Below are 144,179 nucleotides of genomic sequence, written 5' to 3' on the forward strand. Positions count from 1 at the left end.
ACGTGAACAAGATGGGTGCAGAATGACTCCCCATCCCAACTCCTGTATAGTGTTTGCCGTTAGTCTACCAGAATACGGAACGGCGTTATCATGCAATAGCAACACCTCATGCAGTCGTCCTGGTTGTTGTTGCTGGACTGAGTCTGCAAGATGTCTCAGCTGTTGACAGTGAATGTCAGGTGTGATGGCAACACGTCGGGAAAGCAATTCGTAGTACGCGACACAGTCATTGCTCCACCAAATGCATTACATGCCATTATTTGGTGCATGCACGCAGGTCTTTCTATGGGGAGTTGCAACTTTGTTTTTATTCGACCATTCCTTTCTTTCCCTTATGTTAGCATAAAGAAACCATTCGTCTTCAGCAATTACTATGCAGAATACGAATGGTCGGTGTCGTTCACGAGCCAATTCATGACGAGCATAAAGAATGCACATATGGCCATCCGTTGATTTTTGTTATTTTGGCGTAGAACGTGCGGTACCCATACACACGATTTCTGAACTTTCGGCATTGCACGCAAACGTCGCACGATGGTGGAATGATCGCAGTTTATCTAATTTGCCAGTTCTCGAGTACACTGACATGAATCATTGTGGATTAATATGTTTGAACAATATTCGTCAAATCCCCGAAGCTCTTCCTGAACGTGGAGAGTAATTAGTATCAGAACAATTCTCTTAAAACGAAGAAACCATTTCCTTGCTGTGCTTTGTCCAATGCATTATCCCCGTACACGGCACAAATTTTTCTGGCTGCCTCCGTTGCTGTCAGCCCTCTATTGAACTCATACGGAAGAATATGCCGGAAACGTTCAAATATTTTATTTGGTACTCCATTTTCTAGCACCGACAGTTTCACGCCACTACCTCCCAATGAAAAACTGAGGTACGTAAACTCAAACAGCAACCGTGAACTACAAATAAAAATGACAAGCGATAAACAAACCCATAGCAACCGGAATAACAACATCCAAAGCGCACTTGCCAGGAAAGATCGCGAGTTCAAGTCTCGGTCCGGCACACAGTTTTAATCTGCCAGGAAGTTTTAATTCCTTTCTATTTCCGAAAATTCATTTCATTAACTGTTTTCAGTATGTTCCAGCGATTATTATCGACAAAATTGTGAACTCATTGATTGTATATTATTTTTCTGTTCTTCTTCGTTTGTGCAGTATTGGCAGGAATGTAATGTGTAATCGACAGTCTTGGCGGGAATTTGATGTGAAGTGAATAGTATTGGTGGAAGCTCTATGTTAGATGGAGCTAATGTGTTTATTGTAACACTGCTGTTGGCAGACGTACATTTTGTTAATAGATCGATGTGTGCAAATGTTAAGGAAAGCAGTTATTTAGGTCAGGAACAGTTTTTTCTTGAATTATCATTTGAAGCCACCTGAGTAACACAATTATGTTTCCAGCTGATATTTCTTCGTATCAGGGACCGTTACCGATCCTAACGAAGGCAACTACGTTATCAGCACAACAAGATAATTAATATTTTACAATTCTAGATCTGTATGAAATATTAGATGCTACCTGCCTAAAATAAATTATCGTTTGTTTCTATGACATAACTTAACATTAAGCGTGGAAGACTCCACAACAATATGCACTGTAGTAAAGACAATCAGTAATTTATATTCATGTGGTGTACTGTCCACTCCAGGCGAGTGTGCCTTCTTGGCGGATACGTTTTAGCTCGTGTACTGTAGCCATTACTACCGTACACATATATATTCACTAATATAAAACTAACGCTGTTTCAAACAACTGAATGTGCTTTGTGTTATCAACAACTCATTAGCAATAAAGTTCCTTTCCGCTCTTATTATCAATTGCAGTCACGTGAAACGTAATCAGATGTAGAGCACGTGTTATGTAAAATCCGTATTGTGAGAGTAAATTAGCATTCATTGTTCATAACTATTTTGCACTTACCTTTTTCCAACAATGACTGACTTCATACGTAAGTAACATAGCTTGTAACTCGGTGCCTCAAAGTAGGGTGGACCTAAATTACAGATCCAGAAAAACGTGTTAAAATAACATTTATTTCCAAAATACATTTATACGTCTCAGACACAGACGTTTCACAATTATTTCAAATCAATAGTTTCTTAAGGTACAATGGAAATCTTAGAACGCTTAAAACAAACAGATAACAGACATCGAGATGTTAACCATTCTGTACGAAAAACGTTGAGTAATACTTTATAACCGTAACACCAACCACATTACACTACAAACACTGTCCAAATCAATTTAAAGCGAATGCAAATCTCATTAAGTTCTTTGTCTGGATAAGAGACTCACACTCTCACGTTGTAAAACATGGAAAGACATCTAGCTGTAGATGTAGTCAGTTACGTCACACGATGAGATATTCTCCGGATATTTCAGACGTTAGTACATCTAAGGCATTCGTAAATGTCTTACTGTCAAACATTATTTTCATGGTAGGGACTGGCTTCATTCACTCTGGTACGTATTCACTGGAATGTAGGCTCAGATGACATGTGAAGAGAATATTTCTCGTGGTAATATATATATATATATATATATATATATATATATATATATATATATATATATATATATATATATATATATAAAGAATACTATTCTGCAAATAGTTCAAGCCTTCATGTAGGTATTTCATGGAGTACGTATCATGCAGATTTTCAACAGAAATACGTCTCAGTGTAAAAAAATCTTTAATAGAATTGTCATATCTGCCTCCTTTGTCTCTCTACATGGGATTCACTGAGTACGTATGACCCACGACAGTATTTTCAACACGTTTTTAGGCTGTATTTCATTTCTGAAATCCTTCTTTTCATTTCTAAAATAAACTGCATTCGTTATATGGCTCAAATGCGCTTATTAAATGAAATCAAGAGTTTCACATCATTTTGTCAGAGGAATTTAAAGTTACACGTTGTTCTGTGTTTCATATAGCGGTATGTATGTGTGTCTACGTTAACTGTATTATTTTGTTTGGATTTGTTGTGAGGAGTTTTACCGAAATAGTGCTCTCATTACTCCGTGAGAGATAGTGATGAACCAATTCTAGTAGATTCTAGTTGCCGAAAGTACTATTTCGCCGTATGTGGTGATTTAACAGTGTGACTCATGGAGTAATCATGACTTTCAGCAAGACGCTGTTTTGATGGATACTGTGTCATACTTCGTAAGTGGAAATGGTTAGTGCACTTTTCATAAAAGAGGTCTGTGGGTATGTGCGTTCCTTACATCCTCCTAATCCACTGCATCGATTTCAACCAGATTGTCAGGAAAGAGGAGATGTAGAGGTGTGGGGGAGCGGGAAGGGGGAATAAAAGTGACCTATCTCCCATAGGGATGGGTATGGGGGTGAGGAGGGTTGGTAATGGTATCTGGGTTGCCCCACAGGACCGGCGTATTGTGTGGATGGTATCGGAATGATTTCCATTTCGTGTACTCTCAAATGGCCACGGCTGAGATAAATGAGGGATGAGGAGGGATGAGGAGATCGACAGTGAGAGGCGAAAGGACAGGTGGACAAAGAGAGGGGAACAGGAAATGGAAAGGGAGAAGGAAGAGGAGGTACATGCAGAAAAGAGCATGAGAAAGAGGGAGGCATCGAGCAGATGGACGATGGACAGAGAGGGATAGGAGCAAGAGATACTATATGTAGTATAAATGTGACATACAATTATGCAGGCGAAGTGTGTGTGTGTGTGTGTGTGTGTGAGTGAGTGTTGTTGATATTGGTAATAAGAAGTGGGCTGTCAGGCTCAAGGTCACAGCAGTAACGTGACCCTGTCACAAATGTTACTGAGTGGGACCCAGTACACAGAAATGAAATTTAAGCTATGGATGCAGCACTGTCTCATAATCAGAAATGGGCACCACCTTCGCTCCTTGGCTGCCTAGTGTTGGTGATGAAAGGTTCTCGCTCCAACTGAAATGAAGCCGTCTATTTCCACATCGAACGCCACTGTCATAGCAGGAGTTGTTACTCTTGACAACCTAATATTTTACGCCGTGAAATACTTGTAACTCGGAGTAATGTGTGAATAAGCATAACCGGAGCACGGGTCTTTATGTGGAAAAATTGGCGGAAGTACACAGTCACATTTGAAGTGATCGGTGGTACACGGCTGATGCTGTGGCTTGGACTCTGAATACACAGTAATACACAAACGGTAAAAGTACTGCGGCGTTCCCGCATTGTCAGAGGCGAGCTGAGGCGTCAGAGAATAGGAGCGCCGTGGTCCCGTGGTTAGCGTGAGCGGATTCAGAACGAAAGGTCCTTGGTTCAAGTCTTCTCTCAAGTGACACGTTTAATTTTTGCCGGCACGGTAGCTCAGCGTGTTCGGTCAGAGAGCCGGTTGGCCTCTGTAATAAAAAAACAAAAAAACTGAGTGGAAGGATCAACCACCGAACTTGAACAGGATGCCTTGCGACGTCAGCAATGACCAAACACAACGATCAAGAACGAACAAAACGCAAAAAAAAGAGAGAATGATAGAAACTTGTTATGTATTTCAATCGGTAGTCTGCCAAATATTTAATAAAATTTTAACAGTCTTTGGAAAGTGGGGACGTACTTTGGGTAATATGCGAAACAAAAACCTGTCATCGATACACAGTCACGTTTCCAAAATCTGAAAAGCATCCCAGTTGCGTGTCAGGAAATACCTACTCTTTCGCTCACAGTGTACGCAGAAACAGCACTTCATAATGCAATGAAATGTGGTACATTTTCTCAGCATCCGCAGAATCTCTTTAGTATTTCGCACGATACAGCCAGCATCAAGAGACGCAGAGGCTTGAGTAACGGTTTATGTTTTTTGCTAATCGATGCACGATTACACAAAGCCATAAGCTCCACAGAAACCATTTAGTTTCTCCAAGGAAGATAATATACGATCCCCGTATAGTCTGATATTATCAACTTGTAACTTACAGACATTTGAGTATTTTGAGAGTGATCTGGGAATCGCAACAAGTTGGTGTGGACGAAAACATGAGTGAGGTAATAATGGAGAGGAGCATCCGTAGGTCGATTACAGTATAAAATACTTAATGAGAAGTTGAGAGAACTGCTTGGACTCTGTTGCGGTAATTTTCTCAAAGTTCATCCTATTAGAATGTTCCTTCTGTAATGTATTATTTTGCTTCCTAGGTAGCAGAGTTCATTTGCTTCGTCTACTTCGTGGTTCCAGATTTTGATGTTCAACTTATCTCTACTCTCATTACTGCTACTCCTCATCATTTTCACCTTTTTTCGATATACTGTTATCCCATACCTTATCACCCAAGAAAGGGAGATTTCGTACTCCCACAGACCGTCAAAGTATAAGCGAAGTACTTATGTTAAACCTACATACCTAGACCGTTTGGTAGAGAATGAGGACTTGCAGATGTATATAGGATGAGGTGCCTAAATTTCTCACTTCAAATAAATTTTAAATCATTGCAGATGTCTGCCATATCCTTTCACCGAAAACAGAGTTTGGTTTTGCCAACTTCATTAAACATTAAGTTACAAGCAATATTGTTCTTTCCTAACACGATTTTGTTGTTTCATTACGTAAGAATGCCGATTTGTGTGAGACAAATTCTGTGCTAAACCTCTTTTTTAGATCTGGAAAGAAATTCTTGACTCAGAATACAATGACTATGTCATTGTGTTGTCGTAGCAGTTTCAATTGCGTGCCGCCAGGAAGTTCGCAACACTCACCACGGAAACTAGAGCTGCCGAGGTAAGCGATACGTTATATTTAGGCCATTAATGACAAAGAAGAGAGTCAGGCTGCAAGCGGACTTTCACACACATTTTCGCAACCAACACCACATAAACCGTATAATTCAATGTAATTTGATTCTTATATTCTTGTTTGATTCATAAAAAAGTTGTCTCACTGACTTCCCTAATATAGATGTGCTGATCTGGTGCAAAAAATTGGCATCTCCAATAAAAAAAGAACTGATGGGATTCCTGCGACAATATGATTAATTGCACTTTGAAAATGCATTTGTCTTGTGCGACCCTTGACACACTTCACCTAGAGGAAAAGAAATCGCAGACATTCTTAACCAATTGAAAGTTATTTTGGTTGAAAAATTTTGGTGTCTGACTTTCTACATTACGACTTACATTCTGATGAGATTTTACGCTCACAGTCTTTCGTTATTCAAGGTCGCAGCATTACATACCGATACCAGATTCTCTGCATACTCTGCTCCAGAACGACAAATATATCAGTGTCTCTAAATTTTCTAAATCTCGCGTGTGCTATGCTCACGATACAAGAATTAGTGAAACACGTCTTCACTCAGAACTGTAATTAAGCATGGTGGTACTCTGTGGTTGCATTCGTCTCACATACAGGTTTATTTCTAAACTTAAAAAGCTAAAATTTCCTTTTACTAACCTCTCAACACCAAGATCGTTACCGAACCAATATTGGAATTTTAAATTTAAATTTCATCCAAAATGTAATCGACTCGATAAAACGATGTCTGTACTTTCATCCAGTGTCGTCGTCCCATACTAAAGATGAATACAGAACAATACATGAATTCAGCCTCCACAGTGCCCTGTCAGCATTAATTCCACACCGTATATCGATGTATTAGTTTTGGCGTGGACACCTATGAAAGATATTTTTTCTAACCCGCAAATAAGTGGAACCTACAATATATCGTGAATCAGGACTCAATTTTTTCGGAAAGGAGAAAATAAAACTTCCGTAAAAACAAAAAAATCGACTAACGATTTTTCTGTTGCCTTTTTTATGCGGAATTCTGGTTCCAAATGTGTATATTGTACAGCCGTTTCGGGACGGATTAAATGAAGCGTGTTTCTCAGTGCAGGTTGTACGAAATAGATTGTATGTAATTTCGAAGTTCATTCCACTATTTGTCATATTTTTCGTATGCTGCGCGTAGTTATTTGTCTTTGATTGCTCTCTAATGCTATTCCACTTGCCAAACGTATTTTCCTATCCGCGAACGCAACGTATTTACGTAGATGATGAACACATTGTTAAATATTACAAACTTAATATTTCATGAACGCAAAAGATTTTGCAAAATATGACAACATTTCTCTTTAGACACGTAAATTTAGTATCTTGTATTAACATATGGCTTATTTTTCTCAGACACATTACTGTGCCAACGTGTGTCCCCTGCCCTAACTAGTACTCATCTGCATTGAATTCGCAAACCTTTAGAAACCACGTTGGCAAAATATGATTTGTGATCAGTTTACCCGTATGTTTTCTGACAACATGTTGACAACGTGAAATATTCCAACTGTTAGTTACCCTTGAGCATTATTAATCACCTTGTTTACTCTTTTCATGTTTGTGAAGCCAAGCAGTCACGTCTTTATCCAGATGCTCCCAGAAGCAACCGGTATAACCTTAATGTCTCTGTGTGACAAGCACACTTATTGTTCTGTAATGTAGTATGCATGAGTTACACACGGTAAATGTGGGAATATTGGAAACGGTGTCAGTCGGTCGCATGAGCCGCTCGCGGCGCCCTCTGTTTGGAGTCTTTATCTGCGGAAGTTCTGGGCCCTAGAGCGCTGCTGGAATCCACAGGGCAACCAAAGCCAGGGCGGCGAGCAGCGGGGACCAGAGGGCGTCGGTGTGGTTCCACAAGGCTCCGTTCTTGTCCCCCTGCATCGCCGCCGGGTGTTCCCCTGCAACAGTGAAGGTCGTAGATTAGTGAGATATGCACATGTAATAAAGGTGTCCAGTGACGCCTAAGGCACCTTATCATCACTGGAGTAAACTATACGTTTTACGTCAGGTATAAAGGAGTATTCAGCTCATAACGAGAATAAACGTTCGTCACTGTAAAACACGATATTTTAAAAATGGCTCTGAGCACTATGGGACTTAACATCTGAGGTCATCAGTCCCCTAGAACTTAGAACTACTTAAACCTAACTAACCTAAGGACATCACACAACACCCAGTCATCACGAGGCAGAGAAAATCCCTGACCCCGCCGGGAATCGAACCCGGAAACCCGGGCGTGGGAAGCGAGAACGCTACCGCACGACCACGAGCTGCGGACCATGATTTTTTAAATAATTAAATACGCACATTTCACCTGGTCACATTATTTCCTTCGGGCTGTCTCCTCGAAACATTTTCTGTGGGCACTGCCCTGTAATTTTCTGATGACATAGTTCCACCATCAGCTCTTATAACAGATTTTTTACTAATTACGTGCTAGTACTACTGTTCAGTTTCTGTCAGTTCCGATTAAACCCTCTAATAGCAGGGGTACTAATGCCTTACCATTATTGAGAAGTTCGGTGTGCTTTATTGATTTTTTTATTGATTTTCTTTCTCCTGCACAAGGTGCAGATTTTATTTATAAAGTTCAGATTGTGCATTTAAAGTGAGGATGAAGAAAATGTGTATATCGAGGAAAAATATTGTGACTTAGAAAGTTGCTGTAAAATCGTTGTTAGACGTTATGACACTGCACATAATTTGTTTTCCCCCGTTTTTTTTTAAATTTCTCTTTGATTTGATGTCCCGAATGACTGATGAGGATTTATGACAACATAACCTGGTAGACCTAATATAACGTCTTTTTAGCTAGCGGAACGATACGAATTATTACCGGTAATATCTCTCTTTCACATATTTTTGCCATTTCTTTGCTGTTAACATTTTACTCGCCATAGATATTGAGTTTCGCATAATACACCCGTGCGCAAAACTTCGACTACGACACTAAAGAGGAGAAAACGTTACATTGTTACCAAAATACTGTAATTTTTAACTACTCCATATTCTATTCAAAGGAAGTCGTAATATATAGTTTATGTATTAGAAAATTAAGTTTATAAGGTCGTCAGTGGTATGTCGTGTATGAAGTAGGCACAAAATGTTATGTTTTACACCCTATACTGACGATATCATATTAACAATAACCGTGAGTTGGTACAAAGTGCAGTCATGAATTTTACGAGGGTTTAGTGATCGAGGGTTAAGGTGAAAGTAACTTCCACATGATGTGTCACTGCTGAGTAACATAGCAGGAAGAAACTTGGACCATACATAGAAACAACTGCTGCATTACAGTACAGATGGTAACTGAAAGAAGAACCCAATGAAAGAAGCGAACTGAAACGTTTATTCAAAGATGACGATTACACAGAAGTCACTACCATTCGTGATGGTCAGCTGGACGTTAAAAAAGACGGGACTTGATTCTTAATAGTGTGTGTGTCAACACGGATGGCATGGCATTACGTGCTCTATAACTTGCTTTCATGTTGTCCATGTTAGTAAGGAGTTCATGCGGTAGAGTGTTCCATCCCACTACGAGAGTGGTTGATGTGTGCTGTATTATCTTTGGTGTATGTGCACGTGTTCCAGTACGTCTCCGTACCATAGCCAATACGGACTCGATGGGAATTAAAAGGGGGGGAGGGGCAGGCCAGTTTTTTCGCTGAATAATCTCCTGTTCCAAGAGTTCATCCACCTGCTTTGTTCCATGCGGTCGCGCATTACATCCGCAAAATTGAGGTCCTGGCCGAAATCACCACTGAAAACACACTCATCAGGAAGGAGTACTGTGTCACAATAGCATCGACTGAAATGCATACCGTGCTCAAATATGTGGAGTCAGTGCACGCGTTCAACTGCGTAACACCCGGACCACCGAAACGATCAGATTCGACAATGCTGGAACACACCCTCATATGGCGAGAGGTGGGAACAAGTAATGCACCAACGGACAAACGAACATGATCGTTTTGATGGAGCAGGTGGTGTGGTGTGGGGAGGCGTAATAGTACATGAATATAATGACTTCCAAATCTTTTATCATGGTACAGTCTCTCGTTGACGTACTTGTGACACTATGCTCCTTCTTCGTGCGCGTGTTTTCAGTGCTCCATTCGGTCACGGCTTCATTTTTGTGGGTAACAATGTGCTACCAGAAACTTCCTCTCAGATTAAAACTGTGTGCCGGACCGAGACTTGGACTCGGGACCTGTGAGGACGGGGCGTGAGTCGTGTTTGGGTAGCTCAGTTGGTAGAGCACTTGCCCGCGAAAGACAAAGGTCCCGACTTGAAGTCTTGGTTCGGCACACAGTTTTAATCTGCCAGGAAGTTTCATATCAGTGGACACTCCGCTGCAGAGTGAAAATATCATTCTGGAATGTGCTACCACATTGGTGGAGCTTTAGGAACGAGAGTACATTCGGCGAATAGACTGGCCTGTCCGTTTCCATGACTTAAGTTCCATTGGTTATGTGTGGAATTCGTCGGGAAGACGTACTGTGGTACGTCCACATGCAGCAACGACCTACCACGAGTTGTTAACCGCGCTGGTGAAGCAATGGAACGCCCTACCACAAGAATGTCTTATCCACCTTGTGGCCAGCATGGGAGCATGTTGCAGAGCGTACATTGCTGTCCATCCCTGATGATCACACAACCTATATGAAACGATGTGGTGCCATTTGCAATGTCCAAGGAACCATAATGAATCACGATGCCTTCTGTGTTATTATTGTCTTTGAATAAAAGTTTCATTTCTCTTCGTGTCACCGCGTATTTCTTGCAGCTACCTTCTGTGCAATTTCTCATATTTTTGGAGCCCTGAAGAAATACTTGGGCGTCAGATTGTTTCGGACGAAGAAGTGAACGCCTGGCTACGATCACGGTTCCGCAGAAAACAGCAAACGTTTTTCTATGGATGCATTTACCATCTTGTCTCACATTGGGATAAATGTATTATCAGTTAGGGCGATTACTTGTGAAATAATAATCAGGCTGCTCATCTTTTGTCCATGTGTCTCGTTTGCATATGACTGCGCCGTATAGAAGGCCTGGACAGAATTCCCACAGCGTCTAACTACACTCATGCTCATAAATTAAGGATAACTGCAGAATATGGTGCCACACAATGTGGCATTACACAATACTGGCACGTAGGGAACACACACGACACAAATCTGTAAGTCCACAGTGTTGGTGATAAGTTGAAAAAACCGTCCCGAAACACATGTGCTACAAAACGACACTGTTTCCTGCGCATGTACCCCGACATCATTATGGGATATGATCACCATGCACATGTACACAGGCCGCACAACGGGTTAGCATACTATGGATCAGGTGATTGAGCAGCTGCTAGGGTATAGCCTCCCATTCTTGCACAAGTGCCTGTCGGAGCTCCTGAAATGTCGTAAGGGGTTTGAACACGTACAGCGTTACGTCGACCGAGAGCATCCCAGACGTGCTTGGGGTTTAGGTCTAAAGAACAGGCAGGCCACCCATTCGCCTGATATCTTCTGTTTCAAGAAACGCCTCCAGCTCCATGGGGCCGTGCGTTATCATCCATCAGGAGGAAGTTGGGAACCACTGCACACCTGAATAGGCGGACATACTGGTGTAAAATGACGTCACGGTACACCTCACCTGTTACAGTTCCTCTGACAAAGACATACAGGTGTGCACGTGCACCAATCGTAATCCCATGAAACCACGACCACCATACAGGTTCCTTTTAATGGCATTAAGGAGTTGGTATCTGGTTCCTGGTTCACGACAGATGAAAACGCGGCGAGAATCACTGTTCAGACTATACCTGGACTCATCCGTGAACATAATCTGGGACCACTGTTCCAATGACCACGTACTATGTTCTTGACACCCGGCTTTACAGGCTCTCCTGTGACCATGGTTCAGTGTAATACACCTTTTAGGTCTTCGGGCGAATAAACCATGGCTGTTCAGTCGTCTGTAGACTGTGTGTCTGGAGACAACTGTTCCTGGGGCTGCGGTAAGGTCCCGAGAAAGGCTACCTCCAGTACTCCGTAGCCGTCTGCGGGCACTGATGGTGAGATATCGGTTTCCTTATGGTGTTGTACATTGTGGACGTCCCGTACTGTAGCGCCTGGACACGTTTCCTGTCTGCTGGAATCGTTGCCATAACCTTGAGATCACACTTTGTGGCACACGGAGGGCCCGTGCTACGACCTGCTGTGTTTGACCAGCCTCCAGTCGCCCTAGTATTCTACCCCTCATAACGTTATCAATGTGTGTTCTTTGAGCCATTTTCAACACACAGTCACCATTAGCACGTCTGAAAACGTATGCACACTTACTCGCTGCACCGTACTCTGACATGCACCAACACACCTCGGCATATGAGGACTGCTGCCAGCGCAAGTCAAATGCACCACATGGTCATACCCCGAGGTGATTTAAACCCGCAAACCGCCCACCAGAGCGTTGTTTCACCATGTATCAGTATTATGGTTAATTTATGAGCATGAGTGTAACTGCAGCTCATTTCAATACTGTCAAATTGAACATAATGAACTTGCTCTGAACAAGTTATCAACATTCAAAACCCATTATGGAGAAAATATTAACTTGCATAGCTGTTATGAACTTCAAATACTATTGTTGAATGTGTTGATCCTTGGAAAGTGATCGATAACTTAGTACATTGAATCAAGTGCTTTGGTCGTATTAGTGACCTTTTTAACAGTGACAATTAATCCCTTTAAAAGTGATAGGCTGGGATCAGGTCCTGTAAGTGATTCAGTTAATGCTTCCAATTAGAGTCTGAGGTCAACTGATCTTATAAGATTACATGTACATTACGTTTGTGACAAATTGTTCAAAAAATGGTTCAAATGGCTCTAAGCACTATGGGACTTAATATCTTAGGTCATCAGTCCCGTAGAACTTAGAACTACTTGAACCTAACTAACCTAAGGACATCAAACACATCCATGCCCGAGGCAGGATTCGAACCTGCGACCGTAGCAGTCCCGCGGTTCCGGACTGAAGCGCCTAGAACCGCACGGCCACCGCGGCCGGCTTGTGACAAATCGTAACATCTTTAGACGGCTACTGATACTTGATTTAATGTTCAAAAATGTTCTGAAGCGTATTAACTAGTGCGAACTGAGAAGAATATCAAATGTTGGATTCTACAGTGAAACTTTGACAATGTTATAGTAGTGAAACTCTCTGACATAACATATGGAAATAATACGAAGTAGGTCAGTTATACAAGATCTGTCCATTATTGATTGCTGATGCGTTGTGTAGTTGTTTTTAAGGGAACGCTCAAAATGTTTCGCTCCGACGGCAGCTTGGCTTAACCTTCTGGTGCAGTCTATTCTCTTATGTGGAGATTAATTGCCCTGTTAAGTGTCTGAAGAAATATTTAACCTATTCGCTAGTCAATACGGGCCAACGAATACATAAGGATATTCATGCCATCCCGTGAACGTACGACTTTCCGCACAGTAAAACTACTCTTCAGCAGTGCCTTGCTACGTGTTACTAGCGAGAAGCTCAAGACAAATAATAGAATATTTCGCACAATAGTACCTATATGGCAGTCATTCTTATCTAGAACCAGCAGTGGAGAGATACAGAGTGAGACTGGGAAGCATTACGGTAGGTGTAAGTCCACGCTTTATTGAAGACTATAGAGAAGATTACCACACGTGACGTGGTCCGTGACATACTAAGCAAAAGAGTACCCGGTCTCTGCCAACCCCTGTACAAGATGTACAGAGTCTTCGAGCCTCTTTCGTGGAAGGATCACAAACAATACACAAGACATCACCGCGTCAGGGATTCAGTGCGACGGCTAGTTGACGCAAGTCTCCTTACTAACGCCGGGCACTTTGAACATTTCATTTATGGAAGTGTTTCAAACGATGCTAATGCGTTCTTTTCTTGTGTGTTTGCCAAGATTAAAACGTTGAAGAGTTGTAGAAGTTGAGTTCTAAGATGTAAACAAAGCGCTTCCGGATCCATGGGCATATAGCATACCATCTTACTCTGCGTGTGAGAAATGTTCACCGATACAGTCTGGAACCGCAAGACCACTACGGTCGCAGGTTCGAATCCTGCCTAGGGCATGGATGTTTGTGATGTCCTTAGGTTAGTTAGGTTTAACTAGTTCTAAGTTCTAGGGGACTAATGACCTCAGCAGTTGAGTCCCATAGTGCTCAGAGCCATTTGAACCAATGTTCACCGAGAGTCTGGCCATACCTTTGCGGTATACCAGTGCAATCCAGGAGAGTGCACTAATTAAATATCAGGCAATATCTTAACAGTGTGAAGCACAGGGCAAGAAAGTCTGCTAGCTTTAATAGCGTGACATACAGCTGTTGTGTCAAATCATGATTTTTGCAATTTTGTTGTAGCACTAATAGTCAATGTGGAACAGAACCAAGATGTATAATCAGTACTTGGAATGACGAACGGAAAACTTCTTCATTTGGTAGTGTTGTGAGAAAGTTCTCCGCATCAGTAAAAAAGAGCACGTACCAGATGCTGGGGCGACAAATTTTAGAATACTGTTCCGCTGGTTGCTACATTCGCCGATCCATAGCGCCAGCGGCCCAACGCGAGAATAGAGGTTGGCCCCATGCAGTGAGCGCCAGAGGCGCCGACACTTGATCCATTCTGCAGCGGCACAGGGAGTAGGCGAGAAGTTTTCCTCGCCTCATTTAAGAATGACATCTTGCGAAGAGCGTGACGAACAATGAGAAGCATGCCGAAAACTGATGGCCCCTCTACAGCTACTGGGACATACCGCCGAGAATGGGCACGTGAAAGTGTGTAAATATTTCTGGCTGAGAGCAGACGTTTTTACTTGCCTTAAAAAGCGAGGATTTGTCGAAAATTCGGGCACGTCAATTGCTCTGAGAGGAAGCCTACAAACAAATGGTTCAAATGTCTCTGATCAATATGGGACTTACCGTCTGAGGTCATCAGTCCCTTAGAACTTAGAACTACTTAAACCACCTAACTAACCTAAGGACATCACACACAGCCATGCCCGAGGCACGATCCGAACCTGCGACCGTAACAGGTGCGCGGTTCCGGACTGAAGCGCCTAGAACCGCTTGGCCACCGCGGCCGGCGGCTGCAAACAAAGCGCCAAAAATTCACACAGTGAGACCTGTGAACCTGAAGAGCTACGTAAGAAGCTAGCCCTCTTAAAAAGATGCTTTCTGGTCAGAAAGGACATTCCTTACATAATTCACAAACACAAGTAGGTTCTTAGACAAAGCACAAACAAGAGACCTCACGCAGAGAGAACCGTTACAAAGAAGTGTTGTGTGGCTGCTTTCACAGCAAATGAGAAGTGCAGAAAAACGTTGGGAACAGTCTTGACAGTAAATTCCTGAGAAATACGCCATTTACAAAGTCACACACTAGCCCATGCAAGATAAAGATTTCCCCCTGCACTGCGAGGCGTTGTCATGAAACAGCTATCAGTCTATGGGCGGAATTGAAATCTTAGTCCGCCAATGACGACGTCAAGAGGAGGAAAATTTTGTGGAGTCGTTGAGCTTCGAGTTGCATGGGGAGTAAAGGAGAGTCGGTGACACAGCGCTGAAGCAAGCGACTTGCACGATAGGGTGGTGGATTGCGGGTTCCGCTGAATAGGTCAGAAATATACTAGACGTAGGAGGTGGCTACACGGGTAGCCGGGGCTGTGTAGCGTGGACTGGCGGTTTCGTAGGCTGGAGGGTATCAGGGAAATACAAGGAGGGTTTCAGTCTTATAGGGTGCAGGTCGAACATAGCAAGAACGTAGATTTATAGGATGAACTTGTCAGGGAGGTCAGAAAACGGAGGTCGTATAATTTTGAAGGTCGATAAAACAATTTGCCGACTTTTTGCACTGCAATATCTGTGCACTGCAGTGCAAAATCCATCCTCTCGAATTCCACTAGTTTGTGCAGCTGTTCTAGTGACAAATGATGGATAATCTGAAGAAGCTTAAATCTAAACCATATTGTACTTGTAACTCTTGAGGCTTTCCCGGCGAGATCTTGACATGTGGAATAATCTGGTCTACTGCCGGATGTTTGAGTCACTCTGGCACAATATTTCGGCCACGTAACTCGTTGCCTCCCTCATGTGCTACCTGCGACACAAACATCCGGCAGTAGACCCGATTATTCCACATATTGTTCTTACTGATTCAGAGCACTTAATGATAGGTAGAGGAATTTTTATTTTATTAGTTTGTCTAGTTCGTACGACGTGTTTGTACATTGAAATAAAGGAACGTGGTGATAGATGAAATTTTCTCTGCCAGTATTTTCCCGGGGAGGGGAAAAGACATGTAGATATAAACTTTCTGGTCACGAGTCTTTCTGCCAATATCCAGCACTAAATGAAGTGAGGGCATGCGACACTGTTGAAGGTGATCTTCCCATGGGACGAGGACGTTAAGCAAAGCGGTCGCTTGGTGCTTCTCGAGGGGAGTAGGCCGTGTGCTGGAAGCGGGTTTCAGCCTCTACTTTCGCTTGACCCATAACACCAAAACGCAGCACTACACTGTGCATGCACTCATCATCCTCACGACACAGGTACACACGTGAAACTTCGTGACAAGTCGGAGACAGCCAACGGCAAACGATCTCCACTAGGTTCTTGCCGTGAGAGCGAAGCATGATTTCTTGCATATGCTCCCCAGTGCTCATTCCCTGAGCATGGGATGATTTATTATTAACATTGGTACTCTCATGACTTACACACCACTCTAGATATTAATGTAAAGAGGATGAGACAGGACTTAATCACTACAGAACACAAACCATGGGATCCGTCACGCACACCACACTAACCGTTTCCATTGTACTTTGATACACTTCGTATCCGTGATAGTCATAATTCAAAGAGTATGCTACACTATCAACACCTGACTTAGATTGAACAAGGTCAGGTAATAAGGTTACGAGAAATGGATGTTCCTCCTGCGATACTGAAGAAAGACTTGGCAGAAATGTAGCTACTGTACATTGCTGGCTGCTTACGAGAACGTAGTGTCGCAAGAAGTCTGGGCTTCGGACGGGGCCAAATGGCATTACTAACAAGGGAACTCCCCATCGCACCCCCTCAGATTTAGTTATAAGTTGGCACAGTGGATAGGCCTTGAAAAACTGAACACAGATCAATCGAGAAAACAAGAAGAAGTTGTGTGGAACTATGAAAAAAATAATCAAAATATACAAACTGAGTAGTCCATGCTCAAGATAGGTAACATTAAGGAGAATACTAGCAAAGTAGCGCCGTGGTACTGTGGTTAGCGTGAGCAGCTGTGACATGAGAGGTGCTTGGTTCAAGTCTTCCCTCTAGTGAAAAATATAATTTTCTTTTTCAGACAATTATCAAAGTTCAGGCACACACACATAGTCAACTTCGCCCTCCAAAATTCCAGGACATGTTCAGATTTGCTTGGACATATGCAGGATTTGACGGTCTACACCCGGAAAAATTTGAAAACATTAAAAATATATGTTTTGACAGAGCGCTGGGAAAACTGTGCGACTGTGAAACTGTTGCATTCATTTGTTGCAGTTTATGTGATAAACTCTTTTGTTTTCATCAGTTTTTTGGGAGTGATTATCACATCCACAAGAAAACCTAAATCGGCAAGGTAGAAGAATCTTTTTACCCATTCGCCAAGTGTACAAGTTAGGTGGGTCAACAGCATAAGCCGGCCGCGGTGGTCTAGCGGTTCAGGCGCTCAGTCTGGAACCGCGGGACTGCTACGGTCGCAGGTTCGAATCCTGCCTCGGGCATGGATGTGTGTGATGTCCTTAGGTTAGTTAGGTTTAAGTAGTTCTAAGTTTTAGGGGACTCATGACCACAGATGTTAAGTCCCATAGTGCTCAGAGCCATTTGAACCATTTTTTTCGACAGCATATTCCTGTCGTGTGACGCACATGCAGTCACCAGTGTCGTATAGAATATATCAGACGTGCTTTCCTGTGGAGGAATCGGTTGACCTATGACCTTGCGATCAAATGTTTTCGGTTCCCATTGGAGAGACACGTCCCTTCGTCTACTAATCGCAAGGTTTTGCGGTGCGGTCGCAAAACACAGACACTAAACTAATTACAGTGAACAGAGACGTCAATGAACGAACAGACAGATCATAACTGCGAAAATAAAGAAATTAAACTTTTCACTCGAGGGAGGACTTGAACCAAGGACCTCTCGTTCCACAGCTGCTTACGCTAACCACGGGACCACGGCGCTGCTGATCTCACACTGCTCTTAAAGTTGCGTATCTTGCACATAGACTACTCAGTTTGTATATTTTGTTTACTTTTTCATAGTTCCACACAACTTCTTCCTGTTTTCTTGATTGATCTGTGTTCAGTTTTTCAAGGCCTATCCACTGTGTCAACTTATAATTAAATCTGAGGGGGATGGGATGGGAAGGTTCCCTTGTAAGAAGAAAAACCATCGTGTTCGACGTATGGCTGTGGCGCATCGTACTGCATCTGCAGCAGCAATTTGGAAAACAGGCAGCACCGGTGTGACAGAACGAACTGTTACAAATCGGTTACTTCAAGGAAAGCTCCAGGCCAGACGCCCTGTATCGTGCATTCCACTGACTCCAGACCACCGCCATTTCCGTCTTCAGTGGTGTCAAGTGAGAGCTCATTGGGGAGTAACGTCTGTTTTCTGATGAAATCTGATCGATTCATCCTCGGTGCCAGTGACGCACGTATGTTGATCGCTTGCAACCGACCCGTCTGCGGCCTAGACAGACTGGATCAACAACTTGAGTTATGGACTGGGTTGCGGTTTGGTATGACATCATCCTGACTGCAAATTTGTATGTCACTCTGATGATTCGCTTTGTTGCGCTGCCATTCATGAATAGCGTTCCAGTGGATGTCTTCCAACAGGATGACGCTCGCTCACATACCACTACTGTAAGCCAGCATGATCTCCAGAGGGTCAAAATACTGCCTTGGCCTACACCATCACCAGATCTGTCTCCAATAGAGTACATACGGGACATCATCGGTTGATCACTCCAGCGTCATTCACCAACAGCGATCAAGTACGACAGGCATGCAAATCCATCCCACAAACTGACATCCGGCACTTGTACAACACGAAGCTTGTACATTTGGATACTTGTATTGAACATTCTGGCTCTTACACCGGTAGTTAATGCACCAGCATTTCACTTTTGCAATGGCTTATCTCGCGCTCACATTAACCTGTGATCGGGCCACGGTAATATGTTAAGTATGTTCCCTAGACAAACGCATTCGCCAAGTTTCATAACTATACATTAATTGTTTTTTGGTGCTGCGTTTTATTTTTAGTCAGTGTATGGTCCCTTGTAGAATAGACGGAAGTACTTTAGGGTACTCAAATAATTCGCTTAACCCAGTATATATTGCTGCTATGTTCGAGGGGAACGTATTAGAACATATACGAATTACTCATCAAATTCTTCAAATACTTCGTAACGATACCAGCGATACTGTCTCTTATTTTCATAACTCCTACACGATTTATACGGTGTTGGGAGCAGGACTCTTGTTATTCTTCAAATACCGATTCCCTAAATTTACTGTACCATAATTATTCTCTCTTTTTCTTCCAAATTTCCCAGTTAAGCTGGACCATACCAGATATACTTTAGTAAAGGCCATAAAACCTTCTTACGATATTAGTAGCTGCCATGTCTACTTCATAAAGTCTTAAAATGCTTTACCAGTGCCGGCCGCTGTGACCGAGCGGTTCTAGGGGCTTCAGTCCAGAACCGCGCTGATGCTACGGTTGCAGGTTCGCATCCTTCCTCGGGCATGGATGTGTGTAATCTCCTTAGGTTAGTTAGGGGACTGATGACGTCAGATGTTAAGTCCGCTAGTGCTTAGAGCCATGTGAACCATTTTTTTGCTTTAGCTGTGCTCTTGTACAGCACGCATTGATGAATTGTATGTAAATTTCTCTTGAGATCAATATTCTCAAAACCGTTCTAAAAATTCAGTTCATCAATTTTCCTTCCCTACTGTTGATTCTATGCCTCCAGCCAGTCCCTTGTATAGCTTCAAAATATATATATGTTGTTAAGCGATAGCGAAAATCATCACTAAACTAGTAATAGGATATTACCCTGTTTCTTTTTGTTATGGTCATTTGTCTACGTTCATTAATTACACCAAGTTGAAATTTTTTCATGTCGTTACACATTTTCTTATGAAAATCCAATGACGATACTTTAAAGCTGCTGACACTACTGCTGCGGCATCTGCCTCAGATAGGTCCTCGCAACCAGTCAACGGTTACGCACGGCAGCCGCCTATGTACTTGTAACTGCGAGCTCGCCACTGAAATAACGCTGGAGCAGTGTTCTGTAACACGGACTAGTTTACTACATGGTGTGGCGCGACACTGCATTTCTGCAGCCCGCTATGTGACGGGAGTGCAGCTCTTGTCATGACACACCCGGCCGAAGCGAGTATATACGCTCCACGCTCAGCCGTTAGCAGCATTCCATCGGCACCGAGCAGTCGACCGATGCAGTCTCTGCGCCAGTCACCAGCCGAACGTGTGCCCAAGCAGCCATAGCGTCGTCGAGCAGCATTATCAACTAGGCAAAGCCGCTGGTCTACTAGCCGTCACATAGTCCCGTGGCGCTCGGCTTTGAAATAGATTTGCTGATTGAAGCCGCCCATTAGGTGCCATTGTCGAGAGTCCTGTGTTCCATTCGGGGCGCCAGCGTGCCCGGGAAGCAGCCTTGTGGTGTATGTAGCCTACACCAGTTCGACCGAAAGGTCAGTGTACTGTGGAGCTGTCACCCGACTTCTGTTAGCTAGGCCACCGACTCTGCCAGCCGCTGTTACGGCGTCACATTGTGCTACCCACCAGCCACAAAGAGCTCCTGGGTCGCATTTAAGGATTTCCTGCGTGGAATTATCGATTAATAAACAAGGTTGTTGTTGAGAAAGCATTCTCGGCTCCGCACTCGCCATAGTAATGGAGGTCCCATCACAAAGTTACCTCCTGCACCGTCTACTGGAAAGCCTGTTGTAGTAAAAGTTACGATAACCACAGGTGAACTTTATCAACAAAGAATACGACTATGCATATTTATGTATATAAACGTTCCATAAATGTTGAAATATTATTTTGGAATGAGAAAAACTCTCCACTTTTACATTTTTTGAACATATCAATATTAATAATCAATATATTTCTGTGTGACCAATAATACCAATAATAACAAAGACAGTAAGTGTATCGTGTCATGGAATTTCTATATAACTGTGTGTTAAAGACTTGGCTGAATAAATTCATCACTCTGATGTCAACTCTCAAACCTCCTAGACGCTTATGTACCAGGCTGCTCCTGAACGTTTTATTTTGTTACTTGTACGAAAGTTTTTCCACAATTTGTGTACAATAAGTATTAATCCTTTTAATCTCATTTCATACCTCTCCATCCATGTGAATAGAATTAAGTGGAAATAATTAACTATCGCTAGAACTCAAGTTTTATTACTGACCATCTGCCATTGTTTTGTCTTAATGGCACAGTGGTAGCCATTACGCGAAATATAATTACTCACACGATCTTCGAGCTTAACCCACAAGATAACATGAAAAAATATTTTTAATATTTTTGCTATCGAGAAGAAAGAGTATTTTTTGCGGAAAACTTTTCATTAAATATACGCGATTAATGCAAAGATAACTAATAATAGTATGAGGCTCAGGCTTGCTTATGAGTAACTTTCTCAGTGGTAAAAATCTTTTTTTCACTCCCATAAATATTATTCACATCATAATTAACAGTATAAAAGGTCAGTGTTTAACAAATAATTTACATGACATTGATGTAATAGTGCAGCTATGTAGGTGATTATATCGTACTTCTATCTGCAAGTATATTTATTTAGTGGAGATTAACTACTACAGTTTTAAACAAACCAAGCGAATTTTTGAGCTAGCCGTGTGTATTGACACTATAAGTAAATTGTTATAACCCAACTTAGTGCCTTTGCTCAGAATTTTTTGTGTACGTAGCAGCGTTGATGACTATAACCGAATGTCTTAGACGCTAATACGAATATGCGAAATATACGCGACGTCACAACTTACAAATATTTTCATCCACCGTTCCATACATAATAAACCGACACTCTCTATCAAAAAAGGAAAATAGGAGAGAGAGAGAGAGAGAGAGAGAGAGAGAGAGAGAGAGAGAGAGAGAGAGACGATATGCAACACATCACACTTTGGAAGCAGTAGTGGCCATCCTGCAACACTGGTATCAGTGGTCTTATTATAAAGCGACCAGTACTCTACATACATCCTGCCGTACCTGCTGGAGAAGATGAAGGAAGAATATGAAAATCTAGAAGTGATAATGAATACTTTATAGACAGAGCACATAGCCAGTGACTGAGGCAGCTGGACGGTTGCTTTTAACACATGTTCCGACGATCATACCACTGTAACTACACATGCAATAAATTCGTGTGTGTGCGTCGTTTGAAATGATGCAACCTACTTCAAGCATTCGTACTAGTTGAATTATGTCATAGAAAAATTAACAGATATACAAATATTGTCACTGACCCATGTCTTTATTCCGGAAACAGATTTGTACATGAAAACGTTCTTAGACAGCATTGCCTGAGCATCGTATGATCTGAAACACTCAGGCATAAAAAAAGGAACATCACTAGTGGACATCACCAGGACGTTTCGTTCCGGTACGTTTTTCCCTTCTGGATCTTACTAACACGTGAAAGAGCAGCAACATACAGCTCTCTTTATTTGAGTCGAGATAAGTGAGAATTCGAACAGTGTGTGGTTAAGCAACTGAGAGACCCTTCCTTGGGTTTTCTATGTAATTATCGCAGGAGCTGGCAGCTTAGAAGTTCTATGCACCACACAAGCGAGACTATCTCGCTGTACGACTGGAAAACTGTCAATGCAAGAATTATCTGGTTCCGTCGCGAAAATGTTAAGACGCAGAAAACCTAATATTTAGCCGGAGCAGAAAACAATGTTGAAGACGTACGCCTTCAGCTGACAAGAATATGTTGCTTATAGAGAGTAGGGAATAACGCTGCCATCCAATAGGTAAAGCACAAGTAATACAAGTAACAGCAGAAATCCAACTCCACTCTGTTTTCAGCAATAGTAATATAAGAAAAGGACGAAGCAGATCTTGGCAAATCACTTGAGAGTCCTGCTACATATTCTGCAAATGTGTTGAAGTTGAATAAAAGACAGAGAGAGAGGATTTTGGGACTGGAAATGGACTATCAGCGAAGATGTGACAAGTCCAATAGCGACCACATGCAAAATAATACAATAAGAAAGATTATAGGAGCCAGAAAAAAGATAAATAGTCGAAGTAATAGAAATAAAGCAGCTATTTTGGCTGGAACACCTAGATATAAAGAATGATCGCAGGCGGCAAAACGAACTTCAACTTGCTCCATAGAGGGGATGCAATAGAGGACGTGGAAGGGATGTATGTACGACGTACTGAAGGCCAGAGTTCTACAGGAGGAAGGATGGCTGAATAAAAAACGTGGTGGACTGTTGGAGACGAGGAGCGACCACAGCCATAAATAGCTCTCGTAATGTTCGTACTTCATATATAGAGAACCTTAATGGTTCTATTGGCCCTCCTTCGGACATGAGGTCACGCTGCTTTTATCAGTGTGGGACATACTGCGTCCAGTATCACAATGCAAGTTCTCTTCTTCTCCATTTATTGAAGCGTTTATGTCGCGTGACCACATTAGGGACTTTGGGCTCTCTTCTACAGTTAATCCAAGATATTAGTGAGTCAAGATCATAGTGCACATGATAAAAATTTAAGTAATTTCTATTTTATTGAGAGCAAATTGAGTAATTTTCTCATAACGTTACTGTCGAATATGAATAAAAACGGAAAAGAAGCTGACTGATCAGAGGAAGATCGAGAAAATTAGAAGGTTAGGAGATAAGGTAGATGGAAGAGAGTAATGTGGAAAGCATTGATAACACTGACAATGTGAAAGATACTGGTTCAGTACTGGACAGGTGGAAAACAGCTGGGAGATGCCGAGAGGGAAGCTAAGTCTATGATAACAGTTACACCTCTAATTTCCTCTTTAATGTTTGTCTGATTGATGATGTCTATAAGAACTGTTGTTTCTTTGTTTCTTCGTATTGACCAACTAGAATCGCGTAGCATCTTCAGTCCCTATTCCTCCTATGATGTTTCCGATTTTTCCAACACCCATGCATCTTCTCGTATGTGTTTTTTTCTTTACTTCTGTCCGTATTGTTCCCAGTTTCCTCTTTTTTCTGCCTTGAAAGCCCTCTAAAGACAATATTTTATCCTTAAAGGTTTCTTTTTGTAAATTCCGTTTCTTTGATGTTTCTTTCTAGTTCATTTCTTATTTCGGAAACCCCTGCTATGGTCAAATTCTTTTTCCAAGAAAAACGGAGATATTAGTTGGTTAGCACTTTCTCATTCATTTCGTAGAAGAATACAAAGAAAATTAATCTCTTCTTTCCCATTACTCCTGAGATTCTCTCTGTATTGCAGTAGATCTCTTCCTTATTTATGGATTTCCAATGTGCTATAGTTTATACTGCACCCACTATTTCTCTGATAACCGCGTTTCAGGTACGTATATTCTGTTGAGCTTATGGTTCATCATTAAACATTCACATACATAGCCAATCACGTCTTACCAATGTGATATGGGGATTCAGTTTCCTTTTTCCAAATAGGCATTTCTTGTTAGATATTTTAATGAAAGAATATGCTCTTTCTGTTTCAGTACTTCTTATATGCATTACCAATTTTTATATTCCTTTCTCTCTGCATTAGTTTCTCCCAGATATTTAAAGTTAATAATCCATTTTACTTTCTGTCAGTTACAGAATTAAACGCCGCAATCTTACGTTTGAGAACACAAATTACCACTGAATTTGCTTGGCTTGGATATTTGGATTCACTGATTTCGCTGTCTGTATTAAAATCTTAACGAAATTGCTTTGCTTTTTTCGATAGGTTTTATTTACATGCAACTTATTGTCCAGTCCGATTATTGAGTTAGTTTTATGGTGTGAGTGTCTCCTTATTAAATTACAACTCAGTTATGATTACGAATAAAAATGCAAAGAAAACAGCTGAGTGTTCCTCAATACACTGAAGTGGCTAAAAGACTGAGGACTATGTGGTCTCAAGAATCGAATTAAGAGCGTGTGGTGATACTCGCTAACGCTCGAGAACATCATCACTCATTGATTTGCTCTTTGGAAGCTCCTAGTTATCAGTCGACAAGTCGACAACAATGTTATTGCATCTGGGAATGTGGGCGCTTCGGTTGGCTTATCGTGAGTTTTGATCATAACATTTCTACATCTACATCTACATATATACTCCGCAAGCCACCAAGCGGTGAGTGGCGGAGGGCACAAATTGCGCCAAAGTCATATTCCCCCGCCCCCTCCGCCCCTATGTTCCACTCGCGGATCGCGCGAGGGAAAAACAACTGTCTGAACGGCTCAGTACGAGCTGTTATTTCCCTTATATTTGAATGATGATCATTACGCGATTTGAAAGTTGGTGGTGATAATATATGCTCTACATCCTCGGTGGAGATTGGATTTCGGAATTTAGTGAGCAGCCCCTTCTGTTTATCACGTCGTCTATCTGCAAGTGTGTCCCACTTCAAACTTTCTATGACATTTGCAAAGGTCTCGCGATGGCTAAAACTATCAGTCACGGATCTTGCCGCTCTTATTTGGACCTTCTCACTTTCTTGAATCTGATCCAACTGGTAAGGGTCCCATACAGACGAACAATACTCTAAGACTGGACGAACTAACGTATTGTAAGCTATTTTCCTTGTTGAAGGACTGCATCGCTTCAGGATTCTACCAATAAACCGCAATCTAGAGTTCGCCTTACCCTTTACTTGTGTAATCTGATCATTCCATTAGAGATCATTTCGAATAGTCACACCCAGATACTTGACTGATGTTACCGGTTCCAGAGACTGATCATTTATTTTGTACACATACGTTAATGGTGATTTTCACCTTGTTCTACACAGTAGGTTAGACCTACTAATATTGGGAGATAACTGCCAGTCTTTACGCCACGCATTTATTTTCTGCAGATCCTCATTGATTTGTTCACAACTTTCGTGTCATACTTCTTTCCTGTAGACTACAGCATCATCGGCAAACAGTCTAAGGCCGCTGTCAATACCATCAACCAGATCATTTATGTAAATGGTAAAAAGCAAAGGACCTAATATGCTGCCCTGGGGCACACCTGAAGTTACTCTTGTTTCTGTTGAAGTTACCCCGTTCAGGAAGACATACTGCCCCCTGTCTGTTAGAAAACTTTCTATCCACCCCCATATGTCATCGGATAGACCGTAAGCGCGCACTTTTTGTAGCAAGCGACAGTGCGGAACTGAGTCGAACGCCTTTCGAAAGTCGAGAAATATGGCATCAACCTGGGAGCCGGTATCTAGAGCCTGTTGTATATCATGCACAAAGAGGGCCAGCTGTGTCTCGCATGACCGCTGTTTCCTAAAACCGTGCTGGTTTCTGCAGATGAGTTTCTCAGAGTGTAGACAGGTCTGAACACAAAACATGTTCCACGATTCTACAACAAATCGATGTCAGTGAAATTGGCCGGTAATTATGTGCATCCGATTTTCTGCCCTTTTCATAGACTGCTATGATCTGGGCCTTCTTCCAGTCCCGAGGAACATTCTGCAGTTCCAATGATCTCTGATGGATAAGAATGGTGCTATATTTGTCCACATAAATATTTCATGAGCACACGCTGAAGCACTTAGTAGCATCTGCACAAATGTGCGGAATCCATTCACAATGCAACGCGTTCTCCTTAACCACCTCTGTATCTTGTAATGGTACTTGAATTACGCAACCATTACGGCACCTCACCTGAACCTCTCGATACCAGCTATATTCTACTGCGTTTCTGCCAAGTAGTTGACATATTTCTGAGACAACATTCAGATTTAATTTCATTTGTGATACATCAATATTTTTATATTGCAATGATATTATTCTTATGTGTATTCTTTCTTTTGTCACTATGATCTTTGACGTACTTGTAACTCTGATTTTTGGGCACGTAAGCAATTGTTAGTTAGTTAGTTAGTTGTTAACTTGTTAGGGTGTCGGACCTTGAGAAAGTCAAGACTTGGATGTCATGTTGGAAAGACGCTTAACGTAGTCAGCTATAAAATGTGAACTTTAACAGTGACTGTGAGGAAGATGTTTTCAAGTATGTTTTGTATTGTGAAGTGATGTTAGTGTGTCACGTGATATTGCAATAAAAGCAATTAAAAGGAAGTGTAACTTAAATTCGGAGTGCTGATTATTTTTTTTTTTACATCACCATTGTCCAGAAAAAGTGTAATCTTCAAGGATGGTTTGTGAAGCGCATCTACATAACTTTTGAATATAGCAGAATAAAACCTAGGCCTCTTTGCATCCGAGCTTGGAATCATAACCACCTAGATTTTCAACGATTGAGCCATGATTTTACGACGAGACCAGCGTGGGAAACACAAAAAGATGAGTGCCTAGTTTTTTCATTATTACATGAAATGACTATTAACTTTACTCTATTGACACCTGCCACATAATATGACTGTTGTTGCCCGAACATGCAGTATTTAGCAGCGTGAGCAACACCACAATCGTTTTTAAATGCTGACCTTTGTTGTAGTAGGGTTGTTAGAATCTCTTTACCGTAATGTCACCGCACACTCCCAACAATGGTCACGGGAGGCCTAGTGCAGTAACGTTGTGGCAATTACTGTTAACCGTGCGTAGCCAGGGCGGATCGCTAGTTAGTGATAAGAATGCTAACGCCATGTTTACCTACTGCCAGAGTAGAGGTCTGATGACTGCATTATGTTACCCAGCATCTCATGGAGGCTATGGGGTACCAGTGAAGACAAACATCTAGAGGCACGAACGACCAGGGTTGGGTTGGAGGAAGCCTTACCGTCGAGCACGTGCAGGAAGACGGTGGCGGGCTGCATGTTGCTGGGCCTGCAGGTGTAGTTGCCGGAGTGGCGCTGGGCGGCGTCGCGCACCGACAGCTGCGCCACGGTGGTGTCCGGGGCGGCGCGCTCCACGCGCATGTCGGCGTAGTCGAGCACGCGCTCGCCGTCGTGGAACCACAGCACGTAGGCGGGCGCGTCGGGCGCCTGCCGCACCTCGCAGCGCAGCGACACCGTGCTGCCCGCGCGCACGTACAGGTCCGGCCCGCCCGCGATCTCCACCTGCGGCACTGCCCGCGGGCAACAACACAGCTCGTCAGCTCCTCAGTCGACAACGACACGGGACAGTCACTGTAAGATATCAAGTCTGGTGTGCAAAACTTACGGACAAAAGTACACTACTGGCCATTAAAATTGCTACACCACGAAGTTGACGTGCTACTGACGCGAAATTTGCCGACAGGAAGAAGATGCTGTGATGTGCAAATATTTAGCTTTTCAGAGCTTTCACACAAGGTTGGCGCCGGTGGCGACGCCTACAACGTCCTGACATGAGGAAAGTTTCCAACCCACTTCTGATACACGAATAGGAGTTGACCGGCGTTGCCTGGTCAAACATTGTTCTGACGCCTCGTTTAAGGAGGAGAAATGCGTACCATCACGTTTCCGACTTTGAGAAAGGTCGGATTGTATCCTATCGAGATTGCGGTTTATCGTATCGCGACATTGCTGCTCGCGTTGGTCGAGATCCAATGATTGTTAGCAGAATATGGAATCGGAAGGTTCAGGAGGGTGATACGGAACGCCGTGCTAGATCCCAAAGGCCTCGTATAACTAGCAGTCGGGATGACAGGCATCTTATCCGCTTGGCTGTAACGGAACGTGCAGCCACGTCTCGATCCCTGAGTCAGCAGGTGGGGACATTTGATAGACAGCAACCATCCGCACGAACAGTTCGACGGTGTTTGCAGCAGCTTGGACTATCAGTTCGGAGACCAAGGCTGCGGTTACCCTTGACGCTGCATCACAGACAGGAGCCCCTGTGATGATGTACTCAACGACGAACCTGGGTGCACGAATGGAAAAACGACATTTTTTTCTGATGACCCAGGTTCTGTTTACAGCATCATCATGGTCGCATCCGTGTTTGGTGACATCGCGGTGAACACACGTTGGAAGCGCGTATTCGTCATCGCCATACTGGCGTATCACCCGGCGTGATGGTGTGGGGTGCCATTGGTTACACGTCTCGGTCACATCTTGTTCACAATGACGGCACTTTGAACAGTGGACGTTACATTTCATACGTGTTACGACCCGTTGCTCTACCTGCATTCGATGCCTGCGAAACCCTACATTTCAGCAGGATTATGCACGACCGCATGTTGCAGGTCCTGTACGGGTCTTTCTGGATACAGAAAATGTTCGACTGCTGCCCTGGCCAGCGTATTCTCCAGGTCTCCCACCAACTGAAAACGTCTGGTCAATGGTGGCCGAGCAACTGGCTCGTCACAGTACGCCAGCCACCGCTCTTGATGAACTGTGGTATCGTGTTGAAGCTGCATGGGCAGCTGTACCTGTACACACCATCCAAGCTCTGTTTGACTCATGTCGAGGCATATCAAGGCCGTTATTACGACCAGAGGCGGTTCTTCTGGGTACTGATTTCTCGCCGGCCTTTGTGACCGAGCGGTTCTAGGCGCTACAGTCTGGAAGCGCGCAACCGCTAGGGTCGCAGGATCGAATCCTGCCTCGGGCATGGATGTGTGTGATCTCCTTAGGTTAGGTAGGTTTCAGTAGTTCTAAGTTCTAGGGGACTTATGACGTTCAATACTTCTGTCAGTTACATTACGCACTGTAGTAGTTTTTTCTTTGTATGGTCCAGGTTTCATCGAGATATGTTTAGTGTCACATGATGTGAAAGATAGTTCCCTCCTTAAGCGCTGTGCACCACTGTATTAAGAAGCAACTGAACATTTCGACCAAAAGACTTATAATAAAACGAACAAACACGATAAGATATTCTGATTCCTTACTGTACGTTAATTAGGTATATTTTTCATAGCTCATACGGTCGACCTTTTTATCGAAATGATGTGGAACGAGTTAGCTTACATGCTGTGTATCCCAAATTATTTTAACATTAACTAACAAAAGATTCCTCTGTGATACTCACGTAACTGCGCTTAAGAGGTAGAATTTTTTTGCAGCTTACCACTTCTTAAATACAAATTTGTCTATGGAACGGAAGAAGTGCTCTAGGAAAAATTATTTTCGTTTAGATTTAAACACTGCTGCTTTTCTACCTGTCACACATTTTGTATCACTGGCAACCTTTTACGCATGGTAAACTACTTTCAAAGCCAGTGATAGCTTATAATTGGTAATATTATTTTCGAATGTTGATGGATTCTTCTTCTACGCCTTTTCCAGTGTGTCTGCCGAGTTGCTATTGTCATACGTATCTTGGCAGTGTTGAGGCCCCTGTACACAGGCCGACCAGTCGGTCGATCCCACCTGCCATCCAGGTTTGCCCCGACACCTTCGCCTGTGTGTGGGCGATTTTACAGCGGTCGGGTCCCTGGTCTGGGCACGTCGGTTTGTTGGCAGACCTCTACCTGCTTGTCCCGATCGCTGCCTGCCATCCTAAACTCCGTCAGTGCACACTGTGAAGGTCCACCAGGCAGTCGCTGTGTGCCCACACACACAGTGAGACAGGGTATTTGACCTTCTCGGGATGGAGCGTGTGGGTGAGGGGGGGGGGGGGGCACAGATTTTTGGCTGACCAAATCGGTTCTGAATGGGTTGTCTTAGTGGCACTTGTAGGTTGAATGCCCTTTTTGACGCAAGCACTGCCCGCCTCGCAACCCGTAAAGGATTTGTCTCCGTCAATAGTAAATTTCATTTTCAAGTCTGAGAACATATCCTAGGTGTTTCCGTAGCGTATACCGCAGGCGGGACTTATACCAGTCCCGTATTTACCTTGGTGGAAGTGGAAAACCGCTTAAAAGCAACCTTCAAACAGCGTAGCTCACCAGCTCTTGTCGTTAATCTGTGAAGCAGATCCGATCCGTGCAGGCTCCCCTCCCTGAATCCCGGAAGCACCACCTTAACGTTTTCGGTTACCTGGTTAGGTCTTAAATTATAATGGATTATTTTCGACGAATATGCATATTATATAATGTGAAGCTGCTTTTAAAATCCTTAAGTGCCTGAAGAGTACAAGTGGGCATCACATCTTATTGTTACTGCTCGTTTTCGTGCAATCAGTTCTTTCTAAGTGATAATATTCGCACAGAAAATTGTTGTATTACTGAGTGGAAGTACGCAAAACTGATTAGAAAAGCAGGTTCGTCTGTGGTTCGTCTGGGATTATATCCGAAGTGCGTAGCAGGGCAGTGCGAGAGACAGCCAGTACACGAGCTCTCAGGGTCCATAGCAACGACAGCCAAAAGAACCCAACTTCCAAATGAGAACAAGCACCATGGGGTGTTGTTGAAGACAACACCGGACGTCACCGCCGCCACTCACGGACTCTTGTCTCGCTGACAGGCAGCAGTCACGTCGCCCCTAGGAGATGCACCTAGCTCCGATCTATCCCCACCTGCCCCATCAGATGGCCGAAATAGGCCCCGACAGCTTCTTCTGTGCACGCTGGACTTAAAGCGCCGCACCGCCAGTGTCCGGCAGACTAAGCCTGCTCACCATCGTGGAGAACGCTGCCAACAGATCCTGCTTCAAGCGGCCACCTGTAAACATCTAGGCCGCGCAGCGACTTGGCCTCACGAAGTTCTGGCACCAGATCTTTGGTATTCAATGGCTTGTTACCGCATTGTGTTCTTGGACAGACGTCTTGAACTGTGGTTCTCCGTGGCATACACCTTAGCCATTTTAGGCCCTAGAATTTGTCTGCTACAGAAAAAGTTGAAATCGATGTGTGCATATTCGTGTTTATTCAGTGCAATGACTGTGAGCCGTAGTAAAGTTAGCTTTGAAAATCGCGCCGCAGCGCGTAGCGTGAAGCAGTCGCCCTCCGTTTTCTGGCGGTGGCGCCTTTGTCGCAATTGCAGGCTTTGGTGTCTCCCTCTAGCGGGAAAGGGGAAAAGTGGGCTGTTCGCGTGGGTTTAAGAAGTGGCTGTGTGGGCTCTCTAGGAGAGTTGGCAGTCGGGGCATCAAGAAGCGACTTCTTTGCCGGTGCTAGAGGAACAGCACGCAGACCGCGCCATCAGCGTAAGTGACGCGAGCAGCGTCTCCGTGGTATGGGGCGTTAACTGCTCGTCGCGAAAGGAATCTTCCTGAGCGTGGGTCCGCAAGGGGCCTAATCTGCAGTTCGGCCGTATGCTGTCGACCAGCGAGGAGGTTCTGAAAATCGGCGCGCCTTTCTGCGTCGGTTGAAACGGCTGGCAGCGGGCGGCTCGGCAGAGCATTTGGAAGTCGCTGCGTTGGTTCAGTCCTAGAAGTCGTAACGCACCAGAAGTTGAGTATTGATTGTTAACAGATTTTATGATGTTTAACTGAATTCAATTTACTTATTCTTGTTAATTATACCAGCCGTATTTTTTGGGGGGTTTCCCGCCATTCATTCTCGTCTGCCCACCCGCGGGATGGCGATAATATTAGAAAGGGTGGAGCGTTTGTCCCCTTTTGAGGATGAAAGGGGCGGGGGGGGGGAGGATCAGAGTAAATCTGTGGTTCGGATTGCTTCCTTCCCCTCCCAGCTTATCTACGGGTTTATTCGACTGTTAGCCTCTGCCATGTCTGTGAAAGTCTAAGGCAACAATGACTGTGCTGTTTCAAATGCAAGGCACTAAGACCTGATCCATTCTCTCGCCCGCCATAACTAGTATTAAAAGATTCACGTGTAAAAGGTACTCTAAGAAAGAAGGAAAATTCCTTTTGCCTCGTGGTAAGAACTAGTCAATTGCGCAACGAATTCCTGTTCATCTGGAAGCTGTAACTAACGTAAATTTGTGTTTATGTATATTTGGCTACAATTATTCAAGATTGTTACCGTACGCCGTAGTGGATTTTTTATATTGTTTCTAGTCAGCAAAACCTGTGGTGTGTTTTTCCAATTCAATACCTTTTAAGGCTTTTAATCAACGTGCTTATGTGTTGTATACAGGTAGTTGGTTATTAGTGTGTTTACTTGCCATGCAATTGTTCGCCATTTCATTACGGGTAGAAACTGTTGCCTTGAAAGGAGAATGTTGTAAAGGTTCGCAAGTCCTATCTGGCGAGCGTGTGTATTTGCCGTAATTTAATTATCAGAAATTTGTAAAATTTGTTTATTTTTATATATATATTTTGGAAATGTTAATGTTATTAACTGTGAGTGTCCCCCCGGTGTGTATGAGTCATGCGTTTTGGTTTTTCTATTTTGATAACTTTTGTTAACAGGATTGTCTTTATATGTTGCAGACAACTTAGATTCTGCGCCATTTAATGAATGGAGTGAAATTCACATGTAATTTAGCTGAGTTTGAAATATTATACAACGTCGCGTTGTGTACGTTAAATTGCTTGCCTGTACTTGCCTCTTACTGGCGTGAAATTTTTTATAACAATTTTTTAATTTAAAAGCCCTTTCCTTTCGTAAATTGTGACTTATTTGTTAAATGATTGTCGGTCTTTTTTAAAAAAAATATCGTAAAGTCTTGCACCAAATTTGAGTGAAATAATGTTACTGAAAATCTTGTGTAATTTCACCAGTTATTCCTTGGCACCTACTTCCACTTTACATTTTGTGTATTGACTGAGATTAATAACCTTTGCTGAAGCAGTAGTAATTTTACCGTTCAGACTGCGTCATTAAATTTCGCGTGTGCAGTCGCATAATATCAGCTTCTTCTTATAATACTCATAAGTTCTGGATTCAGACTGTCTGGGTCGCAGTGGTAAGTCAAACGTCATGCAAGGAATGACACTGGTGATCACATGACGCCTTTCGAAATATATACATCATCAGATATCTAGGAGAGATTGCTTCACGTAGATATGGCGTTTCAATTTGTATGTGAAACAAACGTTTGCATTCGCTAAAGGTAGTCTGCGAATGCGAATGTTTGTTTGACATAAAACTAGACATGTGCAGTAATCGCTCCTGGTTGTTTCATGAAAGATAAATTCCGAAATGCGCCGTATGAGAAATATCCATTATTTGCCGTGCTGTTTCGACCACTGAAACTGCGAGCAAATCAGCCTGAATACAAAACTGCTGAGCATTATAATTATGGGCGCCTGCCTCCTGCGTGACTTTGTGCCACAGTTATATTCATCTTCTGCTATTTCGACTGTATATCGATCAGTCACCTTCAGCGAGAGTCGAAAGACAGGCTTCTGTACTCTCTTCATCCCTTTAAAACCATCGACTGCCTCAAGCCGGCCGCTGTCGCCGAGCGGTTGTACGCGCTTCAGTCTGGAACCACGCGACCGCTACGGTTGCAGGTTCGAATCCTGCCTCTGGCACGGATGTGTGTGACGTCCGTAGGTTAGTTAGTTTTAAGTAATTCTAAGTTCTAGGGGACTGATGACCTCAGATGTTAAGTCCCATAGTGGTTAGAGCCATTTGAACCATTTTCACTTTGCACGCAGCACACCGATATACAGGTGCCAGATACGTTGATCGGCAGTAAATAAGTACAACGTACATGAATTATATCTGTGGCAGCAAACTGAGTCCACGCTGGGATGTCGATGTATCACTGAGGTCTGCGCTGTCGCGACGTCTTTGTAATTTCATTACAGAAAGCGCCGGATTCCATGATTTATCCAAGCTGAAGTAGATATTCTTTTAATTAAATTAGTAGCGACGCGAATTTCAGTTTCTTCATTCACAACCGAGTCCCAGAAAGATGAAGCAGAGGATAAAATTTCGACGTTTTCGTACATCGTAGGCTAGACTGACCTGCATCGGCAGAGCCCCGTGCCACAGCCGATTTATTAGGCTGTAAGAGCCGGATGTAAGCGCGGTGTTGTTTACATCTTTCATGGGTTATACGAATCGTCTGTCAGGTGTCTGAAAGGCCACATTGACAGATGACCTTGTGTACCCCAGCCTTTCGAGCATCAATTCGTGTTTAACGTATATACTGCATATTCCAACGGATACAGATTTATACTTAGGTGCAAATAGCTACCACCATCCTTCGCAGACGATGAGTTTTCTCAAATTTTGGTGCACAGAGCACACATCACTGCTGACGACAGCAGTCTTCATGACGAGCGTCTACGCCTAAAGAGAGTATTCTCCACAGCACGTATGTAAGGCGCTATGAATGAAACGAAAGGTGGACTATAAGCAGTGCAGAAGAAAACACAGGAAGATTCAAATCCATGGCTTTCGTGTCATAAGTGGGATATCTACAGTCAGAAATAAGACGGATCACTCGCAAGCATAAAGTAAGTGACTTCTCGTCCTACACCGAAGACAGCAGCGTTATTGGGTTCCATTAAACTTTATCTTATGCTCAGAAAGGCTGTTTTATGCAAGATCCCCTGTGAATGTGGCCTTCCATACATCAGACAAACGATTCGTATAATCCACCGCACGTACACTGCTGGCCACCGTAAATGCAACACCCTGAAGGAAGCATCCGAATCAAGTGAAATTTACACCATGAGTTTGCAGCGATGATATATGCAACTGATTAGAATTTCAGCGCAGACGCACATCACGCGCGTCTGAGGCGCCACCTCATAGCGCCATTTAAGGCTTGGCGATTTCGACGAGTGTACGTTCGGCACGTGTGTTTACCTTGTGGTTGTTTCACAAGACGATCAGTTATGCCTCGTAGACAACAGCGAACATCTTTTGATCAAGTATCCGAGTTCGACAGAGGAAGGATAGTGGCTTACCGAGATTGTGGATTATCATACAGAGAAATCGCTAGTCGTGTTGGACGAAACCAAACAACTGTAATGCGGATGTGTGACCGTTGGATGCAGGAGGGTACGACGGACCGACGTGGTCGATCACATTCACCTCGGTGCACCACTGCACGTGCTGATAGGCAAATTGTGCGCATGGCAGTGACGAATCGCTCAGTGACATCCCGAACCATAGCACTGCACATTGCGTCTGTAACGCATCATCCAGTGTCTGCGCGTACCATTCGACGCCGTTTACAGCAGAGTGGTCTGTCCGCAAGACGTCCATTGCTTCGTCTACCACTGACGCAGAACCACAGACGTCTCCGTCGCCAATGGTGTGATGACAGACGGATGTGGACGGCAGAATGGAATGACGTTGTCTTTACTGACGAGGCACGCTTCTGTCTGCAGCACCACGATGGTCGGATTCGAGTGTGGAGACACCGTGGAGAGAGGATGCTGGACAGCTGCATTATCCACCGCCACACTGGTCTTGCACCGGGTATTATGGTATGGGGCGGTATTGGATATTACTCTCGCACGCCTCTAGTACGTATTGCCGGTACTTTAAATAGCCGGCACTACATATCCGAGGTGCTGGAGCCAGTTGTCCTTCCTTACCTTCAGGGCTCGGCCACAGCCATATTTCAACAGGATAACGCGCGACCACACGTGGCACGCATTGTCCAAAGGTTCTTCGTCAATAACCAGATGGAATTGTTTCCCTCTCCGGCTCGCTCTCCGGATCTTTCGCCGATAGAAAACATGTGGTCCATGGTTGCTCAACGAGTGACCCAGATTACATCCCCAGCTGCCACACCAGATGATCTTTGGCAACGTGTGGAAGCTGCTTGGGCTGCTGTACCCCAGGAACACATCCAACGTCTCTTTGACTCAATGCCGAGACGTGTGGCAGCGGTGATCTCCAACAATGGCGGCTACTCTGGCTACTGATTCTGGCAGGAACCACATCTCACAGACGTCTGTAAACGTAATCATTTGATACTTGGTCAACATGTTATCTACAAAATAAATTTTGTTGTGCTACCTCTTGTCTTTCTTGGTGTTGCATCTACGGTGGCCAGCAGTGTATATAAGGCTCTTACAGCCTAATAAATCGGCTGTGGCAGAGCGCTATAGTGATGCAGGTCACTCAAGTCTACCCTGTGAGAAAACGTGGAAATTTTAGCGTGCACTGCATCTTTCTGGGACTTGGTTGTGGAAGAGGTAACTGAAATTTGCTTGGCGACTAATTTAATTAAAAGAATGGCTGCTTAAGCTTGGATAAATCATGGAATCAGGCGCTTTCTGTAATGAAATTACAAAGACGTCGCGACAGCGCTGACCTCAGTGATACATCGAGATCCCAGCGTTCATTCACTGCGCAGTCGCAGATGCAATTCACGCACGTTGTACTTCTCTGTCACCGATCGACGTCTCTGGCGCCTGTGTGTCTCTTGTCGCATGCACAGTGACGCGGTCCTCCAGGTTAAAAGAACGGAGCGAGTGTTGGAGCGTCGGTGTTTCACCTCACTGCCAAGGTGGCTGAACGATGTACAGCCGAAATGTTAGAAGAAGAAGCTGACTTAATGCAGCTACACGCCCGAAATCTAAAGCAACAGTTACAGTCCTTGTCGGGGTACTTACAGGGTGACAATTACTGAATTACGTGAAAAAAAAACGTAAATTAGCTACAAGCTACAGCGTGCACACACTTTAAGTTTCGGAACACTGATGCTGTCGATGGCCTCCTGAATGGCTATTTTCAGCTGAGCACTGGTTGAGGTTATTGCTGTACACCTTGCTTTAATATAGCCCCATAAAAAGATGTCGTGTATGTTCAGATCCGGGGAATACGGCGGCCAGTCGAGGCCCATACCAGCGGCCTCTGGATATCCCAGAGCCAGAATGCGGTTTCCCAAAGTGCTCCTCCAGGGCATCAAACACTCTCATGCATCCATAGGGTCGAGCTCCGGCTTGCATGGACCACATATTGTTGACATCAAGGTCACTTTGAATAATAAGGATGAAATCATCTTTCAAAACCTTCACGTATCGTGCCATCAAGGAATATCGCAGCGATTATTCCGTAACTGGACATTGCACACCACACAGACACCCACTTAGGGTGAAGAGACTTCTCGATCTCCAAATGAAGGTTTTCAGTCCCCCAATTGCGCCAATTTTGGTTATTGACGAACCCATCTAAATGAAAGTAGATTTCGTCAAATGTTCAAATGTGTGTGAAATCTTATGGGACTTAACTGGTAAAGTCATCAGTCCCTAAACTTACACACTATAGAACCTAAAATATCCTCTGGACAAACACACACAACCATGCCCGAGGGAGGACTCGAACCTCCGCCGGGACCAGCCGCACGGTCCATGACTGCAGCACCTTTAGACCGCTCGGCTAACCCCGCGCTGCTGAACTTCGTCGCCAAATCAAACCATGCATGGGCGTAATAATCCCTATCATGCCCGGCGGTCAGTCCTGCAGTTTGAACGTCCTAAACACAAACCGTTCAGAAATTATGGCAATTTTATTTCACATAGTTCAATAAACGTCACCATGTATGTGCTCGTGCAGAATCAGTTATACTCACGAACAGAATCTATTATCACTTAGCAGTTAACCACAAAGCTGTAAAGTGCCACTCTATGTTCTTTTTAAAACATGCTTTGTTTCTTGTCTACCTGGGAGTGAGATCCCGCTTACCGAGTCCTCGATGGCCTACTTCAGCGTGTTTGCAAAGTTAGGTGAATTCAATGGTTTCAGCAGCTGAGTAATCAGCTTCTTTCAATTCAAGTTTTCACCAACATGTACACCCAAAAAGGTGGAGCAGTCTACCCACTCTACAGACTCGTCTATCGTCTTTACTGACTCCTTTACGTATGCTAGATTAATTGATGATAAACTATTTGTTCTGCGGAACTGAATATAGCGTGTTTTCTAAAAACTTAACGACACTATTTTCAAAGAATCACTTAATAATTCCTTGGACAACATCAATAACAATTCCTTTTGTCGCTTTCTCTGGTATAAGATTTTATTATAACTATGCTGTTGGCTGTTAAATATAAGAGGCGTCCAAACAGAAACGAGCTGGAGGCATAATTACAACAACCAGTACCTGTATGTTAGAAGTATTGACCCTGGCTTTCGAGACAGTTTTCCCACTGCGGCACAAGGCGATGAATGGCTGTCTCATAAAATTCCCGGGACTAGCTATGTTAACCAGTTCAGCAGGTACGGGAACTGGTTTCTGTAATTATGCGTCCGGGTCGTTTCTTTCTGAGCGTCCCTTATATGGAACATCGGTAGGGACAGAAAATAACGAAGTTTCGCTTATTCTGCGTGTACAGTACAACAGGATAAACATCAGACCAAATTTGTAGATTATTTGAGGATATACAGGGTACGAAATTTACTAAGCAGGGCTGCTCCCCTGGCAGCAACAGCAGCTCTAGGTCGGAAGGCCGTCGAGTCAAACCCGGATGACAGACTCAGATACGTCATTCAAGGTTGCTTCAACTCCGTTATATCAGAATTCTACACCTGCAGTAGTTGCCGTCTGTTTGGCTTGACAGTCAATCGGCAACTTATGATCAGATGTTCTCAATGGGTGAAAGATCTGCAGAACGTGCTGGCTAGGTCAACAGATGAACGCCCTCTGGTGTCATGATAGATCAAGGTATCACCGGCAACATGTGGTCTCGCGTTATCTTGTTGACACTGAAGGAAGGTGAGGTCCTGCACTTTGTACAGAAATTGTTCTGTTGAATTTAGGTTACGGAATATTTCACACTACTATATGACTGACAGTTCAAATAAATATCTTACGGCTACGAACACTTTAATCAGTATCATGACAGAAAAATATGTTGTAAAGAAAGTGAGGCAAACATTGCGTTTTATTTGCTGAATAGATAGAAGATGCAATAAACGCACAGAACAGACTGCCTACTCTACGCTTGTCCGTTCACTTGTATGGTACTGTTGCGCTGTGTGGAATCCTTATCAGATAGATTGCCAGAAAACGTCGAAAATGTTTAAAGATTCTTTTGTGTTACCTCCTATTCCAGGACAGTCCTGCAAGCCCTGAGGTCACAAGACTAACAGAACAGATTACAATTTTTTCAGTGGATTCTAAGATGAGCGCTGAAGTTTACAGTTCACAGCTCTATTTTACTCGCGGATGAGGAGTGATCACCATAATAGTGACGTGTGGGTGCAAATAAAGGGAAGCAAGTAATTTTAGTATCAATGTGCAAGCAGGAATTGTGAGCGACTAAACCATAGGGCGAAGTACTACCGTAAAAACTAACAGATACTAATTGTCACCAATTTCTGTACGAAAAACTGCAAAACCCTACCTTAGCTGGAAGATAACTCTTGTGGTCCACGCACGAGGTAGTTCGACCACATTTTATACGGTGTGTGACAACACTTACGGACAGTTATCTATACAGGTTCTGATTTTCTGCTAGACCGAAATGTGTATAAAGATCAAGCCAGAATTTATAAAATTTAAGTATCGATCTGATGATTAACCTGCCAGTTCTTACAGTTCATGGTAGACTTTTTGGTTAACTGTGTGCAGTGCAGCAGTATATTCCGTTAACTCGGAAATTTACTTGTTCAGAAGAATCACAGTTGTTATAGGAATCAAAAGCTTTGATATTAGGAAAGCACCATACTTATATGATTGTCACAGTGTCGGTACAAACAGAAACCGGCATGTGGTGTAATATGGACCTAGATGAACGCTACAAGTTTGAAACATTTTATTATGGAAATTATCTTACGTCACGCGTTCACGTTATAGGGAGTTACTTTGAGACATTAATAACACAACAATTAAAAAAGAATTTAATTCATATGTTTGCCCAGTTTATAAATGTATTCAGTTTCACTCACAGATAGATCGTGGGAACTCAACATAGAGGCTAAGAACTAAAACAGGAATGTTCTCCTTGACACCTTGTGACAATATACGATTGTTGTAAAGAGAGTGATAAAAAAATTGATCGCCTTCAGATCATGGAAACCCTCCCTACGTTCGTCATTGGTACCTTCGTAACACCTTCACCAGTCGTTGTCCTTCTCAAATCCGCTACCAGACAGTAATGAAGTAGTGCGGTGTGTGTGTGTGTGTGTGTGTGTGTGTGTGTGTGTGTGTGTGTGTGTGTGTGTCTGTTACTGTGCATATGTGTGTGAGGGGGTCGTAGTGAAAGAGAGAGGCAGGTATTCTCACAAGAGTCTCTCAAAATCACGTATCATCATCTCTTTACAACATCTCTGTTACAAGTGATCAAGACTATAACTGTATTATGACTCCCTAAGCAGACGTATAAATCACCGAGCGTTCTAAGGTTTCGAATTCTGAAAGAAATTTTCCATGGCTTATGTAATTATGCCCAATGACACGTGTACGTCGGGTGTAAGCGCCAGCAGACATCTGCTAATCAGCTGATGACAGCGCAATGAGCAGTTAGAATCTATAGGCTAAACGATATGAAAACTGTCAGCCCTTTAGTATAAATACACACCCATTTGTTATTCTTAGTAAGAATTCTTAAATTAGGAAAAATTATGCGTTCCAAAGATATGAAAAGGCGATTCCACAGTGCAGATCTTTTAAAGTATTTACTTTTTTGTTCTACAAATGACTTCGTTCTTATCAGAGGAAGATAGTTTTATTGATTAACTCCTGTTTTCCCATTTGCGTGCCGTCCTCCTGCTTAGCTAAGCCGGCACGGTAGCTCAGCGTGTTCGGTCAGAGAGCCGGTTGGCCTCTGTAATAATAAACTGAGTGGAAGGACCAACCACCGAACTTGAAGAGGATGTCTTGCGACGTCCGCAACGACCAAACACAAAAAAAAGCTGCATGGTAACGTGCTTGTCTCCCATGTAGCGGACCCGGGTTCGATTCCCGGCCGAGTTGGAGATTTTTCTCTGCTCGTGGACTGCGTGTTGTGTTGTCCTCATCATTTCATCCTCATCAAAGACACGCAAGTCAATCATTGTGGCGTCGATTGAAAGAAGACTCTCACTCTGTGGCCGAATGGATATGAGGACTCCCGGCCAACAGTGCCAAGCGCTCATTACATTTCACTTGCGTGCCTTCGGTGGAACCGGCACCAATGTTTTAAATGACTTTTTTTCAGGACCTTACATAACTGCGCTTGGTCGTTGTAGGTCGACTACCTGTCACCTTAGAAGTCCCACTCTGTTTAGTAAATTCTTGAGCTTTTTAAGTGACGGTATTAAATACTGTGTTCATTCTTATTCAGTTCAAGCCGACGTGTCATTTAGTAATCTTCTCGTTTCTTCTGATTTTGGTTTTCTTCTTTCCTCCTCTGTTTGTCTGTAAAAAGTCACGTTCATAAGATACGTATTTATGACGCGCCATTTAGTTCAGCTGCCGGTGTCTTCCTTAATTCTTTCATGAATGGTAGTGGAGGTTTCCTGGGGCCTTTAGAACAAAGTTAATTTAAAATTCCTACACATCTGCATGAACTTGTAGACTGAACTACAACCAACTCCACAATCCGTATATATTTTGTTGCACGAATTGGTTCCGTGTAGTCTTAACGTGGTAGAATCTTTGAGCTTAGTGACTCTTTCTCAGCTGACTTTGTACTGAGGCTGGATATGTCTACACTGAATGTCTCCTTCCTTTTAGTATATTTGAAGAGCGTCCAATACCCATCGTGACGTATAGCGGCCTTAGATGAAATCATTATGTTACAGACTGTCCTTCTGCGTAGTAAAGACAAGGTCACGTGCTCCTAATCGTGGAAAGAATGAACGCAGAAGGTTTGGAATTTTCGTCTCGTCAATTGGGAAGCTAATATGGTGTGACATTACCGTGGAAAACCAGAACCGAAATAACACAACCGGAATTTCAGTTTGATTACCAAAAAATACAAGTCCTTTAACCACATAAATTCTTCCCTCTGCCTTATTGCCATATTCCATCCTGTTTGCATTAAGTGATATCTCAACAGATGAAACAACAACACATCTCTGTCTTCCCTGAAAGTCTTCAAGAAATAATTTAAAAGAACGGAGCAATATCGTTGTTGATTATTTAACGGTTAAAGCTTAACGATATCTTAATGGTTCATGGAGAATGGATTGAAGAAATTACTATAAATCAAGGGGAAAATAATCATGTTCATATTACTCGTGCCTCAGACTTCGAAATTAAAATATTTTAATCACAAAGTAATTTCCTTCTTTACCAAAAGCCTAATATTACCCACAATGGGAATATTCAAATTTGCATGACTTTTCAGTAGGAGAGTGAGATGGTCTATGATAGGAGAAACTGTGGCAGTGTCATGAATGTTCTACGAATGAACGCAGAAGGCGTGAAAAGCTCTCTGTTATCGGCAGTTAACGAGGGCAAAGGTAACAGAATGACAAAGCCAGCTGCTCTCAGATGACACAATCGACATGGTGGCGTTGACAACACTCGATCACCCTTGTAGTGCCACGGCTGACGCAGCTTCTGAAAATATCGCTGGAAACAAACGTATCGGATACGCCATCATATATCGATAAGCGTTAGCGAACAACGATAACATTCATAAACTATAATTAGCTCTGGGACCTCAGGTAGAAGCCGGCCAGTGTGGCCGAGCGGTTCTAGGCGCTTCAGTCTGGAACCGCGCGACATCTACGTCGCAGGTTCGAATCCTGCCTCGGGCATGGATGTGTGTGATGTCCTTAGGTTAGTTAGGTTTAAGTAGTTCTAAGTTCTAGGGGACTGATGACCTCAGATGTTAAGTCCCATAGTGCTCAGAGCCATTTGAACCTCAGGTAGAAACTGGGGATTCATGTAGTGATGTACTGCATTGTAAATAGGGCAAATAAGCAAAAAAATTAACGAAAAGTAAAGGATTATCAGAACAGACGTTTAATTTGAAATATTTAATCCATCACAAATATTGAATTCTAAACAGGTGGTAACAATCGTGGATTTAATTAAGGTATTTGACTCTTTTTACAGGAAAATACGGCATTGTAAATAGGGCAAATAAGCAAAATAATTAAGGAAAAGTAAAGGATTAGCAGAAAAGACGTTTAATTTGAAATATTTAATCCATCACAAATATTGAATTCTAAACAGGTGGTAACAATCGTGGATTTAATTAAGGTATTTGACTCTTTTTACAGGGAAACTCGAGACAAAGTAATCAAGGATTTTTTTGTTAAACCTAAAGTGGTATATGTAATCCTTGAAACGCTTACAAACACAATCTCGAAACCGACGTTAATAGGAGTAATTTTTAAGCTCTTTAAAATAAACGCGTGTGTAAGACAGGTTGTTAGATTGAACATAGTCGTCTTCAATTGTGTATCGGAAAAATACTACGAATTTCAGAAAAATATGGGAAAGTGTATTGAAGTAAACCCCCTGCTATTTGCAGAATATTTTGTTGCACTATCCGAATATACCCTGGATACATATTTTGTACCACCGATTGCACATCTGTCGCGTGAAATCTCTCTTATCGCAGCTTGTGTGCAAAGTGGGTACATACTGAAAATACGAACAATGAATATCAAGTGGACGAGAATTTCTGGATGGATATCAACAAGATGGAGGTAATCTGTTGTCGCAAAACTTTAGGGGGCACGAAAGTGACCATATGAGACCAGTGCAGTAATTATGGGCAAAGGTTTTTGGTTTAAGCCTGGGCCGCCGTTGTCCACCTCGAACATTTCCCAGATGGAGAAACTGTAAGGAGAGGAATCAAAATAGTACATTCAACGTTACCAATAGCGCTCAGAAGTGAACGGTCATTACGTAAAATAGTGCAGTACATTTGTAGGAAACGAAAACAGTCATTAAAAGTGTGTCTGAGGAATACACACTGCCGGAAAAATAGTGCAACTGAAAAGTCGACGTCGATTTTGACTCGATGAAGGCATATGCCACCTGGACGATAGTAGATGAACTGATACTGCTTTCAACGATGTTTGCGAACAGATACTGTAGTGTCATAGTTACCACAGAGCCATTCGTGTATACCTTATAATAGGTAATGCTCACACTCAAAAGGCTCAGTGTGGCGGTGACGTGTGAAACAAGCAGGCAACCATGATACGGAGACGCACTCGTGCTTCCTACAGGTGATAGTGGCGTTCCAGGTAGCGGGATAGCCTTTTCAGGAAACTGCCATACAAGTTGGATGTGCCGCGTCAGTTTTGGAGCAATGCTGGTATCAGTAGTCACGTGAACATTCTCACATCCATAGACGACGTTCTGGACGTCCACACAACATAGAGAGCCCCTATGATCATCGTACTGTAAGGGCAGCAGTGGCAGATGGCACAGCTATGACAGCACAGACAAGAGGCCCTGTGAACTCAGACTTGTCAACACTAACTGTTGCGTACCGGTTATTAGCGGTGAGACTAAGAGTACGCTCCCCTTTAACCCGACTTCCACTCACGCCACAGCATCGACTTGCATGACTCGAATGGTGCCATCAGAGGATCACCTGCAAGACGGAATGGTGCGTCATGGTCTTCAGCGATGAACGCAGATTCCCACCTACTCGGAACTTACGCTTGTTCGCTTCTACGATGTAGACGTGGCGAGCACTGTTTCTTAGGTCATGTCCTACGTGAGCGACAGAAGCGAGCAACAGCGAGCGACTTCTGGATACGCGACACTCGAGCGACAAGCAGCAACATCCGGCGAAAACCTTGTGTGTCCTGCGTGCGAGCGATAATGTCACGCTACAAGATAGCTGCTTAGAGCAAACCAGCTGTTTCTATAGAACGGCGTCCCTAACCTGTAGAATACTGTAGCTGGAGAGTAAGGCTACAGAATTAGGTTTACTTAAGAAAACAAAGCGAAAAGGAATGCTGTGCATGAAATTTACAAAGGGAAGAATCTCCATGGTGAATTTCATAATTATCGTCAACTACGAAGATCACCAGACATGTTCTTCGCCGGCCAAAGTGGCCGTGCGGTTAAAGGCGCTGCAGTCTGGAACCGCAAGACCGCTACGGTCGCAGGTTCGAATCCTGCCTCGGGCATGGATGTTTGTGATGTCCTTAGGTTAGTTAGGTTTAACTAGTTCTAAGTTCTAGGGGACTAATGACCTCAGAAGTTGAGTCCCATAGTGCTCAGAGCTATTTGAACCATTTGAACATGTTCTTCGAATACACGTGAATGAGCAGAGGAGCATTCGAATATCTCATCAATAAATTAAATACGAATTTTTTTTTACATGATCAAGAACTTTTAACAGCTAGTAAATGTGGAGGAGTGACTACTAAATGACTAACTACGCTAAGAAAAAACATAACCACACAGATTTATATCAGTGAACAATAGCTAGCTGTGGTATAGGGATAGCATACAAAGTTCACATTTACATGTGAAAAATAGGTCTTGGGTTCGATTCCCAACCATTGTTATATTTTGACTTACTCAGTTACGATTCTGCACAGTAAGTTTTACGTAGCCTGTGTACATTGCATTGCTAAGTATATTTTTAAGGTCTTGCCAATGAACTTGATCTTCACACGTATCCCAGTATATCACACACATTTAATTACTAACCAATTACAATGAACCATGAAATTTTACAGATATTTGATGTTGCGAACGTAATTCATCACCAGTCAGTGTTAAGGCCAAGTGTTTCAATTACTCTAAATACTCTGTAAAAATAAAGCTTACCATATTTTTGAAAAGACCGTCAAACGTTTTATGTAATGATTTGACTAAAAATATGAAATAAAAAATATTAGGGAAACGTTTGGTGTACCTCATTTTCTGTTCATGATTTCGAGCATAACTCAAAGGCACGTAGAACGTTTCTCTGATCTATTTATTTCTTGTACACAAATCATTTCATAAAATATTTGACTGATTTCTTCAATTTTTGAATTTTAAGTTTTATTCAGAAAGCACGACTTTACTGACTCCTCGTTTGCCTTCCCAACGTACTTGATTCAAAGGACGCCTTCTTGACATTTAAATACCGCACCAATGTATCTTTTTATATGCAAATAGCTAGGTCTTGAAAAGATGACATTTTTGACACTTCATTTACAGCAGCTTTTCATAAAGTATTTCCGTTTTTCCTTAGCTTACTAATTAAGTAATCGTCCATTACCCTGATTATTTTCAAGCAGTTTAATATTTTCATGCCAAATTAGACCTCATGCTGGTTTGGCTATGAACATTTGGACAAAGCCTCATGGTGTAAGTTATAGGGAGTCTTGTTTTCGCACTGCTCACGCGATTACAAAAATGTATCGAGTGTTAATTAAATGATACAATAGTCCTTTCTGCTTGCTGTCATTTCCAGAATTCGTCGTTTCGATATCTTAAACCTTTTATGAGATACGACGAGTTTTACGACCACTTGATTCCCGAAGCGCAGGCGTCCGCGGATATAATAACCAGTATCTCAGGAATGAAAAGAGACATCATTCCGGTCGCAACTTTAAATACAATTTAGATATACTGGTTACATTTCATACGCAATAATGTATGGCCTTAAATGAACTATACAGGCCGGCCAGAATGGCCGTGCGGTTCTGGGCGCTACAGTCTCGAACCGCGCGGCCGCTACGGTCGCAGTTTCGACTCCTGCCTCGGGCATGGATGTGTGTGATGTCCTTAGGTTAGTTAGGTTTAAGTAGTTGTAAGTTTCAAGGGACTGATGACCACAGCAGTTAAGTCCCATAGTGCTCAGAGCCATTTGAACCATTTGAACTATACGAAAAGTCTACACAATGTGATTTAACCTCTGCAAATTCTTAAAAATTTGGTCCATCCATGTACTCAGTTTCGTACAGAACAGTAACTATGACGAATAACGAAAATAAATTCTGACCTGTATCATTTAAGGATATCAAGCTATAGGTTGCGGAATAATCAAATTTTTTCTCCGAATAGTCTTCTTAAAATCGGGTGTTAAGTAATTTATAGCTGCCGTCGCGTCCACTCCTCTGCTTTGCCAAGAAGACACATGGCTGTCGCTCAGTGTCGCGTGCTGCACCGATAACGTTCTAACATGTTTGAATTCAAACGTCGCCAGTTGCAGCGGGAGACGGGCAGCGACACAGATGTCGCTCACGTAGGACACTTCTGTAACTACACCTGCGATTGTGTTTTGTCGCCTGAAGCTGTCGCTCGCTTCTGTCGCTCATGTAGGACACGGCCTTAGAGTGAACTCGTCCCAGACACATTGGCCCCACCCGAGGTTTCATGGTGCGGGTTGTGATAAGCTACAGCTCTGGTGCATCTTTTTTGTTTCAGGGGTGGACCGAGCGAGGTGGCACAGTGGTCAGCACACTGGACTCGCATTCGGAAGGACGGCGCTTCAAACCCGCGTCCGGCCGTCCTGATTTGGGTGTACCATGATTTCAGTAAATCGCTCAACGCTAATGCTGCGATGGTTCCATTCTTGTAACAATTAGAGCTTGTGCCCGATGTCCTCATGACGTTAAATCCTAATCTTCGTACCTTCCTTTTTCCAGGAGGGATACTAACGAGCACACTGTACGTGCAGAACGTTTTTAGACTCGTTCTTTTGCAGTTCTTGCAACAGGAAGCTGATGCTTACACATTTCCCGTGAAACTCAACGTCCTCTGCAGGATGTGCTGCCGGCCTGGGTGGCCGAGCGGTTCTAGGCACTACAGTCTGGAACCGCGCGACCGCTATGGTCGCAGGTTCGAATCCTGCCACAGCCATGGATGTGTGTGATGTCCTTAGGTTAGTTAGGTGTAAGTAGTTCTAAGTTCTAGGGGACTGATGACCTAAGAAGTTAAGTCCCATAGTGCTCAGAGCCATTTGAACCAGGATGTGCTGCAATTTCCCTCGCCAGCACGATCTCCAGAGTTGTCTGGAAATGAGCGCGTGTGGAATATGGTGGGACAGGAAGCGACTCGTGGGACTCGTCAAGCATCAACTCTTACAGAGCTACGTGAAAAAGTAGACCAGGTGTTGAATGATGTATCCCAGGACCGTATTCACCATCAGTGCGATCGACTGGATGCCAGAGACTGTGCTTGCATTGGCGTCCTTGGAGGCTATACCACGTACTAATATGGGTGTTTCAAATGGCTCTGAGCACTATGGGACTTAAGCTCTGAGGTCTACAGTACCTAGAACTCAGAACTACTTAAACCTAACTAACATAAGGACACCACACACACACACGCCCGAGGAAGGATTCGAACCTGCGACCGTAGCGGCCGCGCGGTTCTAGACTATAGCGCCTAGAACAGCTCGGCCACTCTGGCCGGCATGGGTGTTTCAGCATGCGTCGATACTTGCCACCTCAGAACCGCTTGTGCTACTGATCTGTAAATCTAATCATTTCATGTACATGTACATCTACACCTACATCCATACTCCGCAAGCCACCTGACGGTGTGTGGCGGAGGGTACCCTGAGTACCTCTATCGGTTCTCCCTTCTATTCCAGTCTTGTATCGTTCGTGGAAAGAAGGATTGTCGGTATGCTTCTGTGTGGGTTCTAATCTCTCTGATTTTATCCTCATGGTCTCTTCGCGAGATATACGTAGGAGGGAGCAATATACTGCTTGACTCTTCGGTGAAGGTATGTTCTCGAAACTTTAACAAAAGCCCGTACCGAGCTCTTGAGCGTCTCTCCTGCAGAGTCTTCAGCTGGAGATTATCTATCATCTCCGTAACACTTTCGCTATTACTAAATGATCCTGTAACGAAGCGCGCTGCTCTCCGTTGGATCCTCTCTATCTCTTCTATCAACCCTATCTGGTACGGATCCCACACTGCTGAGCAGTATTCAAGCAGTGGACGAACAAGCGTACTGTAACCTTCTTCCTTTGTTTTCGGATTGCATTTTCTTAGGATTCTTCCAATGAATCTCAGTCTGGCATCTGCTTTACCGACGATCAACTTTATATGATCATTCCATTTTAAATCACTCCTAATGCATACTCCCAGATAATTTATGGAATTAACTGCTTCCAGTTGCCGACCTGCTATTTTGTAGCTATTTGATAAGGGATCTATCTTTCTATGTATTCGCAGCACATTACACTTTTCTACATTGAGATTGAATTGCCATTCCCTGCACCATGCGTCAATTCGCTGCAGATCCTCCTGCATTTCAGTACAACTTTCCATTGTTACAACCTTTCGATACACCACAGCATCATCTGCAAAAAGCCTCAGTGAACTTCCGATGTCATCCACAAGGTCATTTATGTATATTGTGAATAGCAACGATCCTATGACACTCCCCTGCGGCACACCTGAAATCCCTCTTACTTCGGACGACTTCTCTCCATTGAGAATGACATGCTGCGTTCTGTTATCTAGGAACTCTTCAATCCAATCACACAATTGGTCTGATAGTCCACATGCTCTTACTTTGTTCATTAAACGGCTGTGGGGAACTGTATCGAACGCCTTGCGGAAGTCAAGAAACACGGCATCTACCTGGGAACCCGTGTCTATGGCCCTCTGAGTCTCGTGGACCAATAGCGCGAGCTCGGTTCCACACGACCGTCTTTTTCGAAACCCATGCTGATTCCTACAGAGTAGATTTCTAGTCTCCAGAAAAGTCATTATACTCGAACATAATACGTGTTCCAAAATTCTACAACTGATCGACGTTAGAGATATAGGTCTATAGTTCTGCACATCTCTTCGACGTCCCTTCTTGAAAACGGGGATAAGCTGTGCCCTTTTTCCAATCCTTTGGAACGCTATGCTGTTCTAGAGACCTACGGTACACCGCTGCAAGAAGGGGGGCAAGTTCCTTCGCGTACTCTGTGTAAAATCGAACTGGTATCCCATCAGGTCCAGAGGCCTTTCCTCTTTTGAGCGATTTTAATTGTTTCTCTATCCCTCTGTCGTCTATTTCGATATCTACCATTTTGTCATTTGTGCGACAATCTAGAGAAGGAACTACAGTGCAGTCTTCCTCTATGAAACAGCTTTGGAAAAAGACGTTTAGTATTTCGGCCTTTAGGCTGTCATCCTCTGTTTCAGTATCATTTTGGCCACAGAGTGTCTGGACATTTTGTTTTGATCCACCTACCGCTTTGACATAAGACCAAAATTTCTTAGGATTTTCTGCCAAGTCAGTACATAGAACTTTACTTTCGAATTCAATGAACGCCTCTCGCATAGCCCTCCTCACATTACAATTCGCTTCGCGGAATTTTTGTTTGTCTGCACTATCTGTACTTGAGACAAAACTTTTATGTTGAGCCGTCAGGTACTCTGTAATCTGCTTTTGTCACTTTTGCTAAACAGAAAAATCTTCCTACCTTTTTTAATATTTCTATTTATGGCTGAAATCATCGATGCAGTAACCGCTTTATGATCGCTGATTCCCTGTTCTGCGTTAACTGTTTCAAATAGTTCGGGGCTGTTTGTCACCAGAAGGTCTAATATGTTATCACCACGAGTCGGTTCTCTGTTTAACTGCTCAAGGTAATTTTCAGATAAAGCACTTAAAAAATTTTCACTGGATTCTTTGTCCCTGCCACCCGTTATGAACGTTTGAGTCTCCGAGTCTATATCCGGCAAATTAAAATCTCCACCCACAACTATAACATGGTGGGGAAATCTACTCGAAATATTTTCCAAGTTATCCTTCAGGTGTTCAGCCACAACAGCTGCTGAGCCAGGGGGCCTATAGAGGCATCCAATTACCATGTCTGAGCCTGCTTTAACAGTGACCTTCACCCAAATTATTTCACATTTCGGATCTCCGTCAATTTCCTTCGATACTATTGCACTTCTTATCGCTATAAACACGCTTCCCCCTTCACTGTGCAGCCTGTCTCTGCGGTATACATTCCAATCTGAGTTTAGGATTTCATTACTGTTTATGTCTGGTTTCAGCCAACTTTCTGTCCCTAGTACTATATGGGCGTTGTGATAGTTCATTAATGAGAGCAGTTCTGGGACCTTTCTATAGACGCTCATACAGTTTACTATTAGCACATTAATATTGTTATTCCCTGTTGCATATATGCTCTGTTGCAATAATAAATCTTGAGTGAACTCTAAACCGCTAAAAGGGTGTATGGCTTTTCTCCGGCATTGTATTTTTTTAATGACACGAAGACTAGATCTTGAATATGCTTCACACATCTATTAGTGCTAACAGTTCTATTACAAAACATTTTCATAATTAATGTTATTAGAAACTGGATGAATTTGTTTGTTGTGCAGTAATAACAACTGTTGTAACTTTTAGAAATTAACCAGAAAAATGGGACAAGGAGTGTGCCAGCGGGCAATGGCCGCCATTCGTCGCTAAGCATTTACGAATAGATGACGCATGCGACCATCCGCTATAAACGGAACGCAGCGGGTGAAACACAGCAGCTGCCCTACTTGGCCATGAGTTGTTTGAAAACTCGCGAACTGGCTGGCTCCGTGCATGTGGTGGCTGGCGTGCGGTGCGGCAGTGGCGACTATATGTCGGGCTCGCACGCGATTTCCTCGCCAGCGCGGCTGCGGCGCCGCGGGAACATCGCGAAGCTTCGTTTCCCGCCGCCCTTACGAGGCGCCTGCATGACGTGCCCGAAGAGAGCGAACCACCGGATCAATGGGGAGTGGTTCCGTGCAGGAATGCACGAAATTCTTTCTCGCATCCTTCCCACATGCTGCTCGGGGTAGGGCACTTCCAGCGTTTCTACCATTAGTCAAACCGTTACGAATTTCTGCCCTTAAGTCGCTTGTCGTACAACCTACCGTAAGCAAATATTAATTGCCTCTTTGGGTGAAATTACTTGGAAGTAACCTTTCAATAGTGGTCAAAATAGTACACCGTATGGGGTGAACCAGAATTCTACCGAGATGTATATAAATTATTTGACGGACGGGGTGGGCAGTAATCTACGGTTGTTTGCTGAAGATGCCGTGGTGTGCGGTAAGGTGTCGAAGTTGATTGACTGTAGGAAGATACAAGACGACTTAGATAAAATTTGCAGTTGTTTCGATGAATGGGAGATAGCTCTAAATGTTGAACAATGAAAGTTAATGAGAATGAGTAGGAAGAACAAGCCTGTAATGTTTGGATACATTACTAGTGTCCTGTTTGATACAGTCAAGTCGTTGAAATATCTGGGCGTAACGCTGCGAAGCAATATCAGATGGAATGAGCAAGTGAGAACTGTGGTGGGAAAGGCGAGTGGATGACTTCGATTTATTGGGAGAATTTTAGTAAAGTGTGGTTCACCTGTGAAGGAGACCGTATATAGCACGCTGGTGCGATTCATTCTCAGTGCTGCCCCAGTGTTTGGTATCCGTACTAGGTCGGATTGAAGGAAGACATCGAAGCAATTCAAAGGCGGGTTGCTAGATATTTGACTGGTAAGTTCGAACAACACGTAAGTGTTACGAACATGCTACGAAAACTCAAATTGGAATCCCTGGGGGGATTTTTCGGGAAATGCTACTGAGATTTTAAGCTGACTGCCGTACGATTCTACTGCCGCCAGTTTACAATGCGCGTGAGGACCACAAATACAAGGTGCTAAAAATTAGGGCTCATACGGAGTCATATAGATAGTCTTTTATCCTTCGCTCTATTTGCAAGTGGAACAGGAAGGGAAATGATTAGTAGTAGTACAGGGTACCCTCTGCCGAACACAGTACGATGACTTGGAGAGTATTTACGTAGATGTAGATAAAATTTTGAATAATGTTCAGTGATGTGTTCCGAGTATTTTGGTTTAAGGGCCCGTGGTCTCTGGTGGTCCCCGTATATCTTTGTATTGCACCGTTATGCTCTATGTGCCTCGTTTCGAAGCACTTGTTCCGTTCACTAACGGTATTTGTTGCTGGCAACAGTAAAGCCCACATTACTCTTGCACGTCAAGATTGCATTCAGTACAGCTTGATTACATTTCTTTTTTTTCGGCTAAGGTTAGTTGTTCGTTAAGACTGATACAGAGCAGTACGGATCGCTTTACTGGCGCAGATTTTCCCGAAATGCGCCTCGTGTATGGGTCCACTGAATACCGTCGAGCCGGCCGGTGTGACCGAGCGGTTCCAGGCGTCTCAGTCTGGTACCGCGCGGCCGCTATGGTCACAGGTTCGAATCCTGCCTCGGGCATGGATGTGTGTGATGTCCTTAGGTTAGTTAGGTTTTAGTAGTTCTAAGTTCTAGGGGACTGATGACCTCATATATAAGTCCCATAGTGTTCAGAGCCAATAGCATAGAAGAGCGACACAACGACGCTTTGTTTTCTGTTCTTATATTGCTGATGTCTCTACTCTAGTGCGAGTATTTTCCTATAAATAAAGATAACTGGCGTGGCAAACTAATAAATTATATCTACGCTATTACTCCACCAGGGACCACGGCTACCTTCTGCGACAACCAGTAAACCCCAGTCTCTTTAATAAATACAATTCCCATGTATAAAATAGCTTCAAACCACTTATTAATTTACAAGTGAGTTAATGTATTAAATATTTGTCGTTAAACATGTAAGCGAGAAAATGTTCTGGACGAATACAGTGTGGGTAATTGGAGCCTCATTTTAAGCAAAAACTCGTTTTTCACGCACGTCAGTGTTTATGGCGTCATATCCCCTGAACTACGTGTAGTTTAAGGACATAACTTTGCACCTACAGTAGGTGATGTGTGTAGATACTATGTGAAAAGCAGTTTTCGAATAATGTTAGTAGTAAAGAACTTAAAAACAAAAACGGCATTCCTGATGTTCAAATTTTACTGCTCGCAACCAGAAGCTGGTTTTTTCAAGCATCTAAATGTCTATGACCTGTTGTCTCCTGAACTGTGTGCCCTACAATGATATAATTTTACAGATAGTTCAGTGGTATATGAGGTACAGTCTACAAACTGTGTTGAGTCGGTACTAAGCAAGTAATAAGTTAAAACGTCGTGACTGGTACATGAACAGAGAAAATATAGTAACAGATAAACTTTATTCATTCTATATATTCCCGTGGATGTCAGCGAGGAGATACTTATTATACAGTTAAAATTATGTGCAAAGTTTGTCGGAAGTCGCTAAGTGCAGTCATCTTAAAATACTGGATGAATGAAGTCCGGGTATTTGTGCACTATCAGGTACGCTGCCTGAAGACAAACACACAGGTTCTGACTGTAGCACTACTTATACATGTCTTGCTGTGATAAATTTTAAATGTAGGAGTATATCTGTTAACGAGTACAATATGATAGCCTTTTAAATTTTTAAATTCTATTAAAAATCACGCAAAGTATTGGAAATGAGACTTTTCTTGCCTCTGGAATCACCGTGTTCCACGTTCCGAGTTCTGGGTTCAGGATTCCGGATTGTGACATAGAAGCCTGATAATAGAGACACTCAGAAAATATCCCTGAACGACCTCCGAAATTTTGTCGGTGGAGATTTGTTTCGCATCGTGTAAGACAGAGAGAAAATTTAGTTACCACCTTGAAAAGAAAAACTTACGTAATTAACTTTTTGTTTGTATGTAAGGACGTGTCTGCAGTAATCTAGTACACATCGAAATCTTCGCACCCAGAGTCGTAGCACTGAGTTAGAGGAGCCGCAAATAAAATGGCACAGTCCACTGTTGACGTGTATCGTGTGATACTTCCTATTCTGCACGAGAAAGGCAACCACGCTGCAGCATTCTATGCTGAGTTGGTGAAAGTGAACTCCAACAACGCATCGTGAAATGACACTGATTAGGAGACGAAGACACTACCGCAAGTCTGTACGACAGAAGCCAAAGTGGCAGACCACATTTCTCATAGGTAATTGCCAGAGGAAGGGAGACCGTTGAAGTAGAAAACTGGGGAGCTGTAATCAAGGCACCTGTGGAAAAAGGGAGAATTAGTCATGGATCAGTTTTTAATGCCTTACGCGACGTTTTGAACATGATAAATATTGCTGCCAACAGTGTTCCGCGATTCCTCACACCCATTCGAAAAGCCACCACAGCGAAGCAACAGCGGAAATGTTGGAGCTGTGACAATGCAATCTAGACGACTTCTTAAGCCACCTAAACGCAGAAGACGAGCACCGGGTGTATCACTTTGACCCGAAGACGAAAGAACAAAGCAAGCACACGAAACGCGTGTGAGACCTGACAAACCGACGGATCGATCAGTCTCATCCGCCAGAGTGCGCTATGAAGGCGCTGTCTATGGTCTTCGTCTCCGCCTACAGCTGAACCGTTGCCGAATATCAAAACAAAGTGAACATGAGTGTGCGGTGAGCCGGCCGCCTTGGCCGAGCCTTTCGAAAGGCAATGGTCCCGAGTTCGAGTCTCGGTCGGGCACACAGTTTTAATCTGCCAGGAAGTTTCATATCAGCGCACACTCCGCTGCAGAGTGAAAATCTCATTCTGGAAACATCCCCCAGGCTGTGGCTAAGCCATGTCTCCGCAATATCCTTTCTTTCAGGAGTGCTAGTTCTGCAAGGTTCGCAGGAGAGCTTCTCTAAAGTTTGGAAGGTAGGAGACGAGGTACTGGCAGAAGTAAAGCTGTGAGTCCCGGCCGTGAGTCGTGCTTCGGTAGTTCAGTTGGTAGAGCACTTGCCCGCGAATGGCAAAGGTCCCGAGTTCGAGTCTCGGTCGGGCACACAGTTTTAATCTGCCAGGAAGTTTCATATCAGCGCACACTCCACTGCAGAGTGAAAATCTCATTCTCAGTACGTTTAGTTTTGCTCTTTGAAAATCAAATAACGTAAGAGTTTTTCCAGCACTGTCATTCTTAATTTTCAAAGGGGAAGTTTCAACTGCTATAGCCAGTTCTCAGTTAGGCAACTCATTAAGTACCAGTACTTCGTAAGAGTTCAGTTCGAGTTTGTGCATGCTCTATAAGCAGATAATACCGACACGCATGCATTTTCTGGTAAAAAGTATACACACATCAACTGGCGTACATTAATGTGAGGTGTGTCCACCTCTCCCCCTTGTGACAGCTTGGTCTCTGCTAGCGACACTTTTAGTGAGGTATCAGAATTTCTGTAGAGGAATAGTAGCACTTCCTTACTCATGAGCATAAAGCAGAGCAGCAGGGATGAGGAGAAGTGATTTTCGAAGCATGGATCTGGACGTAAGTCGACGTTCTGACTCGTCCAAAAAGGTGTTCCATTGAGTTCACGTTGGGACTCCGGGCAGCCTAGTCTATTGCAACAATGTTTATTATCCACAATCGGTTACCTGACGGATGCTACTTCATGACAGGGGGAATTATCACGCTCATACAGTCAGCGCCTTCGTACTGTTCCTCTACTGTGCGCAATACACAGTGTTGTAAAATGCGTGCGTATCCATTCACATTCACACTTTTCTTAAGCGCAATATGAGGAACACACTCGAACCACGACGAAGAACACCATACCATAACACCAACTCCTCCACACTTGGCTGTTGGCACTATGCTTGATGGCAGATAACGTTTTCCAGGCATACGCCACACTCAAAACTTTCCATCCACTGTCCACTGGCGCCACTCTTTACGTCACACCAACTGCCGGCCGGCCGGCCGGATTGGCCGAGCGGTTCTAGGCGCTTCAGCCTGGAATCGCACGACCGCTACGGTCGCAGGTTCGAATCCTGCCTCGGGCATGGATGTGTGTGATGTCCTTAGGTTCGTTAGTTTTAAGTAGTTCTAAGTTCTAGGGGACTGATGACCTCAGATGTTAAGTCCCATAGTGCCCAGAGCCATTTTTGAACACCAACTGCCACTAAGCAATAACTAAAAAATGTGTAGCTTAGGAGCGGCTCGACGATAGTAACCAATCACGTTAACTCCATACGCGCAGTCATTGTGCTAGCTGAAATGCTGGTAGTCCTTTCGCTGATTTCATGCGATTATTTCATCCACCCTCCACAATGACCGACACACCCTCTTCGTCAGCGCACGAATTGGTTTAGCTGTAGTTGTTTGCCCCCTATTCCGCTTCGCAATCACATCAATAACAGTCGATTTGTCCTACTTTAGAAGGAGTGAAATGTTGCTGATGGATCTATTACTCAGGAGAAATCCAACGATTGGTCCACGCTGGAAGTCGCTGACCTCTCCGGACCGATCGATTCCGCTGTTAGTGATCCTCTACTGACGGCAAAATACTCTCCGCCTTCCTTTATACTGGCGAATTTTCCTCTTTGACATGACTTATTCAATTCGGTATTACATAGATGTATCCAGATACTTTTGAATATTATATAAGAATTAGTAAACAGCATAATGATTTTCTCGGACTTATTTAACAGGCCGCTCCAGGTTCGTCCAGTTTATTCTCGTAGAATACTGATTTTTCCGCCTGCGTCAAATAGTCCGAGCAACTGGTCAGAGTACCATGGAGTGACCAGGGTCTCTGAATGGGGTTGCTGCTGCCAAGCGTCTCCAGACACGAGTACACCGCTTTTATCGCAGGTCTAACGCACTGCGGGCATCTTTGTTTTGACAGATAAATAGGTAAATAACTGTAATGTATGTAAAATAAGACCGAAGGTGACTTTTGAGCTGTCAAATTCAAATATAAGCGCTGACTTTTTTGAGTGTATTATTCATCGAAAAAATTGGTGATCACCAACGACAGGCAATGAAAATTAAGAAACAGCTTAATGTTCACGAAAGGTGTTACCACAAAACACGATATTTTGGAGACTACACACTCCCACACCATAAACAGAAATTAACACCGTGAAACTGTTAGATCTTTGAAAACGCTGAACTTGAAAGGTTAGTCGTTTACATCACGTGCACTGAAATCCCGGTTTTTCTTTGTTTCTTTTGGTTTGCTGTCACGTCAAGTGACATTGAGGTATGCCGCCCATTAGCATGGTCATAATCATTTACATAACTGACGGAGATTCACTAGGTGTGTAATGGAGTTGGGGAAACGAGAAACTGACAGCTATACATCTCATGTATTGTAAAGTAATGTGGAATACATCATCTGCACGTCATTGATTGATTGGTCGCACCTTCAGCACTTGTCGTTACCATGCAAGCTTCTATTCGACGTAAAGTAAACGATTTGATGATACTGGAAACACTACATCCCTGTCTTACACCCTTTTTAACCCGAGAACTTCGTTCTTGGTCTTCCAGTCTTAGTGTACCTCTTGGTTCTGGCACATATTGTATACTACTCGTCCTTCCCTACAGCTCACTCCAGCTTTTTTTCAGGACTTCCAAACCCTTTCACCGGTTTACGTAGTCTAACTCTTCTTCTTGTTCTACAGATCCTAAGAATGAGTCTTCAACCGCAACGTCAGAACTGCCTCTCTGGTGCCTTGCTTTACCTTCCCTAAGGCCAAAATGATAGTTATCTTACAGATCATTAATTTCTTCCGTTTCACTGTATATTATCCTCGTCAGCAATTCGAATGTATGATCTGTTAAACTGACTCTGCCATTATAATCGCGCTTGTCAAATTGTGTGGATGACGTTTTTCCCACAGCCTGATGGCATGTCACCAGTCTCATACATTCTATACATCAACGTGAATAATTGTTTTGTTGTCACTTCCTCTAAAGATACCAGAAACTCCGATGAAATGTTATCTATCTCTTCTGCCTTATTCGATTTTAAGTCTTCCAAAGCTATTCTAAATTCTGATGCTGATGCTGGATGCCCAATCTCCTCCCTATCGACTCCTGTTTCATAATCTATCACGTCATCATGTAAGTCCTCCTCCCCCACCCCCCTTAGCTCCCCACCCGCCCCCCTCCCGCCCCGCATCCCGCCCGTGAGGCCACCAGTGTATTATTTGCATCTACACGCTTTCTCCCATGTAATTAACAGTGTAACCCTATTGCATTCTTAACAATTTTATTTCACCGAAGGTTGTTTTGACTTTCCTATACACTGAGTCACTCCTTCAGACAATCATTTATTTTTCAATTTCTTCACATTGCTGTTGCAGTCATTTTGACTTAGCTTCCCCGCACTTCCTATTTATTTCATTCCTCAGCGGCCTGTATTTCTGAATTCCTGAATTCTCTTGAATCTTTTTGTCTTTCTTCCCTTCGTCGATCAACTGAACTATTTCTTCTGTTATCCATGGTTTCTTCGCAGTTGCCTTTTTATACCTATGTTTATCTTTTCAACTTATGTGAATGCCCTTTTTGGAGATGTCCATTCATCTTCAACTCAACTGCCTCAGTAGCTGTACTCTCAGAGAACTTCAACTGTATCTCTTCATTCCCTAGTACTTCTGCATTCCTCGTCTTTTCTCATTAATTCTTCCTGACTAGAGTCATCCTACACCTCATCATTAACAAATTGTGATCTGAGTCTACGTCTGCCCCTGTGTACGCCTTACAATACAATATCTGATTTTGGAATTTTTGCTTGACCATGATGTAATCTAACTGAAATCTTCCTGTAGCTCAAGGCCTTTTCCGAGTGTACCTTCTCTTCTGGTGATTCTCGAACCAAGTCTTCGGTATTACCAACTGAAATTTATTGCAGAATTCAAATGGTTCAAATGGCTCTAAGCACTATAGGACTTAACATCTCAAGTCATTAGTCCCCTAGACTTAAACCTCACTAACCTAAGGACATCACAAACATCTATGCCCGAGGAAGAATTCGAACCTGCGACCGCAGCAGCAGCGCGGTTCCGGACTGAAGCGCCTAGAACCGCTCGGCCACAGCGGCCGCTATGGCAGAATTCAATTAGTCTTTCTCCTCTCTCATTCGTAGTACCAATCCCACATTCCCCTGCAACACTTTCTTTCACTCTTTTCCTTACAAACGAGTTACAGTCCCCCATCTCCTTTTACGTATGTGTTACTCGTTCAGTATTCTCGTATGGTTTCTCTATCTCTTTATCTTCCGCTTGCGACATCGGCATGTATGTCTGAGCTATTGTTGTTGGCGTTGGTTTGTTGTCGAGTCTGATGAGGACAACCCAATCACTGAGCTGTTCACAACACCTCAGTCTCTGCTCTGCACACTGGACTCGCATTCGGGAGGACGACGGTTCAATCCCGTCTCCAGCCATCCTGATTTAGGTTTTCCGTGATTTCCCTAAATCGTTTCAGGCAAATGCCGGGATGGTTCCTTTGAAAGGGCACGGCCGATTTCCTTCCCAATCCTTCCCTAACCCGAGCTTGCGCTCCGTCTCTAATGACCTCGTTGTCGACGGGACGTTAAACACTAACCACCACCACCACCTCTCTGCTCTGCTATGCACAGTAAACTACTCTGGGTCCTACCTTCGTTACTGTAACGAGTCCTACTCCCATCACACCAATTTCTGCTGACGTTAATGTTACCCTGTAATCGTATGACCAGAAACCCTTGTCTCCTTTCCATTTCGTTGCTCAATATATGCCCAATATATGTAGATTGAACATTAGCGTTTTATTTTCAAATTTTCTAGCTTCCCAACGATCTTCAAATTGCAGAAATTCCACGCCGAGACTAGTAGAACGTTATCCTTTCGTTAGTTATAGTCTTTATCTTGTGGTCGCCTCCCCCTTTGTTTTCTCTTCACGGAGATGCGGGTGGGTGCTTAGTCCGGAGTCTTTTGCCAAGGGAAAGATAAACACGATACTTTTCAATTACATTCCATGTCATGTTGTGTGTCTTTAATTCAGTGGTTACCAATGCTTTAACCATCATCATTCCGTTAATCATTCTTCCGCATTTTAGAGACAGTTTCCCATCATAAGGGCAAGAGAGTGTGCTGAACGTCTGCTCTTCCACAAGACCGGCAGAATTAGGGTGACTTCCTATGACGGAAGTCTTCGGCAGCCATTGTTGGTGACTTTCATTCTAAATTTAAGCTGTAGTGGGATTCTAACGCGGGACCGAGAACGTTTTCATTACTAATGAAACACGCTACTCCTATCCAATGGGTGTAAATCCTGTTTAACACAAGAAGTGTGTAGTGTTTGGATCTTTTTGTTCCATGGTAACCTGTCTAGTGCATTATTATCTGTTTTACAATGTTCTTTTTATCATCACAAACAGTTTTCAATATGTTATTGGATTACGCAACGCAGATGATATCTTTTCGGGGGCGCTTAGCTCCACCAGGAATCGTTTTGATACTACACTGAGTATTTTTTTCCATTTAATTGTCTCAGGTTAGTACCCAATGAGTATTCATTTAATCAACATTTGTACCTTCAGGACTGTCTCGCAACTCACTTGTCGAAAACATTAATATTTTATTAATGAACTAACGGCCTATATAAATGCTATATATTGTACTTTTTTTCCTACAGTGCATTTAGTTGTTTGATGTGTGTACAAGACCTGTGGCACTGTCAGTGACTGAATACGATATTTTAGCGATCTTAGCATATCGACAATTATATCTGTCGGAATGACAAGACAAAGTTGTCCTACTATGTACCTGTAGAGTTTCAAACTTACAAGGATATAGTTCTCCTATTGCTCATGTCAAAGTAGAACACAAAGTAGCTTCACAATATTCCCGTATACGTTTTGGTCGAGTTTATTTTTGTGCTTCATCTTGAGTTGAGCACTCAGTGGTTTCCGATTTAATTTCCGATTCAAGACATTTTTCATATTTGGTCAGGCAGCTGTGGATAGTTGTCTCCTACTTACAATTCGTTACAACAAGTACATGAAGATGGTTGTTCGTTGACGGAGAAACGATCGCACATTTAGTGAACTTAAAATATGTGCACTGTAATACTTAAGCTGGAAATATCGTTCCTACCAATATCAACTATTTTGGACAGTCTTATCTGTAGCATCAGATGTCAAATGTTGGTCTACATATGTCACTTTCCAGCGTAAGCTGTTTCTACCTTGAAATAATTCTCTTATTTCAACATTTAGCTTTGGCTAATTTCACCCCCTTGCGTATTTTCTAGCTTTCTTTGGGGAGGAATCTATGACTGATGATGCCCTCAATATCGATTTTATGCAAATGTGTTAGTTACGGGCACAATTATCTCAGACCTCATGTCTGTACATAAAAAGAGAAAAATGCGAATCTTATGCGGATATTGTAATCATGGCAGTGTACAGTTTATTAAAATACATTAGTATAACATTTAACATGAAGCTACACATGACACGGTGAATATCTTAATAATAAATTTGATTTTAAAACGTTGAATGAATGTAGGAATTCAGTGCCTGTATTTTAGATGGTAATTAAAAGTAAGACAGTGCCACTAAAACAAAGTTATTAAACACGGTTTTCCGAAACTTCTTCACCAAAGAAGACGAAGTAAATATTCCTGAGTTCTAATCAAGAACAACTGCCAAGATGAGAAACATAGAAGTAGATATCCTCGATGTAACGAGGCAGCTTAAATCACTTAATAAATCCAAGGCCTACGGTCGAGATTGTATACCAGTAGTTTCCTCTCGGAGCATGCTGATACAATAGCTCCATATATCCCCGACCGCTTGCTCAAATTGCTCAAGTCACAGCAATACCCAAAAAGGGAAGGAGGAGTAATCCGCTGAATTACAGGGCCATGTCACTAACGTCGATTTGCAGTAGGGTTTAGGAACATTTAAAACAATTAAACGTTATGAAGTACCTCGAAGAAACTGATTTATTGATACATAGTCAGCACGGATTCAGAAAATATCATTCTTGCGAAACACAACTTGCTCTTTATACTCATGAAGTGTCGAGTGCTATCGACGAGGGATGTCAAATTGGTTCCATATTTTTAGATTTCCAGAAGGCTTTCGAGACCGTGATGATAACATAGATAATATTGTGGGTACAGCAAACCAAAGACTGCGATTTATTGGCAGAACACGTAGAAGGTGCAACAGGTCTACTAAGGAGACTGATTACACCACGTTTTTCCGCCCAGTTCTAGAGTATTGTTGTGCTGTGTGGGATCTGCAGCAGGTGTGACTGACGGATCACATAGAAAAAGTACAAAGAAGGGCAGCTTGTTTTTTATTATCGCGAAATATAGGAGATAGTTTGACAAACATGATACGCGAATTGGAGTGGCAATCACTAAAACAAAGCAGTTTTTCGTTGCGACGGGATCTTCTCATGAAATTTCAGTTTTTTTTCCTCCGATCGCGAAAACATTCTGTTGGCACCCACCTATATAGGGAGAAATCATCATCACGATAAAACAGAGAACTCAGGGCTCGCACAGGAAAATAAATGCTCGTTTTTCCAGCTCGCCGTTCGTGAGTGGAAAGGTAGAGAGACAAGGTGGTTCATTGAACCCTCTGCCAGGCACATTATTGTGAATAGCAGAGTAATCACTTAGATGTAGATGAAGAGTTGATGTGGTAATTCTGTTTTTCTAACACCGTTAACCGATTTCGGTCATCTGTGTATATATTATTTTATATTGTAAATAATGTTCATATTAATAGCATTATCAACACATTTTTCATAAAGTGAATATCTTAATAATAAATTTGATTTTAAAACGTTGAATGAATGTAGGAATTCAGTGACTGTATTTTAGATGGTAATTAAAAGTAAGACAGTGCCACTAAAACAAAGTTATTAAACACGGTTTTCCGAAACTTCTTCACCAAAGAAGACGAAGTAAATATTCCTGAGTTCTAATCAAGAACAACTGCCAAGATGAGAAACATAGAAGTAGATATCCTCGATGTAACGAGGCAGCTTAAATCACTTAATAAATCCAAGGCCTACGGTCGAGATTGTATACCAGTAGTTTCCTCTCAGAGCATGCTGATACAGTAGCTCCATATATCCCCGACCGCTTGCTCAAATTGCTCAAGTCACAGCAATACCCAAAAAGGGAAGGAGGAGTAATCCGCTGAATTACAGGGCCATGTCACTAACGTCGATTTGCGGTAGGGTTTAGGAACATTTAAAACAATTAAACGTTATGAAGTACCTCGAAGAAACTGATTTATTGATACATAGTCAGCACGGATTCAGAAAATATCGTTTATGCCCACCACCCAAAATAAATACATAAATAAACCATATTCGTTAATTGTTGTTGACTTATACTGGGAACATTGTTTTCTAAGACGTACTCATGTGTTAGTTGGGTCCAGCTCATGAAGATATCTTTTAGAACACTCTTAGAAACAGCAACACATTTCTAGTAATTCCCATTCCCACTACCAAGTGGGGGAACTTTATGCTTCCTCAAAAAAATTTAAAAATGCAAATTTCGTTAATTGTTATGGACTTTATCTCCCAACATACTTTTTAAAGTTATACAGATGTGTAAGTAAGATCCTGAACCTGAAAAAGTTGAATATGATGTTTACTGGCAAAGTGACGTCTCCTACTCAAGACTTAAATTTTTTGGTGAAGTTTACCTGAAGAATTTAAAACATTTATGAAATCAAATAGAAGAATTCATTATAATCAATTATTTTATGCAAAAATTTTAAATCGAAAGTAACTGACTAGATTATCATGTTCTCGAAAGGTTGGCACAAAGTACATCCCCCCTTTCCCCTTGGTATTTCGAGGATTGAGGTTGCTAAGCGTATCTCACACGCGACCCACTGCGCTGTTACGTATTTGAGATACTTGGTCTGAAAATTGCAGTAATGACCAAATCCCATTGCCAACATCACAAAAATAAATTTCCGACTCAGACTGCCACGTTTTATTTCTATTTTCCTATAAGGATCTAAATGTTTCAATATTTATCACCTTGACTCCTTTTATATACGAAACAGTGCACGCCTTCCTTAACAGGTATGTGAGTGTCCTATAGACATGTAAGTGATCATCAGCCAAAAGATAGAAAATTATACAGAGTGGAACATAAATTTAAGAGGTTGTTCAGGGATGGCTACTTCCACTGAATTCGGCCAATACTTCGTCATCAATCCCATCTATAGCGCTATATGGCAGTGTTATGGTACAACTTAAACTCCCGGGAAACAGAAACAACACTTAACCTAGCAGTACAGTTTCTGAGTATTTAGGTGTAAGGAAACTGTTATCTCTGGTGACTTTAGAAAGTAATAATGTAATTTGGTTTATTCGGTTTATCATTCAAAATGTCTGTTTTCCTGTGAAATGCCTTGAAAACACTTAAAATGTCTATAATTTCCAATAAACAAAACGAATGACACAGAACACTTAGTAACTCAACAACACTCGCACGAAATACACACGGTTCCATCGCAGCGGCTTTGAGGTCCTCTTTCTCGGCGTTCAATGGAACCATGCACGAAGTGCATGTACTAGACTCCCCCTAATCCGACCATTCCTCGCACATATGGGTGCCGGATTAGCGGAAGTGCCGGATTGTTGAGAGTGTCTAAAATTTAGTATAAACACATAGGGATCGCACTTCATAAAATTAAAAGACACTTTCATTATTACAGAAAACTTAGTCCTTGAGTGTGTACATGCATATTAGTATCACTCGACATTCACTATGAAACATGTCCCAAAGTTTTAGTAGTCTCCTTGACGATACGCGACGATAGTATGCTCTATTACACAACGGCTTTACAAGCATTTCATAGGTCATGCCATGTTTCTGATTGTTGCATAATGTACTCCTGGAAGACGTCTCCAGCTTGAGCACCAGCAGTTCGAGATATCCTCATGTTCTCTCCTCCTATGTCCTCTTCTTTATCAGTTTCATCGTAACTTTCCTGCGAGCTTGTGATTACCTCTTTTCTCCTGAAGTTCGGTCATAAATAGTTGCTCGTCAAACATTGTTGCCAGCAACAATGATTTTCTGCGAAGAATATCAGTTAAGTTTATATCTAATTATGAGTTTCTGCTTGAGGTCGAGCATAACGTTTTTCCCTCTAGAAGCCATGATAATGATCTGTAAGGAAAGCCACAGTTTCAAAGTGTACAGGAATGTTGAACATTATAATTAACAACATTGTTGCAGACGAAATTTGATTATTGTAGGCGTCATTCCAGGTTGAACGACTATAGGCTGGAAGTGTGCCGGATTAATGAAAGGCCGGACTACTGAGGGCCGCATTAGCGAGAGTTTAGTATATATGCCAACTCTTGCACAGTAATCCTATCCATAGTGCCGTATATCAGTGCTAAAGTACAACTCACATTACCGTATAACAAGCCCTAGACAGATCCGCATTACGTCATCCAGCTTAAGGTTCTACATGAATTCCTAAAATCGGGATGGTTCCTTTAAAAATGAATGGTCGATTTCCTTCCCCTTTCTGCTCGAGACCACTCTTGTACTCCGCCTCTTTTGAGCTAGGATATTACACTCTAATCTTGCTTCCAGTTTTTTTTTTTTTTTTTTTTTTTTTTTTTTGCAAGTTGGTACCTCTGCGGGATTTACCCATCAGTAGTTGCCTTCAGTTTCATATGTCATGCCTACAGAAACTGTGGACACTCTTCCTCTCCGGTCATCTTTATCGAGGTTAGAGACGGTGTTACACTGTATTAGCGTGATGAATCCTCAGTTAGACTAGTTTTCTGTCCAGTGCAGCTATTTAATTCCTTTCTCTGTGCGTAAGTATTGTCCATATCACACTTCCGCAAATAATATTTGTTCCGTGTCACTGGAGCCCGCATCTCGTGGTCGTGCGGTAGCGTTCTCGCTTCCCACGCCCGCGTTCCCGGGTTCGATTCCCGGCGGGGTCAGGGATTTTCTCTGCCTCGTGATGGCTGGGTGTTGTGTGATGTCCTTAGGTTAGTTAGGTTTAAGTAGTTCTAAGTTCTACGGGACTGATGACCATAGATGTTAAGTCCCATAGTGCTCAGAGCCATTTGAACCGTGTCACTGGAATACAAATGACACACATTGCAGCCGTTGTATAGTGTTTAGTCCTTAGAATTTTCAGATTAAAAATAGCGTCCCAACAAGCTGCAGCAGTTTGACGCCTGACTGTATCTGTAGACATGTAGTTAATCTACAGTTCCTCGGTTCTAAATATAGCAATGGTACGTGAATACAAAGTGTATTCCAGTTTCGTTAGGACTGCTTATGTGAAATTCCTAACTGCTATGCTATCTCGTGGCGAAGTGTGGCTTACGACCCTTGAAGTTTTAACAACAGCCATGTCGATGGTCAGTTCGCTAGCTCCAGTGCATCAGGTGTCACGGCTTCGAGTGCAGCAGTACTTGTCTGACACTTGTCGGAAAATGGCGGTAGAGCAGAGAGGCAACATCAAGTTTTTTGAGTCCTCCGTTGTTTTTGGGCGAGAATTCATAGAAATCAAACTGAACACCGAGAGCCCGGTTCCTGGTCGCTCCTCCACGACAGTGCCCCAACCTGCAAAGGGAAGACTGAGTACGACCTTTTGGTCGGCAAATGGATCACAGTTCTAGATCATTCGCTCCCTGAATTAAAGTTGGCATTGAAAGGAGACGACTACGAGGCAACTGAGGACAATCAAGAAGTTTTTATTGCAGTATTAAATGCAATTCCAAAAAAGAACTATAACGTCTGCTTCAAAACACTTTTAAAATGATTTTAACTGTGTACTGATTCAGGTGGATGCTATTTTGAATAAAAAAAATGATTTTTCAAATCCGATCCAGAAGACGTCCACTTAATAGCTTCAGAATTTACACTTCCCGTTGGAAATGGAAGGTTCATCTCTCTGTAAGGTGACTACGTAACTTAAGACAAAGTGCAAAAGAGCTGTAACATGATTTTCTGCAATTATGATCAACATATCATGCTCATGCAAGACGTCTGGATCAAGTTATTAAACAAAATAAGTGAGATGTATACGGAAAATAGGGGCGGCATATCATTATGAGACCAGGTATAAATATGAAGAAAACAAATACAAAATATATTACTAGCAGTTTTCTCTTTGAGATATCTAACCAACATCATTATTAGGTTCTTCTACTTGAAGAATTTAAATTTTGCGTTGAGGAAGAAACGCACTTTCATTGACATTGAGTATACTGACATAAAACCTTGATTTGGGATATACACTATGTGATCAAAAGTATCCTAACACCGTCAAAAACATACCTTCTTCGTATTAGGTGCATTATGCTGCCACCTATTGCTAGGTACTCCATATCAGCGACCTCAGTAGTCATTACACATCGTGAGAGAGCAGAATGTGGGGCTCCGCCGAACTCAAGGACTTCTAACGTGGTCAGGTGATTGGGTGTCACTTGTGTCACACGTCTGTACGCGAGATTTCCACCCTCCTAAACATCCCTAGATCCACTGTCTCCGATGTGATAGTGAAGTGGAAAAGTGAAGGCATACGTACAGCACAAAAGGGTACAGGTCGATCTCGTCTGTTGACTGACAGAGACCGCCGACAGTTGAAGAGGGTCGTAATGTGTAACAGGCACACATCTATCCAAACCATCACACAGAACTTCCAAACTGCATCAGGATACACTGCAAGTACTATGACAGTTAGGTGGAAGGTGTTCTGAGGTGAGAAAACTTGGATTTCATGGCCGAGCAGCTGATCATAAGCCAAAGATCATGCCGGTAAATGCCAAACTACGCCTCGCTTGGTGTAAGGAACGTAAACATTGGGCCACTGAACAGTGGAAAAACGTTATATGGAGTGACGAATCACGGTGCACAATGTGGCGATCCGATGGCAGGGTGTGGGTATAGCTAATGTCCGGTGAACGTTATCTGTCAGCGTGTGTAGTGCCAACAGTAAAATTCGGAGGCGGTGGCGTTATGGTTTGGTCGTGTTTTTCATGGAGACGGCTTGATCTCCTCGTTTCTTTGCGTGGAATTATCACAGCACATTCCTACATTGATGTTTTAAGCACCTTCTTGCTTCCCACTGTTGAAGAGCAACTCGGGGACGGCGATTGCACTTTCAACACGATCGAGCACCTGTTCATAATGCACGGGCTGTGGCGGAGTGGTTACACGACAATACCACCCTTGTAACGGACTGGCCTGTTCAGAGCCCTGACCTGAATCCTACAGAGCACCTTAGGGATGTTTTGGAATGCCCACTTCGTGCCAAGCCTCACCGACCGACATCGATACCTCTCCTCAGAGCAGCACTCCCTGAGGAATGGACTGCCATTCCCCAAGAAACCTTAAAGTACCTGATTGAAGGTATGCATGCGAGAGTGGAAGCTGTCATCAAGGCTAAGGGTGGGTCAATACTATACTGAATTCCATCAGAGTCAATAGAGGTCGCCATGAACTTGTAAGTCATTTTCAGCCAGATGTTTGGATATGTTTGATCACATAGTGTATGCTATGAAGTTTTCAGGCCCTTATTCATAAATTATCAGGTTAATGATACGGTGTAGAGTGTCTGATATCGTTGAAACCTTTCCTTCTGGTTTGAAAATATAATGGGATCATAAAAGTTGCCTGCGTTTTTTTGTGTTATTGGACGAGGAAGAGAAAGGGAACTTCATGAGTTCAATGTCCAGTCTTCAATGGGTTCATTAGGCACGCAGGACTAATACCAAAATAATAAGAAGGAAGTTAAGAAGATGTTTTGTGCCCAAAGGCTCATCTAGCTATTCATGAGAAGTGGGGAACTACGGACTTTTGTAAAGGATGGGTGTATAACTTCTTTCACATATCATACGCAGAAGTTTAACACTAGAGAATGTTGAAAGGTGCTACACTTTTGTTTCGGTTGCTTCACCTGATGAAGCTCTTGTGAATGAACAGCTTCATATTTGTATTTATTAACAGTCATGACTGGAATGGTATAGTGCCTGTTGCCTTGCATTCACTGTCCTTGTTGCATCTAAGGTATTTGCATGTGAAAATTTTTCGGCAGTAAGAGCACGCTGGCTAATCATTAATACTTAGATGACCCTTCAATGTTTCCGTGTACAGAAGAGAGTGCCAACATCATTAAATCTACATAAATTAAATGAAACGATAGTTTGATTACCAATGCTAAGAATTTCGTATCTGCGAGATTTTTGCAACTAAAGAACTGCATAACATTCTTCGTCGTTACCATGTACGCAGAAACATAGCTGATGGGCTTTTCTGACGTTCCGTACTCGACAGCCTGCAGAATAATTGTTTGACTCATACTGTATTCTGGTCCAGAAAGTTCTCCATCAGCTAATGTGTGTATTCATTACTACGTAATAGGTTCGTCTTGGACTGTAAAAACTGATGACATGTTTCTTTAACAATCTCTCTCACAAACCACAAAGCGTAATTGGAAGCAAGGTTTTCGTCCTAACCCTCATTATTATGCTTCAGTTCGTTGAAGGAATGCTCAAAGAATCTTAACGTTTACGGAATATTTTATAACAAACGATTTACTCCAGGCTAAGAAGTTCTCTATAGGGCAAATACGGAAACTGTGATGGTCGCATTATGCTTAACAACCACTAATTCAGGAAGAAAGCCACTGATGAAAGAACAGCAAACTTGGGACGCGGAATTTAGTCCTCGTAAGTACTTCATTTCGGCTCCGGTCTCTCTTTTAATCAGGGAAGCGGGATATAATTAAATTAATCTCTCTCGAGAGGCTCAGATCCGAATTACGAAGTAGGAGGTTGCGTGGGATGGGGGCGGGGAGGGGGAGGGGCGAGAGGGTTGTTCAAGGGAATCTAAAATTCTTGCCTCTGTTTAAGCTTCTTATCTAGAACCGAATCCTCAGCGCTTGAATTATGACAGATATAAGAAATTCTGCCGACAAATGGAAAACTATAAACCAGCTGTCTCCTGCAAAGCGTCTCCTTCCATGGGTAATTGTTAGCCGTTGTATATAAGCGGTTCAGCGAAATGAATATTCAGAGATACAAATGTCATTTTATGAAGCTGATAGCAGCGCTTTGATTATTTTAGCTATGTCATCCTTAGTCCTACTCCGCAATGCTAGACATTGAAAATGTCAAGTTCAAAATTATTTAGGGTGCTTTTGGGATCACACCCGTTACAAATTGTTTAAAGGGAGAACATTTTTCCACAATGGCTGTTATAAAATGAGACAAAGAATATATAACCTTAACTTACATTTTTATTACAGAACAGTTTCTGCTGTAAACCCGTTTTCAAATGCGAACTTACTCACAAGTTATCAACATTGTTAAAAATCCAAGAATTAATAGTGTGCACTGTGTAAGTAGGCTGTTTAGATTTTTATGTTGGTAACGCTACGTAGCGCTCTGTATGAATATGACTGACTGTGCTGTGTGCAGTCTGTGGCTGGTTGGACTCATTGATGGAATATTCGCTTGTGTAGTGTTGGGCAGTTGGATATGAACAGCACGTAGCGTTGCGCAGTTGGAGGTGAGCCGCCAGTAGTGGTGGATGTGGGGATAGAGATGCCAGAGTTTTGAGAGCGGTCGATATGGACGTGTGTTTGTCAGAAAGAGGAAATTCGAGTCAGGTTTTTGTGAGATGAGTGATTCATGAAAGGTATAGGTTACTGTTAGTCGGGGCCATTCTTTTGCAGGGATTATTGAAAGTCAGATTGCGTTGCGCTAAAAGTATTCTGTGTCAGTTTAGTGATGGTCAGAATCAGTAAAGAGAGAAATGTCTGAGTACGTTCAGTTTTGCTCAGCTGTTTGAAAAATCAAATAACGTAAGAGGTTTTCTAGCACAGTAATTCATAATTTTTCTAAGGGGGAGTTTCAACTGTAAAGGTAAAGAGACAACGACGTTACTAGACATCAGATGCAAATTCGTAACAACACGTGTCCAATACAGCGGCAGTTAAATGCACCTCTATGAATAAAATTTTTTCGGTTTTCAACCCGTGTCAACTCGAGTAATATTCTAGAGCTCTCGATGGCTACCTCCACCATTGACGTCAGGCGCAAAAACCACTGACTGCCTGGGTTAGATAGGTTTTTCACTCATATAGGCACGACTGCAACCTCCTGGCACCAGTTGGGCAGCTTTTAGCAGTTCAGGCCCACTGAGGGACCGGGATCCGCGAGATATACGGGCCAAGCAACCAACTTGTGACGGCACACTACTCGGCGTGTCCGCCACACTTCGTGAACGCTCAGCTCTGTGCAAGGCCCACGGGAAATCAATATGTAATTGAAAAGGTGCCCATTAAGGGTCTTAGCTTCATTTTTTGCAATCGAGAGCTTACATCCATGTAAATGCGCGGTCAAGAATTACTAAACTCGTCTGAAATAGTTACTCACTCCCCGCCGGAGACGGCTGCTGGCCCTCGTAAGCGTGCAGTGTCAGGTGCTGAGACGCAAGCACCACGGTCTTTCTTTCTTGTTAGCCTCGCCGAGGGACCGAGTGATGTCAGGTAGGACGACGCGTCGGAGCCATATTTGAAACTGCTGCTCCCGCCTCCCTACAAGCGTAGGGCAAATACAACGAATGAAACAGAGGCAGCTTGACAAGTCCTCCACAGGCGACACAAAACACAGTTTGAAAAAACTGGATTCTTGACTCATGCGTCAACATATTGGGATTCTGTTATGAAGGAGGCGGCTGAGATTAGAATGAACAGCAACATTTTTAACAGAGACCAGGGGTACACAGAAAGAAGAACATGGGGACGGGGTTTGTATATCTAAAGGAAGCAAAGACGAATTCTTGACGCTATTAGGGAGGCGGAAGAGGCAGTGTCAAACGTGACGTCGGCCCCTTGCCTCGCTTCGATGTCACTGGGGCAAAGCTGATGTGAGCTGCCCAACTCGCCTTCCGTGCACATCTGTGACTCATATGTACATACTAAACGCGTATAATTCCATTTAACATCAGCCAGAGTGGGAATAATTATTCTTTAAACAATAAAAAATTTAAAATTATACTCTCATATTGTAAACGGTGCATTAGTATATGAGTAGTATGACCAGCAACTCTTCGATTCATAGTTTAAGTTTCCACCATTGCGCCTTGACCGCAGTGCCAACTAGCGAAATCTCAATCAGTTCAATAAATGCTCGCAGTAGCAGATCTATTTGCAATGTTTCGCCAAAGGTTAGGAACCGTAGTGAATGTCTCACTCAAACATTACAAAAGAACAATCAAATAATATCAAATCACGTTAGATTAAGAAGTATGTTTTACAAGTTGACGCGGCAGCACACCCAGAAAGATTTCTTTTCACGTGTCATCTACAACTGATACTCATTGTCAAAAATAAAATCTGCTGCAGTTGTAAAAATTATTTATTTCCAAAACAGGAAGCGTTACCTGGTTTCAGGACACATATCCCAACTTCAGGTGCACATTAAAATGTGTGTCCACAAAGGATGCATAACAAAGGTTAAAATACGACAAATTAGCGCTTTCCTGGCACATGACACGCAAGAAATACCCTCTTCAATTGCAGACCTGCCAGAAACCCTTTCCGTTTTAGAAATAGTTTTTACAACTGTAACGGATCTTATTATTGACAGCCAGAAATATTTTAACGAAATTGACACCCACTATGGAAGCCTACATATATCTTTAAGGCAGTGGTCAGAGATTACGTTCGCAGTCTGTTATTCAAGCTCCACAGTCTCTTTCATCTTCCTCTACACTGTGGATGGTTATGTGTAAAAAAGCCTCGGTGATATTCCAGTGGTAATATACTGCGATGATTGAGCTATAGGTAATACGCTTTTACTCCTGTGTGATATGTTATCCTGCCCACCAGCGTTTAGGACACGCATTTGCATTATTCGTGAACGGCTGACATGTGAGGTGCAAATTCCACAACTAACAAAGTCATGTGTAAGTCCAGTTCTCTGCTTGGCGTCTGTTAATATGCTCACCTGTCCTGTGAATGTACGCAACCTCAGAATTTCTGTCAGGACCATGAGCTCCTAGCGTTTGAGAATATTGGTAGACTATGATACACAAACCTAAAACGTCTCTGCAGTTATCATTGTCAGAGATCGGGAGTGAACTAAAATCAAAACGCGGTGATTTCCAACAATCAGTGCCAGGGGGCAAAAATTGTCAATGTGCTCAGTCGAACGCTAGGCAATGACTACGTCTATTTGGGTCTATCTGAGGCAGAGGGTGGTGGTGGGAAACCATTTTAGTAGCAAGCCGAGCAGACGCACGACTCCGTACTGTATTTTCTGGATGTGCTACTGTGATCGCTGGCTAGGGCGCGGCGTAGAGCTGCTCTGGAAACCGTACCGTGGGAAATTCTCCAAGCTAGACATCACGTCAGACAGTCTCGCAAGCACGATAACGATACCCAACAGTTCCTATTCACACGGGTCTGCTCCAGAATATTCACTGGACGCGATAATTGTACGAATATTTATCTGACCCTTGGAGGTTTTGCGATATAGTTAGTAACCTAGGACAATTCTGTCTTCTTCACAAGTTTAGGAACATACAAAGTGTTATGTCCAAGGCAGTTCGTCTTGAGATGGCATCAGAGAAAGACGTCCTACTGAGCCAGCAACTGTGGGTGGTTAAGTATAGTTCTGAGAAAGAAAAGAACATTAGGTTTGAAGGTCCAGCAGATGTGGTCGTCATTAGAGACGCACCACGAGCTCGTGATATTTCACGGTTGGAAAGGAAGTCGGCCGTGCTCTTAGAAAGAAACCATAGTGTCATTTACCTGTAGCGAGTCAGAGAATGGTGGGAAATCAGTGTGCTAACCCATCCTCCATCTCACGCTGTGGGTCAAGGACAGGTTTGCAGGTGTGGTATTCAGCAGTAGGTTATATAACTAGTTTAGTGACCGGATATGACAACGCATTGTTTCTCTACTGCGTACATAAGTCAGTGAAAGAGTGATATATGCGTTAGAAGCTAGTAATGGTGCAAAGTACTATTGTAGATGAATCATGTAATGTTATGACTTGTGGAAATATATTTCATTAATTTTACACAGTCATTCAATGTCGATGTACACAAAGTACGTCTGTATCCGTAAACGATAACAATACATTTTCTTCAGACACAAAGGGTAACTGTATAAAATCACTGTTAGATGAGCAGGCAGTTGAAAGTGGCTCCGCCGATATCAGCCGATCGTGTAAAATAAACGACTCCACTCACAATACACGCAAGGTAGAAATGGAATTGTCCTTTACTGTTTGACGAAAATCGATTCCGGGCTTATCACTTAATCCATTCGATTCGAAGATGTAGTGTACCTTCTGTCCTTCAGTGGTCGAGTTGGCAGTATATACTACCTGATCAGTAACATGTTCACACCCATTAGTGGATAAGAGTATGGAGTGTGTCCACCCATCGCCTTTATGATGGCTCTACCTCTGCTGAGGATAGTTTTAATGAGGTGTTTGAATATCTGTGGATGAAAAGCGACGCATTTTTCAAAAATGGTTCAAATGGCTCTGAGCACTACGCGACTTAACTTCAGAGGTCATCAGTCGCCTAGAACTTAGAACTAATTAAACCTAACTAACCTAAGGACATCATGCACATCCATGCAGGATTAGAACCTGCGACCGTTGCGGTAGTTCGGTTCCAGACTGCAGCGCCTAGAACCTCACGGCCACTCCGGCCGGCGCGCATTTTTCCTCAGTATCTGAAACTGGAGAAGACAGTGACGACGGACCCTGGGGTACTAACTCTTTCCAAAGGTGTTTGGTACATGCCAGGACTCTGGGCAGGCCAGCCCGTTTGAGGAATATTAATGTCCACAATCTTGTCTCACAGATACTGATTTTTGACAGGACGCATTATCGTGCTGATAAAGTCATCTTGTAAAAATAGTTCCTTTACTGCCCGCAGTATACATTTCTGTAAAATATGCTCACATCTTTCCGCATATATCGTTTCCTTCAGCGTAGTAAGGAGAGCTTACCACAACTATGAAAAACATCCCTCATACCATAATACCACCTCCTACGCTCTTCACTGTTGGTACTACCCATGATAGCAGGTGATGTTTTCTAGCCAGTGACCAAAACCATACCCTTCCATCGCATTCCCACAGGTTACAGCACGATACATCATTCTAAATGACAGGTTTCCAGTCGACGACTGTTTACTAGCGTCGTTCGTTCACACCACCACAACCGTCGCTTAGCAATGACTTCTGCAATGTGTGGCTTATGAGGAATTGCTCGAGTATTGTAACCCATTCCTTTTAACTCCCTGAGAACCACCATTGCACTAAATGGAGTGTTGGTAGCACTTCGGACCTCACAAGTAGATTTTTTTTTTGCTGATATCGTGCTATTCTTTTGTGCCCCTGCTCAGCTGAGTGATAACGTGCTTGCCTCCCAGCAGCGGGCCCGGGTTCGATTACCGGCCGGGTTGGAGATTTTCCCCACTAGTGGACTGGGTGTTGTGTTGGCCTCATCATCATTTCATCCTCATCACCTGCATGCAAGCCCCCGAGTGTGGCGTTAACTGAAATAAGACTTGCACTCGGCGGCCGAACTTCCCCGGATGGAGCCTCACGGCCGAATAATGCTATATGCTCATTTCATTTGCTATTCTTTTACACCCGCCTTCCACAGTGGTCGACGGTTCCAGACCGTCAGTACATTACGTTTTCCTGGGGTTGGTTTAGCTCTGGATGTTCCTTCACGTTTCAAGTTCACAATCACATCACAAACAGTCGATTTGGGCAGCTTTAGAATGACCGAAATGTCCCAGAAGCATCTGTTACTTAACTGACATCCGATGAACTCTCTGTGTTCGAAGTCACAGAGGAGGAGTAGGAGGAGATTAGTGTTAAACGTCACTTCGACAACGAGGTCATTAGATATGGCGCACATGCTCGGATTAGAGAAGAGTAGAAAAGGAAAATGGCCATGCCCTTTCGAAGGAACCATTCCGGCATTTCCCTTACACGATATGGTGAAATCATTGGAAGAAAAATTACGTGAAGCGAAATGTAGTGTGAGGAGGGCTATGCGAGAGGCGTTCAATGAATTCGAAAGTAAAGTTCTATGTATTGACTTGTTAGAAAATCCTAAGAAATTCTGGTCTTATGTCAAAGTGGTAGGTGGATCAAAAAAAAATGTCCAGACACACTGTGACCAAAATGGTACTGAAACAGAGGATGACACGCTAAAGGCCGAAATACTAAATGTCTTTTTCCAAAGCTGTTTCATAGAGGAAGACTACACTGTAGTTCCTTCTCTAGATTGTCGAACGGATGACAAAATGGTAGATATCGAAATAGATGACAGAGAGATAGAAAAACAATTAAAATCGCTCAAAAGAGGAAAGGCCGCTGGACCTGATGGGATTCCAGTTCGATTTTACACAGGGTACATGAAGGAACTTGCCCCCCTTCTTGCAGCGGTGTACCGTAGGTCTCTAGAAGAGCGTAGCGTTCCAAAGGATTGGAAAAGGGCACAGGTCATCCCCGTTTTCAAGAAGGGACGTCGAGCAGATGTGCAGAACTGTAGAACTATATCTGTAACGTCGATCTGTTGTAGAATTTTGGAACACGTATTATGTTCGAGTATAATGACTTTTATGGAGACTAGAAATCCACTCTGTATGAATCAGCATGGGTTTCGAAAAAGACGATCGTGTGAAATAAAGCTCGCGCTATTCGTCCACGAGACTCAGAGGGCCATAGACACGGGTTCACAGGTAGATGCCGTGTTTCTTGACTTTCGCAAGGCGTTCGATACAGTTCCCCACAGTCGTTTAATGAACAAAGTAAGAGGAAATGGACTATCAGACTAATTGTGTGATTGGACTGAAGAGTTCTTAGATAAGAGAACGCAGCATGTCATTCTCAATACAGAGAAGTCTTCACTTGAAAGATGAAAATGGCGCGCCGTGGTCTTCAACAATGAATGCAGATTCTGCCTGCAAGCAAGTGATCGTATTTAGCGTGTACAACGTAGATCCGGTAAGCGGACTTGGTAAGCCCTGTCTTGTAGGTAGAGTGCATTAGTCCTAGACACACTGGATCCAACTCAGGCCTTACGATCTGGGGTGTCATAAGCTGCAACTCTCGTTCACATTTGGTGTGTCTGGAGGACACGCTAACCAGCGCTCGGTACGTGCAGATTGTTGTTAGACCTGTTATTTTGCGTTCCTGCGAAAGGAAGCTAATGTGTTGTTCCAACGGGATAGTGCTCGTCCACACACACTGTCGGCGAAACTCAATGTGATCTACAAGACGTGCATCAACTTCCCTCGCCAACACTATCTCCGGATTTGTCTGCAATCGAGTCTCTGTGGGATATAATGGGACGAGAAGTGACTTGTGGGACTCGTCAACCAACAACTCTTATAGTACTACGTGAACAGATCGAGCCGGCGGGACATAACGTTTCCCGGGACAGTATTCGCCATCAGCCGGCCGGGGTGGCCGAGCGGTTCTAGACGCTACAGTCTGGAACCGCGCAACCGCCTCGGTCGCAGGTTCGAATCCTGCCTTGGGCAGGTTAGGTTAGTTAGGTTTAAGTAGTTCTAAGTTCTAGGGGACTGATGACCTTAGAACTAAAGTTCCATAACTCTCAGAGCCATTTGAACCATATTCGCCATCTGTAGGATCTACTGGATGCTAGAGTCATCACCTGCATTGCCACCCGTGGACGCTACACAACATTCTAATATGGGTGTTTAACCATGGATTGATACGTGGTACTTCAAAAGGGCTTGTGCTATTTATTTCTACATGCAGTCATTTCATTTACTCTTCACTGTTGCTACAACGAATCTTGAGTGAATTGGAAACCTGTAAAAGTCTACACTAATTTTTTCCCCGGCAGTGGATAAAGTATACGTGTACTCGTACTGATTTTTTATAAATCGTTCAGTGCAACTTTTCCTTGCAAAACAAGTGAAAAAGCAACACCTTGCTGTAAAAAACGAATACACAGCCAAGAACTGATAATTTTCTGGAGAGTAACCAAAAAATTGGTTTCCATTCAGGTCTCAAATGCTGACGACACCAACCATTCAGAAAAGTGAAGTACTTGGTCCCCTTGTCAGACACAGTGTTACAATACTCTTCTTCAGTTCTCATTTCATGGCTAAACATGCACAGTAGCATGTGCAGGTAAGAAGATGGGCACGTGACTGCTCTGTGCGGAGAGAGCAGGAGAATACTTTGAGGTGTTTCCAGGGCCTTTTCTTCCTCTGTCACATGCCACACACTCCAGCTGTTGCCTCCTTTCGTAAATGACAAGGCTGGGGTGAGCGCCACGTTGGGCCACCGTTCCTGCGCCCGACTGCCCTACAAGGATTTGTTGAAGCAACAGCTGCCATGTTTACTCTATGAGAACCATAATGAAAACTACAGTGGCTAAGCAACTTTTCTGCATTCAAGCTATAATGAAAACCTATGCTAAGTGTTCTATACACACCCTGAGGCACAGGCTACAAACCGACGCGGCAGAGCGACGCTGTTGGCAGGAGCGTCCCGTGATACACTTCACATTGTCACAGCACGTCGCCCATCAGGGACCGTATTATGTGCATACTCACATATACTCCCAGAGTATTCGATATAGTTCACTGGGTGTGTGCGCAGTAGCAACCTGCGATGCAGACGTCACAGGTGACCCTGCCACCCTCAGTAGCCGGCCGCTATAATAACCTCTTGTTTTGTCACTATGTTTTTCAGTGACTACAGGTTTTTTTATGTGAATATGATATTTTACCGATGACTGGTTATTAATTCAGAGCTACGCTGTATTTATTAGGTATGATGCTGGGAGGTTTTCACTGTAAGTGTTGACTGGTTTTGTGTGGGATCACGAGTTGTTCTCATCATCGCAGACAAAGAGAAATATTAAGAATAAATGTCATTTCCTACGAAGAACGGGCGGAAAACACCATCAATCTGCCCGTAGGAAGACCAGTCGGTCCCGGTCGACCGCAATGTCATCCTCAGCTATTAGCGTCCTCGAAATGCAGTATGGAGGTGCTTGGGATCAGCATACGGCGCTCCCAGCCATTCTCTGGTTAGCTAACGTCGTTCTACTCACATTTTGTCTAGTAGTTCCCCACATGGCACCATAATGCTGAGTCCACCATATTCCAGACCTCCCACCAAGAAAAAGTCCTTGACATTACTGGGAATCGAACTCAGTGCCCGCGTGGTAGTCTGCCGCGCGAACTACTCAGCTACGGAGGCAGACAAAAAGAAGAGGATGAAACGAAGAATTATGAACGCTTGCAAGGGTTCTGATTCGCTTTATCTTGCTAATTCCCTTCTGCAGAGGATGAAACGAAGAAGTATGAACGCTTGCAAGGGTTCTGATTCGCTTTATCTTGCTAATTCCCTTCTGCACTTAACAAATACTGCTTATTCGGGTTATGAAAGTGCTGAGTCTTCATCCGAAATACAAGCTGAAGCCTGATGCTGTTCGAACTCCATATTTTCCCTTTTCCAGACCCTTAAAAAAGAAGAAAAAGTGCGACCACAAAAGCGAAGTTACTATGAAGGAGTAGAAGCGACTTTACAGGTAAATATAATACGGTATAATGAATAAACTAGTAGTACAGAGAACATTAACTATAAAAAGAAACAATGCTGTAAATGGGAGAATGTGTATTTGTGTAAACAATCAGAAATTGTGCAGCAAGAAATAGCTTAGAGAATAGAATACAGGTACAGATGATCTCTCACTCGCTGCAATGCTGTGTTACATAAACGATATCAAAAGATGACTGAAGGTCCTCTTTCTGATTGAAAACAAATAGTTATGAAAGAACAATGTCCTCATTCTTAATCTGAAGATATTGCAAGCCTGGAAATTGTGTACGTAATTAAGGGTCATGTTTTGTCAGGGATGTGCTGAAATACCCTCCTCCTAATGCACTCCCTAATAAAAGTTCAGTCTTCTACCAGGTTTCCTTTATTTAAGCCTTAACAGGATGCAAAATCTCCAAAATATTAAAATAGGGTGACGTGATTCATAGATTTTACGCAAGATGCACGTGAACTCCAGCTACAAACTTTGAGACATGGTAGTATGGAAAAAAAGATCTTAGTAAACACGTACACTAAAACACATATGTTAAGAAACTAAACTTTTGTCCATTGTAGGTATAGAACACTGCGACTGTAATCAATGAATGTTTCCAGAAATTACTGCAACCAGTTGCATTCTGTTATATTCTTCAATTTTTATTTTCCGTTTCCGAATTCGAATAGCCTACTGATTCATCATCACATGATACATATTTACTGCATTTTGGAGCTTTATGGCGGTAGTGCATCTGTAGCAAAATGTAAAAATGAAATGGGTAAGCCCTAAATGTGGCGCTAATTATTCACATTACGAGATCGATACAGTTGCATTACTTATGGTGATCAGCATGTGTTAGTTTGTTCTTGGCGCACACATTAAAGACAGCAGAAACATGCGCACATAGTCTACATACTTCAGACAACGAATAAAAATTGATCTCCAGGAACAATTAGAAATTTTCACCGAAAACAATAATGCACGCCACATCATCTTAAATTAACAAACTGACTTAGCAAAACACTTTTGCAAAATTTCAAAGACTATTTAAACTCGAAAAGCTAAACAACCCATGCGAAAAACCTCTCTCTCTCTCTCTCTCTCTCTCTCTCTCTCTCTCTCACAAACACACACACACACAAATCCCCATCCCATATACCCCATTCCCAAAATGCCGACATAAGAAAAACCTTCATGGAGGGCTGTAATGTTTATTTTATAATTAATGATCACTGTTTATTTGACATAAAGGTGTCAAGGTGTCATACACAATTTCATTTCTAAAATTGTTGATGGAATCTCATCCAAGCTGATTGTTTAATGGATTTAGTAAATAGCACATATCAATTTTGTAACGTGAATACATGTTATTTTTGCAATATCTCATCCAAGCTGATTGTTTAATGGATTTAGTAAATAGCACATATCAATTTTGTAACGTGAATACATGTTATTTTTGCAATAATGAATATAATATAAATAGAGATATGCAGGTTGGGGTAAATAAAAGCGGCCTGGAGAACAGAGTTAAAGGCTAGAAAGAAACACAGCAGAGGAACGCAAATACGGTACTAACCTGACTATAGAAGATGTTGAAAGTGAACAACATTCATCTCTTGGCACTTTTGGGACCTAGTCAGGAAGTTTCTGAAGGCAGATCGAAGCTGAACTGCCGGAATTGCTGCAATGTCTCCCGAAAAGCTCTGCTGCAGTGTGCTATGAGGGTTGTTGCGATAGACTTTCGACTTGAGGGCTTCCCACACAGAGTAATCGGTCACTGACAGATCAGCTGACCAAGGTGGTCACTTAGGGCCGCAACCAGACTGCGGGTCTACGAAGCGTTCTGTGGCAATCTTTGTTAGCACTTTGACAACGTTAAACTTAATATCAAACAACCGACCACACCGTTTCCACGACTTTCGTGTCACGTAATTTTCCACATTGAGCACCCGCTGCTACACTGCGAATCCATAGCCCCTTTGCACTGCTCGACTCACATTGCTATATCTTGCACTACGCTCTGAACAAGCGTGGATCACATGGCAGGAGTACACGTGGTGTGCGCGTCGCGGGGTGTGTTTACATACATACATGCACGTCCAATGGTACCCGCTCATCCGGGCCTCTTTAATTTGCCTCCACCCCCCTGTACATACTGTCGCCAATCTGCAATGCAGATGCTGAACAAGAAACTGTTCCGATGAAAACTCTTAGAACATAACTTTAGTAATGGTCAACAGTTTAGTGACGTTTAAGTTGTGTAAATTGATACCTGTGGCTAAATTTGTGAATAACTGCAAAATTAACGTCACTGGAAAACATCCTAATCATGTGAATGGTTCTCGCCACAGTCATTGCTTACATATTTCGCTTTTACATTTTGCCACAGCTACATGACCCCTACAGTGCTACGAACATGCAATATATATGCACACTCTGATGGCGAACTGGTAGGAGATTCGAATTCTGTAATGGAAAATAAAAATGAAATAAACAAATGAAAGTTGATAGATTGAAGAAGTTGCTGGAAATCCTTACATACCATAAGAGTTATAAGCAGCGTTCATCTTCGCTACTGTAAGACACCTGTCTTCTAGTGAAAGCTCTTTGATTTCCAAATTTTACTAGATGAAAGAATGACTAAAACAATAAAAAGTGCCCGGGCTCTGAAGTGTATACCTTAAGAACTAAGCGTACTTAATCATCTTCGCCACTGCGAAACACATCTCTGGTGAACAAGTCCTCATACCTCTTATAGTATACACTATAGACACCGTATCCACTGAACATTATTACTGTTTTGATGCGTACTATAACCTCGTAAAATCTGGAAAGCAAAGATCTTCCGGTAGAAGAGACGTGTTTCACAGTATGGAAAATGAACAAGTGATCATAGCTCTTACGTTGTGGATTTTAGAGCCCATGTTTACCAGATGTTTTTCCTTCTTTTTGTGTTCATATTCCGAAAATATAGTCATTAAACAATCTAGTTATACTACAACTATTACTACCATTAATAATAGTAATCATACACCTTGTCATGAAAAACACTGATTCTATTGACGACTTTATACGAGCTAAACAAGAGTGGGCGGTGTGCATACAACATTCTTAGTGGTGCATTGAGACGTTGGGTCATCAACGACTTCATCACTCACTCCACTTACACTACTGGCCATTAAAATTGCTACACCAAGAAGAAATGCAGATGATAAACGGGTATTCATTGGACAAATATATTATACTAGAACTGACATGTGATTACATTTTCACGCAATTTGGGTCCATAGAGCCTGAGAAACCAGTACTCAGAACAACCACCTTTGGCCGTAATAACGGCCTTGATACGCCTGGGCATTGATTCAAACAGAGCTTGGATGGCGTGTACAGGTACAGCTCCCCGTGCAGCTTCAACAGGATACCACAGTTCATCAACAGTAGTGACTGGCGCATTGTGACGACCCAGTTCCTCGGCCATCATTGACCAGACGTTTACAGTTGGTGAGAGATCTGGAGAATGTGCTGGCCGGGGCAGCAGTCGAACATTTTCTGTATCCAGAAAGGCCCTTACAGGACCTGCAACGTCCGGTCGTGTATTATCCTCCTAAAATGTAGGGTTTCACAGGGAAGGAATGGAGGGCAGAGCCACGGGTCGTAACATGTCTGAAATGTGACGTCCACTGTTCAAAGTGCTGTCAATGCGAACAAGAGGCGACCGAGACGCGTAACCAATGGCACCCGGTACCATCACGCCGGGTGATACGCCAGTATGGCGATGACGAATACACGCTTCCAGTGTGCGTTCACCGCGATGTCGCCAAACACCGATGCGACCATCATGATGCTGTAAACAGAACCTGGATTCATCCGAAAAAATTACGTTTTGTCATTCGTGCACCCAGGTTCGTCGTTGAGTACACCATCGCAGGCGCTCCTGTTTGTGATGCAGCGTCAAGGGTAACCGCAGCTAAGGTCTCCGTGCTGATAGTCGATGCTGCTGCAAACGTCGTCGAACTGTTCGTGCAGATAGTTGTCTTATAAACGTCCCCATCTGTTGACTCAGGGATCGAGACGTGGCTGCACGATCCGTTACAGCGATGCGGATAAGATGCCTGTCATCTCGACTGCTAGTGATACGAGGCGGTTGGGGTCCAGCACGGCGTTCGGTATTACCCTCCTGAAGCCACCGATCCCATATTCTGCTAACAGTCATTGAATCTCGAGCAACGCGAGAAGCAATGTCGCGATACGACCTTTATCAAAGTCGGAAACGTAATGGTACGCATTTCTGCTCCTTACACGAGGCATCACAACAACGGTTCACCAGGCAACGCCAGTCAACTGCTGTTTGTGTATGAGAAATCGGTTGGAAATTTTCCTAATGTCAGCACGTTTTAGGTGTCACCACCGGCGCCAAACTTGTGTGTATGCTCTGAAAAGCTAATCACTTGCCTATCACAGTATCTTCTTCCTGTGGGATAAATTTCGCTTCTGTAGCACGTCATCTTCGTGGTGTGGCAATTTTAATGGCCGGTAGTGTGTATTCTTACAGACGAGAGCCCACCACCATAGTAGGTCAGTGTGTTGTACCTAGAGTACAGTGGACCTACAAACACACGATGTTTTAGCACTCGGTACTTCAATCCAGTGAGTTAATTTAGAATCACATGAAGGAACGCACACTAAAGTTAGTAATATCCGCCGTTTACTATAGTTTTAGTTTGAGATGTGGCTGTCTTTTGCGCATTATTTGTAAATTTCTCGCATTACCCACATTTACGTGCTGTGAAATATATCTAGCTTTTTTTACAAGTTGTTGACAGTATAGGTACAAATTTTATGTGAGTCAAATGTTATATGTCTAAACTATTATGTTGGTGCATAACATTGTGGCGTTTTTCGATAAGTTTACACTGAGATGACAAAACCTTTGGATGTCGATATGCACGTGTGCAGATCGCAGTAGTATCGCATACACAGGGCATTCAAACGTTGGAGCTGTCTTTTGTACTCAGGTGACTGACACGGAAAGGTTTACGATATGATTATGGCGGGCGACGAGGATTATCACACGTTGAACGCGGAATGGTAGTAGCAGCTAGACGCATGAGACATCCCATTCCGGAAGTCAGTTGGAAATTGAATATTCCGAGATCTACAGTGTCAAGAGTGCCCCGACAACATCGCATTTGAGGCATTACCTAACACCAAGGACAGCGCAGTGGGCTATTTCCTCCGCTTAATGACTGCGACCAGCGTCGGTGGCATGGAGTTGTCGGTGCTAACAGACATGGAACAACGAGTGAATTACCGCTGAAATCAATGTAGGACGTACGACCAACGTATCTGTTAGGACAGTGAAGCGAAATTTGGCGTTAATGGCCTTTGGCAGTAGATGACCGAAGTGAGTGTCTTTACTAGCAGCATGACCGCCTGCATTTCCTCTTCTGGCCTCTGACCATATGCAAACTGGTGGTGGTTCCATAATGGTGTGGGCTGTGTGTACATGGAATGGACTGTGTGCTCTGGATCTTCGACTACTTGGAGATCATTTGTGGTCATTCAATAACGTCATGTTCCCAAACAAAGGTAGAATTTTTATGGATGACAATGCTGCATGTCAACGGGCCACAATTTACACGACTGGTTTGAAGAACAATCTGGACAATTTGAGCGAATAGTTTAGCCACCCACATCGCCCGACATGAATCCAATCGAAGATCGATGGGACATAATCGTGAGGTAAATGCACAAAATCGCAATTATGGACGGCTGTAGAGGTAGCATGGCTCAATGTTTCTGCAGGGGACTTCCAAAGACTTGTTGAGACCACGCCCCTTCGAGTTGCTGCACTACGCAGACCAAAAGGCGGTTTGACAAGAAAGTAGGCGGTGTCCCGTGCCATTTGTCACCCCAGAGTAATGAACACAACAGATACAGATAACAGAGACTTTACTCATCTCCTACACTATTTACAAATGTCTGCCAATGCTGCCGCGCCTTTAATAATCAGGGGAGAGAATTTTCCTCCGGAAAGGAAGTTGTTTGGAGGTTGTTCAGTAGAGGTATAAATCTGAGGGCGGAACATTAGGTGAATAAAGTAATAAATCCCGACTCCTGTACAGTGTTTTTTGTCAGTCTAACAGAACGCTGGCGACCGAAATCTTGGAGTAGCATCACACACTACGCTATCTTTCTGGTTGTTGGCTCTTTGGCTGCGTTTCTAAGACGTCTCAATTGTTGACAATAGATGTCTGCAGTGATTGTTACACCACGGTGAAGCAATTCGTAGTACACAGCACCGTCGCTGTTCCACCGGACGCGTAACATTATCTTTTCTGGATGCGGGCATGTCTTTGTAGGGAAAGCTGCTGCTCTGTATCGGTCAGACTTTCCCTTCTCTTCCTAATTTCAGGATAAAGACGCCATTTATCATCACCAGTAGCCATGAGGGGTAAGACAGGACGAAGTTGTTCACGAGCTAATTCACGACAAGCGATCAAAGATGCACAAATGGCCACCAGCAGATTTTTCTGATTTTGGCTGAAGAGCGTGCAGTTAACAAACTCTTGAATCTTCCCCATTCCGTTAAAAAGTTGCACGATCGTGGAATGATCAAAGTTCATCGCATTTGCTTGTTCTCGAATCCACTGACGCGGATGCTTGGGCATTAATGCGTTCAAACGACCTTCATTTAACCCCGAATGTCTTCATGAACGTGGAGAGTGACTAATGTCAAAACGATTCTCCTTCAATCTGAAAATTATTTTCTTCCTGTGCTCTGTCCAATGGCAGTATCGCCATACAGGGCGCAGATGTTTCTGTCTGCCTCCGCTGCTGTCACCCCTCAATTGACCCGAAAGAGAAGAATATGTCGAAAATGTTCCGATATACCAACTTGGCGCTTCAGTTTCTAGCGTCCACCACTCACTATCTCCAAAAGGCAAAATTACAATATATAAATTGAAACAGCAAGAGAGAACGACAAACAAAATATGACAATCGGCAAATAAACCCATAGCAACCGGAGTACCAACATGCAAAATAAAGCGCCACGAACTTATGCACTAATCTAATATTATGCGACATGTCGACTGTTAAGCTATGATGCATAAGTCGCTGATCGTCTACTACCTTGAAACATGTAAGTTTTTTTTTTTTTTTTTTTTTTTACATGGGTCGTCCGATCCGTCAAAATGAAAAGAATTACTTTAATGTCTTAAGTCTTATCTATTCTGAAAATGGAAATGTGTAGTAGTGTACAATTGCTTTTATTTCAAAGGACAACTGGTTTTTATAATACTGAAGTTTGATTTCAGTTCGCTTAGTGGTTATTGGTGTGTAGTACAGTAGTAACGTAAGAGATATATGGTTAAATAACATACTCATGAAACTTTCACTGTCGCACCACTTTTCTATTTCAGTAGAATGTTTATTCTTAGGCACTTTGTCCATGTTGTACCTTACAACATCTTTTCACACTTCGTAAGGCCATAATTTTCTGGAGTAATTTTTTTTTTAATTTCGGAAAAGACTCCTGCGTGTAAAAAGTGAATGTAGTCATTTAAAACGGAATGAGAATACATATCATATTTCCATTACATAACTGGCTATAGGCAGCATTCTGAATTCCACAGCAGGTAGAGGTAAGTGCGGGCAGGCAGCAGGTTACTCACCCACGACGTTGAGCGTGACCGTCCTGCTGAGCTTCTGCTCGGCGGCGCTGACCTGGCACTCGTAGTGGCCGGCGTCGCGCGGCTGCACGTACTTCACCTGCAGCGTCCACGTGGACGTCGAGTCGACGAGGAACGCCTGGAAGCGGTCGTCCGCGATGAACGTGTACCGGTCCACCGTCAGGATGTGCGAGTCGCGGCGACGCACCCACGACACCTGACAGCCAGAGGGGACCATCAGCAGGCAAAGGGTTCCAACCAGTGGGAGAAGGGTGGGAATGTTCCTAGTTTCAAAGAAACAGGTAATGGTCGCAATGATATGCTCACAGTCGCTGAACTTTTCTTGAAACAGATAGCAGATATTGAAACCTACGACGAAATTTGTTAGTCATGAACGTTAATCCTTAAGGATGTATATTATGTATAGGGCGTTTATAGATTATTGGTCCAAAAATTACCTTCATTCGTGGAAAGTGTAAATTACTTACAGAAATTCACGAACTGCATTTTCCACTGATCAGCTAGAACAATGTCACCACCGACCTACTACCGCTATAAACCTGTCCAGGCGATGATGCGTCACCTGGCGAGGAATGACTACCAGACAGACACACGCACAGTGCATGTCGTATCAGTGAGTATGCTGTTCATATGTAATGGGGAAGGCATCCGATCTATCTGAGTTTAACATAGGGCAGACTGTCATGGTCCAGAGGCTCAGGCTCTGAGCACTATGGGACCCAACTGCTGTGGTTAACAGTCCCCCAGAACGTAGAACTACTTAAACCTAACTAACCTAAGGACATCACACACATCCATGCCCGAGGAAGGATTCGAACCTGCGACCGTAGCAGTCCCACGGTTCCGGACTGCGCGCCTAGAACCGCGAGACCACCGCGGCCGGCCCAGAGGCTCAGAACGAACATTGTGGAAACTGCACAACTTGTTGGGTCTTTGAGGAGTGCTGTGGTGAGTGTCTGCAACACGTGTTGAAACAATAGGCGTTGTGCAGCTGGGCAGTCACCACTCATTACAGACGTCAGATGTCGCAGGCTCAGCAGACTGGTAAAACAGAATGGGCGATGAACTGTGGTGGAACAAACACCAATCTTTAATGGTGAGCTGAATACAAGTGTGTATGAACACACAGTGCTCTGAACACTCCTACCAATGGGCCTCTGCAGCTGACAACTCATGAGTAGTAGGGCAAGGGGGCATCAGCACACTTTTGTTAGTGTGGGTTACTTATGTCAGGGGCAAATATACATTCAGGTGCAATGTTATTCTTCTCTTCTGATTGACAGGTCCTTAACCTATCCTTATGCTAAGTGGGTTATGACCCCTGGGGATAATGCATCATTATAAAAAATTTACCCACCACTCCCCCTCCCCCTCCTTCTCCTCCTCCTTCTTCCAACCCCTCTGGAAACTTCGAACCCTCCTCCTCCCCACTCGCCAATACAATTACACTTTCAGGCTTGCATTATTCGAATAGCCCCTTCCACTCTAACAATTTGATTGACTAATTAATTAAATTGATCAATTAATTAACTCCTACCATCTGGTAAATCGCCCTAGCCCTCACCTCACGCCCTCCTCCCCTCCAACCTGGAATTTGGTGGCACTATGCACTAGAGGAAGGATCTCAAAAACAGGAAATTCAATTACATGACAGAAGGTATATAACTTATTTATAAAATATTCAATCTACAGGTGCTGGACCTCTGTTACTTATCATTCTCCATCGTTTGGTAAGAGTCAGGTCTTGTAACATACATCTAAGAACAAGTAGTTAATTCCATCGCTATTTTTTTATTCCGAATGTAGTCCGCCTCCGTAGTTTAGCAGTAGTGTTACTGACTACAACGCAGAGGACCCAGGTTCGATTCCCAGCAGGAGACTGGGTGTTGTGTGTCCTTCATCATTATCTTCATCATCATTGACTCGCAAGTTGCCGATGTGGCGTCACCTGAAAAGAACTTTGCAATACGGCAGCTGAACTCCCCCACATGGGGCCTCCCAGCCAACACTGCCATACAATCATTTAATTCTTTTTATTCCGATTGTGCAAGGAATAACATTGACGTAACTCATCATACATAACTACACTGCGAAAATCTTTCGATAACAAAGCACATGCCTCTTGCCATCCACCAGGTGGCACCATGCATCAATGTCCTAGAGAACGACACTACACCCGATCAGGACAACGCCTGCACTGTCATATTGGCTGCAACACAGCCAGCCGCCTCGTGCAGTGCACAGACCAGAAGTTGCACTAATTCTCAAAACCAGAGATTCAGTTGGTGGCAGCCTTTTGACATTTGATACCTGAGAAATTCCTTTCGAAACAAATGCTCTCTCTCTCTTTCTCTCTCTCTCTCTCTCTCTCTCTTTCTCTTTCTCTCTCTCTCTCTCTCTTTCAAGTGGTTACATCCTGTAGTGTGCCACTGTCAGGCCTGCACATGCCATCACTCGCTAAAAGATCGAACAACAAACAATTCAGGATTTACCTGATAACCACCAGATGTGGATGTCTTGGAACTATCCCTCACTCTTTCAGATTGATTGAGTAATTAATTAAATCAATTCCCTTTGTGTGGGACAGTTCCTTTTTGCATGCGATTGGTCGATACCAGGACTGGAATATTTGGCATGATTCATTCCGGAAACCACCCGGTTCCCGAACGTGACCATATATTTATTTTTCCCCTCTTGCCTCCTATTGGTGGATACTGGTACAATTGGGGTATTTGGTAGGAATTCCATTGCATTAGAGGAGGTTGAACATTTCAAAATTCAGCTCATTTGCATACTATGTCCTATGTCCTTAAACAACCTGTGGAGGGGTTAGATTGCTGTGTGTGTTCACAATACAACTATCAGATACAATAAATCGATCAATGGGTAATTTGATGTGGCGAGTGAGTCATTACAGCGCAGTGTAAGGGTTCAGTTGGTTCTCTCAGCTACAACAGGACAAAGAATAAGTAGGAGGAGTAGGAGGAGGGGAAGGAAAGTTCTGCAGCGTGATAGGACAGAAACAACAACAACTGTGACTACGACAATACACTGTGATGTATTGAGAAGCAACAAACATGACACACTTAAAACACGATCTAGTCCGAAACCCTACTTGTCATGTCTAGATGTCAGAGATAGCTGAAACACTCACACATCCCGCACGCTCATGTCCCGATATACACATGAAGCATGAAAATCCACTCGTACACCACCAGCGCCAATGCTCAGAGGCCGCAGAAAACTGCTGCTGTTGTGGATATGTGTGTACGCCAGAGCGCGTCACCCCCAGCCATGGAGGGCATGTTGGGATGACTAGGATGGTAGCAATTCGGATTTTATCGACACATCCAGCACCAATATGTGGCAGTTATCAATATTTAATTGCACAGTTTTCGGTGGAGACTACATGCAACAGACATGATCGCGGGCTTTGCCCAATGCGTACTGAGTATTAGTTTGGTACTCAGCTATACAGAGAGCGCCCTCGATGGGACCTGCCCATGCAACACCATGCAAGAACCGAATAGCCTGCTGGCTGGATCCTTTCTTTGTACCTGCAGCCCGCGATTGAGTTACGATCGAAATACCCATTCGTTCCCGTCAAAGGCTACCTCTGGCATGCGCTCCCATTCGCCAACAATGTCGTCCTAATAAACCAGCCTCATATTTATCACTGTAACTACAGTTAAATATTACGATTACACCCACAATCTGAGGATATTCGATGATGCGCGAAGTATTGGAAATACCTCCTCCTGATGCTGTGGCTCTGGAAATATCTATACCGATATTGCTCTAATGACTGTACATAATTTTCCACGTAAAATCCTTCACCCACACCTCATGGTTATAGATGCATTGAATCACAATCTCCAACATCAAATCCATACCTCCCTTTCAACGGTACACAATTATTTTCTTTGCACACGTGAGAACAATGACCACAATAACTTTACACCTCAACAAAAACCTTATGAACCTGCTGATCACAGTGAATCTATCATACATCCTCTACTAAGTACAATACTTCGCCAAAAACAGATTGCTGGTGCCACGAATTAATATCGAGCGAAAATCCGTGGTGGATGTATATGCCTCATTTGTATTCCTTGCGAGTGATATCAGTCTCCCTTACGAAGAGAGACATAATTGTCTAATAAGCGACTAGATGTTCAAAACACTATTCCCACAAACATGTTACTCAACCTGCATAAAAAGCGGTCTTGGTTGTACAGGCACACACAAGTATCGCTAAAAACATTAACGTTGAAAACTGTACATACTTTATTAGTTAAAGTATGGTGTTGCCTCCTCATGAAGTGGTCTTCCACACTACATACATTGTGATAACGACGTGTACATTAACACACCGAAAAAGATGGTTCACGTCACCAGCGGTGTAAGCTTGTAACAAAGTCACCCATATCACCGAATTTATAAAGTGATTTCGGCTATGGAACCTAGTTTGAAGCCAATATTTGCAACTCTCTCTTGTCGCTGCTAGATATTTCCCACACTAACGAAATGTATTTGTAGCACAGTCTATATCAATACCATGTAGACAGTGTAACAGAGGTTCTGTGATATATCTACTGGTTATAGGTGAGGGAGGATGATGGTTGATTGAGAATGATCATACACCACAGGTGCTACACTATGTCAGGAATCACTTAAAAACGCAACTATAGATTGAATTCATAAGAAATGTACAAAATATTATGACCAATACGCTGTTTTTTTCGGTCTATAGCGTCACGCTTTCTGGTAGTAATGCTGTCTGCGATTTGGAATCAAGTCTATCCATTCAACCACATACTTCCGTTGGACCCTGTGGAGAAATGTTTTAATGAGTACAGCCACCGGTGAATTATATTTGTAGCCCTCTCATATATCGAAACGTCACCCGGTTTGAACCTATCTGCTAACGGTACCATACAGCAAAACTCCATTGTGGTTTTTTAGAGTCTCTCTGCATCTTTTAACTGTTATTCAGTCTCTGCCCCGCCTTCCCTCCATCTTTATCCAAGTGATTGGTCGATTTTAAGTCAGAACAGAGCAGAGTTCAGAGAGCACTATATCTAAGGCCGCCTGCATCCGGAAGAGAAACAGGGTGAGCTGAGGTAATGCGACAGGACCCTATTTTGGCCACTCGGTTGAAATGAGGACATGTTGACATATCTCTGCCAACCATATACAATGTGTATGGCTAGCGCCCAACGAAGCTTCCTCATGCAACGTGAGTTTGTGGAAAAAAATTGTATGAGTAGTTAAGGTGATATTACTTATAAGGAAAATTGGGAAGACTGCACATCATACTGGAACTGGAAGGAGGAGTAGGTGGACTTTACTACTGCACTGCGGTGCATCTCTGAACTACACACAGGTACTGCAGTCCGAAGGTGATCTGTATCCTTCAGTGAGCTTTCATGTCTGTCACCCAACTTCCTATCCTTTTTATTTTGTACCATGCAACAGAGAAAAACTAGGAACTACTACAACTCCAATAAGGTCAGCCGCTAGCGAACTCGATGAGGTATTACCACGATCCCCTCTTATGATACTCTGAAACAAATACCGTCTACGTACTAGCATTGAGCATATGTGGCGATCCTATTAAATACATAAATTTTGATCCATTGGAACAGATGAACTTTGGTCAAAGTCATCGAACAGACCAATGTAATTTTCTGCAGCTGTACTGCGGAAGGACCATATGTTACAGACTATCAATCACAAGAGAAGGTCCCTGTGCTGTTCTTTCATGATCAGCTTGATACATTGTTCTTTTCTACTGTAACGTATCCAAGCAGTAATTGACTACAGCTGCATACATAGCCATACATTTAGTTTTTTTTTTCCACCACGAATTAAAGATATTTGTCAGATTCTAATTAAACATTTGCACATTTCCGTTGACTCTCACAGAAAGCTGGACATTGCGTGGTGTAAACTATGCTGCTCCCACTCACACAAGATGATTGAAGTAGACGACAGAGGCGGTGTTTGTTACTGACAAAAATGTGGAAGACATTGCAACATACGGAAACTGAAAAGGTTTGCAGCATTTGGAGAATTTCAAAAAAGCTGCCCCAAAGTGATGACCTCTACATTTAATATTTAATCTCATCTTTCACAGTGACGGCGTAACAGAAGTGTAGCTTTTCCAATTAAAAGAGAACAAGAGCATTGATTCCATATATTGCATGATCGTAAGTGATCATTGGTTTGGTGCTGGCCACCCCCAGAATTTGTTACTCCCACCAAGATGCTTTCCCTCTCTTGCAATTGACATTCTGTGGTGTATAGTCCTATTACAGTACAGGCTACGAAACTATACACTGCTCTGTGCAGGTGACATCAGTCACTGGTCAACCACTTCAGTGGATCAATATTTGTATACTTAATAGAATCGCCACAAATGCTCAATGCCAGCATGCAAATGATATTTGTCTTTGTTGTATCAGAAGAGATGGACGTCGTAATATCGAGATCTCTACCGAGTGATGTTAATGAACTTACTATAGTTAGTAGACTTTCTCTATTGGATGGTACAAAATAATAAGATAGTGGGGTTGTTTGGGTGACAGACATGAAGGCACCCTGAAGGATGCAGATTACCTTCGGATTGCAATACTTGTATATAGTTTGGAGATGCATCACAATGCAGTAACAAAATCCTCATCCTTATTCAGTTCCCATATGATATGCAGTCTTCCTGATTTTACTGATACTCCACCTCAACTGCTCATACTGTCTTTTCTTCTACATCATGTTGCAGGAAAAGCTTCGTTTGGCGCTGGCCTCACTCATTGTATATGACTGGCAGAGATATGACAACATGTTCCCATTTCCCCCGAGTGGCCAAAACAGGGGCCTGTCGCATTACCTCAGCTCACCCTGTTTCTGTATGGGACGCATTAGGTCTTGGTTATAGCGCTCTCTCACTTCTGCTCAGTTCTGGCTTAAACTGGACAAGTGTACGGAACGTTACCATTTTGTATCGAAAAAATTGGCCTAGTGCGAGAAGGATTCGAACCCCGCGGGTTTCTGTAAAACCTAATTATTTATAGAGACAGTTGATCCATTCCGAGATTCGAGGATCTTGATGATTCTTCCTGGTATCGATACTGATAATGCAAGACGTTGGGCGCTCGGATGCTGCGATTTACGAAAATGTTTTAATGTCAAGTTTGAATTCGGGTAATAAATGAAAAAACGACTGTTTTTCGTATGGTATGGCTAAAAATTAAAAATTTTCTTATTTTCCCCCTCTTACTTGTATCGTTAAACATTTTGTCTTGCCAAAATTTCATAATTCTGCATCAAGGGAAGGACGCTATGGATTTTATTGAGTGAGTTCGCGAGTGTCTAAATATGTAACATAAACGGCGGTATCTTTTGATTGCATTGACTTATAAGCTAACGTTCATTACATTGTCATGGGACCATAGACCTCATTATGCAACATAAATTTCAACTAGATGCGTGTACCCGTTACAGAGACAAAGGTGCCTTAACAGAAGGACGGACGGACGGACGAGGAGTCTGATAAGAACTGACAAAAAAATTCTTTTCATATAATTACAAATGAACAGTTTCCTGATTTCCTTCTTTGGCGGTACTGTGAAACCTTGCTTGTTGGTAAACTTGATGACTCTAGTTGAACGGAATTTCAAATTGAGTTGGTTTACAAGCATCAAAATATGTGACATAAATGGCCGTATCTTTCGACTGCATTGACTAGATGCTTTAGTTTTTTGCATCGCCAAGGGACCCTTCACCTTACTATGTGACACAAAATTAAACTTGATGCGCCAACTTTTTTCTGAGAAAAAGTGCTCTAAACAGTCGGAGGACAAACGGAGAGACAGACGGACAACGAAGTGATGCTTTAAAGGTTCCGTTTTTACCGACTGAGCTACTGAACCCTAAAAAATGGATTCGCAAAGTGTTTATCGTATTACAAAATACTGAATAGTTTTTGGATGTTTAATTTATGAAGCGCATTGTACTCAATGTGTTGTGTATTCCTTAGCGCTCGATGAAAATGAAAATATCACAGGCACAGCCCGGCAGTTTTTGTCAGAGTCGCAGACAGTGAACTTGAGTTCCGAGATGAAATCCTGGACTTAGTAGCAATGAAGAATACAACAGATTGATGCGACGTAATTACCATCATTGAACAACGTGTAGAATTTCAAAGTTTCTGTGGCAACAGCCCGAGGGGCAGCGATCTTAGGAAACATGGGTATTCGTTGAGCAACTGAATGAGGAGATACGAAAGAATTTCCGGCACCCAGTGTCATCAAGAGTGTAGCCTAATATTCAGTATTGACATTATATGATCATAAGGAGATGCAAAAAAGAACTTCTTATATGATGTAATGGGCGCCTGGCCTCTTTAAATGCCCGCATCTCGTGGTCGTGCGGTAGCGTTCTCGCTTCCCACGCCCGGGTTCGATTCCCGGCGGGGTCAGGGATTTTCTCTGCCTCGTGATGGCTGGGTGTTGTGTGATGTCCTTAGGTTAGTTAGGTTTAAGTAGTTCTAAGTTCTAGGGGACTGATAACCATAGCTGTTAAGTCCCATAGTGCTCAGAGCCATTTGAACCTCTTTAAATACGAATAAATGTAAGAAAATGCTCTGACAAAGCGAAGGGACGCAAGTATATCCCATTATACGTATGACTTGTGAAGACTTTATAGAGCTTCATCACGACTATTTATGTGCACAGAATGTTACTTTGAACAACGTAATGAATATTGCTGACTGTACGACTTATCAATTATTAAAGCATGGCGTTCTACACCTCCAGTTTCAGCTCTCTCTGGAACTTGTTGACAGGCAGCACGAAAATCGACGTGTTTACAGTGAGGTGAGCTGGCGTAATAGAATCCATTTGTTAAATCGATATTTTTGTCTTTTGGGTGAGGTCGATATGCTCCTAGAAAGAGAAATGCGTGTGTTCCTGAAGTGGAACAAACTTCATAGCCTAATAATGTTGCTGTTCTTGTCAATACAAAAATCCATCTTTAGGGAAAGCATCTGCTGATGATGCATTTATCGACTATGCACAAACATTCAAAATGAAATTTTCACTATAATAGAACAGATGCAGACTTTGAAAGCCATCTACCTATTCCACGCAACCTTGAATTATAGTTTCGATTTAAGGTTGTGACAGCGCTTCAGGGTGATTTTCATTTCCATTACTCTCAATATTCAGTGATTTTTGAAGACAGTCGCTATCGGCTGCAGCGTAAAGTAATTGCCCTGCTATGCAACAAGGAATGTAAAGAAAAATTTGATAACAAGAGGAAATTTTATATTGCTACAGGAATTTCCCGCAGGATCGATATTTTTTTTTTATAAAACATTGGTGCAGACGTAGTATCAGAGTTCGGTTGCACGTACGTCTGCGAAAACTGTTTTCAACAATGAAGAACAACACAACGCTTTTGAGAAACTCATTGCTTAAATCGTAAAGCGACCTGCGTGTTACGTCTACAATGCACACGAACGACTGCACCAAGTACACACGCTCTTACAAAAGAGAAAAAGAGCTAAAACGTTGAGCGTGCGAACGAACTGAACATCATTATATGTATTATGTCTGATTAAGTAGAACTGTATGGCAGCAATCTATTTTTCGTTTGTTTATTTAATTTATATCAGTGGAATCTCATTTAGAGTCATTTACATGATTCTGTTGGCAAAATTAATTAGCCTTAAAAATACGTGGTGTTTGCGTCGCCCTCTCTGGTCTTCACACAGATACCACCCTATCCCTACCACGATACGTAGGACGTGACACAGTGTACCGCCGTGTAGCAGCGCTTGTCCATAGCTGCAGGAACACGCTATTCCTCGTGTTTCGCTCTCCCTGTTAACTCACATACTTCGAACTGATTATTTAGTGACACATAAATGGGCACTATGAGGTTCAAAGAGGAACTGAAGGAACGATTTAGCAAATAGATAAGTTGCAGTAGAACAGGTGGAGAGACTGGACAAAAACGGAGTCACAGATGTAGCGAAATCGGATTAAGATCACATTGGGTTGATCTGCGGCACGCAGAAGTCCCCAGTATCCTCGAGAGTGGAAGAGCGCTAGAATAGGAATCCAGCAAAAGACGATGACACAACGGAAAAAGTTGCGAAGCTTAAGACTCCCTGTCATGAAAGGTAGAGACAATTAATACATCCAAAGGTTACTAGTCCGATGTGGCCACATCTTCAAGAGTTATGGCTCTTGTGATAGTGCCGCCTGTGAGTGTGATGCACAGGAACCGACTAATGACAGACTCCTTAGAAACTCCAGAGAAGATCTGAAATAATTCCATGAAATGATTCCTTGTACCACCGTCCGGTTAACAAATTTAAGCACTGGTTTATAAATTCATACTTTATACAAAATCGAGTCTCGATTCGACACACAGATTTCATCTGCAACGAAGTTTCATATCAGCGCAGATTCCACCAAAGATTGAAAATTTCATGCCGCACGAAGTTTCATATCAGCGCAGATTCCACCACAGATTGAGCAATGAAATTTAGGGAATATATTTATCTAGGGAATATATTTAAGTGATTAACTTTGCAAGATCAGATAAGACGTTGCAAGTGTGAAATACCGGTAAATTAATTACCAATATAACCGCCAGAATGTTGACTGCAAGCATGGAAATATGAAGACACTCTGTAGAGCATTTTGCGTAACAACAGCGGTCTTTGGGCGACCGTTATCCTGTTGGAAAACGCGCCCTGGTATGCTGTTCATGAATGACAGCACAACAGGTCGAATCATCAGGCTGACGTACAATTTTGCAGTCAAGGTGTGCGGGACAACCACGAGAGTGCTCCTGTTCTCATACGAAATCGCACCCCAGGCCATAACTGTAGGTGCAGCGAATCTAGCAACCAGAATGCTTGGTTGCAGTCCTTCAACTGGTTTCCTCCTAATGTACCCACGGCCATAACTGGCACCGAGGCAGAACCATCTTTCACCAGAAAACACAACATACATCCACCCTGCCATCCAATGAGATACCGCTTTACACCACTGAAGTCACAAATTGTGGTGGGTTGGGGTCAGTGGAACGCAGGCTACAGAACGTCTGGCTCGGAGCTGTCCTTGACCTAACCGATTGGTAACAGTTGTGTCACTGTCGTGCCAAATGAGGCTCAAATCGCTGCCAGAGCCGTATGCCGAACACAGTGGTCTCTCTTCTCGGTAGTGCCTTGTAGTCTTCCGTGCTATGCTTGGGTAGCTCAAATGGTTGAGCACTTGCCCGCGAAAGGCAAAGGTCCCGAGTTCGAGTCTCGATTCGACACACAGGTTTCATCTGCCACGAAGTTTCATATCAGCGCAGATTCCACCACAGATTGAAAATTTCATGCCGCACGGTGTGACCGCGCGGTTAGAGGCGCCATGTCACGGATTGCGCTGCCCCTCCGCCGGAGGTTCGAGTCCTCCCTCGGGCATGAGTGTGTGTGTTGTTCTTAGCATAAGTTAGTGTAAGTTAGTTTAAGTAGTGTGTAAGTCTAGGGACCGATGACCTCAGCTGTTTGGTCCCTTAGGGATTCACACACATTTGAACATTTCCCTTCCGGAGCCCTGTCTTCCTGCGACCATACATTCTCGTGACTATCGCTGTCAGTAATCACACACAGTGGCTACATTCTTGCCAACTCTTTCTCCATTATCGCATAAGGAACATCCAGCTTCTCTTAACACTGTTAGACGACCACATTCAAACTCAGTGAGGTGTTGAGAATTGCGTCTTTGTCGCCATAAAGGCATTCTTGACTAACATCAACTCATCGCCTCCAATGACCAAGGTAACTAACGCTTGCGACCGTTGCTGAGCGTATTTAAAGGAAACCAGATTTGTATCTGCATAGTGATCTTAACCGACTGACGCGAAATTGGAATAGACATCATCTTTCACATGAAGAAACGTGCGTACCAACCTTCGTTTGTGCCATTCAGCTTTTAGGCTGTTGGTGTAATTCATGTAAATATTAAGTAAGAGTAAAGAACAAAACAACATCGTGTGCAGTGTGCTGCAGTACAGAGTAAGTTCGGATAAATGATTACATGGAATGACATGGGGTTTTATTAGAACAAAAAAAAATACAAAAGTTCAAAAAATGTCCGACAGATGGCGCTTCATCTGATCAGAATAGCAATAATTAGCATAATAAAGTAAGACAAAGCAAAGATGATGTTCTTTACAGGAAATGCTCAATATGTCCACCATCATTCCTCAACAATAGCTGTAGTCGAGGAATAATGTTGTGAACAGCACTGTAAAGCTTGTCTGGAGTTATGGTGAAGCATTGGCGTCGGGTGTTGCCTTTCAGCATCCCTAGAGATGTCGGTCGATCACGATACACTTGCGACTTCAGGTAACCCCAAAGCCAATAATCGCACGGACTGAGGTCTTGGGACCTGGGAGGCCAAGCATGACGAAAGTGGCGGCTGAGCACACGATCATCACCAAATGACGCGCGCAAGAGATCTTTCACGCGTCTAGCAATACTTTTTTTTGTTCTAATAAAACCCCATGTCATTCCAAGCATGTGTGTCAATTTGAACGTCTCTATCTACATTATTCCGTGGGTTATTAAGTTTTCAAATTTATACTGACTTTTTGATTACCCGGTACATGAGATGAAAATGGCCAAAGGACTTTACGGAAAGTATCTTAATACCTATAGAAAAGAAAAAGAACAGTATAAACTTTGAGCAACATAGAATAATAGCCTGATATCGCATGCAGCCAAAGTCATGGTGAGGACGCTCAACAAAAGGCTATATGGAAAGCTGAATTGCGTAATGGCAGATGAACAATTTGGTTTTTAGGAGAGAAGTGGGAACTATAGATGCCATTAGGCTATTTTCAGTGATGGGGGAGAGGTACATGGAGAAGAAAAGGAAAGGGTATGTTTCGTTCATTGCTCTTGAGAATGCTTTTTACAGTTCCAGATGGGACATACTGATGGAAATCCTAAGGAAACATGGAGTTGGCTGGAGGGATAGACGGCTAATTAGAAATCTATATCTGAAGCAGAGAGAAAGAATACGAAGAGGAGGTGTGATGAGTGCAAAAATTAAACTGGGAAGAGGTCTACAACAAGGCTGTTGTTTGTCAGCAACACTGTTCAATATCTACCTGGAGGAAATTATTAATGAAAGTTTTGAATGAAGGAGAAGAGTTTGTATAGGACATCGGAGAATGGAGTGTGGCTCTGAGCACTATGGGACTCAACATCTTAGGTCATCAGTCCCCCAGAACTTAGAACTACTTAAACCTAACTAACCTAAGGACATCACACACATCCATGCCCGAGGCAGGATTTGAACCTGCGACCATAGCAGCCCCGCGGTTCCGGACTGCAGCGCTAGAACCGCACGGCCACCGCGGCCGGCAGAATGGAGTGTATAAGATTTGCAGAAGACATGGCTGTGATGGCAAAGAGTGCGGAACAAATGTTACATGATCAAAACACACAATCAGAAGAATATGGAATGAAGATTAACAAGAAGAGGACGAAAAGCATGGTAATTGGAGGAAAGGGAAGAAAATGTCTTATGAAAATAGGGGGGGGGGGGGGGGAGAGAGAGGAAATACAGCAAATGGATAATTTCAGTTACTTGGGAAGTGTAGTAATGGATGATATGCATTGCTAAACAGAAATTAGGAAAAGAATTTCAATGGCAAAAGTTGGATTCAAGAGGAAACAGAAATTACTTTGCGGACCACTAAACAAAGATCTGAGGAAAAGACTTGCCAAGTGTTACATCTGGTACGTGACACTGTATGGTGCCGAGACCTGGACATTGAAAAAGGAAGATGAAAGAAGATTGGAGGCACTAGAGATGTGTATATGGAGAAGCATGGAAAAAGGGAAGACCGAGTAAGAAAATGAAGAAATATTAAGAAGAGTTGGAGAAGAAACAAACATGCTGAAGGTCATTAGAAAAAGAAAACGGAACTGGATTGAACATTGTTTTAGGAGGGACTGTTTATTGAGGGAAAAAATAGAAGGAATGGTGGAGGAAAACAGAGGAAGAGGAAAAAGAAGATATCAAATGCTGGACAATATATAAGGAGACAAATATTCAGAAATGAAAAGATTGGACATGGACAGACAAAAGTGGAAGAGCCTTAACCCATGACAAGACCTGCTATAAGGCAGAATACCTACTACAGCTATTACTACTGCTACTACTGCTAGAAATTATTTTGGTCTGCCGAAAAGATAAAAATCGCATCTTGCAAATCTGTGCGTCCTGATCAGAATTTCCCACGACTGGGCAGCCATTGTTAAACGGTTGGTACCATTTCACTACGGCCAGTCGCGACATTGCATTAGATCAGTACATCGTCAAAATTTCACCATGAATGTGTGTGCAGTTTAGACGTTTGGCCCACAAGAATCGTACTGCCTGTGCATCTTGGAGTATATTTTCAATTGCCGTTCCATTTCACATGGTACGACATGAATAATTAAGTTTCAGAAGTCCGTGCATTCAATAGATACCCCTTTGTGTTGCACAAAACTTTATCACTTCAGTCGCATGTCTGCAGTCGCCTTGTTTTGATTGATGTTAGACTTATTTCCAAGGTCGAATCACAAGTTCCACAGCTGCTTTACCCCTGTGGCATGACGAAGTAGACCAGATATCATCGTTCTAGGAACAGGGAAACTGAAGCATCAGGCTGTTCTGCGAAAATGTGTTAACTGTGATACTCTTCAGGGCTGTGTTAAAACGATGGGTACCTGGTCGTCTATCACACAGTCCCTAATGCAGTAGATGACAATAAAAGCGTCTGAAAAGAGTTTAAATATCTGCCATACTTTCCTCTTTCCATATTTTCCTCTTTCTGTTTCCTGCACCTCACCGCACCGCTATGTCTGTCAGCTACAGCCAAGCAGGACACATGTTTTTAAAATATTGGTTACTCTCCGATTTTGCTGTCCACTTTAACAAGCACCGCTGTAGCGAATATTGCGTTGCACTAAGTTGGAACTCCTCTAACGGAGGGATAGTTATATGAAACTTTCGTACTGCTTCTCAGAATTACGGTGATGAATTTACTTATTGAGTGACTGTTCGTGGGACTAAGTACTCTGCCTCTTGTACAACCCTTGATGTGCAAACAGTGTAACATTACCACAAAATCTAACAGATTTTTTGTCAATCGCTTGTATACGCTGCTGAGAAAGCACTTCGGTATGTATTATAGCACATGTAGTGTTAGTTAGAGACCTTTCGTATATAAATTATTATTGTTCTTCTTTATAAGTAAAAAACTGAATTACAACTACTTTACAGAGGAAACTAGACGTTCTGAAGATCTGTTGTTCCAAAGGCTGAGCTTTGTATTTGTCCTAGTAGAAGTAAATTGCTTTTCACTTATTATTGGCTACGGTTTAGTTGTTATAATGATTCCGTTGCATTTAAACCTTTCAAGAATTCAGATGGTCTGATTTCACTTCATTTCGACATCTCAGAATCCTGCCTCCGCTCGTTTTTCTTGAGTCAACAGTCTTCTGACTTGTGTGATGCAGTCCTCCTGGAATTTGTCTGCTGTGCAAACCTTTACATCTTAGAGCAGCACTTACGCCCTACGACGCCACTTACTTGCTGGGTGTATTCGAAGCTCTGCTTTCTTCTACAGTTTTTTCCCTCAGCAGCTCCCTATAGTGTTATGGAAGTTATCCCTGATATTTTCAGATGTCTTATCATCCTCTCCCTTCTTATTGTCAGGTTCTTCTATGTATTCCTTTCCTCAGTGATTCTGCGGATAACCTCCCAATTTCTTACATTATCACTCCAACAAAAGACGTATTAAGAACCCAGAAAACCGACTGAAGAGGCTCTGATGACGAAGGAAAGACACCTAGACGTAGTGAAGGCGACTCTCTTAGAGCAGTAAATACTGAAGGATTTATAGTGGAGTTCCACAAAAGAAAAGAACTGCTGCAGAGGTGGCAGTATTAATTTCTAATAATGTAAACATAAAATAGAAAGCTACACCGTAATAAATGAAAGAATTTTAATGCTTGGACTAAAATGGGGAGATCAAAATCAACTTAACAGCCTTGTATGATCCACAAGAGAACAAACATGAAGAAACAGTACGATGTTTAGAAATTCTTCAATCTGTGTTAACTAAGATAAGCAAAAGCGATTTCATTATTGTGGCTCGTGATCTGAATGTTTGTTTAGGGAACAAAATAATCAGAGAACTAGCTAGAGAGCAGGGAGGAACCATGCTGCATGAAAATACTAAACTGTTGATGGAATTTGCAGCCTACAGATAATTAATAATTACCATGTATGTAGGGAGGACATCCATAAATATTTATGGCCTGCAAAAGTATATCTGTCAATTATTGACTGTGTAATAGTTAATAAAGTATTGATACTTGATGTAGTTGATCGCAGATTACACACAGGATTTGACTTACATATAGATCATTATCTGACCAACAGAGTAATTAGCATTCTTGCTGACTGGAGGAAAAGGTAGAACATGACAATACAGAAGTATGAAGCGGCCTATAAAATATATTTTTACAAGAGGAAGGAATGAAATACATTTACCAGAGGCGGTTACAGCGATGTTTAGTTGAGATCCCAGTAATTAATAACATTAGTAAAGCATGACAAAATATAACTTTGGCCATGAAGTAAACAGCAGCTGTTGCTGTCTAGCATAAAAAGAAATTCAGGAGAAAGTCGGGGCTGATAATACAGAATGGAGAATTTTCGGAGGAAACTGTCAGACAAAACGAGTAGCTTATCTAAATGTGATGTAGAATCGGAACACAGAAAATGAGTAAGAGTATGAAAGATGTAGAAATAATGTTATGTCAGTAACAAGGAAACTGAGACAAGAATCCTGGGATAGAAGACGATGACAATCGTACTCATGAGACGGCTTATAAATTAATGAGACATCTTAATTGATCCAGCATTATAAAGAACTTTGGGTGCAATGAAAGCCACATAGAGATTCAACAAGGCCAAAGCATAAATCACTGTGCTGCAGGAATTGACCCTATAGATACAGAGTAACTAAATGTAACAGTGCAGTCCTTACAAATAGTTACAAATAGGAAAGCCCCAGGACTAGATAAAATGAATTAGTAGGTGCTGAAATATAGTGAAATGTTGCTTAAATTTAGGTATTTGCATTGAAGTAAGCTTTGTTGGGAAAGGAATATCATACAGGAAGTATGAGAATAAGCTAATAATATAACTTTTCGAGATAGGTAGAGACGTTCTCGTAATATTACCTTGGAACACTTCTCCCAAATTGGCATCAAATATATGCTAAAGTAGTAAACAACAACCTCTCTTTCAATTGAAGAACAATGTGGATTCAGCAAGGGGAGATCTTACATGGGTAATGTATTTAGCTTAAAAAAGTTACTGGAAAATTGTACGTTTGTCATGGCTTACATTTTCTTATCTATACTCGTGCAACTTCTAACCGCTTTCTTCGTCCGCTACGCTGCAATACCTCTTCCCCTCCCTTGCATATCCTCTCCTGCGCATACGAGAGTACTCTGTTTGCATGAAATGTACATTTAGATGAAAATAAACACTCCCGTGCGAGTCTGAGCTCTATGTCGCCCACATTTTAAAAAGCACTGTGGAAAGTCCTGTAGAGATTCATAACAGCCAGTAGTTGCTCCTTGTCCCATAGTGGTACAGGGAGAGTGTCGACTCGCCTGCACGCTCTTTAGTTTAGACTGAAAACGGCGTTATTAATAAAACACTCATCAGATCCAAAATACGTTAACTTAAAGCGTTCCTTCAATCTTAGCATCATTACTGTTCTTTATATTTGTTAGTGACTTTTCAGACCGATCTTGGCATATGGAAGACATTCTCTTTGTGGGTGACGGAAGGAAAGAAGGTTGAGGTTGAACGCGCCACTGATTTTGAGCGCATTATAGGCGGAGCATAGCCTCTGTTTGTGTAGGATGGGAAAGAAAATTGGCCATGCTTCTTGAAAGGAGGGATCACAATACTAACTAAACAATGTAGGGCAATCACGGAAAAATTAGATCTGGATGCTAACATGGTAATTTTTTCGCATGGCAAAAACATCCAGATGATACATAAAATACGAGAGCTCAGAGTAGAGAAATCAAACGAAACCGTATGGGATTTTATATTCCGTAAATAAAGAATAAATTATTGCTGGACATTAAGAAAAGAAAAAGAAATTCAGATTTTAGTAGTAAGAGGGAAAATGATGTTGGTACATTCAATGTATATTACTGCGTTTATTCACAGCAGAGTCCGTCTCGCATCATTTTGCTACTAAGTTTTCCACTGCAGAAACTGATCGTTGTTTTACCAAAAAACTTCGGGTCCTAAGCTTGAATCCATTCACTCAAACATAACTGTTATTTTAATAACTTAAACGGGAAGGCCAAGAGATTCTAAAATTCAGTTGTATATGCTAAAAGACCAATGTACTGAATTCGAGTAGGAAAGCGGAAATGTATGGTATGGACTCAGCAAATATAACGGATAAGGTTTGCATTGATCACTGTGGCCTTTTGCCCACGTCACAATAGGCTGCAAGTATCATCGTATATGAGCAGATTACTTGGAAGAATTTAAGAAAATAATGAGATGAATTGGCTCAATCTACCACGGAAATACCGCCACAGGAGCTGTTAACGGGAGAAAGAGTACGTAGTACTGTTGAACAACTGATACGTTTCCAACAAGAGACGAGATATCTGTTAATGAAAAGAGGGATTTAACATTAGGAAGAATCAAAGAAAAGCAGGTATAAATGCAATAACCAATTGAAGAAAAAGACATATCACACTGATGAAATAGTACTGATAAGATCAAGACTACAATCTTCCAAGAAAATGTCAGATATCAGAAAATACTATGAAACTTAGGAGGGTCCATACAGAATAATTAGAATAGCGTAACCGAATGCAGTGGAGGAAATCAACATAAAGGTAGGAGTAAGTAAAGGAATTTACAGTACTGTGGACAACAAAAAGTGTTATGAATAAATAGCTCAGTAGTCGATAGCAATCTTTGCGTAGCCGTGTTACTGACGATTACAAGGTACCAAAGTTATATAATGGCATTACTTCATATTAATTCTTGCTGTTACTTTTTCCACTTCACTCATTGTGAACAAAATTTTTCACCTTTAACCTTTTTCACTGTCAAATGCTACGACGAGAAATACCTTAGGTGACAACTCCACTCTTTGCTTAGTCATGTTATCGACGATTACAAGGTACCATAGTTATGTGATGGCATTACTGCATTTTCCTTCCACGAGGTTAGTTCTTTCACTTGGATTATTGTGTGATAAATCCGTCATCTTCAGCCTTCTTCGCCACAAAAAGAGCTAAAAGCTAGGACAAAAACACTATATACTGGTTATGACATCAAACAAATAAACAACAAATACGTCATTACAAGTAATCCAGCAGGATATACATCTGAAAATCAGGGTGAAGATAAACAAACAAAAGAAGATTGACAGTACGTATATAGGCTTAATATGAGGAACCATAGATAAGAAGACAATAGAACACAATATAAGGTTGCATTAAGAAAAACTCGTACTGTATTTAGGTCAAATAACAAGCATCGACATTCAATAGTGCAGTGGAAAAATGGTAGGACTATTGTGATGGAATAGAGGAATAATAAGATTAAGTGCATAATAATGTGAATAAGAAGCAGAGGAGGACTCCACTACACCAAGTAAGTGCGTAGGAACGAATTAAGACGGGGAATTACGCGGCGAGACGAAGCAACAGCTCGTATGTTGTCTCGAGATAAGAAATAAATGAAGGCTGCGTCAGGCTAAATTGATAAAAGTTATGCTTTGACTATGGATTAAAAAGCTGAAGTGATTTGCGCGGAAATAACTAATTATCCGATTATAAGCAAGGGATGGTCATGAAAGTGATGTCAACCGTGAAGAGAGGAAAATTACTGGACGACTGGCAAGTCGACCAATTACTTAGGGTACATTAGGTGAATAAGGCGACGTCGGACAACGGTCTATGATATCGATATACATATTGCGACCGGTAAGTCGATTAATTATTAACTGAAAGACAAATAATGTTTGTAGGCGAACTGGTTTCCACCAGTTGCCCACGAAATGTGATGAAGTAGACACATGTTAATGAGAATAATGACATATGTAAGGCACAACAACAGTTATTAGCAGCTCTCCAGAGACGTAAACATGGTAACACTAAATTAGATATGGGGCCGCATGAGATGAAGAGACGTGTAACGTTACGCACTTTACCAAAACAAGTGGAAAATCAGACAAATGTATAGTTATAAGAAACATAATCAGCTCCAAGTTGAATATTATACTAAACGTTGGCAAACAGGTACACAATGATGACAACGACAACAATAACACGTGAGTAGCAAATGTTACTAAACTCATACCGTTGAGTGAAACAATGTGATTATAGCTGAGTGTTGTTCTCGATTTAAAGGAAACAAAGCGTCACTGGTGTCCTTTCAATCTATATCTGAATCGCAATCGTATGTGTAACATAAAGCAAAGTAATGTTTTGATCAAAACTAAAGAGTAAATAGTGAATATTTGAGATGATATTCGATAAACGTAACACTAAATATGAAGTTATTAGGGAACGTAAGTACTTAAAGATACTTTTGAAATAACGGGTGAGGCAGTCGAATAATGCTGCTGAATAAAACATCTGACATGCATCTCGCCGCCTGTCAGGTTAAATCACGAGAGAGACACGCTGGATAGCAGCGTGAGTCATCGACACAGCGGTTCACTAGCGACAGGTAGTTACTAATGAGCAAGAACGTTTGGAGAGTGTTACGAGCGGTGGCAATGGCCTTGTAGTAAACACACAGCGAAAGTGTTTAGGTGTTTAATGGTCATGCATTAAGAAAGTTACGATAGTAATTCGCATTTCCATTTGTTCATATTCATGTGTAAAAATGGTGTATGGGTTTCAGCTTTTTGCTTAGATTTATTAAGAAACTAATTTAAGCTATTTTGTAGTGGTGAATGAAATTGTTCAAATCCTGTATGCTGACGTTGGAAATGGAGGATGAAGTGACAGTTACTGATACATGGACTGGTTAAGCAATTTTTATGTTAATCTGAATGTAACAACACGTCATTGAACTTAATCGAGCTTATGTGCTGCTATAGTTGATTGTATGCATCTGTTTATCGCAGCACTGTCATTGCAGATTTGATACTTTGTCTGCACGTCAATATGAAATGTGCATAAAGATTTTTTATTCTTGCATTAAGTGGAAGTTTGTATGACTCAAAAATGTGCTACGATGTATTTAAAGGACGGCAGTGTATTGAGAGCAGAGTAATTCTTGTAAAAATTTTCCTTATAATGATTTTTTCATAACATGTATATTTCTAGATGTAATCAAGTAACAGGTTACTAATACGCTGCCCCAACTTAAAAGGGTAGAAAATGCTAATGGCATAACTATTGTTAATGGTTTTATGAAATGCAGTTCAGAAGGGACTAATATTATTATTAGGATATATGTCTAATTTTCAATTATTTAAGGTACAGTGGTATAGATACATATTAAGGACAAAATTCTCCTACTACAAAATTATTGTGGTAATTAATAATTCACGGTAAACAATATTGTATCAAAATCCAGGTATCACATTAATGGGATAGAATGGCTATTGAGAGATACTCACCTTTAACTTTATTCAAAATTTATTAAGCTTTATTTTTTTCCAAATTGAGTATTGCTTCGCGAATACATCAATTTCTGGAAATCTCAGAATGGGGGGGAAAGTATGATATTTCTGGTTTTAGCAACAAAATTTGTTTCTCAAAGTAATAAAGGTGAAAGCAATATTCATATGACACAATCAGTGGTGTGAGGTACCAGAAGCAGCTGATAGTTATCGTGGAAAAGACGGAGGAATCGAATCCTAACAGTACGACTGGCTGGTATGTTCGGAGGCAGTGAGCCAAAAAGCTTTCTTTCATTAATATTTTAATTGCGAGCCATGAAACTTGCTTAGCGTTCTGAAATATGTCTCTAAATACCAAGTTATGGTCTATTTGCTTCTAAGATCAGAATTACTCTCACAACTAAAAAGAAAAGCTAAATGAAAAGGCAGACGAAGCACTTCGGGTATCTTCGGAACTCCGGCTAAAGCGGCCTCCCAAGCGAAGTAGCCCCACTGTCAAATCAGATTAGATGAGGTAGTTATGATAGACAGACATGTTGTCTAGCGAGAACAGTTATGTTTAAATTTCCTCTAAATTCATTAACATTTTAGATCAAATGGCACAGTCACGGTGGACAGACGTGTTGTCGGTCTCGGACAGTTATGTTTCAGTTTTAGGCACATTCAGTAAAATGTTACTCAGATAGGAAGTGCCAGTCATAGGGAACAGATGTGTGGTTTGGTGCGACTGGTCACATCTCCTTTTTGTGCAGAAATAATGAGTCCGCAACAGTTTAAGAATCCATTACACGTAATCAGTTACTGGTTCCGCAAGATAAAGTTTGTAAATATATTCATATCTTGTGGCTTGATAAAGTAGTTAATAATGCTTGGAAGTTGCAGTTTCCAGTGTTCTGCTAAAATCAATACGAGTGGCATCCCTGACAAAGAAGTGAATGAACTAATTAATTAGATGACATCAATTCCTCGCTAACAGTTTATAGCAGCCTCTACAGACTAAGTGCTGCTGTCTGCACAAGAGGCATCTTCAGCAGATTCTAAGTTGGTCAAATCATTTAAAACTCTATGCATTTCACTCATGTCGGTGAAAGCAACAAGGCACCTCGAATGTAATGCATTCCCATAACAAATCGGATCTTTAACACGCCATCTGTTGTAACACAGGAGAGGTTAAGAGACAGTCATTGCGTATTTATTTTTTATTTTATTTTAAACGTCTAGTTCCGTAGGACCAAATTGAGAAGCAAATCTCCAAGGTCACGAAACGTGTCAGTACATGAAATTACAACATAAAAGTAATAACAGATAAAATAAAATGTTTGGGAACCCAATAAAAGGCCACCTATAAGTTTATGTAAATGCAATGAACAATATAATACAGGAATCAGCTTAATTTTTCAAGGAACTCCTCGACGGAATAGAAGGATAACCCATGAGGTAACTCTCCAGTTTCAATTTGAAAACGTGTGGATTACTCCTGAGATTTTGTAATTCTTATGGTAGCTTATTGAAAATGGATACAACAGTACACTGCACATCTTTCTGCACAAGAGTGAAGGAAGTGCGATCCAAATGCGGATTGGATTTCTGCCTAATATCAACTAAGTGAAATCTGCTAATTCTTGAGAGTAAGCTGATATTATTAACAAGATACGACAGTAAAGATTATGTATATTGAGAGGCCAGTTTCGGAATACTCATACTAATAAAGAGAGGTCTGAGCCCAAAATATCTTTGAGCACGGGAAGAGTTACCCGAAAACATAATACCATACGTAATATGCGCATGAAAATGAGCGAACTAAACTACTTTCCGGTCGAGCTCTCACTTACTTCACACAGCGTTCGAGTAGTAAAAATGGCAGCATTAAGACTTTGAACAATATCCTAAACGTGGGCTTCCCGCTACGGTTTATTATCGATTAGAACCCCTAGAAATTTGAACTGCACTGTTCTACTAATCATACGACCATTCAGTGAAATTAAAACTTTTGGGTTTTGTTGAATTGTGTGTTAGCAACTGTAAAACCTGAGTCTTACTGTAATTTAGCGTTATTTTATTTTCTACAAGCCATGAACTTGTACCGCGCGTGGTAGCCGCGCGATCTGAGGCACCTTGTCACGGTTCGCGCGGCTCCACCCGTCGGAGGTTAGAGACCTCCCTTGGGCATTGGTGTTATGTTGTCCTTAGCGTAAGTTAGTTTAAGTTAGGTTAAATAGTGTGTAAGCTTATGGACTGATGACCTCAGTAGTTTGATCCCATGCGATCTTACCACAAATTTCTAATTTTCATTGAGCTTATGTCATGAATTGCACTATTTGAAATAGAGTCAGTGTTGCATACAACATCCTTTACTAGCAAGCTACTGTCATCTGGAAACAAAAACATTTTAGAAGCATGTGTAACTGATTGTGAGTACTCGTACTGATAATATTTTGATATAATTTTAACATTGTTCTACATTATATCCTTAGTCAGTCAGCCAGGCTACCTTTTACTGCTAATATCCTTTTTGGAACATTCTAATGGAAAGCATCTTTCAAAGAGCATGAGAAATGTGTTAAGGAAAGCATTACGTTTGTCATCTGTGTTATCGGTACTATAAACATCCCGCCACGCTTGTTCCTTAACGAGGTTTAAAAAACTGTCTATTGCCGTTGGATCAGCTTTTCTACATAGTTTGCAATTATATGTAACATTACTCTGAGTACTAAAAAACCTTTTTCCGTTGAAATTTGTGTAACATGGTCTGAAATGCCATTCATCCCATTTACTACCGGAATGCCTGTCTACTAATGAAGACTGAACAAAACACTGTCTACGGGTGTGCTACTGTCCCCCTGTATCCTGGTTGGAAAAACACAGTCGGCATCAGATCATATGCATTTAGGAGATCTAACATCCGTTTTCTTGCACAGTCAAATACAAAATTAATATTGGAGTCCCACATCTAACTTATTTTTGGTACCTACTATAAAGTGAACCAAGAACCTTCTCTAACTTGAGCGGAAATGCACTGAAGTCACAGTTAGGGGACCTATAAATAACAACAATTACAAATTTTGTTTCACTAAATTCAGCTGCCCCTGCACAACATTCAAATGCCTTTTCAGTGCAATGTCATAATATGTTACGGACTCAAATGGAATACTGCTTTTACACAATGGACACTCCCCCACTCCACATGAACTCCTTGAAAAACCGCCAGCGTATCTGTATCCTGGTAAATTAAGCCTCTGAACTGTAAAATAATTGAAGCGGTGCTTCGATATACCAATAATATCAGATCCAACATCTGTAAGCAGTTCACTAACTTTATCTCTAATACATCTTATACTTTGATGAAATATGCTAATTCCTTTACTACTTGGATGCCTGACTCCGTCTGAAGGTGATTCCTTTGTTAGAGGGACATTCTGTAAGCAGGAATACGTATCAGCTGACTTCAGTCTAAAAAAAAAAGTGCAGTTGTAACACCAACTACTACAGGAATTTTCTCATGAGTGATCCAACCACTGCTCACTACACTGTCACCTGTAAGATTTGCCAGACTCCCCTTCCCATACCGCCATCAGTACCTTCTTCAGCCCCATGTTAACACGGGTAACGTAAGATGAGGCCGATCATGACGCTAAAACAGTTGCTCGAAGTGCACATTAATGCCACCTGTCTGAGTAGCAATCTTTACCACATCACCACCTGCATTATTACTCCCCGTCATTACCCAGACTATTCCCAGCTCCACTCACCGTCCCTCCCTGATCCTTTTTCGTAAAATTCCTACATAACTCCCCTATGATAGCAATCACTGGAACCATCCCTACACTAGGCTTCACAATGCTGGTGACCTTGTACTCACTCCCCAACACTTCCTGCAACTAATAGCCCACACCTCTGGCTTGCAAACTACCTAGCAGCAGAACTTTCTTCTTTCTGTTAGAATTTACAGCTGACTTAGGATCCCTAACTACCGAGAATTGCTGCTTGTTTCCTACACCTAAAGCTACAAGAGGCTCCTCTCCACTCAGCTCTGACAGTTGGTCAAATCTACTGGTTCTAAACAAAGTGCAACTGTATGAATATATCCTCCTCCTGCATCTCTGTCGCCTTCTTTCTCTTACAAATTTTGCATTTCCAAGAGAGGAACCCGCTAGAATGCCCACCAGCTTCTACACTGCATTCCCCCAATGAAAATACTTTGAAAAAATCTCCGTTAAGTCACCGTAAGCTCATGCGGTTTAACACGCGCCACCAGACACTCGTAATAAAGAGTAACGCCATGTCTTACTAAAAAGAACAGAGCATGTAGTATGGTTACAATTAATACTTACAGACTTGTTCCCCAGCTGTTTGACGCGGCAGGGTAGGTAGGCGTGCGTGCCGAGCTGCGCAGACACGTTCGTGGCCGTGCTGGTGTCGAAGTAGGGACCCGTATACAGCCCGTGTTGGTAAAGAGGCGTCTGCAGCTGCTGCTGCTGCTGCGCCGCCTTCTGCCCACCTGCAAACACAACACGCGGGCACTCGCTAATTTTCCTTACACTAGCAGTCGCTTATATATCAGACAATGATAAGTGCATGAAAGATTCACTCGTGTATCTGTTCGAGACGAATGATATTTTTGACCACAAGTTTCTACTCAAATGGCTGGAATGATGAGAAGTACGAAGTCAGTCACATCTGTAAAGTAGGGTAAGCAGAATGGAATAGTGTTGCCTACGGCTCTGCAAAACTTAAGGGGCTCCGGAAAGGCTCAAAATCATGAAAAGTTGAATTTTTACTTTTTTTGCGTTTTCTGAATCTGCAGACTATTACCTTTTAATAGATATATAATTTATTCAATTCCGAAGACTACAACTATTTTTAATTTTTTTTGAAATGTGTTCTACATGGGCGTGACCCACTGTGGCGCTGTTAAACTGCTGTCAAATGGTGTTATTATTAACGTCCGTGTTCATCAGGTACATTTTAGTGATGTGGGATAATGTATGTGTTGTGGATAACCTGTGATGGTTCAATATATATCGCTGGTGTGATTGTCGATTGTTTCATGTTTATTTACTCTGTCGTTATCTCGAAAATATTCGTAATTAATTCTGTTTCTTGAGTCTCTGTTTTGTTGAAGTATAATAATGAGTAAAAGTAAAGTTATTAGAAATCCTCTGAAGGCTTTTAAGAAAAGGAGAAATGTTGGAAAGCCAAAGGTATGTGTTATTACTGTAAACAATAAAGACGATAACCAAGTGAGTGAACCTAACCTCTCAAGTACACCTGCCCATAGCAGTCAAAGTGGGAAAGAAAATACTTCACAGAAGAAGCTTGGTTCAATGAGTGAACAGGAGGAGGAACAAGAGGAAGCTGGAGGAGGAGTTTGCAGAGGATGAAGATAATCCATCCTATGGACCTGGAATGCACTAAAAAGTTAATCCAATCTTTGTCGCTCGATTCCCAAAACTTTTATTTTCTCATACTAATTACATGTTTTCTAAGGATCTTCCAAACATATTTGTTTCAAACTTTCAGTAAATGTTACACAGTACCTTCTGCATAATTTAACACAGCCTTTTTCCAAAAAACTGTATATTTTTGATTATATAAATAAAAAATTGTAAAAAAATGTTGTGAATTTTCATTACAATTGAAAAAAAATCATCTTTAATAACTGAACTAAAGTAATACAACATATTATCGGCTTGGTGGAAATGAATGGAAGGGCGGGAGCTTGTTGTCAAAGGTCTCCCTGCCGTCCACAGAAAGCTGGACGCCACATTGCATGACGTCAGCGTGACTATAGTGGCAAAGGGGGCTGGTCCTTGAAACACGAGGCTGTTAAAGCAACGAGCAGTTATGGTGAACTGTGGTGATGCTCCTTACTAGAACATAGCCTGGGGAAACATTTCGATCATTTCATACGGAGGAGAATCATAGGGAAACAGGAAGTAGGACGAAGTGTGATGAGTATTGTCCAGCAGTATGCTACTGGACACGGCATTGTTTCCAGAAGCGTTGTGATGGTTCCGAACCACAGGCGCTATGTCACGCTGCACAGTGACACAAGACTGAAAGGCACGCAATCTTACGCTGCACAGTGGCAAGGCGGCCGCAAGTGCGTGGTCTCTATGCTCGACGGCCAGTAGGTGGTGTTCCGTAGTCACCTGTACACTGGCGCACCGTTTGGGGCACTGCCAAGAGCGTAGGGACTGGACCAACGAAGTGAGCGGTCCGGTGCTCTTCTCAGATCAGAGCATGTTCAGTGCGAGTAGTAATCTGGGAAGTGCCGTCATATGGCGAGAGGGAGCAATGCATCCAAAAACACTGTCGAATTTGTTGGTTTTTGTGGTGCCGATGTTTTGATGTGGGGAGGCATCGACGTACTGGCCTTCAAATATGTGAATACAGTGCACTCACAAGTGAGCGTTATTGTGAAACTGTGCTCCTTCCCCATGTCCGTATTTTTCGGGGCGTGCGACCGCATCGAATAGCGCAGCTGGACGAGCTCTCACGACTAGTGGATGTTCTGGGAATGGACTGGACTGCCCGTTCACTCGACTTAAATCCCACTGAGCACTTGAGGCATGCGGTGAGAACATGTACTGTACGTCAGAACGCACCAGTTGTCAACCGCGCTCGTGGAGGCATGAGAACCCCTACACACAAGAATTCTTTACTATACTGGTGGCCAGCACGGGAGTACGTTGCAGAGAACGCGCTGCGGTTCGTTGTAATCAAATGGCTCAAATCGCTCTGAAAACTATGTGACTTAACATCTGAAGTCATCAGTCCCCTAGAACGTAGAACTACTTAAAGCTAACTAAGCTAAGGACATCACACACATCCATGCCCGAGGCAGTATTCGAACCTGCGATCGTAGTAGTCGCGCGGTTCCAGACTGAAGCGCCTAGAACCGCTCGGCCACCGCGGCCGGCTCGTTATAATCGCACATCGTGTTAAGCACCATGTCCCGCCTTTTGCAGTGTTCAGGAGACCATCATATATCGGCAGAATTATTGTCTTTGAATAGAAGTGTCATTTCTATTCGTCTCGCAGAGTATTTCTATCAGTTACCTCGTGTAACAGTACAGTAGTAGTTCTTTCTATCTATGGTCCAACTTTCATCGAGGTACGTTACTTGATAATGACATATCCGTTGAAAGTTACTTCTTCCTGAACCTTTCCAGGCCAGTGTATTTAGTCTCTCAGTAAACAGCGAACAGTGCTTGTGGTGAGGGAAGTGCCTTTCACAAAGAGAACGCATTAACTGCCGCACAGACACACTAGGATTCTTGCCCATTTAGCGATTCAGTGCAGCCTGGGTTGATTTATGTAAATTCAGTTGATATACGTTTCTGGCCTTTGCTGTATAAGTGACTAACCTGTAGACCCCTGAATCTTTAAAGAATCGAACTCACTACAACTTTGGACTTCTGATTGCTTTAAAATGAGTTAATTAGTTAAATATTTGACATTAAGCATCTTTGCGAGGAGAAGTCTCGAAAAGGATTGATATTATATTTAAAGTTCGTTGGAGGTCACTGAGTGCTCTAATTATGAAACACTGAATGAATATATTCTCGGTGACTTCCCCTACGTTTTAAGCAGAAGCTAACATTCCATGCATCTCAATGTCATATCTCCGGAGCAGTGTGTTGTACAATGAAATAACTTTGCAGGCACATTAAGTTGTATATGTTGATTATGCCTGCAAAAAATTGTAACGAAGAGAGGCAGCAGTAAAGAAGCAATAAATTAAAACGTCGTGCATGATGCTGAAGTTTTGTGGGATGCATTGCGATAATGTAGTAAGCGATAAACTGGTTTCCTTCCCTTCATTTTTGTGAGCGCGTAAAAATTTCATAAAGGTTTGAAATCACATTTAAGTTCTGTTTGAAGTCTCCACGTACTCTCACTCTAGTCGTGAGCAACTTTGCCTCAAGACAGACAGACAGTTTCTAACCGTAATGCTTGTCATACTGTGTTAAACCCTTAACGTAGGATTACACCTCTTAATGCGTACGTTATGACAGCTTTTATTTTTTTTAATTTGCTCAGTAATTATATGAAATATTGAAAGTCATATTCTTATCGCCCCTGGAAGCCGTTACATAGGCAACCTGAACCGATATTTATTAACCATGAACCACGAACCACAAACAGCGTTAGCCGGTTAGTACGAGGATGGTTTGAAATGTTCTCAGAACGGAACAGAAAAAAAGTACTTACTTCACTGCAGCTTTATTTATTTATCAGTGTAGCCTTCTTGTAGATTAATGCACTTGGTCTAGCAATGTTCCTGTACGTTGATCCCATCTCGAAAATAAGTTTCCTCCAGGCCTGCAAAATAGTTGTCAACTCCGGCTATCAATTCTTCGTTTCAAGTGAATCTTGGCCCATCAAGAAAAATTTTCAGTTTTGGGTTCAGTTCGGATCACATTAAGACATGTGAACATAAAACAAGCAGTCTCGTATATGCGGACGACTTAGTTGTGATGGCAGATTCGATTGAAAGTTTGCAAAGTAATATTTCAGAGCTAGATCAGAAATGTAAGGACTATGGTATGAAGTTTAGCATCTCCAAAACGAAAGTAATGTCAGTGGGAAAGAGATATAAACGGATTGAGCGCCCAATAGGAGGAACAAAGTTAGAACCGGTCGACGTTTTCAAATACTTTTGATGCATATTCTCACAGGATGGCAACATAGTGAAAGAACTAGAATCGAAGTGTAGCAAAGCTAATGCAGTGAGCGCTCAGCTACGATCTACTCTCTTCTGCAAGAAGGAAGTCAGTACCAAGACTAAGTTATCTGTGCACCGTTCAATCTTTCGGCCAACTTTGTTGTATGGGAGCGAAAGCTGGGTGGACTCAGGTTATCTTATCAATAAGGCTGAGGTTACGGATATGAAACTAGCTAGGATGATTGCAGCTACTAGTAGATGGGAACAATGGCAGGAGGGTGTTCACACTGAGGAATGTTGTTGTTGTTGTTGTGGTCTTCAGTCCTGAGACTGGTTTGATGCAGCTCTCCATGCTACTCTATCCTGTGCAGATCCTTCATCTCCCAGTACCTACTGCACCCTACACCCTTCTGAATCTGCTTAGTGTAGTCATCTCTTGGTCTCCATCTACGATTTTTACCCTCCACGCTGCCCTCCAGTACTAAATTGGTGATCCCTTGATGCCTCATAACATGTCCTACCAACCGATCCCTTCTTCTAATCAAGTTGTGCCACAAACTCCTCTTCTCCCCAATTCTATTCAATACCTCCTCATTAGTTATGTGATCTATCCGTCTAATCTTCAGCATTCTTCTGTAGCACCACATTTCGAAAGCTTCTATTCTCTTCTTGTCTAAACTATTTATCGTCATCGTTTCACTTCCATACATGGCTAAACTCCATATAAATACTTTCAGGAACGACTTCCTGACACTTAAATCAATACTCGATGTTAACAAATTTCTCGTTTTGCTTTTGTTGATGTTCATCTTATACCCTCCTTTCAAGAGACTGTCCATTCCGTACAACTGCTCTTCCAAGTCCTCTGTTATCTCTGACAGAATTACAATGTCATCGGCGAACCTCAAAGTTTTTATTTCTTCTCCATGGATTTTTATAACTACTCCGAACTTTTCTTTTGTTTCCTTTACTGCTTGCTCAATACACAGATTGAATAGCATCAGGGATATGCTGCAACCCTGTCTCTCTCCCTTCCTAAACACTGCTTCCCTTTCATGTCTCTCGACTCTTATAACTGCCATCTGCTTTCTGTACAAATTGTAAATAGCCTTTCGCTCCCTTTATTTTACCCCTGCCACCTTCAGAATTTGAAAGAGTGTATTGCAGTCAACATTGTCAAAAGCCTTCACTAAGTCTACAAATGCTAGAAACGTAGGTTTGCCTTTCCTTAATCTTTCTTCTCTAAGTCGTAGGGTCAATATTGCCTCACGTGTTCCTACATTTCTATGGAATCCAAACTGATCTTCCACAAGGTCGGCTTCTACCAGTTTTTCCATTCGTCTGTAATTAATTCGCCTTAGTATTTTGCAGCTGTGACTTATTAAACTGACAGTTCGGTAATTTTCACATCTGTCAACACCTGCTTTCTTTGGGATTGGAATTATTATATTCTTCTTGAAGTCTTAAGGAATTTCGCCTGTCTCATACATCTTGCTCACCAGATGGTAGAATTTTGTAAGGACTGGCTCTGACAAGGCTGTCAGTAGTTCTAATGGAATGTTGTCTACGCCCGGGGCCTTGTTTCGACTTAGGTCTTTCAGTCCTCTGTCAAACTCTTCACGCAGTATCATATCTCCTATTTCATCTTCATCTACCTCCTCTTCCATTTCCAAAATATTGTCCTCAAGAACATCGCCCCTGTATAGACCCTCTACATACTCCTTCCACCTTTCTGCTTTCCCTTCTTTGCTTAGAACTGGGTTTCCATCTGAGCGCTTGATATTCATGCATGTGGTTCTCTTTTCTCCAAAGGTCTCTTTAATTTTCCTGTGGGCAGTATCTATCTTAACCCTCGTCAGATAAGCCTCTACATCCTTACATTTGTCCTCTAGCCATCCCTGCTTAGCCATTTTGCACTTCCTGTCGATCTCATTTTTGAGACGTTTGTATTCCTTTTTACCTGCTTCACTTACTGCATTTTTGTATTTTCTCCTTTCATCAATTAAATTCAGTATCTGTTCTGTTACCCAAGGATTTCTATTAGCCCTTGTCTTTTTACCTACTTGATCCTCTGCTGCCTTCACTATTTCATTCCTCAAAGCTACCCATTCTTCTTCTACTGTATTTCTTTCCCCCATTCCTGTCTATTGTTCCCTTATGCTCTCCCCGAAACTCTGTACAACCTCTGGTTCTTTCAGTTTATCCAGGTCCCATCTCCTTAAATTACCACATTTTTGCAGTTTCTTCAGTTTTAATGTACAGTTCATAACCAATAGATTGTGGTCAGAATCCACATCTGCCCCTGGAAATGTCTCACAATTTAAAACCTGGTTTCTAAATCTCTGTCTTACCATTATATAATCTATCTGAAACCTTCTAGTATCTCCAGGGTTCTTCCATGTGTACAGCCTTCTTCCATGAATCTTGAACCAAGTGTTAGCTATGATTAAGTTATGCTCTGTGCAAAATTCTACCAGGCGGCTTCCTCTTTCATTTCTTAGCCCCAATCCATATTCACCTACTACGTTTCTTTTTCATCCTTTTCCTACTGTCGAATTCCAGTCACCCATGACAATGAGGAAATCAAAGAAAAACTGCGAATGAACTCTATAGATGTAGCAGTCAGGGCGAGCAAGCTTAGATGTTGGGGTCATGTTACATGCATCGGAGAAGCAAGGTTACCCAAAAGACTCATTGGTTCAGCAGTAGAGGGTAGGAGGAGTCGAGGTAGACCAAGGAAAAGGTACCTGGATTCGGTTAAGAATGATTTTGAAGTAATAGGTTTAACATCAGGAGAGGCACCAATGTTAGCACTGAATAGGGAATCATGGAGGAATTTTATAAGGAAGACTATGCTCCAGACTGAACTCTGAAAGGCATAATAAGTCTTAAATGATGATGACGATGATGATGATGATAGGAAGAGATGGAAGTCTGGCGGAGCCATATCAGGTAAATAAGGCTGGTGTGTCAACAACTCATACCTTAGGTCATGTCATTTTGTCATGGCGACGGCACATGTGTGTGGACGCACGTTGTCTTAATGGAAGATGACTTCCTTCCTTGCTAAATCTGGCCTTTTTTGGCGTATCTTTCGTTGCAATGTGTCTGGGAGGTTAGAATAGTATTCTCTAGTAATTGTTAGCCCAGTGGGGAGATTATATACAAACAGAATCCACTCTGCACTCCAGAACACTGATGCCACGACCTTTACCGCCGAGGGAATTGTCTCTGCTTTCGTTGGTGGCTGAGAATCAGCATGTTTCCACTGCTTTGAGTGTTCTTTTGTGTCTGGGGTATAGCAGGGCACCCAAGTTTCATCTGTGGTCAAAAACCGGCGCAAAAAATCTTGTTCGTTTCTCCTAAAACCGGCCAACATTGTTCGAACATGTCCATTCTCATGCGTTTTTGATAAAGAGTCATCGCACCCTTCTTGCAGTCAATTTCTTCATTTCTACCTCTACAGTTGAAATATGATATACCCTTTCAGGTGACATCTGGCAAGCGTGAGCAATTTAACGCACTTTCAACCGGCGATCCTCCATGACCAGTTTGTGCACTTTTGCATGGATTTCAGGAGTAGTGACACATCTTCGCCGACCACTGCGAGGATCATCATGTAAGCTCTCCCGACAAAATTTCAATTCATTTGTCCACTTAGGATCAGTTGTATATGAAGGCGCTGAATCCCCTGGTGTATTCTGTAAATCGGCATGAATGTCCTTTGTTTTCATACCTTTCTTTACGAAGTACTTATACACTGATCGTTGTTGTTGTTGAGGTCTTCAGTCCAGAGACTGGTTTGATGCAGCCCTCCATGCTACTCTATCCTGTGCAAGCTTCTTCATCTCCCGGTACCCACCTCTCCTTCTGAATCTGCTTAGTGTATTCATCTCTTGGTCTGCCTCTACGATTTTTACCCTCCACGCTGCCCTCCAATACTAAATTGTTGATCCCTTGATGCCTCAGAACATGTCCTACGCACCGATCCCTTCTTCTAGTCAAGTTGTGCCACAAACTCCTCTTCTCCCCAATTCTATTCAACCCCTCCTCGTTAGTTATGTGATCTACCCATCTAATCTTCAGCTTTCTTCTGTTGCACCACATTTCGAAAGCTTCTATTCTCTTCTTGTCTAAACTATTTATCGTCCATGTTTCACTTCCATACATGGCTACACTCCATACAAATACTTTCAGAAACGACTTCCTGACACTTAAATCTATACTTGAAGTTAACAAATTTCTCTTCTTCAGAAACGGTTTCCTTGCCATTGTCAGTCTACATTTTATATCCTCTCTACTTCGACCATCATCAGTTATTTTGCTCCCTAAATAACAAACCTCCTTTACTACTTTAAGTGTCTCATTTCCTAATCTAATTCCCTCAGATCACCCGATTTAATTTGACTACATTCCATTATCCTCGTTTTGCTTTTGTTGACGTTCATCTTATACCCTGATTTCAAGAAACTGTCCATTCCGTACAACTACTCTTCCAAGTCCTTTGCTGTCTCCGACAGAAATACAATGTCATCGGCGAACCTCAAAGTTTTTATTTCTTCACCATGGATTTTAATTCCTACTCCGAATTTTTCTTTTGTTTCCTTTACTGCTTGCTCAACATACAGACTGAATACATCAGGGATAGTCTACAACCCTGTCTCACTCCCTTCCCAACCACTGCTTCCCTTTCATGCCCCTCGACTCTTGTAACTGCCATCTGGCTTCTGTACAAATTGTAAATACCGTTTCGCTCCCTGTATTCGACCCCTGGCACCTTCAGAATTTGCTCACAAGATTTTAGAGTTTTGTCAGGACTGGCTCTCCCAATGCTGTTAGTAATTCTAATGGAATGTTGTCTACTCCCGGGGCCCTATTTCGACTCAGGTCTTTCAGTGCTAATTACTGATCAAATCTCCTTTTTCCCATCTACGGAAATCATACGCGGGAACAACAGAGCCATGTCACCGTCACAGCTCTCTTCCAAGAGCACTGACGTGGCATGTGTTTACAGGCAACAGTCCAATGAATATCATGTGTACAACTCGTTGCCCTAGCGCTGACCTCTCGTAGTGATTCCGAGAACTTTACAAACCACTCTCCTAATATCTACGTGTTCCCTGTAATGATTACGCAGTTCATTCAAATAGACGTGAAAATCATAAACAACATGTGCAGTCGGCTCCGCTCAGTCGATCGACAGCGTCGGACGTGTTGTCGCCGATTCAGGCGGTGCACGCCATCAGTAAAGACTCTGGGAGAACGCAATCGAAGTTGAAGATAACAACATTACAAAGCAAATTAAATGTCGAACATCGTCATACTGAAACACGCGATGTAGTTCCACGTGCCTTCCAGTTTATGGAGAAAGAAACTGTGCTCAATGCTGCATTGAAACTAAATGAGTTTCAGCTAGTGGCTGAAGCAACTGCTTGTGTAGTTTACTTCTCTTCGGCGAATCAAGAGAGAAATGGATATTTTCCACATTTCATAAGTGAAGGCCCAGATGATCATAGAAGGCCACTATACACAGTTTTAATAAGCAAGTCGTTCACCGCGTGATGAATAATTTCTGCATTAGCGAATAAATAAGACCGACTGTGAAGGGACTCCATAAAAAGTTACAGTTTAATAAATTTTGATGGCTGTATAGGCACAATTTGTAAAATTGATTCGCATTCTAGGATTTCTTTTGAAGAAGACGGCGAGTAATCGAGAAGTTCTCCAGAAATAAAGCTGTATCACGGCGAGACGTATTGCATAAGTAAAAATTGTCCGACAGCACATATGCGAGTGTCCTCAAGTTCTCTACATGGATGAAACGTTTGTTCGCACTTGTAACACAGCATCGTATGGAAGGAGTAACTAAGCAGTACAGGGTCTGTTGAAATCTGTTTCAAAAGGAATTGCAACTATCGTCATCCATGCTGGCAGTGAGGACAATTTTTTACATAATCCATACGTAAGACCTATATCTGGCGAGAAACCGGGGATTATCTAAACGACATTGATTTCTCAAATTACAAGTATGATAAGTGGCCGAGGAAGAGATAAATACCTAATTTGCTACCTCTGTACTCGTTATAGGTAATGCACCTTACTGCAATAAGCAACTGACTCGTGTTCCAACATCTAACTCCATGAGATCAGACAAGGATATGCTGAGACCCGGTCATATCATTTATAAAACAGAGCGTTTTAACCGAAAGTAGTTATCTGTGAAACGATTTCCTCCATACCACCCAGAACTGAATCCTATGGAGCTGATATGGGCAGGAGTCGAGAACGGCGTTTCTGAACGTTGTGTGATACTCAGAATGGACATGTTGTTAACACTTGTAGATAAAGAAATTGCTTCCATAACAAAAGAAAACAGGAAGATACTCTGTGAGCACCATAAGTAAAACTGAAGAGTAGTATATTTCAAATGAACGTTTCCTGGACCAAGAGCTGGAGATGATCTTAAATGTGGGAAATGGTACAGATTCGAATAGTGAGAGCCATAATGATGGAAGCAACACTGATGCCGCTAGTAAAGTTGATACGGAACAGAATAGCAGTGGAGGTAAAACAAACAGGGTTACCGAAAATGAAGAAACGTAGGTTAAAGCGTTTTCTAAATATGTTTGATGTGTATGGAAATGTTGACAGTGAAAGATCCGTAGTAGCTGATCGAATGACGACTACGTTGTTTGTAACGTGCAATAGTGTTTGCAGTTAAACATCTGTGTATGTCTTAACTGTGACGCTACTATTTACGACCATAATGTAAGTTTCACTTGGCTCTGCTTATAAAATAAACCCGCTTACATTTTCTTATCTATGCTCGTGCAGTCTCTGACATCTTTGCTCGTCCGATACACAGCAGTAACTACCTTATGCCCCCCCCCCCCCCCCCCCGTCCAACCCACCCTTGCATATTCCCCTCCTGCGCATACGAGTGTCCTCCTGTGTTTGCGTTTGCGTGAAGTGTACATTATCCGGGAAATAAACACTCCCGTGCGTGTCTGAGCAATACGTCGGAAATGGTCTGAAGGACGCGTTGCGGAAAGGTCTGCATGTCTATGAAACAGTCTGCAGTCCCTCCTTGTGATCATTTCCAAAATACATTAATAAAAATGTTCCTCAAGGTACCACCTAAGCACTATTGTTTTTGTTAATATGTATTTGTAACTTTCCAGTCAGTTCTTGGAAACATTTTCTCTGTGGGTGAAGGAAGGAAAGAAGATTGACGTTTAATGCCCCCTCCATTTCAAGGCCATTAGAGGCGTAGCGTAGTCTCGGTTTGTTGAACATGGGGAAGAAAATCGACCGTGCCCTATGAAAGGAGCCACGCCAGTATTCACTTTACTCGGTTTTGGACAGTGACGGAAAACCTAGATCTGGATGGTCCTGCGAGAATTCTTTCATATGGCAGAAACATTCACGTGGCCGATAAAATAGAACTCCGAGTACAGAAAGCAAATGAAACCACCAGGGGTTTTTGTATTTTGTAAATAAGAAGTAAGTTATGGGTCGACACAAAGAAAACAAAAAGAAATTCGAAGTTGCAAGAGGGAAATTAATTTGGCAACATTCAGTGTCTGTTATGTTGCTTATTCGCTACAGACCCCGTTTCGCACCATTTTGCCACTAAGTTCTGCACTGAAGACTTCGATGGTGGTTTTACCAAAACACTTCATCATTAAATTACAAAGCCATTCAGTAAGAGTCGCCTTTCAAGGTACTAGTTTTTACACCAAGCACGGATTCCCGGTTGATAACCATACTACGGTCATTGGCTTTTAAAGTGAAGGCATCTCTGTGGTCGATACTTTGAGAAGTATATTTAGCAGACCAGTAAGATCCCACGTGGCAAAGTCGAGTGTTAGTGTACTTAGATTAAGATGCGGTAATGTCCTCTATTTTCGTTTTTCTGCGGACGGCTTTCAGTTATGAGCATTCGGCGTTTTTGCTGTTCTGAATCTACATCAACGTCCGAACGGGCTTGTACCGCTTTGTATCGAGGTGAGGTTTTCCAATGGCAATTTCCTGTACTGTAAACTACAAGGATTATGGTGACGTCATGCCATACTCGCTCTACGTAGCGTAATATTTTTTCTTCGATACTTTCATGTCTAAGGATGTCCAGACTCAGCTTCCATTGTTCAGAGAGTCAGATGCACGTGACTCTATGTCAGTATTTCTGTTGTCCATCTCTTCGGTTAGCGTTGGCGCTCTGTATATTACCGTTGACATTACATTGCTCAGATTATTCTTTAGTACACGGATTTGTCTTTTTTCCGATTCTCCCGTATCGTGAAACTGTACATCGCGTGATCAAAGTACAAATTTGTTGCTTGCACTGCGTAGTTTATCTTCTTACTAACAACAAAAATTTCACTGAAGCACCTTCGATATGCTTTCATCCCTCAGTCTTTTGGAAGTCTGTAAAATTTTTTAACTGTTCACCGATGTTGATGTATGCATACTTGAGACACCACTAGGCTGACACATTTTTCAATGCATTCTGTGTTCAGCGGAATTGTTGGTCAAAAAGAAAAGTAACTGCTGACAATACATATATTTTGAAATTACAGTCTGCTTTCAAAGCCCGAAAGATAGTTAGTGTTGACGAGACTTCGACACTTCATACTGCTCCAAACTATGATAGACTTTAGGCTTTCACTGGGAGACTGTTATCATCATTGCACTTCATCTTCCTGTAAAGAAGTGACACATAAGAATCAGGCTAGGACATTAGAAGGCGCAACCGTGATCCTGGATTAATTCAAACGTTCTTTCAAACTCCACTTTTCTTTCTCGTTGTGCAATGACAGCATCTGCTACTCTTGAATATCTCAACGAAACGGTGGTCAGCTAACGTTAGTGATTACTTTTGGGTCAATGCTTTGAGTGAAAGAGCAATATTTTCAGAGCATTTTACAAAAGTAACACACTTTATGTATTCAGTTTGGTTGAACAAGAAGTAGGAGGCTTCGAAGCTCTTGTGCAAACAGTTCTGCACACGTTTCCCACGACCCACGCATAACACCCGACACCGAACACGCACGCTTTTATAGTGAGCACCATTACTGTGTTTCATTCAACTGGTCGTTAAATACGTCTGCTCCTCTCACTCATTCAAACGAAATGACACAGCACAGTACTCGAAACAGGGCTTGTAGGGAGATGCGCATATGCAGACATGTGACAGCTGCCAATTTGTATACTGAAATCAGGGTTTCCAGCTTTTTCTGTGACGGGGAGTTCTCCTGTTCATTAACAAACGTCCGTGGCGCGTCAGTCTCATAAATATTTTCCGGGCCTGTTTTATTTTGTCCGTTCTATAATTATTTTCTTTCGTTTCTGTGGGAAAAGGCGGATAACTTGGTCTGACACAAAAGAAGTGAGACTGTTACTGCAAATTACTGTGCTTACCAAATATGTGCGAAAAGTGGTCTCATTTGAGTCGACACACGCCTCAATTCGTCACTTTCACCACAAAAAAGTATTTTCGCGTTCGTCTTACGGAATGTTGCGAAGGAGCGTAGCCTTTCTTTGCTTCTAACGAGTCTCATAAACGTCTGTAGTAGACTGCTCTTTTATCATTAGTGCGACGACCTTGCTTGTCGTATCGCAAGAACGCAGTTTGAGGTAGAATTAAGTCATTCTATGAGAGAGAGGCGCACAGTAATCCAAATATTCCGTTTTCTCTTGGCGGACCTATTAAGTCCCTTTTTGCGTAATCTCATTACTTTCCGTGAAGGACACCCACAGTAACGAAACTTTTGAAAGCGACACTCGTGCCCTGGATCGGCGCTTAACTCACTGTCTCCATTTGGTAACATGCGACACAACGCCACCAGCACTGAGGTCAGTACTGTAACAAGGAAAATGTAGCTGCAATGTCGCGTAACGCCATCAGTTCTTTTAGGTAATCTGACCTCGCTCACAATCTCACCTTTAACCGTGTCATTCGGTCTGTTAAAAACGAACCTCAAAGGCATTTATTTACCTTGGTTATTGAAACGCGTTTCGCGCCTTCGTTCTTACGTTCATGAGACTGATAAATGGCGCGACTGGACGAACGATTTGTCATTCATTATCGTAAGGGCTTTCCGCCGCGTCGAGATATAACGCGATAAATAAATTATATGGACGTAGCCATAATTACCAGGCGTTCCTGCTGCAAGCGAGAGAATGCTTAACAGCCTAGTTGGCGCTTGCCTCTGAAAGCATCTGATTTCGCCATTGTCGACTCGCTTCTTCCCGCTTTTGCTCGTGACAGAGAGTAAAGGAGGCGTTTCGCGATACTAAAGACACCCTGACTCGCAGTCTTTCATTGTGTCCGAACTAACGCTTGGTACATGTTTCTAACTTCACGCATTTCTTGTACGAATAACATGCTACATAAAAGTAAAAATGGTATAACTATTCTGCAGACAAACTCCATTTTCCGAACTATCATTTTATCGACTTTCTATGAAAGGGAGGCGAATGACAAATGCAAAACTCAAAAATTAAACTTTCAAAATGCCTTTAGTAGCCAAATGCATTGGTGGCCGCAGCGTCTTGATAGATAATTGACAGAAGTTACTTGAAAGGGGGGACCAACATGTTGATAGCTCTTGAAACTCTTGTTGAGGGTTTGCCACGAAAGTTGAATAAAACTGCAGTGGTGTCGCTCATTAACTGTACTGAACTGGGTTTCACTGGCCTCCCATGAATCTGGTAATATACGAGCAGTTACTGCGAGTAGCGAGCCAGGAGATAATGCGGTATATATATTCTGTACAAGTATTCCCAGAACAGAGGAACGAAAACGTTCCTAAATCCCTGCGTACCTAGTTTTTTCGCGGCGTTTGCTCTTCTCTCCTTGCGCTGCCTGTTCGATGTGTCCTGTAATAATTACTATCTAACAAGTTGCGGAGCCACTCACACAAACAATGTTAATTTAGCGTGGTGGGATTCAGTAAATTCTGTTAAAACACACACAGGGTTCTGCTGCACTATTCACGATCAACATCTTCCCACATGACGTAGTCATTATTTGCATTCCAGTCACGTAAACCGTTGTGGAGGCTGAGGTAATATTATCCCATTCAAATACGCGCAACACAGAACCCACATAAAATTCAAAGCTACAAAGCTGGTTTATAAGTTGACCAAAGCCACTGTTCTTTCAGTTACTACCAAACAACTGTTTTATTCATTAGACGAGCGTCCGCATGACCGAACCGGCACGCGGATGTTTCAAAAGGTCGATGCCCCATATAAGAAACGAAAAAGTACCTGAGCTCGTGGCATTCAAACAGTTCAACAGTATACATTTTTGTTTCACTTGGAACTTGTAATTACAGTCAGCCCAGTCCACCTTCATTTGCCGTAACCGACCCGACATTGTTCGTTATTGACCTCCCAGAACGACACATGAGATTTAAAATCATCACCTTTTAGATATATATTAATATTGACCCATGAACACTGATGTGAAACGTAGAACTTGCATGACAACGTTCTTAATTACATTACAGTAAATTGAGAAATAGGTGATGCAACAGCGCCTAACACGACAGCCACTATGAAATACTGACACGCTGTAGCCTCACGAGAGAGGCGACTTTCGATAGGTCAGCGATACAACAGTACGCATACAGGCCGCTGAACTAAAATATGGAAACACCGTCAGCGCAACACATTACCACTCCTAATACAGTATACATTTACATCTACATCTACATTTATACTCCGCAAGCCACCCAACGGTGTGTGGCGGAGGGGACATTACGTACCACTGTCATTACCTCTCTTTCCTGTGCCAGTCGCGTATGGTTCGCGGGAAGAACGACTGCCGGAAAGCCTCCGTGCGCGCTCGAATCTCTCTAATTTTACATTCGTGATCTCCTCGTGAGGTATAAGTAGGGGGAAGCAATATATTCAATACCTCATCCAGAAACGCACCCTCTCGAAACCTGGACAGCAAGCTACACCGCGAAGCAGAGCGCCTCTCTTGCAGAGTTTGCCACTTGAGTTTGCTAAACATCTCCGTAACGCTATCATGCTTACCAAATAACCCTGTGACGAAACGTGCCGCTCTTCTTTGGATCTTTTCTATCTCCTCTGTCAAACCGACCTGGGACGGATCCCACACTGATGAGCAAAACTCAAGTATAGGTAGAACGAGTGTTTTGTAAGCCATCTCCTTTGTTGATGGACTACATTTTCTAAGGACTCTCCCAATGAATCTCAACCTGGCACCCGCCTTACCAATATCTAAATTTTTATGATCATTCCACTTCACATCGTTCCGGATGCATTCTCCCAGATATTTTACGGAAGTAACTGCTACCAGTGTTTGTTCCGCTATCATATAATCATACAATAAAGGATCCTTCTTTCTATGTATTCGCAATACATTACATTTGTCTTTGTTAAGGGTCAGTTGCCACTCCCTGCACCAAGTGTCTATCCGCTGCAGATCTTCCCGTATTTCACTGCAATTTTCTGATGCTGCAACTTCTCTGTATACTACAGCATCATCGGCGAAAAGCCGCATTGAACTTCCGACTCTATCTACTAGGTCATTTATATATGTATTGTGAAAAGCAATGGTTCCATAACAATCCCCTGTGGCATGACAAAGGTTACTTTAACGTCTGTAGACGTCTCTCCATTGAGAACAACATGCTGTGTTCTGTTTGCTGAAAACTCTTCAATCCAGCCACACAGCTGATCTGATATTCCGTAGGCTCTTATTTTGCTTATCAGGCGACAGTGCGGAACTGTATCGAACGCCTTCCGGAAGTCAGGGAAAATGGCATTTACCTGGGAGCCTGTATCTAATATTTTCTGGGTCTCATTAACAAATAAAGCGAGTTGGGTCTCACACGATCACTGTTTCCGGAATCCATGTTGATTCCTACAGAGTAGATTCTGGGTTTCCAGAAATGACATGATACGTGAGCAAAAAAACATGTTCTAAAATTCTACAACAGATCGATGTCAGAGATATAGGCCTATAGTTTTGCGCATGTGCTCGACGACCCTTCTTGAAAAGTGGAACCACCTGCTCTCTTTTCCAATCATGTGAAACCTCCCGTTCCTCTAGAGGCATGCGGTACACGGCTGTTAGAAGGGGGACCAGTTCTTTCGCGTTCTCTGTGTAGAATCGAATTTGTATCCCGTCACGTCCAGTGGACTTTCCTCTGTTGAATGATTTCAGTGGCTTTTTTATTCCTTGAACACTTATTTCGTTGTCAGCAATTTTTTCGTTCGTGCGAGGATTTAGAGAAGGAACTGCAGTACGGTCTTCCTCTGTGAAACGGCAGTGTAAAAAGGTGTTTAGTATTTCAGCTTGACGCGTGTCATCCTCTGTTTCAATGCCATTATCATCCCATAGTGTTTGAATATGCTGTTTCGAAAACGGTTGGGATTCAAAACAGCTTCCTGTAGTTTTGGAACTGATAATGACAAGACCTGCATGGTTTTCAAGGGTTTATTATACCAATCTTCCTGCAAAGTAATGGCAATTTCAGGAAACGACGGTGACAGTGGCTAGCAATTACGCACCATCACTTCAACGTAGAATGCCGAAGCTCAATAATGTTAAGATCTGATCACTGTGGCGGCTAGGGTACACAATTCATCCTCGTGCATACACAACCAGACAGGGACGTAGCGAACTGTGTCAAAACGGACCATGCCGTCTTCTAAAGTAGCATCACAATTGGGGAATTAATACTGTACCATGGGATGAACGTGATCAGTCAAAATGGTCACATAATCCTTTGCAATGCAACATTGCAGAATAACCAAGGGGTCCTTGGGATACCACGACACGGTTACCAAGATCATCACCGAACTGCCGCTATATTTCACTCTAGGAACGGATACTCGACCAGAAATTGGAAATAGTGTGCAGGAAGGCTCATCCGAGCAAATGAATACTGTCTATTGCTCCACTGTCAAGGTTGTATGGCTTCAGCAGCAAGTTTTCCTTTTACAGGTCTTTGCATCACAGATGAGCTGTTTTGGAATTCAGCTCGCCACGCAATTTCTTACATATAGAGCTCCTTTCGTGTTGTTTTGGTGTTGACAGTGTTCGTGAGTGCGCAGTTTAGTTCTGCAGTGGTTTTTGAAGATGTGGTCGCCTTAGTTTCCGTCGTAGTTATCTCCTTTTACCTCCGTCAAGGTCACTCGACACAAAATTTCGTACGCGTTGTGACTGATCGTTACGTTTTGCCGCCTTCACTGTACGCGATAAACACTGACGGAAAGATTTGCAGTCAGGGTGCGTGGAATAACCATGAGAGTGTTTCTGCTGTCATACGAAATTGAACTCTAGACCATCAAAATGCAATTAATGTGGAGTAATGAAATTTGGGAAAAACATTTGTCAAGATAACATACGAGGTGTGGCTAGAAAAAAACCGGACTAGTACTGGTGAAACACTAAAACGAATGCAATAAGGCTGAAAGTCGCGTGGCCTGTCACGTGACTCTCGCTCCGCCTACTGCTCGAGTTTCATCTGCCTCCTGCACTCAGTCTGCCCGTGGCGTCTGTTTTAAGTAGTTGACGTTTTGTCTGTGCGTCGGAAAATGTTGAGTGTACAAAAAGAACAGCGCGTTAACATCAAATTTTGTTTCAAACTAGGAAAATCTGCAAGTGAAACGTTTGTAATGTTACAACAAGTGTACGGCGATGATTGTTTATCGCGAACACAAGTGTTTGAGTGGTTTAAACGATTTAAAGGTGGCCGCGAAGACACCAGTGATGACACTCGCACTGGCAGACCATTGTCAGCAAGAACTGATGCAAACATTGAAAAAATCGGTAAACTTGTTCGACACTTTCCTTGTCAACTCCTGTTAACTCAGACACTGCTCTGTTTGTTAAACGGTGATCTTGTCGAACAACGTATCAGGCGGCAGCCAGCCTCGTGTTTCATTCTCCTTATTGCTCAGCACACTTAATCCATCTAAATGACAGAGCAAATTAATCAGTAAATTTCTATGTGTTTGAAAAAAATTGGTATTAACCGTGAGGGTGGATATTCTAGAGGATTTCCTTTAATTTGTTTTAATTCTAAAGTGAAGGTTTAATTAATTCTTTAAGTTAGCGCAGGGTCAAAACATGGCCCTTATAATTTCTGCCTGCCCTCTCACCTGGCCTCATCTAGCGAAAATATTGGGAATGTTGCAGCCATGACATACAAAATTCGTACAGGATGATAGGCGCTTGGTTCAGATTGATCAGTCACTCTCTGGTGACTTTTCGGCCATAATTTTACTCTTTAGGATTATGTTTCTCTTTACTCACTATCCTTTCGATGCAGTCATCTTCAAGCCTTCAATTCTGCGATTCACAGTCCGTTAAGACTATTTCTTGGCCGTCCGGTCTATTTTATGAGATTCTTTCCAGTCCTCTCCCTCTGAAGATCCACAGTTACGACACACTCATGTACGCACTCATTTTCCCATGATGAATATCTGACCCTTGTTTCATCGGAACAGTCATAACAATGAACGTGAGTAATCTGTGACCTTGTTTCATTACAGCAGCTGACAGATTCCATCACCACTCAGTAATTATTAATATTTAATCAGGCCACGCAACTACAGTTTTGCTTGGGCAAACACTTTCTTTCAGTTTCCAAACATACAATTCATTTTTAAACACATAGACTGTAGTGGCGGACTTGCACTTACTTGCATGTATGTGGCAAAAGAGATCGACTAGAACCTCACTCCAGTAGCGCCTTGCAAATGTCAGTGAACATCATAACATTAAAATTTACTTGAGTCTAACTAAACGTAATCAAGAGGGCATTCTGATCATTTCATGTAAGAAAACGTTTTATATAAATCTGGTAGGTACTGTTTGTTCCCCGTGATTAACGTGATCAAGAGCAGAAACATAAAATGTGCTTTGACACGGAAATAAAACTTTTTCGGTCCAGTTGACATGTAATTCATTTTCTTCCTCTACGTGTGCGGACTGTTTGCTCAGAGTTTGGTCATACCTATTTGTTACGCTCTTCACAACGATTTAAGTAATATTGGAGCTAATTCTACATGAAGGATATCCTGTATTATGCTATTGAAATGACATCCCTGGACAGCGAGAATGGCTGTATGAGTGCCGTTTCCAATGCGAAATAAATACTAGGAAGAATTTTAGTTTTTGATAAACCTCTGCACGAACTTTATTTAATCGAGTAATACCGACCATCTGTTGGACAACTTGTAGTTTGTAGCACAGGAGAAAATATGCCTCCATGGAGCAATTCTTGCACTGAAAGAATAGAAATCCCTTCACCAGGTGGGAGCTGTGGGGAATAAATGAAAATTGGTAGGCGTGTTTCTGTACATCAGTTTCGTGCCAGTTGCATAAGTGACGCTAGGAGCGCCAATACGAAGATGGATATCACTTTTGCTTTAAATACGCACTTTAACACTCGTGAGCTTTAGTTACCTTTGAGATTGGACATGATGAGTTGATGTTAGTCAAGAATGTCATTAAGGTGACAAAGCCGCCATTATCAACAGCCCACTGAGTTCGAGCCAGATCGTGTGACAGGGTAAAAAAAACTGGACGTTCCTTCGGCGATTTTATAGAAATACTTGGTATTCATGTAGCCACTGTATATGGCTGTTGGCAGCAACGGTCACGGGAAGGTATGATCGCAAAAATACCGGTCTCCGGACGGCCACGGTGCACTAGCGAGAGGGAAGACCGAAGTGTTCGGCGTATGGCTGTGGAACACAGTACCGCACCAGCAGCAGCAATTCGAGCAGTAGTTGGCACCACAATGACACATCAAAATTTTACAAATTGGTTACTTCAATAACAGCTCGGAGCCACACGCCCTGCCGTGTGCATTCTATTGACCCCGGACCACTGCCATATGCGAATTCAGTGGTGTCAAGCGAGATCTTATTGGAGAGTGAAGTAAAATGGTTCAAATGGCTCTGAGCACTATGGGACTTAACATCTGAGGTCATCAGTCCCCTAGAAGTTAGAACTAATTAAACCTGACAAACCTAAGGACATCACACACATCCATGCCCGAGGCTGCTTTCGAACCTGCGACCGTAGCGGTCGCCCGGCTCCAGACTGTAGCGCCTAGAATCGCAAGGCCACCCCGGCCGGCGGAGTGGAGTAGCGGTCTGTATTGTTTCCTGAGGAAAGCCAGTTCTTCGTTGGTGCCGGGGATGTCCTTAGGTTGGTTAAAAGTAGGCCATGTGAGCACGTGTAACCAACCTGTCTGTGTGGTACCTGGATTTATGGCCTGGAGTACGATTTCGTATGACAGTAGGAATACTCTTGTGGTTATCTCACACACATAGACTACAAATTTGTACATCGTTCTGGTGATTCGATCTGTTGTGGTGCCATTCATGAACAGCATTCCGGTGGGTGTTCCAACAAGATAATGCTCGCCCACATACGGGTGCCAAGTTCATCAGTGTTGAGATGTTTCCTTGACCTGCTCAGACCTGTCTCCAATGGAGCACATACGTTATATCATTGGATGACGATTCCAGTACTACCCACAACCAGCATTAATCGTCCCTGCACTGACCAACCAAGAGCATCGAGTATGGAACTCGATCCTAGAAGCTGACATGTGGTTTCTTTACTACACAATGGATACATGTTTTTATGTTTGTATTTAACATTCTGGCGCATAGACCGCTTATTAATGTACTAGCATTTGCCATTTGGAATGGCTTATCTCGCGCTTACGTTAACCTGCTGTCTTGCACCGTTAATCTGTTAAATGTGTTACACAGACAAATCTATTCCCGAAATTTAATTACTCTATGTTAATAATTTCTTGGTGATGGTTTTTTTCCGTCAGTGTATTTTGACTGGTCTTTGCGTGAAGCTGGGTTAATATAGGAAGTGCGTCGTTTTAGTGGACGTATTCGCCGCTTGTAGCCGGGGAGAACAGAACATAACTCCAACGGCGGTAGATTGGGACTGGAGACGCTTTGGTGTTGCTCCGCTGTCTGAGAGGCAGTCACTTGTGCGCGGGCATCGGGGCACACCGATATCTATTATGCGGCTCCGCGTGCTGTACAGAATACCGAGGCGAACTGCTGCACACGCCGCGAGCTGCGTCTGAAAGGAGTCCCCAGGGATGGAAATTGCAAGCCGACTGCCGACTGGCGGCGAGAGAGGAAGAGGGGGCCGCCGCCAAGAAACTTGGCAACATCAAGAGAAAGCCGCTATAGTTGGATAGGGAGCGGGTGTGGAGGGAGGGATGGCGGGGGGGGGGGGGCGCTGTGCAGCCACTCCCAGTCCGGAACCCCCGATTACCAGTCCTCGAGGACCGGTCGCTCTGAGCAGCCGCCGGCCAGAGGTTAAACTTTCCGCAGCGCTACGTGTCTTGCACACACAGCAAAAACACTTCGCTGGCGCCACGGTATCACGAAACAGATGCATTTTACATCTGTAGGCTCACAAGGGAAACCACTCCCTGCCGAGTGCAATGGCTACTTCCAGCTCCTCATTCACCATTCGACTTTCGTCCTCCGCCAAACAACGTTGTAGCTGTTTGTCTTGAGAGAATCTAAACAAAACGCTTAATATAGAGTGGAAGATTATTTATGAATGAGCAACAAAACTGTGTTTCCGTTCTACTAATATTTTTTATATTTCGGAACGATTTTCGTTTTATTGGCCCATCGCCAGGAAAAGACTGACCAAAAATGGTTCAAATGGCTCTGAACACTATGGGACTTATCTTCTGAGGTCATCAGTCCCCTAGAACTTAGAACTACTTAAACCTAACCAACCTAAGGACATCACACACATCCACGCCCGAGGCAGGATTCGAACCTGCGACCGTAGCGGTCGCGCGGCTCCAGACTGAAGCGCCTAGAACCGCTCGGCCGTTCCGGCCGGCAAAAGACTGACCAGCATCCACAAGAGTAGGAAACCAAACGTTAGAAACAAAGATACTATCAACACACACAGAACCTTTAAAAGTGACATTAGGTGTCAATTCGAGCGTTCATTACTTATTTTATGTGCTAAGCATCTTAAATTATAGTGATAAAGTAAAATTCTCAAGACAGATAGTTATCAAACAGAGCACATAACGAAAACGCACAATACTGAAGTACAAAAGTTGAATAGATATGACGGTAAAGGTAGTGAGATAAAACAAAGTACAGTATGTGACAATTATATTGCGATAAAAGTCTGTGGAGATGGGTGTGATCATTGAGGTTGAGGTCTGGGAGTATCTGGCTTGTTGATTGGATCATATCGTAACAGTACTGGGTTGTTTCCCTCTTTTCTAAACTGAAATGATCCATGCTGGTCTCTCTGTACACTTACCCATCCGATGCCGCTTTTCGTGATTATCGTTTTTTTGTGGACGGTTTCGGTTTTTTTAACGCACTTTTCTGTTATTACTATTTTTAAGGTTACTGAAAACACACCTTATGCAACAGTACAAGAATGCCAAAAAAAGAGTAATCCTGATACTCTCTTTACGTCCAATGCAAATAAAAAATAAATAAGGTCATAAATTTTTGTAAAGTAAATATAATCCTGTGTAACACATCAATATGTAAGTAATTATTTTGTTGGCAACATTCAGTACCACAGTAAACATTTACACCGATATGAATACCTCAAAGTCAATTGTTATTATAACAATGTCTGTGCAGTGGTACTCATCCCATTACGGCACTTTCCTAACAGAAGTTGGTTATTTGTTCTGGAAGAAGACAGTTTTATCGTATTAAGAGCTACATTTATGCAGCAGTTTTACGAATGCATTTACAACCTATTTGATAATGTTGTTATGGTAGCATGTCGTCGAAATATACTTCAAAATGGAAATGGTTATTTCAGTCACAAAACTATAATCATGACCTGGTTACTACAAAATTGTTCTGCGACATTTCATCCCCTAGACACTGTTGCCAGAATCACTCTAAGTAGCATCTATTTGTTTTCCACCATGTCTACGACAAAACTATCATTAATATTCCACAAAAGTGATATTGCACATAGTTTGCAATTTGTAAACTTTATCATTTAGGTGGTCATAATAGTCGACATTGTACCAAGTGTTTCGAATGAGAAGCTTAAGGAAATTGATATGTTCAGCTGTAATTGATCATTTAGAACCACGTGGGAGTTAGGCGCTATATGGTTATTTAGCTTAACTGGTTTTATTGCTAGTTTTTGTCCCTTTGTTGGCTATATCTGCTAGTTCTGTATGAAATTCGTAACTTCCTTCAGCTCAAGTACAGCAAAATGATATATCCTCCACCTACGCTTATGCTCAGTCAATGTAGCTGCTACAGCCCCGGCTGTATCACCAATATACAATTTCTTACAGGCAATGAAACTGGTTTTCCAAAAATCAATCAACTCAGCTGGTGATTTTGGTTAATTTTTTCTATAAAAGCAACGAGCAAACCGATTTATTAAGCAGCAGTAGTGTTTACCAAAGCACTTGCACTAACTGTAACAAATGGAAGAATCCTTAAACCAGTAATATTAATTTCAATTTTGATTTAGGAATGGAAACAGAGGAAAAGGAAAAGTACAACAGCAAAGCGCGTTTTTTTAAGTATAATAATCAGAGACACATACTTATCCCTCTAAATTACTATTGCTGTCAGGATTTTGTTATGTAGTAGATCATTTTGTGACATTTGTCTCATATCTGAAATTTATTTATTTATTTATTTTTAGTCATCAGTATGGTTTGACATGGCCCTTCACAAATTCATTTCTCCTGCAAACCTCCTTCATCTGGGAGTAGCACTTGCACTTTACATTCTCAATTATCTGCTGGACGTATCCCAGTCTCTGCCTTCCCATACGATTTTTCCCTTTACAGCTCCCACTAACAACATGGAAATCATCTCTTGAGGTCTTAACAAGTGTCCTATCACGCTGTCCCTTCCTCTTGCAATACGTCCTTCTGTGGCCGACTCTGCAGAGAATCTTACGGACGTTATATTATCAGACCTATTAATTTTGAGGATTATATTGTAGCACCACATCTCAAATGATTTGAATCTCTCCTTTCCCGGTTTTCCCACAGTCCGTGGTTCACTACTATGCGGTGAGTTGCACCAAACACACTTCCTCAGAAATTTCTTCCACAGATTAAGGCCGATGTGTCATATTAGCAGACTTGTCTTCACCAACAATGCCTTTTTTAACCTGTGCTAGTTTGTTTTTCATGTCCCCCTTGTTTGGTTCCAGATAACTTAGTTTGCTTCCAAGTAAATTACGTAAATATATGTTGTTCAATTCTAGTGTTGTTTGTCACTAAACTTATTTCTGCTAGCCCTAATTACTTTCATCTTTCTCCGGTGTACATCCAGGCCATCTTAAGTACTCATTAGACTGTTCATGCCATTCAACACGTCCTGTAAATCTTCGTCACTTTCAGTGAGGGTAGTACTGTCATCAAGTAATCTTGTTTCACCTAGAATTTTAATCCCAGTCTTCCACCTTCCTTTTGTTTTGGTCACAGAGTTTTCGACATATAGGTTGAACAATGAGAACATAAGTCTACATCCCTGCCCTACCTTTCTTTTTAACACAAACGCTTCGTTCTTAGTCTTCCATCCTTTTCTTTCCTCCTCGTTGCACAAATATAGTACTATATAAAGACAAGTCACTTAAAGTTGTTACCAAAATTCTCGAAAAGTACTTGACCAGTTAACTCAATTGTTCATACATTATTCTAATAAGTGCTCGGACTGAAACAGGATCGAATATAACGGGGATTATAATTAAAAGTTTAAATCGCTGTAGAAATAACACCACTGGTAAGAATGACGTCAAATTGAAACGGAATATTATCATAGAAGGGTAAAACGTATGATAGAAGAAGAAAATAGTGTGAAAAGTGGTCAATGGATGCCGCTGTATGTGTCAGAATACGTAAATGAAAACACCTGTATTGCGCACGATCCATTGAAGTAGGCATAAACACGACAAGTACACGGCTTTTCCTCCTTTCGCTCGCCATGACTGTGTCAATGCAGGATCGCGCTCTGCTTGTAAACCTGTATTACAAGAATGATGACTGTGCACACGTCGCTCTGCAGAAGTTCCGGACACTGAACGGTTTGAAAAAAGGCGTTGGTCCGATGACTGCAGTGGGTCTAGAGAAAATGATTCGGAAATTCGATGGGTTCTTTTGGTGTGAAACCTGGTGGAGGGAGAAAACGACTTGGTTCGACGTCAATGGAAACAGTGGCCACGGCAATGCAGGAGGAGACGAGTGGTGGTGTGAAAACGTGTAGTGCACGAAGAACTGCCCGTGAGCACGGTGCGTGAAATTCTTCTTTGCTATCCATTCTAAATTACCCATGTGCACAAGTAGCTTCCTGTTGGGCTGCCAGCAATAGAGACCTTTGCTATAGAATTGGACAATGACTCGCCGTGGAAGATTTTGTGGACAGACGAAGCCCACTTCCATGTGACAGGATATGTCTATACACAGAATTGTCGAATATGGGCAACGGAAAATCCATACGCTAATCAACCACTACCACTTCATCCTGAAAAGGTCGCTCTGTTAGGCGGGTTTACGGCATCATTTATCACAGGGCCATATTTTTTCGAAGAGACAAGTGCTTCCGGTCCTCTTACTTGTACCGTCACTGGTAAGCGCTATGAGTGTCTTTTGCGCAACTACGTCACTCTAGGTCTCCAACAGCGTGGGTGTGTGAATGGGATCATTTTTATGCAAGATGACGTACATCCGCACATTGCAAATCCAGTGAAGCAGCTGCTGAAGCGCCATTTCGGAAATGCTAGAATTATCAGCCGCCACTTTCCTACAGCCTGGCTATTCCGATCTCCTGATCTCAACCCGTGTGACTTCTGGCTGTGGGGCTGAATGAAAGCTGTTGTGTTCAGTGTTCCGATTGCAAACTTAGGTGCATTGAAGGCACGCATTGCGCAATACATTCTGAACTTGACTTCGGAAACAATTCGATCATTTGTGGAACATGCTGTTTCTCGATTTCAACTTGTTGTAGAAAACGTTGGACAGCATATTGAACATGTTTTGTGCCAACCACACGGAAATTAATAATCCGATTTGATTTTGATTGATGCTTTTTTGTGGTTTTTGGGCTCAGGACAATTATAACCCGATTTTTGTCATCCGATGGGATATGTCTTTGCAGTGGTGGATGGGCTTAGTTAACTAACAGTATCACACCCGTACACTCATGCACACTGAGTAGTACAGTTTGTTTAACGGCAAACGTACACCTTAGGCACTGTTGTATGATTCATTTCGCATTTGTAGTCGACCACTGTTCCATTATGATGCTTATAGCGCCATGTAACTGTTTGTTTTTTCTCTGCCATACATTTTACCCCTTCTCCGATATTATTCCGTTGCAATTTGACATCGTTCTGATCAGTGGTGTTATTTCTACATAGGTTTGAAAGTTTAACTTCAATTATAATCACCCTGTACGTATATGAAGTGTGCAAATGTCATTAGTAAATATCTTGCGACGTTGTTTGCCAATTTACTTCAAATTTTTACACGACTCTCTCATAAACATTCAGATTAGCATGAGCAATATTTTTTTAAACAAAAAAATGTACAGGCTTTCTGTTAAAACCGACCGCGGTAAAGAAAATAATCTGCTGTGCTCTGCTAAGAAAATGGGCGGTTTTGTTTTCTTTTTCACAGGTTTAACTACAATAGCACGGTATTTACACCGTTAGACAAATAGTTTCTCCCATACATATTCTTTCTCATAATACATATTTTTAAAGAAGAGTTGTGTATACAACAATGTGCTGTTTTTCTTTCCCCACCGGCTTACGGACTTTTGATTAGAATATTATCGCGGAATCTAAATTTTCAGTGATAATAATAACAAGGCTCAAGGTCACAGCGGAGGGGAAAAGGTGATGGACAGGGAGGGGGAAGGGGATGAAATGGACATAGAGGGGGTGAAGGAGGAGATCGTCAGGCAGAGGGGGGGGGGGTGGAAGAAATGGACTAAGACCGGGGGAAAAGGAGATTAGGTTGCATATCCTATTCCTACGCATGTTCAGCAATTGCGAAGTATTGCCAGATTCACTAGGACTGTATATTATCAGATTTTTCCCTACAACTTATTCCCATGTTGCTCAGCATCTCAAACACTTGCACCACTTTACATTGAGGAGCGCTTTTTACTGACCGACATATCTTATGAGTGTGTCATTTTTCTTCAGCCTTCCTGCCATTATCAACTGCAACGTCAGACCTGTCTCTCTGGTGCCTTCATCTATCCTAAAACCAAACTGATCGTCATATAACTGATCTTCAGTTTTCCTTTCCGTTCTTCTGCGCACTATTCTTGTCAGCAACCAGGTTACGTGAGCCGTTAACGTGTTGTAAGATAATTTTCGCACTTAACAGCAACTTGTTACTTCAGGAATGTGTGGGTGACTTTTTTCAGAAAGCCTTATGTTATGTCTCCTGACTCATAAATTCTACGTACCACCCTAAACAGTCGCTTACCCCAATGAGTTCACAAATTGCAAAGCAATGTTATCCATCCCTTCTGCTTTAATCTCATCCCAAATATTCCAAAATTCTATTAAAATCTGACTCCAGCAGTTCATCTTATTTGTCTTCCATATCGACTCTCATTTTTTCTCTATCATGTTATCAAACAAATCCTACCCCTCGCTTAATTGTAGAAATCCAGCTGCACTATAACGCCAAATGAAACTTCTCCTATGGTTTTGAAAACGGAAATATTCGTGTAACGGGGAATAAGCGATGCATGACAAGAAACAGCTGGGATACTATGTAAAATCTGGATTGATGATAAAAATATTTAACGTTGAGCGTGTGATACTATACTGGTTATGTTGATGGTGTGCTGTTTTTCTCTGTAGCTTGTTTCGATGCGTTTCGAGTCATGAGTAGTTCTCTTCAGACATAAAAGGTAATACACTAATCAGATTGATATTTGTACCAACAAATCAATTATTGATGGATTTAGAGTCAATGATACTTATCATCGAGCATCAGATGATACACAAAACACTTACTTGCAGTTTACGGTAAAAGAATATAATTTACAAAATTCCTCGTTGATATTTTAAACAGTAAATCGCCCTATACAGAAATTTAAGTCCAG

The 144,179-nt window shown here is 42.4% G+C and overlaps 1 protein-coding gene across 1 annotated transcript; it reads right to left on the reverse strand.

Annotated features, from left to right (window-relative positions):
- Positions 1–7,580: 7,580 nt before the first annotated feature.
- Positions 7,581–119,584, reverse strand: LOC126199480 (hemicentin-2-like; the record flags this gene model as incomplete). The annotated part of the gene is made up of 5 exons (XM_049936401.1): positions 7,581–7,705; positions 27,864–28,151; positions 88,586–88,799; positions 114,700–114,812; positions 119,569–119,584. Coding segments are annotated over 5 exons (756 nt in total), but the record flags the coding sequence as incomplete, so codon positions are not given.
- Between the last annotated feature and the right edge of the window lie 24,595 nt (positions 119,585–144,179).

This window comes from Schistocerca nitens, chromosome 8 (assembly GCF_023898315.1).
Source record: "Schistocerca nitens isolate TAMUIC-IGC-003100 chromosome 8, iqSchNite1.1, whole genome shotgun sequence".
Taxonomy (NCBI): domain Eukaryota; kingdom Metazoa; phylum Arthropoda; class Insecta; order Orthoptera; family Acrididae; genus Schistocerca; species Schistocerca nitens.